The 141376-nt window shown below is 41.7% G+C and overlaps 14 protein-coding genes and 1 long non-coding RNA gene across 21 annotated transcripts in view; 8 read left to right on the forward strand and 7 right to left on the reverse strand.

Annotated features, from left to right (window-relative positions):
• Positions 1-671, forward strand: part of tnfaip8l2a (tumor necrosis factor, alpha-induced protein 8-like 2a) — a 9813-nt gene extending 9142 nt beyond the window's left edge. Inside the window, exon 3 of the mRNA XM_027030169.3 lies at positions 1-671. This exon is cut by the window's left edge and continues 306 nt beyond it. The gene's annotated coding sequence lies outside the window, so the exon portion shown is untranslated.
• Positions 672-9695: 9024 nt separating this feature from the next.
• Positions 9696-10974, reverse strand: LOC145657370 (uncharacterized). The gene is made up of 3 exons (XR_014122992.1): positions 10861-10974; positions 10011-10106; positions 9696-9846 (listed from the first exon to the last, which is right to left on the reverse strand). It is a non-coding gene; the product is annotated as an uncharacterized LOC145657370 (long non-coding RNA).
• Positions 10975-17380: 6406 nt separating this feature from the next.
• On the reverse strand, positions 17381-20906 carry vps72a (vacuolar protein sorting 72 homolog a). Its single transcript, XM_027030182.3, has 6 exons — positions 20396-20906; positions 19781-19933; positions 19589-19703; positions 19123-19299; positions 18763-18907; positions 17381-18079 (listed from the first exon to the last, which is right to left on the reverse strand). The coding sequence occupies exons 1-6, from the start codon at positions 20510-20512 to the stop codon at positions 17665-17667; spliced, it is 1122 nt and encodes a 373-aa protein (XP_026885983.1). The 5' UTR covers positions 20513-20906; the 3' UTR covers positions 17381-17664.
• An 18131-nt stretch (positions 20907-39037) lies between these two features.
• mcl1a (MCL1 apoptosis regulator, BCL2 family member a) lies at positions 39038-42249 on the reverse strand. The gene is made up of 3 exons (XM_027030183.3): positions 41703-42249; positions 40076-40326; positions 39038-39620 (listed from the first exon to the last, which is right to left on the reverse strand). The coding sequence occupies exons 1-3, from the start codon at positions 42127-42129 to the stop codon at positions 39504-39506; spliced, it is 795 nt and encodes a 264-aa protein (XP_026885984.1). The 5' UTR covers positions 42130-42249; the 3' UTR covers positions 39038-39503.
• Positions 42250-44757: 2508 nt separating this feature from the next.
• ensaa (endosulfine alpha a) lies at positions 44758-50436 on the reverse strand. The gene is made up of 3 exons (XM_027030176.3): positions 50261-50436; positions 48530-48652; positions 44758-47336 (listed from the first exon to the last, which is right to left on the reverse strand). Exons 1-3 carry the CDS (start codon positions 50315-50317, stop codon positions 47160-47162), a joined length of 357 nt encoding a protein of 118 aa, XP_026885977.1. The 5' UTR covers positions 50318-50436; the 3' UTR covers positions 44758-47159.
• A 630-nt stretch (positions 50437-51066) lies between these two features.
• golph3l (golgi phosphoprotein 3-like) lies at positions 51067-65786 on the forward strand. 3 transcript variants are annotated; one of them, XM_081711721.1, is made up of 5 exons: positions 51067-51618; positions 54818-54995; positions 59115-59246; positions 62824-62938; positions 63066-65786. In XM_081711721.1, the coding sequence occupies exons 2-5, from the start codon at positions 54822-54824 to the stop codon at positions 63497-63499; spliced, it is 855 nt and encodes a 284-aa protein (XP_081567847.1). In that variant the 5' UTR covers positions 51067-51618; positions 54818-54821; the 3' UTR covers positions 63500-65786. The 3 variants fall into 3 exon arrangements, with proteins under 3 accessions (XP_081567847.1, XP_026885985.1, XP_081567848.1); XM_027030184.2 differs by having other exon boundaries at positions 54821-54995; XM_081711722.1 differs by lacking the exon at positions 59115-59246.
• A 7459-nt stretch (positions 65787-73245) lies between these two features.
• Positions 73246-77426, forward strand: gpd1c (glycerol-3-phosphate dehydrogenase 1c). Of its 2 annotated transcripts, none has more exons than XM_027030171.3 (8): positions 73246-73377; positions 73692-73869; positions 74300-74440; positions 74777-74915; positions 75127-75239; positions 75341-75574; positions 76428-76534; positions 76662-77426. In XM_027030171.3, the coding sequence occupies exons 1-8, from the start codon at positions 73337-73339 to the stop codon at positions 76756-76758; spliced, it is 1050 nt and encodes a 349-aa protein (XP_026885972.1). In that variant the 5' UTR covers positions 73246-73336; the 3' UTR covers positions 76759-77426. The 2 variants fall into 2 exon arrangements, with proteins under 2 accessions (XP_026885972.1, XP_026885973.1); XM_027030172.2 differs by having other exon boundaries at positions 77289-77426.
• On the reverse strand, positions 77346-82292 carry ctss1 (cathepsin S, ortholog 1). Of its 3 annotated transcripts, none has more exons than XM_027030174.2 (8): positions 82184-82292; positions 81249-81367; positions 80962-81084; positions 80631-80789; positions 80254-80478; positions 78092-78257; positions 77812-77917; positions 77346-77671 (listed from the first exon to the last, which is right to left on the reverse strand). In XM_027030174.2, the coding sequence occupies exons 2-8, from the start codon at positions 81363-81365 to the stop codon at positions 77575-77577; spliced, it is 993 nt and encodes a 330-aa protein (XP_026885975.1). In that variant the 5' UTR covers positions 81366-81367; positions 82184-82292; the 3' UTR covers positions 77346-77574. The 3 variants fall into 3 exon arrangements, with proteins under 3 accessions (XP_026885975.1, XP_081567849.1, XP_081567850.1); XM_081711723.1 differs by having other exon boundaries at positions 81249-81433; positions 82184-82283; XM_081711724.1 differs by lacking the exon at positions 80254-80478 and having other exon boundaries at positions 81249-81433; positions 82184-82283.
• A 3234-nt stretch (positions 82293-85526) lies between these two features.
• On the forward strand, positions 85527-95677 carry slc9a1b (solute carrier family 9 member A1b). Of its 2 annotated transcripts, none has more exons than XM_027030179.3 (12): positions 85527-86019; positions 87537-87997; positions 88417-88667; positions 89331-89548; positions 89792-89994; positions 90543-90632; positions 90778-90848; positions 90942-91115; positions 92480-92588; positions 92864-92959; positions 94371-94443; positions 94634-95677. In XM_027030179.3, exons 1-12 carry the CDS (start codon positions 85728-85730, stop codon positions 94930-94932), a joined length of 2337 nt encoding a protein of 778 aa, XP_026885980.2. In that variant the 5' UTR covers positions 85527-85727; the 3' UTR covers positions 94933-95677. The 2 variants fall into 2 exon arrangements, with proteins under 2 accessions (XP_026885980.2, XP_026885981.2); XM_027030180.3 differs by having other exon boundaries at positions 94638-94835.
• A 912-nt stretch (positions 95678-96589) lies between these two features.
• On the forward strand, positions 96590-100855 carry fabp10b (fatty acid binding protein 10b, liver basic). The gene is made up of 4 exons (XM_027030181.3): positions 96590-96839; positions 97277-97449; positions 100167-100256; positions 100387-100855. Exons 1-4 carry the CDS (start codon positions 96767-96769, stop codon positions 100435-100437), a joined length of 387 nt encoding a protein of 128 aa, XP_026885982.1. The 5' UTR covers positions 96590-96766; the 3' UTR covers positions 100438-100855.
• A 123-nt stretch (positions 100856-100978) lies between these two features.
• Positions 100979-106056, forward strand: srsf10b (serine and arginine rich splicing factor 10b). The gene is made up of 6 exons (XM_027030178.3): positions 100979-101161; positions 102189-102293; positions 103174-103277; positions 103363-103531; positions 103730-103780; positions 105128-106056. The coding sequence occupies exons 1-6, from the start codon at positions 101097-101099 to the stop codon at positions 105435-105437; spliced, it is 804 nt and encodes a 267-aa protein (XP_026885979.1). The 5' UTR covers positions 100979-101096; the 3' UTR covers positions 105438-106056.
• Positions 106057-106425: 369 nt separating this feature from the next.
• On the forward strand, positions 106426-110762 carry LOC113590157 (akirin-1B-like). Its single transcript, XM_027030177.3, has 5 exons — positions 106426-106828; positions 107991-108122; positions 108266-108397; positions 108871-108942; positions 109319-110762. The coding sequence occupies exons 1-5, from the start codon at positions 106648-106650 to the stop codon at positions 109327-109329; spliced, it is 528 nt and encodes a 175-aa protein (XP_026885978.1). The 5' UTR covers positions 106426-106647; the 3' UTR covers positions 109330-110762.
• A 1715-nt stretch (positions 110763-112477) lies between these two features.
• LOC113590150 (gap junction alpha-9 protein-like) lies at positions 112478-114376 on the forward strand. Its single transcript, XM_081713828.1, is given in 3 exon segments — positions 112478-112594; positions 112855-113883; positions 113886-114376. Coding segments are annotated over 2 exon segments (1479 nt in total). The 5' UTR covers positions 112478-112594; positions 112855-112895.
• A 1039-nt stretch (positions 114377-115415) lies between these two features.
• On the reverse strand, positions 115416-119647 carry mycbp (MYC binding protein). Its single transcript, XM_035523587.2, has 5 exons — positions 119537-119647; positions 118108-118180; positions 117963-118011; positions 117656-117782; positions 115416-117206 (listed from the first exon to the last, which is right to left on the reverse strand). The coding sequence occupies exons 1-5, from the start codon at positions 119549-119551 to the stop codon at positions 117162-117164; spliced, it is 309 nt and encodes a 102-aa protein (XP_035379480.1). The 5' UTR covers positions 119552-119647; the 3' UTR covers positions 115416-117161.
• Positions 119648-122247: 2600 nt separating this feature from the next.
• On the reverse strand, positions 122248-138380 carry LOC145657609 (uncharacterized). Its single transcript, XM_081713829.1, has 8 exons — positions 138146-138380; positions 132617-132802; positions 131546-131731; positions 130448-130786; positions 128432-128770; positions 126416-126754; positions 124919-125086; positions 122248-122261 (listed from the first exon to the last, which is right to left on the reverse strand). Exons 1-8 carry the CDS (start codon positions 138378-138380, stop codon positions 122248-122250), a joined length of 1806 nt encoding a protein of 601 aa, XP_081569955.1.
• Between the last annotated feature and the right edge of the window lie 2996 nt (positions 138381-141376).

Below are 141376 nucleotides of genomic sequence, written 5' to 3' on the forward strand. Positions count from 1 at the left end.
GGTAGAGGGGAGTTTTCTGTCTGAGACTCATCTCCATGTTCACATGCTCACAATCACAATTTCTATTATAGCAAGAAAGGCCATTCACCATATGCATGCTCTCTCTCTCTCTCTCTCTCTCTCTCTCTCTCACACACACACACACACACACACACACACACAAAAGTCAGGGCCAGGTCTATTCATGGATTGAAGATTTTTTAGTATGGAAGTTGGTAATCTTTTACATATGCACGTGATTGTCCAACAATGTTGTATTTGTGTCTGAGATTCTGAGATGAAATGCATGAACGGCTGTGGTATCAATGCAGTTAAATGACCAACAATGTTTCTGGTACACTCAAGTGTCAGTTTGCTGTTCTCCAAGTGGAGTTCTGGAAAGTTGGTTCAGGTGTACTTGATAATTGGTAATGGTGGGTGTATGGAAGTGAGTGGAGCGGAGAGGAAAGTGGACTTGGGGCATAGCTGATGAACTGGGGAGTTGGAGTTGGAGAAAAGCCAGAGGACTGGTGTGTTAGGTTTGGGGAAATCTCTTCCTTTGGGCTTGCTCTCATTCTTTCGATCCATCTATTAGGTAACATCCTAATAACCAGGAAAACAACCAGGAGTATTTTGTATGCTCATTTTGTTATTTATAGCATGTATATGCCTCATTAAAATATTCTAACCAAGTTTAATGTGCAATTACTTGGCTTGTGTTGTGCTAATAAATTCTGTGTTACCTCGAACTCATGCCAGCTTTTTTAGATAGCATTATGCATCATCACTTTCTAAGCACCAGCTATACTTTAATACATTGCCAACACCAATTACATTATAAATGAGGCTACCCAAATGGTAAAACCATGTCAGATATCACTGTTTTAGCATTAAGGAAAACTAGAAAGTTGGTTATGCATAGGGTCATAACTTACATCTGGTGATGCAATAGGATGTTGTTCCTAAATCTTCCCAAGGTCAAGACTGTTTAAACAGAAATAAAGATGCAGACTCTGCAATTAATTGAAGAGAACAGCTTGTCCCATCTTTATTTTGAGCTCAGTGTTACAAACGAGGCATTGTCCGGAGAATGTCTAACAGTCTCAGGTGGCCTCTACAGTAACAAAATACAGTAACAAAACCCTCTACACTACTCTAGCCATAACCCTACTTTCATACTGCCTGACCCCTCATCACACTACACTACCCAGCAGACTGCTCGTCACCTGGCCAACAACTCTTCCAATCATGGACGTTCAATCAGATCATCATCACCAGAATATTGAATTCACCTGTGTGTTCATAGGATTGTGTATATAAGCCTGTCTCGACCTCCCATACATTGCAAAGTATTGCCTCTAGATTCTGCTGAGCATACCAAGCGTTATTTCCTTGATCATCTCCCTGTGTATCGTACCTTGATTTTGTATTTCTCATTGATGATTTTTGCCGGCCCTTTTCGGATTTTTCTGCCTGGTTTTAGATTGCTTTTCTGGTTTTGACATGGACTATTCTTTCTCCATGATTTGGATTTCCCCTTACTTTGACCGTTTGGTTTTGACCCTGGTTTATTCAGCTACCACTGAGTTGAACACTAATAAAGCGCCTGTTTTATATCCGTGAGCGTCTGATTCTGCCTGGTCCATCACAGCTACTGTACTAATATTTTGGGGCATACCTTGGTAGCCACACATATTCAACTACAGGTAGCATCTCCATATTCTGAATTCACATGCTTTCATATTTAGCTCCAATTTATTATCAAAAATTTGTAATGTCGTAAACCTAGTATTGTTTCAAAAACTTTAGAGATGTAAACCAGGAAGTAAGACTGCTGAGGTAGTGAGTAACTAAACTGAGGAATCATGACATCAGCAAATCAGTTCAATCATGAAAAAAATGTCAAAAAGTTCAAATAGAAAAGAATCAGTTTGTTTGATGTATGATATTTCAAATAGCTTTTTGCAAAAAGTTACATTTTTTAAAGTGTGCTTTGGTTTTTCTCTGTGATCATGCTCTGGTTGGTTAAGGAAGGCTCTGAGTTTACTAACTTTTTAGATTATGTTAAATTCAAGGCTTCTTGTCCAAACCTAGTTGTTTGCTGTTTGCTGTAAGATCAGTGTTATGCCCACTTCTCTTTGTATACTCACTCTCTTGGTGATGTAACATTTTCTCATGGCTTCTCCTACCACTGCTATACTTATGACACTCAATTATTTCTTTCCTACCCTCCAACACAGGTCTCCAGACGCATCTCAGCATGCTTAGCCGATATTGCTTATACCTTCAAATACGCTTTCCACTCTGACTCAGTCCAATACACACTACATTACCCACAAGCCCCTATTTCTGTACAGATTATTAGATTCACCTGTTACTAATTATCCCTCATACACTCACCTATATAGGCTCTGTTTTTTCCTGCCAGTGATTGTGAAGTCATGTCTGCCTGCCTTATGATTATGAGTATTAGTATTTGTCATCACTTTTATGGTTATTGATCTCTTTTTGTCTGTTACCTGGATTTACTCTATGACCTGTTCCCTATTGGATTTGTCTGCTATTCACCTGTGTGCTGGTCTCCTCTGCTTATTATCTGACTTACACCTTTGGATTGCCCCGCTACATCATTAAACCTTTACCGGCATTTGACTCCATCTCTGACAAACCGACAAACCGCAACTCACCACCCTGCCGGATAAATACAATGGTGATCCCGCAGGCTGTAAGGGATTCTGCTTCAATGTTCATTGTATTTTGCCCATCAGCCTCCATGTATTGTCAACTCCTTTTGTATCCCTCTTATAATCTCCCTTTTAAGTGGGAGAGCATTAGACTGGGCCAACATTGTATAGACTGAAGGTTGAGACATGACCAGAGATTATAATCTTTTTTGCAACTCGATTTAAAGTAGTTTTCGATCATCCATTACAGGGCAAAGCTAGTGGAGAGATTCTTTATGGTCTGAAATAGGGTTCTTGTTCTGCAGCCAATTGTGCTTTAGAATTCACCTAAGGAATGAGGTAGGAATGAGGAATAAGGAATTCCTAAGGAATGAGGTAGGACTAAATGCTGAACAACTCACAGAGTTAGCCTGAGTTAGCTTCCACATCAGTAGAAAGTCCTAAACTGGTTCAAACTTTTTCTGTGCCAGAGGAATGCAAGGACCTAGCCGAGGTATTCAATAAGGGCAAAGCAGCTAACCTACCACCACAAAGTCTTTATGACTGTGCTATTGATCTGATGGAAGGAGCTACCGCCTCGAGTTTGTCAATACCCCTTGTCCATAGCAGAGAATAAAGCCATGGAGGACTACATAGCAGAGGCATTGGCACAAGGACACATACGACTCCAGCCACAGCAGGATTTTTCTTCATTTAAAGAAGGATGATGGGCTATATACTTATATTGATTATAGAGGTCTCAATGTTTAAATAAAATAACTGTATCTGTTACCATTAGTACCTTCTGCCTTGGAACAGATGAGAGGGGCTTGTTTTGGTTTTTTTTTCACTAAGATGGATTTAAGGCATGCTTAGAACTTTGTATGAATAAAGGAAGGGGATGAGTGGAAGACGGCCTTCATTACTGCCTCATTACCGCCACACTGGGCACCGGGTTACGCCATACGGACTTCCTAATGCCCCTTCTGTGTTCCAGGCCTTTATCAACAAGGGAGGGAGGGAGATGATAGGAAGGTTTGTAGTAGCATACATCAGTGACATTTTTGTTTATCTCCCTTCACTCCAGAAGCAAGTTGTTCACTTAAGACAGGTCTTGCAGATTGCTAGAAAACCTAGACATCTCCAAAGTGCCCAAAAACCTCTCCAAATGCACAGTCATCAGTCACTATACATCGAGTGTGCAAGATTTTATTTTTTTTTTGCTAAAACATCACATCAATGTTCAGCAACTTTCTAAAAGAGAATATTAGCTTCATTATAGCTTCATTGTTAAAGGCTAGACAATGCCCAAAGGTATTGGCAATCAAATTATTCACTAAAATCAATATCTATGACTGCAACAGTTTTGGCAAACAGTGTCACACGCATACAGTACACTTTATCTGATTACAAAGCACAAGCAATGTTTTGCTGTGCACATGGCTCTAACTCACACAGTGGATGACCATATAAGGCAAGTGAGGTGTCTATGTTTTCATCTAAGCAGCCACTATTTGTACAAACATATGCCAATCACACTGATTGCACCTGAAAAACACTTGTAAAGTAGCATGTCTTGCTTCTTATGCCATATATTGCAGTACCTCTGTCAACTCCCAATAATGAAGATGCCACCTCGCCTTTGGATGTGGGGGGTTCTCCTGTGTATACCATGTGAGACTGGACTCCAGATGATGGGGCAACAAAACACAGTATCTCATTGACTGGGAGGGGTTTGGTCCAGAGGAGAGGTGTTGGGTGTTGTGGCAGGATGTGTTGCATACCTCCCTAATCCTAGACATGCACCGTTCACACCCTGACAGTCCTACTCCTGCTCTTGTAGACCCCCAAACAATGACACTTCTTTCTGTGAGAAATGAAAATCCAGCACTACTCTGGATTCAGGCTTAATATAATCTGCCTTTATTTCTGTCTCTCCTTCCACTGGGTTAGGGTTAGGTTAGGGTTAGGGTTAGTGCAACCCTAGGGTTAACCCTAACCCTAACACTGTAAAAAGACTATTCAGCACATTGTGGCAGAATGGATGTGAAGGTGTTGTTATGTCTGTCTGTGTGTCTGTCTTCCCTGTGTTCCAGGTTTTGCCTCTGCCTCTCTGATATGCCCAATACCGATCTACACCAGGTTTTCTGGTGAGCAGAGCACCATATTAAAGGAAGGTGATGAGACAAAGGGCTCGACTGAGGATTTGTTGGAGAAAAGATTGTTGTTGATAGTGTTGCTTCTTTTTGATCTTGTTTGTTTTTCTTCATGTGTATGACTTTGGATTCACCCCTTGATATATGGTTTGCTTGGTCCCTTTCAGTTTGATTGCTGGATAATATATGTTTCTTGTATCTTGTATATATTAGTTGTCCTCTATATGGTTACACATTGATGATAGGGAGTGGCTGCCATTTTGTTTGGGTGTGAGTTTATCTTTGTTTCTAACAGTGTAGTCAGTGTAGTCATTGTAAGTTTCTTTTTGTTAGCTTAGTCAGTCATCTTTTTGTTTCTAGTGTGGTTTGGTTTGTTGTGTTGGCCTTGGTCACTCCTGGCATGATTGCACCAGTTTTTTGTCTTTTAATCACCAAAACCTGTAAATACGCTAGATCTTTGCTGTCAACTTTGTCTGGTTATTCATTTACATTTCTACTGCTGTAACACGCAAACCCTTATATTATGGCCTCCCAGCCCAGACAGGGTCATAACAGTGTTAAGAATTCAGAACACCAAATTTGGATTTCTGAGATGTGGAGTAAGGTTATATGGTCTGATCACTGAATGTTTGAAGCATTACCTGATGAATGGTGAGAAACAGAAAATGCAACCAACCTCTGTGACTGAAGTTAGAATGTGTTTTTAAAAAGAATGGCAAAAAACTGAATGCAGAAACTAGAATTTGTACTAACTTTTCAGTTAAATATAAATTCTGAATTTTGTCTCATTTTGAAAGACGCATAGCTTGTACTTTCCATTTTGACCAGAAATTAAATAACTGGAAGGATGGTCTCTCAATTTTTTATGCCATATATCAACACTGGCATACATAAATACATTAGCTGGAGGTGTCCTGATTTTAGTATGTAACCATCAAGCTCACACCCCCACCACCATTATAAGGGTATAATATCTCAAAAGTAGAATTGTGTTAGAAATCCTATTTGTGCCATTATGTACTAATAATGTGTTAGCTACATAGCTATGGGGCAGTGGTAGCTCAGTAGTTAAGGTCCTTGATTTGTAATTGAAAAGTTGCCAGTTCAACCCCCACCACTGCCAAGTTGCCACTGTTGGGCCCCTGAGCAAGGCCCTTAACCCTTAGTTGGTCAACTTGTACTCAGTAATGGTTGCAAGTCACGTTGGATAAAAGTGTCAGCTAAATGTAATTAAAGATGTTAAATTGCAGACAAAAAAGGTCTGTCGAGGTAGATCCAATGTGTTGTCAATTTAAAACTTTAACCATGACAAAATATTAAGTTTTAAAAGGCCATTTAAATGGACAGGCATGATTGTTGTGGGAATTTACCAAAAAAACACAATGTATTCAGCATGGGATTTCTGAAGAACGGTTGCCTGTAGATGGCTGAAAATCAGTAAGCAGGTACTTATATTTGTCCTGAGAAAAATTAAAAGTTGATAGCATTGAATATTCTTAAAATACATTGTGTCTATCAAGTGGTTTATTTGAGTATGCCAGAGCAGGCATGCCCGCAGGCCAGCTAGAGGGCGCAGGTACAGTAACCAGTTACAATTACAACAAATAAATTAATACAATTACAGCAAATGAAAAGCTGACAAATGAGCTAATATAAGAGATAACATCAGAAATTTCAAAAACACTGGGGTCCAGTTATTTACAATCAACACACCACGTCCGCATGCAGTCTGGCAGCTGAAGATGACCAGGGTCTGGTGGGTAGGGATGTGGGTATGGTTCAGGGTCACTGGGTTGTTGGTCAATGATTAAAGCAGGGAGACCATTCTACTGTACCATGTTTTGTAACACAGCACATGCTCTCACACTCCAGCAGACCCTTTCTGGTCAGCTTAATGCAACAGAGCGTAGTGTCTCTCCTCTGCGACAGAGCGTGTGTCTTTGTAGTGTCATGGACATTTATTGAATGAACTTGCTTTTGATCGATGACAGCAGCCTCATTCTGGTTAGCTGTTCTTATATTAATACGAATACAGTCAATTGTGCTTTGCCTGTTTACTCACTGTATAAGTAAATCTGATATGCTGACATGCCAGTTTTATTATGACAACTAATACAGCTGCCATAATAATCTTACGTATGGCAGGGATATCCCCAGTATATCAGATCATTCCCTCTGAAAGCTACCAGCTGCAAGGAATCCAAAGGATGTTAACACCTGTAAGTGGACTTATTCAACCTAAATTTTGTAAGGTTGGTCTCTCCAAATCTGGGCCCAATTCTGCACACAGCTGCAAGAGATTGACGCTTAGGAACCTAAATTGGCTCATTAACCAGTCATCATTGGAAAGAAAATTTACATGATCTCTGAAAACGCGTTCTCACAATAACTGTCAATATATAAAAACAGGCTAATGAACTGGTATACCCAAATGAGTCAATAAACATATCAGACCAAAGAATGTTTAGGTATGAATGATTTTCTTGACTTAGTGGCCTATTTTGGAGTTTGGTATATTGGTATTAATATTAATTTTGGTAACCAATTCACGTGATGATGTTTTTGCGCATTTATCTGCAATTCTCCATTTTACCACTTGCTCCCAAATTATTATTATTATTTTTTTTATGGGTGTATGTGTAGACTAAAGCTTCCGTAAACGTACGCCTGTTTCCCAAGCAAGTATTTCTTGTACATTCCAGTTTTAAAGAATTGAAAGGGGAAAAAAAAACAAATCATTGCCTGGTGTCATGAATCTTGAGTTCCATCATTATATTAAAAACATCAACAATGTACCTCATTGTCCTGACCAGATTTGAATCCATACAGTATTGAAGGGGCCCATGATATTTTACCAAGGGTTCTGCAATTTAATTTTTTAACAATAAGGTGAAGTTATTCTAGCCAACACTGACAGTTTCCTGTCTCCTCTGATGACTATTCCCATATAATTCTGTACCACTGAATACGTCCATGTGCTTAAGAGGCCAAGTTAGTTTTGTTTTATGGGAAACAGAAACCTATCAGTTCTATGGTATAGGTGCAGATTCAGTGATTTTGGCCAAAGGACAGGAGTGAGCTGTCCCCCAGGGTTATCTACCAGTGATAAGGTGGTATGATGATTCATTTAAGTGGAAGGTTTTTTTGTTTTTGGTGGAATAGTTCAGTCCTGTAACTTCCTCACTTGAAGTGCAGCCAGGGTTTCATATACATATCTGACTTGAATCTAAATCTAAAGTCCTGCAGTTACCCTGAAATGTTTCTTTTATTCACATTTGAATGTACTGTAAATTAATATTTTGAAAGAAAAAAAAACACACATACATACACACACACACACACACACACACACACACACACACACACACACACGTACATGAAAAGCCATTCATAAGATGAACGAGCCAACTACTATTACCTGCTGGAATACCCATCGGTAATCTGTACGATTAGTGCTAGGGTTACCCTACACCTAACATTATGTACAGTTTGTGTTGTCTGGGTGGCAGCACACAGGCTCTCACTTTGTTTTTCTGCTGAACTCGGATCATTTTAAGTTTCTCTCTCTTACCCCTGAGATATTAACTTTGAAACAATGTCCACATTGTAGCTATTGTTTGCATGGTTGCACCAGTCTGTATTCACATAGTGGCGTCATTACATCAAAACATGGAACACACCATTAAAACTATGATCAGGGTCATGCTGCAATAAGATTAAGAAGCATATTTGCTACAGTAGCAGACTGTAAACTTAAGACACACACACACGAATAAGTTATGTAACCGCTCAGTTGTATTTGCCCATAGTCAGTCCTAGAAGTCTGAGGTCCCTAGATGACTGCTTACCTGTGCCTAGTGACGTCACCTGACTCTGAAACATCAGACTATAAAAGGATGATTCCCACAGCCGTACTTCCTTTAATTAAATGAATACTGAATTGTCTACAACTGTTAATTTTAAACTCAGTAAAGACAAAAACATTAAAAGACAGAAGGGAAGGGACACGGCTAAAGTCGGATACTGGATTGATACGGACAGTTGAAAAGGACAGTGCTATTGACCGGCATATAGAGCTGAACATCTGCAGGAACACCGGTGATCTGCTGTTGCCGTGTCCCTGCCCTCGGCTCTGAATTCCGTGCGACATGGTGAGTTTTGTTTGAGTGTGTGCCCTTTTTTTTGTGCTTGCTTTTGTTATTAAGTGTTGTACATCCGCGTGTGTATATAGGTGTTACAGGTCTAGGCTCGAGGGGTGTTTAGACCTGAACAGAAAACATTAATTTAATGAAGAGGAAAGGGGGCTTGGTTAATTTGAGGAAGACATACCAAGGACGAATAAGCCACTCATACACACAGATGTACAGGTTCAACAACCATTTCACTGCGAGTTATACTGTGTATGACTATGTATGTGACAAAAACCAAACTTGAAACTATTTTATTTAAGCCCCTGGACAGGTGTATATAGTTTTGGTGGTGGTGTGAAGCCATTTCAATGATGGAAATGAAAAGCCATCAGTTCCACAGAAAAGGGCAGGGGATTAAAACAAAACAAGAAACGAAACCAACTATAGAACTTGTTAGGGATGAGTTAATGACAAAAGGTTAAAAGAATCCAAACTACTCTCTCTAACAAAAGGTTGATGTGACGTATGGGTACACCCGTCTTACCTGCAGTGCATGTGTCAGTACAATATTTAAGATGTTTCACATATCTTAAGATGGGAAAAATTGCAATAGTTGAAACATTTCACACATATGTGGGTGGTTGCTATGCACCAACTGCACAGTCATAACTTTGTCCACCAAGCTCCCCTCAAATTCAGGGACGTGTGACCAAATCTTTTCCACCTTCATATGAAAAATCCTTTTTACATGGTGTTAATTATATGTCTTTAAACTGATCTGCAAGCTAAAGATAATTATGAAAGTGCCAATTATAAGCAATATATGAAGTGATGTTTAAAGAGTAAATAAAATCACTGGCACTGTAGTCATTGTCCCTCTGTTTCTGTCACAGGCTTCCATGAAGTGTTGTTCCTCTCCTACACCACCAGGAGACACAATACAGCAAAAGTCACTGTAAGTGAAACACCTTTAGCAGGTGTAATGTGTCTATACCAGCTTGTGAAGTTTTGGGGAGTGGGACAGGTTTTGCCTTGTTATGATCTAGGTGAGGTGGTGTACAGTAGGCATGGTGAAGTCCTACCAGCCAGGTGTATGCGTAACTTCTACACCGCCCATAGAGAAGGTCTTTGAGACTGGCCTCTGGAGTAGCAATGGTCACCCCAGTGCCTATAAGAGACTGAGTGTTGCAGAGGATGAGCAAAAGCTACCCCTCCACCACCTCAGCCCATTTGTACCACCAGCAACAGATTCAAAGCTGTGGATTCTCTCTCCCCTCCATCAATGGAAAATTTTATACAGTCATAGCCAAAAGTTCTAAGACTGACACAAATTTTGGTTTTTACAAAGTTTACTGCCTCAGATTTGTTTTACATCCTTTTGTCAGATGTTTATATGATATAGTGAAGTACAATTATAAGCATTTCCTAAGGTGTTTTTTTTTTTTTTTTTTAAATACATTTTGACAAATACATCCAGTTTTTAAAAAAGACTTAATGTTTACAAAGATGACCCTTGTTTTTTAAGACTTCTGCAATTTGCTTTGGCATGCTGGATATCAGCTTCTGGGCAAAATCTTGACTGATCAGTGCAACCCATTCTTGCCTAATCAGTGCTGATCACAGTTTTTGTTTGTCCACCCTCTTTTTGAGGATAGACCACAGGTTCTCAATATGATTGAGATCTGGGAAGATTCCTGACCATGGACACAAAATTTCAATGTTTTGTTCACCAAGCCACTTGGTTATCACTTTTGCCTTGAGACATGGTGGAAAAAGAAGTTACTCTTGGAGGATGTTTTGATAGCATTCCTTATTTATGGCAGTGCAAAATTTTGACCAAATCCACTCCCTTGGCTGAGAAACAATCCCACACATAAATGGTCTCAGGATGCCTCACTGTTGTCATGACACATGACTCATGGTAGTGCTCACCTTTTCTTTTCTGGACAATCATTTGTCCAGATGTCCCAAACAGACTGAAGGGGGCTTCATCAGAGAAAATAACTTTACCCCAGTCCTCTGCAGTCAACCAACCTAAGACATGAGCAATAGAACACATGACCAACAGAACAAATTACCAACAGAAAACATTACCAATAGAACACATGACAACTCATCCCTGCATGATTCAACTAACCTGTTTATCAATAAAGATGGGCAAACGCTACAGAATTAAAATGTACATTGGATTCTCAAAACCTTATGTCCCCTCAGGTTCTCTCACCAACCTTTTATCAGATTATTGGCATAGTAGCAGTAGCTCTGTTGAACATATTGATTTAGTAACTTGGAAGCACTCAGGGACAAATATTTCACAGATTATTCTAACTTTCCATTTCCTATTTAAAAAAACATCTAAACTCAGTTTAGGTAAATCATTGGCCATTTTTCCAGAATAAGTAGCGACAATGACCAAAAGGGAGCATACACTGGCAGGGGTTTAAATAGACAAACAAACATATAACATTAAACTCTGTGCAGGTGTGTGCTATCCAAGAGGGGGAGGGGTTGCTACAAACTATACAAATGTGAATCCCCCTGCACGCTGCAGGCCATATCACGTGACTCGTTGGGGAAGGAGCGTTCCGTGACCGATAGACATGACTGAAAAAACTAAGACCTCCCTGGAATTTTTATTTCATCCAAATAATCAAAGTCTATCTACATACATTATTGATGCAGTTAAGTCCAAAATTCTAGATTGGTGGTATGAAAATATAGAGCAATCTTATACAGGTTTTTTAATTGAACAACAAAACACATTTCCAACAGAAAACATTATCAATAGAACACATGATCAACATAACACATGATCAAGAGAACACGTTTCCATTACAAGACATGACCAATAGAACACATGACCAACAGAACACATAACCACAAGACATTATCAACAGAACACATAACCACAAGACATTATCAACAGAACATATAACCAACATAACACATGACCACATAACACATTAATCAATAGAACACATCAATAGAACACATGACCAATAGAACACATTGCCAAAAGACATTCATGGGGCTACCTCCATCAGTGTTTAAAAAACAAATAAAAATATATTTGATTTAGCAATTAATTAACTTTTACTATTAGCTTTTTGCTGCCTTTTTATTTCTTTTAATTTTTCATTTACTCTGTATTATATTAATTTTACTAATCATTCTTTTTAACTGGGTTATATACTTAAATTGTTCTATTAATTTTATGAAGGTTTTCAATCAGTTTTGTTGTTGTGTATGTACAGCACTTTGAGCTGCATTTTAATGTATGGCAGGTGCTATATAAATAAAGTTTATTATTATTATTATTATTATTATTATTATTATTATTAAATACTTCCTTCAGGGTTAGTGTGCAATTATTGCATGAATGATGTCAAGTAATAAACAGCTGTGTGTAGATATTGTAAATTGACTAAGAAAGCATGCTAATATATTAAATACATTTAGAATGTGTCTTAAATACATTTAGAGTGTGTCTCCAAACTTTAAATTTTTTTCACATTTACTTTAATAACTGCTTAGTGACACATCTGGGTGTGTTACATTTAATTCACATCCTTATTGTGCTTGTACTTTTATCTGCAGGAAAAGGCATCAACAGAGTGAGAGTTTTGATTATGCCATTTCTGCTAATGGATCAGACAACTTCACTCAGACCCAACACCACCACTCAACTACTGTGGAAGCCACAGAGTGAGTAGATTCAACACCACATCCATGGCTTTCACAGGTTTTCACACACAACGTAAGAGATGAGATTAAAACAAACTGCAAAAAATTGATTATGTAACGCCAGTGGATTATGGCAAAAACAAACTTTGGAATAAACTAAACTTCATGTATACTGGACTAAGTTCACATTTACAGTGCAATACATACAGTTCTGATTCCAAAATAATTATTTTATCCTTATACCATAAACATCTCATATGTTCCTGCTGTTAGCTTTTATTGCTTACTATTAGTTGGTCTGTAACAGTATTAGTTATTATTATTCATGGTCTGTAACATTATTATTAGTTATTATTATTATTCATGGTCTGTAACATTATTAACATTTTGCAGGAGAATGGCACTTGGTGTTCTACATGTCCACAGGATGTCTGCTGATGAGTTTCAATGTATTCAGTTCATTAGGTATTGCAATAAATTCAATATCTTAGACTACTTAGATCTGGCTAATAGAAAAGAGTCTGTCCACATACTTCTTAGCTTAAACATCTTAAACATTAAGGGTAATTTATCTTTCAATCCAGATATTGCTAAAATATTTTTAGACCTTTTAATTTCTCCTAATATAGATAAATGTAAGTCAGGTAAACAATATGCTTCTGCATGTTTTAGAAAGAAAGATGGAACATTTGATTCACAAATTGGCCCATTTTACCCAAACAATAATGAGAAAATGCATAGCGAGGACTTCATTATTAAAGAAATAGAAAAAAGTAAAAATCTTATAAATTATGATCAACTATTTATTTACACAACAAATAGTCCTTGTATGGGAAGAAAAGTCAATCAACCCTGCATGATTCAACTAACCTGTTTATCAATACATTTGAGCAAACACTACGGAATTCAAACGTACATTTGCTTCTCAAAACCTTATGGCATCTCAGGTTCTCTTACCAACCTTTTATCAAATAATTGGCCCAGTAGCTTTGTTGAAAAATAATAATTATGGAATTAAAAGTAAATTGGACGCATACAGGGAAAAATATTGCACAAATTATTCTAACCTTCCATTTCCTTTCAAACAAACTATAAAACTCCGTTTAGGTCAATCATTGACCATTTTTCCAGAAAAGCAACGTGAAAAAGTTAATAAAACAATACATTCAATAATATGTGACATATATGATCTCAAGGATAGCCAGAAAACTTTGGATGAGTGGAAACAGCTTGAAATAGATATGCTTGAAAAAATTAAGACCTCCCTGGAAGAACAATCTATATCTATATATAATTTTGAGGCAGTTAAGTCCAAAATTCTAGATTGGTGGTCTGAAAACATAAAGCAATCTTATACAGATTTTTCAAATGAACAACTTAGTAACGACATGAACAAAAGTACAGTCCTTCGCTTTATTGATGAGCTCAATCAATTGGATTATCCTCCACTGATTGGCTGTATTGATCTTTCTGAACACATCACAAATTGACATTCAACAATGACTTTATTACCCAATATCTACATGTATTCTGTTTGATTTTGGTGACAACAATAAATCAATTAAAATATAAATTGTCATTTTTTATTGTTTCTGTCTTCTACATGGTGCACTAGTAGTTGTGCTAGTTCTGGTGTTTTATTTCTGCTGTCTTCTACATGGTGCACTAGTAGTTGTGTTAGTTCTGGTGTTTTTGTAAGGCAGGCTTGAAACCAGGTCAGCTAGGTGATGACACCAACAGCCTACTGGGTGAGCAACCACACTCTAATGATGGCAGGCCCGTGTGCAGAACAGTTAGATTTTGGAACAGGTAAAACAAGAGAAGTAAAAATACCAGCAACAGGGAACCGAACCCCGACCGCCATGTTGTGAGGCGAACGAGCTCCCGCTAGTGATAGTTCTGGTTTATGCTGTAGAGGTTGAAGCAGATTTGAGTTCAGGAATTGTTTCATTTGCTCTTTAATTAAATCAATTTACATGTACTTACTCTGACAACCACACTATTCACACAAATCACGTTCACTTTTATACTAATTATTGTCTTCTTTATTTTACTATAAAATCTTTTAAACATTTGAGATAGCATCATATTAAATAAAATGTAAAAAGGTATTATTAATGTCTGAGTTTGCTAGTTTAGCTTTGCTCAGTTACTTAAAAGAGGCTTTCAGACACATTCTCAAACTACCATATCTAGCCCTAATCCATATCTTAGTCCCAACTGCAAATGCAGATTTAATAGCAGGTTTGTGTACAGCACTTTATATATATAATTATACACACTAAGATGTTTCTTACATGTGCCAAGACATTAGGGATTACATAACGGTTCAGATAGCCTTCCCCCTCCTCATAACTGTACTCACCTTAGCTATAGATTTAAACCATCATGGAGGTCGTGACATTGCAGGCTGTTCTTCGGGGATGTCTAGTATGCACCCTCCTTCTCTGGTGTTTCATTGAAGATTATGACACCTCCAGAAGGCTCAACAGTGAGATTATGACCCCTCCAGAAATCTGAATAGTGAGATTATGAGCCCTCCAGAAAGATCTACAGTGAGATTATGACCCTCCAGAAGGCACAACAGTGAGATTATGACCCCCCAGAAGGCTCACCAGTGAGATCTGATGCCCCTGACCCACCTTGTCTAGTGAATTCTAGTGATTAGCGCACACACAGCCTGGTGAAACAATTGATTACCATGACTTCATGAGGCACCACCCTTACGTGAATAAGGTAAAAACATAACTCATAGGCCACCCCATTATCCTTTATCATGACTTTGACATCATTAAGGTAAACATTTTACCTCCTAGGTGACCTGTTCTTTCTCAGGGGGTCCTTCAAGGTTCTATCCTTGGACCTGTTATATGTTACACATCATTCATCTTGGTTACATCATACAGATTTTCATTAATATATGAATGACACTCAGATTTACTAAAAGACAAAATCCATTAATTCATCTATCACAACTGGAATCCTGTCTATCAGAATTCAAATGCTGGATGAAAATTCTCATGTTAAACAGTGGTAAGACTGAATTTATACTCATATACTAAATCAACTCTTAGATTAACTAGTTCAATAACTCTTTCTACTTAAATGTCACTGAGTGTCTTATTCATGCCGTTGTTCCTAGTCGCCTTGATGTTTGCAACTGTTCTAAATGGTATTAACTCCTGCTTACTTTAGAAACTCCAAAAGATTCAGAATTCTGCTGTATCTCTTTTAACCCATTCATCTCAGAATATCACACCCATTTTATATAGTCTCCATTGGCTTCCATTTAAATATGAAATTCAGTTAAAAAATTTCTCCTCACATTCAAGGCTCCTTCCTGTTCTTTTTCTCCCCTTTACATTTAAGCCAAAACTTAAACCACATCTTTTTTTCCCCCCGCATACAACCTGCCCCACTACTACTCTTTATGTCTCCTCAGTTCTTCTACTCCGTCATCCCATCCCTCTTCCTGCCCTGTACCCGTGGTTTCTATCTTGTGTTTTTACTGGTTGTTTATTTCATGATTCTCTGTCATATTTTGTCTTTGTCTTATATAAAAGTTATACAAGTTTAGTGTATTACTATTATTCAGGATAATTTATAATAAATGTTTTTTTTCCTAGTTATGGTGTACAGATAATACCGACATTGCTTGGTGTTGGCAAACTCTATAAGGAAATGATGAACTAAACATTTATATTTTGATCAGGGAATATCTGTGTGTGATGAACTGTTTCTGGTTCTAGATGATTTGATGAATACCAAACCAAGAAATAGGAAAATTTCCTTAGGCATATTGCATTTTCCTTCAAGATCAATAAAGTCTTATCTTAAATCTTGTACAAAATGCATTCATCACAGGTACCTGCATGAAAATGTCTGCTTGACTCAAGACAAACCTAGCACTGTTCAAAAACTTATACAGGTTCCACACAATCCTAGAATTGTTGAATACATTTACATTATTTTATACAAGCCCCCTTTGTCAGAGATGAACGTGTCTTCTAGTGGCAAACTGATGTTCAAGTAATCTTGTTGATGATTTTCTCCGTTTGACTCATGCAGTTTGTGTCACAGTTGTTACATTAGATTTCGCAGATAACATTATTTCTTCCCTCTTTTTTTAAGCTGTTTTGACAGTATAATTCTTATGGTTTTTGTTGGTTTGTGTGCAACCATGATTCCATGTTGGCATAATAACCACGCTGCCATCTCTTAAATGTTTTATATGTATGGTAGGGTTATCCTTTTGCTGGTTGTTCTTTCGGATTGTATGTTGGAGGTTTTGCTTTGCAAGGATCTCGAAGCTCCATGGGTATTTCACTGCGAGTTATACTGTGTATGACTATGTATGTGACAAATAAACCAAACTTGAACTTGGTGTCCGTTTTTTAGAAAGGTATGATACAGGTGTTTCTCCTCTTGCAGTTTTGCTTTTTTCACTGCTACACTGAGTATTCTTTTGAATAGTGTTTTGATACAGCTTTGTTTGTGGCATCTTGGATGGTTGCTGTTGTATTGCAGTTTTGAAATACACCAATTCAGTGAATGGACCAGTGGTTATCCAAATAACCAGTTCAAACACCAATATAAACAGAAGAAACTAAAATAATTAAAACATTATTTTTCTGTCTTCTGTCCACATTAGCACGGGCCTTAGTCTAACGGTACTCATAACGCTGACCTGTCTATTGTCAACAGAGCATGTGTACTTGCGCTTCTGTAAGTACCTGTAAATAACCCCTTTCTCCTCACTCAGACCAAACACATAAAGAAAGTGTTTATTGCCAAACGGGCAGTTTAGCTGAAGCACCAACTACTGAGAGTGTGACACACAGTATAAGAAAAGATACAAAACAAAACTAAACCATGAGCAGTATGAAACATTCCAAAGGCAGATGCTAAATACAGCACAGCCTTCAGCCTGGTTCTCATCAGGAACATTTGTGGAAAAGTAACATGTTTAACGATTCTCATGCATTCATTTCAAGAAGCACATATTGAGCAAACTCTCACACATACTTAAAATACGCATGTGTGCGCATGTACCTACATGGCCACCAGACCCTGTCTGAGGAGTCCCTTTGGTCGGAGGCTCTTTGCAGCCGCTGTGCTGCCCCCTGCTGGCCCAGCAGGGTCACTGACCCCGCTGACGCTGCCCGTGGAGTTGGGAAAGCCATGAGCTGCTACATATTTGCGGTAGGCCTCACGGATGATGCGGAAGGCACGTGCATCAGCATACGGGATGTCCGTTACGGGGTCTCGGTACAGGGCGGGCTTATGGGTTACAGGACACACTTCCTGAACAGGAAGGCTATGACCAGTGCTGGCCAATCGGGGGAAAGCAGATTCAAATGCATCATCGTCGCTGAAAGTAATGAAGGTGCGAGAGCACAGAGACCCTACCCCCAGTGTCACCCCCACACAGGATGAGGACGCTGTCTGGGGCGTGTCCTGATCCAGCCTATAGGAGAGCAATGACATCACAATTGGGATTTGTTAGGGTTAGGTCAGAGACAGAAAGGAAATAATTCATGAAATGTTTCATCTCCGCATTTGTTTCAAATCTATTTGTAATACAACTGTTTTGTTTTTTTTAATCAGAAAATAATTAGTTTCACAAAATGTTAGTTGTGGTGCGTTTAGTATCTTGGCATCGTGTGACAAAATAGCAGATCTTTTGTCCCCAGAACCACCAGGCTCTTTAACTCTTACCGGCGGGGGCGTATGGGAGTGGAGGATGACAGTCAAACACACATTCATAAACACAAATACACAAACACATAGGAGACATCTGCTCTCTAGCATTAGGCTCCTCCCTCAAACATGTCAGGATTCCCTGACTGGGCAGCAATCATGACTCCCTCACACTGACTATGGCCATCAACCCCATAGTCCAGCTTATCTGTGATACTGTATACAGGGGAGGACACTACACATACTGTATTGTAGATAGATGGGCACGTTCAGACACAGGCATATATACATACCATTGTATATGTATATGCCTGCTGTTTTGTGTGTGTGTGTGTATGTATATCATTTTTTATGGATGCTACTCTCTAAATATCTGTACATATTGGAAATATGTGCACGACAGAGATGGCACACGTGCGTGTGTGCATGTGAGAGACGGCGTCTGTGTACCCCTCTACATCCACGTTCTCCTCTTTGAGCAGGGGCTCGGAGATCAGCGGTGTGAGGACGGACTGGTAGCGGATCGTGGGCCCTTCAAACCTCCTCTTCTTCTGCACGTGCTTCTTCTTATCAGCCTCAAGACGCTCGTAATTCTCTACAACACACACACACACAGCCACAGTCACACACAGTGTATAGAAGCTGTAATCAAGAACCAAGTCACTTACTTTTAGTCCTTTTGCAAGTTGCTCTGGGCCATGTGCGTGCCTGTGTGTCCAGTGAGTTCAGGTTGCTCCGGGCCATGTGTGTTTAGCGTGTGTGAGTGAGTGTACCCTGTGAGTTGCTCCAGGCTGTGTGTGGTGTTTGTACCCAGTGACTGCAGGTTGCTCTGGGCTGTGAGCCGCGCCTCAGTTAGCAGCTCTTCCTGAGAGAGGGGTCGATCGTTGTGTGCTCTCCTCCGGCGTGGCGCCTCCTGCTGCCGCTCCTGCAAACGCTCGTATGTCTTCCTCGTATGTTCACTGGTGGACTTCCGCACAGACTTACGAACTGGGGAGAAAGAGATTTTGCTTACGCTTTCAAGTACTGTCTCCATGTATGGCACAGCTAAACTGTGTGTGTGTGTGCGTGTGTGTGTGTGTTTATTAACTGTATGTTTACTGTATAACAATGTTAGATAATAATGTACTATATATATAATGTTAGAATTTGGTGTTCATAAACATGCTTGACAAATACATCAACCTGAACTCTGTCTTTAGGAAGTGGAAGCAGAAGTCAAATACAAGCTGAAATGTCTGGTTTTAAACAACAGTGTGTGTATGTTTAAAGTACACACCTTCTGCAGTGTCCTGCAGGTCTTGGTGGTTGCGTTTCTCTGCTCTGGGTCTCTCCATTCTCTTGGGCTCTTCAGAGGGACGCTTTGCTTTGGGCTTTACTGCCTTTACAGGCTCCTACACACATATGCAAACAGTTTAGCGATAACAATGTGTAGTGTTAAACCTGTTCATCAACGTTTCCACTTTCTCACCTTGTACGCTTTGGTCACTACACGACTCTTCCGACGTGGTATGTCCTCCTCCTGGTCGCTGTCTGGCTCATCACCCTCATCAATGTCAAAATCGCTGTCCACCTCATCTTCAGTGTCTGAGTGATCACCACGGTACTCATCATCCCCCGATTCCTATAAGAAACGACATCACTTCATGCCATAGAAAGTTGGACTAGACATTAATATATTATTATTTCATTTTTTATTTATTTTCTCTTTTAAAATTGTTGTTATTGTGATGGCCGTTGTCAGCCAGAGGAGGATGGAACGTCCTTTGAGTCTTGCTTTCTCTCAAGGTTTCTTCCTCATGTTCTAGGGAGTTTTTCCTTGCCACCGTCACCCTTGCCTTGCTCACTGGGGACTTGGACACGTTATCATTAGTTGTCTAACTTCAGAGTCCATAAAACTCAGTGGAAAGGTGCTGGTAACGTTTAAACACCACTACATCTTGAGTATGTGATAACTGCTCGCCTGGCTAGATTACGAGCTAGCTAATGAACGCGGAACTCTAATTCAGCGTTCACGATCCTGAACACACTTGATTATTTCTCTCTCTACATGTCTGCTTCGTCTGAACGAGTGTGACATACTCACGTCGTTGAAGCCTCCGTAAGTGGTTTTATAGAAGTCGTCCTCTTCCTCCGCATCTAAGAGTTTGGACATGCGGTTCCCCGCAGTCTTCCGTTGCTCTCTGTAACGGGCTAAACTCATCTTCAGTCCCAACCAAGGTGGGATAAGTAATATCACAAAAATATGTATTATCACAAAAACTACACACCCGCAACTAAACCCAACCACCGGGCTGAGCGAAGCGCTAACCCCAACACTAACCCTAACGCTAACTCTAACCTGAGGTAACTGACTAGCAGCTAGCAGGGCTAACTGGCTAACAAAGATCCCACCAACATTACTTAGCTAACGGTACCTATCTTATGGTTGCAAATCAGGTTAACTTTTGTCAGAGGACTTAAAATGCCTCCCACCCTAAGAGGTTATTTGTCACAAACTATCACAAAAATATCACGCTCTTACTCCGTTTATGTTAGCGTGAGAACACCATCGTTTCAGCCGTGGATGAAATTGTATTTCCGGCACAGAACGGCGCATTTCTATCCGGTGCATTACTGCCTCCAACTGGACTGGACTACATTTCTTGATTCGCTCAAAAATAAACGAAGAAAAATTAAATAAAAGAGAGAAATAATACATAACGAAACAAAAAACGGGTTGAGGATAAAACCTTTTAAAAGGATAAGGACTAGTTAAAAAATAATGCAATTTAAATGATTTAAAAAGTTGGCATGTTTATTAGGTTAGGTTAGGGTTATGGTTAGTTTAGTTTACATTTACATTTTACATTTGCATTTCTGGCATTTATTTGAGGTTAGATTAGGTTAGGGTTAGGTTAGATTAGATTAGATTCAGGTTAGATTAGGTTAGGGTTAGTTTAGTTTACATTTACATTTATGGCATTTAGCTAAGGTTAGATTAGATTAGGGTAGGGTTAGGTTAGGTTAGGGTTAGAGTTATGGTTAGTTTAGTTTATATTTACATTTACATTTATGGCATTTAGCTGAGGTTAGATTAGATTACAGTAAGGTTAGGTTAGGGTTAGTTTGGTTTACATTTACATTTATGACATTTATCTGAGGTTAGGTTAGGGTTAGGTTAGGTTAGGTTAGGGTTATATTAGGTTAGGTTAGGTTAGATTAAGTTAGGTTAGGGTTAGATTAGGTTAGGGTTAGGGTTCTACTCTATTATTATTATGTTCTTATGTGAAATGATGAGAATGAGATGAGGATGATTACATTTATATAAATGTAAAATAATTAGTGTACATCATTGATGAAAGGCCCTACATTTATTCATTACAGCAGAAATGCAATTCCATACATCAATATCAGTAGCATTAGGGTATTATTTGTTATTACACTTATTGTTATTTGATATAGAGCTTATATGTATTTTGCACTTCTTTCAACAGTATTCTAGTTCATTGGTATATTGGACTCTAACCTGCTGTACTGGTTAGGATGTATTCCATGAGTAAATGACAAAGAACTTTTGTAAGTCACTCTGGAGTGTTTGCCAAATGCTGTAAATGTATCGCACACGGAGAATGTACAACGCACGTTTATCACATGTGGAGAGGGTACAGTACACATTTATCACATTTGGAGAGTGTACAGTGCATGTTTTTCACAATTGGAGTGTACAGTGCACATTTTCATAAGCGGAGTGTGTACAGTACAAGTGTTTCACAAGTAGAGAGGGTACAGTGCACATTTATCACACGTGGAGAGTGTACAGTGTATGTTTTTCACAAATACAGAGTGTACAGCACACATCACACGTGGAGAGTGTACAGTAAATGTTTTTCACAAGTGGAGAGGGAACAGTGCACATTTATCACACATGGAAACCTATTTCGATTATTTATAAGGTTAAGATATTTAAATAACACACACATACACAAATTAATATGAACTAAAATTCCAAATCCCCATACACAGAGACATAATGGTTAGAGAAAAGGTTCTGTAAGGGAAAGTGCTTGTGTGTGTGTGTGTGAGGGGGGTGTTCCTCCTTCCACCACTAGAGGTGAGAATTGCCAGTTTATGTGTCTAGGCTGGTGGAGTAAGCCAGTATTGCCTATTTCATACCTGTTGTGGTGTTTGGGGTCAGTCAGAGGAGGATGGGCCCCCCTTTCAGTCTTGGTTACTCTCAAGGTTTCTACCTCATGATCTAGGGAGTTTTTCCTTGCCACTGTCACCCTTGGGTTGCTCACTGGTGGCTTGGACTTGAACATTAGTAAAGCTGCTTTGTGACAACAGCTGTAAAAATTGCTATATGGATAAATTTGGCTTTGATTAAAGAGGCATTTCTCACCCGTGGGATTTTCAAAATGTGAGCAATTAGTCAGTCTGAGTGAGAGAGAGAGAGAGAGAGAGAGAGAGAGAGAGAGAGAGAGAGAGAGAGAGAGAGAGAGGAAACCCATTGAGGAAAAGCCCAAGAACATTGTGTTGTCCCTACTGAGTAGTGACATCATGGCACAGGAATTACCGGACCAGCAAGATTACAGAAAGAGTGAGAGAGAGCGAGAGAGAGAGAGAGAGAGAGAGAGAGACACACACACACACACACACACACACACACACACACACACACACACACACACACACCACTGAAAATACAGTGTAATGTAAGAATAGCAAGGCACATTTAAGTGGATTCAAATGCTTGATATATTTTTGTTTTCTTTATTGTGGCATTTTAATTTTGTGCTTTAAATAAAATTATATGTTACAAACAAGAGAAGAGAAAAATGAAGTTCTAGATAACACCAGGAATGTCCCCACAGAGAAGGAGAGTTAACTGATTTACTTCTCTACAGAATCAAATGTTTCAGATTTTTTGAACCAGACACCATAACATAAGCCCATGTGACCTATCCTCTCTTACCATAACTTAACCCAGTGTGACCTGTTCTCCCTTACCATGACCTAACCCTATGTAACCTGTCTCCTTTTACCATAACCTAACCCTGACCCCAATCCTAATCCTGAGCCATGACTGATATGGAGAACATGCAGAGTGTAGGGACATTTTCCTTTGCACACACACCCAAATGCAAACCCCCTATACATGGAAATGTTTTCCTATGCACACACACTCATAGACAGACACCCTATACATGGATACACAATGCCCTTGCATACACACTCATAGGCAGACACCCTATACATGCACATGCGCACTCATTCACTTGGTAACAGGCCCAATCTATATTGACAGGCAAGCTTATTACTCACTTTGTTGGAAATCCAATTAAAAATTGTTTTGCTGTTACTATGTTCTGTGTTTGTCCTGAAGGCTAGTCAAGGATGCTGGGCGGGTGATTTTTATAGAGCAGCTTTTAGCCTGTTCACAATAAGATAATGAGGAGGGTAACAATGTTTTCTTTTTTATATTATATTATATTATTTTAAAATGGCTTTGAAAGCCCCAGTGTCTGGATCCAAGTTAGCATAAGAAGATCCAGCCAAAACCGTGGAGAAAACAAGAGCAGGACTTTTACCCCAACAGGAGACACCAGACGGTCCAATGGCAAAACCATCTGTAATCAATTCAAAAATAAAATACACACACCGAAGGGTTAGGTATGAAGGTTTGATGTTATAAAGTGTTAGTGTGAAGTTTTTATGGTAGTTTGGTAGAGTTTGATGTGTTTGGTACATGTTTGGTATGAAGGTTTGAATATCAGGTGAGTTTTATGGTGCAAGAATTTCATGTGTGGGGGTTGGAGTGAATTTGATAGTGTATGGTTTGGTTTGAAGGTTTGATGGTGTCATATCATGATATACGAGTTTGTTAATATAAGGGTTTAATGTCATTTTTTGGTGTAAAGGTTCAATGTATAAGGGATTAATGTTGTTTTGGTTTGATGGTGTGATGGGTTAATGTTGTAATGGTTTGATGGTGTGATGGGTTAATGTTGTACTGGTTTGATGGTGTGATGGGTTAATGTTGTATTGGTTTGATGTTGTGATGGACTAATGTTGTAATGGTTTGATGCTGCTAACCCTAACTCTAGTGTGTCCTCCACACCACATGTTCGGTACTTTCCTTGCCATGGTTTAGTTGGCACACTGGGGGATTACCACACACACACACACACACACACACACACACACATGCACAGAGTGAGATAGACACACACAGGGGACCTCAGTGTCTCCTGGGGATCTACAATTCCAAAATGAACCTGAACAGAAACAAATTACTTCCTGAACAGAAACTAATCTAACAGGTCTGCAATGTTGAACAGGTCTGTAATGTAATCTAACAGATCTAAACCATGACAGATTACACTAGGCAGACACTGATGAACCGTAGCCTACACTGGGCAGAGACTAGTGAACCACAGCCTTCAATGGGCAGACAATGATGTATTGCAGCCTACCCTGGGAAGACACTGGTGAACAATGGCCTACACTGGTGAACAATGGCCCACACTGGGCAGACACTGGTGAACAATGGCCTAGCCTGGGAAGACTCTGGTGAACAATGGCCTACACTGGGCAGACACTGGTGAACAATGGCCTACCCCGGGCAGACACTGGTGAACAATGGCCTACCCTGGGAAGACACTGGTGGACTGCTGTAGGAGCAGCACTGAGGTGGGATGGGAAATGGGCAGGGATCAGAAGGACAGTGATTCAGAACCTCCTTGTCATGGAGCTGACGAGAGGAGCCTCATTGTCATGGAGTTGACGGGAGAAGCCTTGCTGTCATGGAGCTGAGGTTTGGAATTGACCGAGATCATGGAGCTGAAGGGTAGAACTGATCAAGATCTGGTCTGCAATATGTATCCCCACAAAAGCGGCCAAGTTGGGCTGAATACAGGTAAACCCTAAGTGAGTAACTCTTCCCAGGAGCTGATCTATCCTGTCCACAAACCGATGGGCTACCTGTCATTTTTGTAGGAACTCCTCTGTGTTAGCAGACATAGCAGGCTAAGTGCAAACATCCTCGAGTAGCCAGCTCATTTCAACTCACTGCATCCTTTTTGATGCATGGTTCTTCATCACTCAAACAAACAGAATCACATAGTGCAGCTGTCACACTAACTAATGTGTAATCTAACTAATCTGATCTAACTAATAAGGTCTAATTAATGAGGTCTAATTAATGTGATCTAACTACTGAGATCTAAAGATGTCTAATGAGGTCTAACGAACACTTATGCATGATCATGTGTTGTGATGGTTAAATGTCCATCCTGATCTGTGAGGTATATGCCAGTGTCTGATTACAGGGACTGTTTTTCTTTTTTAGTGTGTTCAGATAATGTATATTAATGGCTTTAATTAGAAATTTAATAAATGGAATATTTATGGTAGTGACAGCTTTTGGACTGGAGTTGGAATCTGATTCCTGTGGGAACTTAGAAAAGAACAAAGGGTCATCTCTCTCTCTCTCTCTCTCTCTCTCTCTCTCTCTCTCTCTCTCTCTCTCTCTCTCTCTCTCTCTCTCTCTCTCTCTCTCTCTCTCTCTCTCTCTCTCTCTCTCTCTCTCTCTCTCTCTCTCTCTCTCTCTCTCACACACACACACACACACACACCCACACACACACACACACACACACACACACCCACACACACACACACACCCACACCCTAATGTATGCCCAAATACAAACATGTACACACACATGCACAGAAGTACACAGAAATGCAGAGAAAACTACATAGAATCTCTACATTTTTCCATTTCCAAATCAAGTTTCCCATTTCATTATATCATGCTTACATTGTGAAGATTTGTGTAGGGATGTTTTATGATGAAGAGTTGGATTTATTGTTTGGTGTGGTGTTCCATATTTGAATAATTTTGTTTTATTCAAATGTAATTATATTCATGCAGTGCATTTATTCATAGAAATAATACAGTATAACATTACTAATAATACTTTATAAAAATAATAAATTGAAAAAAGAGAAAGAATACTAAATCTTAAGTGTACTCAAATATAGTACATATATAGTGTGCATGTGGGTGTGTGTGTGTGTGTGCGTGCGTGCATGCCTGTGTGTGTGTGTGTTTAAACTGAATGTATAAGCATGACCTCCAACAGAACATGTAGAGAGCACATGTAGCACATGTGGAGAGGGCTGAGAACTGTTTGTCTGGGCCTGGTGAGAACAAACTAGGCAGATTGGAATGTTCCAGCCAAACCCAAAGGAGTCATGTTCTTTGTGTTAGATACGAGTCTGGGTGTACACGTTCATGTTTTTTTTTGTGTGTGTGTGTGTGTGTGTGTGTGTGTGTGTGTGTGTGTGTGTGTGTGCAGACTTGCACCGTAATGGTCTCTGTGGAACTGACTGAACTGTGGAAAATCACTTTTCTTACTCAAACCTTTTAACCTTCTTCCAAACAGTCTCTCCAGTAACAATTAAGTAACACATATACATTCACAAGCAATCAAGCATCAACACACACATACACATACACACGCAAGGAGTTCTTTAATCTTACATTGTGGCATATACGCACTTTTCTACATCATCATGCACCTACCCTTTATGAAAACTTCATGAACCCATTTTTTATGACTATTTTATGAGTATCTATTTTAGGTTTGCAAATGCAGGTTAGCAGGTCATGCATTTCTTGTGTCTGTAACCATGGAGATTGTCACCAGGGTCACATACTGTGCAACTGCCAAGGCTTTTCAGTCCCACACACTCTTTTATAAACACACCCATTCATTCTCTCTCTCTCTCTCTCTCTCTCTCTCTCTCTCTCTCTCTCTCTCTCTCTCTCTCTCTCTCTCTCTCTCTCTCTCTCTCTCTCTCTCTCTCTCTCTCTCACACACACACACACACACACACACACACACACACACACACACACACACACAAACATGAAAATTATTAGAAAAAACCTCATGGGAATGTTTCAGTTTCTGTTCTTGTAGATTTAGGTATTTATAAATCTGTTTCATGTCCTCACTTCACCTTTTAACTTTCATTTGCTTTATGCTGATCTTCATTTTGTCATGTGTCTTTCCTATTATGCTTAGCTCAGTGGTTAAGGTACTTGACTTCTAATAGGAAGGTTGCTGGTTCAAGCCCCACCACTGCCAAAGTGCCACTTTTGGGCCCCTGAGCAAGACCCTTAACCCTCAATTGTACTCAGCCATAATTATAAAAGTTGCTTTGGATAAAAGTGTCAGATAAATGTTAATATCATAATTGTTCTACATATTTGTTTATTTATGGGTGCTGGAATTAATTACAAAAGTATAAAGCTGAGAAAATTTATCTCGTGCTCTTATTCACACACATGAGCTTTCATGTTTCAAGTTTTCACTGATTGCTAAGTAATCCTACCAGGGAAATTAATTTTTAGCCCAGCTAAAGGAAGGGTTAGGGTGAGGGTTAGGCCCTAAGTGTGTTAGGTTTAGGGTTACAGTTATGGTTAGGCCCTGCATGTCTTAAGATTAGGGTTAGGCCCCGAGGGTGTTAGGGTTAGGCTTAGGCCCTGAGTATGTTCCCATCCCACTGTGATATTATAGTACAATATTATAGTCAAACTACATAGTATTATAGTGATCTTATAGTACAATATTATAGTGATACTACACAGTATTATAGTGATGTTATAGTGCAATATTATAGTCATACTACACAGTATTATAGTGATGTTATAGTGCATTATTATAGTAATACTATACAGTATTATAGTGATGTTATAGTGCAAAATATAGTGCGGTATCTGTGGGAGGGTCCTCAAAGCCTGTGCAGATCAGCTAGCCCCGGTATTCACCGACATCTTCAATCTCTCCCTGACGCTCGGTATCGTCCCGTCCAGCTTCAAGCGATCCACCATCGTCCCCGTCCCGAAGAAACCTCGACCCTCCGACCTCAATGACTACCGCCCTGTTGCCCTCACATCAGTCGTGATGAAGTGCTTTGAAAAGCTAGTCAGAGACTTCATCACATCTTCACTGCCAGCCTCCATGGACCCATTGCAGTTTGCAATACTGCCACAACTGCTCCACTGATGATGCAATTGCACATCTGCTCCACACCACACTGACCCACCTGGACAAAGGGAGGGGTAATTATGTTAAAATGCTGTTTGTCGACTACAGTTCAGCATTTAACACCATCATCCCCTCCCTACTCACTACTAAGTTGGAGGATCTAGGACCGCATACATCCCTGTGCGACTGGATCTCCAACTTCCTAACGAACAGACTACAATCAGTACGGGTGGGCAACTGTGCCTCATCCACCCTCACCCTCAGCACTGGAGCTCCTCAGGGTTGTGTCCTAAGCCCTCTGCTCTACTCACTGTACACCTACGACTGCACAGCCACTTCCAGCTCCACCATCATTGTCAAGTTTGCTGACGACACCGTTGTCATGGGCCTGATCTCAAACAATGATGAGAGGGCCTACCTGGAGGAGATTAAGCACCTGGAAAACTGGTGGCAGGAAAACAATCTCCTCCTAAACGTCAGTAAGACAAAGGAGCTGATCGTGGATTGCAGCAAGAAGCAGGAGCAGCACTACCGACCTGTGAGGATCAGTGGAACCACAGTGGAGAGAGTAGATAGTTTCAGGTACCTTGGTGTTCACATCTCACAGGACCTGTCCTGGTCCCGCCATACCAACTCCCTGGCAAAGAAGGCTTGTCAGTGTCTTTACCATCTCAGAGGCCTAAGAGACTTCAGACTGCACTCCAAGGTACTGTGGAACTTCTACACTTGCACTATCGAGAGCATCCTCACGAGGAACATCACAGTCTGGTTTGGGAATAGCACCAAGCAGGACAGACAAGCACTCCAAAGCGTAGTGCGTTCAGCAGAGCGCATCACTCACACGGAACTTCCTGACCTGCAGACCATCTACTACAAGCGGTGCCAGACCAAGGCCAGGAGGATTGTGAAGGACCCCACCCATCCCAACAATAGGCTCTTCTCTCTGTTGAGGTCAGGGAAGCGCTTTCGCTCCCTGAAGACCAATACAGAGAGACTGAAGAGGAGCTTCTTCCCACAGGCCATTCGGGCCCTGAATCAGGGAAACTGATAAACTGTGGGGACCACCACCACCATGTAACATCACTGTATATATATTCAATAACTGTATATATATTCAATTACCACCATGTAACATAAAAACTGTAAAAATGTCTTTTTACAAAATGGATCTGTACATTGTGTACATGCATACACAACCATATACATTGTACATTGTGTATATAAACATAATATACATATATTGTACATACATTGTAAATATATTTTTGTACATATATAGAATATATATTCCTCTATGCACCCCTGTTTTTTTTTTCCTCAGTTTGGACAGAGCACTCTCAACCATTTCACTACAAGTTATACTGTGTATGACTATGTATGTGACAAATAAACCAAACTTGAACTTGAACTTGAATATTATAGTCATACTACAAAGTATTATAGTGATGTTATAGTGCAATATTGTAGTCATACTACACAGTATTATAGTGATGTTATAGTACAATATTATAGTGATACTACACAGTATTATAGTGATGTTATAGTGCAATATTGTAGTCATACTACACAGTATTATAGTGATGTTATAGTACAATATTATAGTGATACTACACAGTATTATAGTGATGTTATAGTGCAATATTATAATCATACTACACAGTATTATAGTGATGTTATAGTATAATGTTATAGTGGAACTACACAGTATTATAGTGATGTTATAGTACAATATTATAGTGATACCACACAGTATTATAGTGATGTTATAGTACATGATTATAGTGATATTTTGCAATATAATAGTGATGTTATAGTAAAATATATTATGCAGTACAATATTTATTTAGCGCAGTATTAGAGTGGTATAGTGTAGTATTGGAGTATAGGGTAGTAGTGATTCAGTGAATTCAGTGAACTAAAACTTTCTTATTTATTTAAACACTTCTTAAATGTTCTTAAATGTTACTTTTTTTTTACTAATGTATATTGCTGGATTATTAAATGTACACAAGCTGTCAAATACACACCAACACACATGTACACACACAAGCTTTAGCCAATATGTGTGACACACACACCCTCTATTTGTACATCAGCTGACTTCTGGGAAAACTTTGTTTTTGTTGCTTTTTAAAGCTACTGGGGCGGGTTGTTGCTAAGGGCAGGCAGAAAACTATAGCCAATCACAAGCAATGAGGAAGTAAATGTTACATAACTACAGAGAAGTGGAGCGCACAGTATTTAACCTGGAAGAAGAGAAAGGTGTAGCAGTTTAGAAGAGTCACATTTTCATATTGTTTGTTCTTGCCTTTCCTGTGAGAGATCAGGGTGCACCTCACCAGATGATTTCTCCTACAGCTAAATAATAATAATATGTTTTAAATTCTTTCTAACCAAATCAAAATTTACAGATTATTACATTACATAAATTATCAAAAATTGTTCTTTTTTTTTTCTCTGGGTTATCTGTCTCTCTCTATGGGTCTCTATGGGTGTGTGTGTCTCTGTCTCTGTGAAATTGCTGCAGAGGTAATCCGTTTATCTGCTGCTACTCCCGGGCACCCTACAGGGCGCCCTACTGACCTTCACCTGTCTACTCATATATACAGATTAAAGCATGCTATATTCTTCACCTGCCCATATGTGTAATTATGCCTCTAGTTTCAGTACATCCAAGAAACAAAATATCTTCTTGTTGTGTGTTGGGTTTTCAGAAAGTCTGTATTAGGGTTATGGTTAGTCATTGTCTGTGCTGTTAGTGTTAGTGTTAAGGTACAGGGTGTATGAGTTAGTGTTAAAGTACAGGGTGCATGGGTTAGTGTTAGGATACAGGGTTTAAGTGTTAGTGTTAAGGTACAGGGTGTATGGGATAGTGTTAGGTGTTAGTAGTAGGGTATACAATGTACATGTTTGTGTTAGGGTACAGGGTGTAAGTGTTAGTGTTTCTATTAAAGTGAGTGTTGGAATCTGAGCATGAAGTCATACAGTCACACACTCGTGACAGTGATCTCCTGACTGTTAGCTTGATAGGGTTAATTTAGAATCATATACACACACACAAACAGAGGTTGTCAAGTTGTTTTCTAACCAGGAATGTTGGAAGAGGTTTGTGTAAGCAGCAAGAACCATGCGCTCAACAGAAAAAAAAGTATTAAAAATATATTTAAAAAATATATTCAAACGTACAGTCTGTTCTTTCTAATTATATCGCTTGTCTTCGATACACATGATATCAGTAATAAACCCTGCCAAAAAATTGTGGTCTGTCTCTCTTAAACACACACACGTACACACACGCAAACACACTACACAAACACGCACAGCATTAGAGCTGCCTGATCTTCATGTGTTTCACATATGACAAGAGAGCAGGATGTGAATCAGCTCACATTGCATTTACACAAAATGAGAATGAAAAGAGTGCATCTCAAAAACAAAAGAATTTCCAGTATTATAAACAGAATCACTGAAGCAACATCACAGAGAGAGAGAGAGCGAGAGAGAGAGAGGGATACTCCAAGTGTGAACAGTTTTCCTATATGTCAGTGGGAACTGTGTTCCTATATGGCTGCTGTTATTCCTGTTATTTCCATCCTAATCCATCACTGATATAGGAAAAACTCTCTTTACTTCCTTCTGCCGAGGCTTCAGGTTTCATGCTGTATAAGTCTGATTTGGAGTCAGTTGCATCCACCAAAGCCTCAGATTCACAGATGCATTCAAAGCAAACTCTGATCTGGAGTCAGGTAGGAGGAACAGGATCTAATCTACCAGGAAGTTCTTACAGGGAAAACAGGGATCCTGCATAACACATTCCTAAGCCCAGGCAAATCAGCCACTCCATGGAGAGAGAGAGAGAGAGAGAGAGAGAGAGAAATGGAGAGACAAAGCAACATTTTTATCTACCAGATGTCGACTTTGACACTGGGAAAAAACACTAAGCAAAGCCTACAAAATCCATGATACAGGATTTGTTAAAGTGATGATGACCATAAAGGATATTGTGGTTGTATGTGGACAGAATTGTTATAAATGCCACTGCCACTCAGTAACATTATATATTTGTGCAGGTAAAACAGCCTGTCCTGTGGTGTCACCATTAAATCTAACATAAAATATCAATTCTAGTGGTCTTCATGACCTTTAATGTTTCTCAGTTACAAGTATAATTTCTAAATCAGAAAGTGATTTCTGGCTTCCTGTCTAAACAGGGTTTGTCTTGCTAGTGTTTTCTTTTCTTTGGCTGTCGGAGGTCTTGCCAATCTATTTGTACAGTAAATTGCACAACAGCTTTCATATTTAAGAGGTTTTTATGCTGTGCTGCCACTCAATGGGCATAACCGCAGTGAAGCTCATAAACTGTGATGCCACATGCACACCCTCTATATTAGTGGTATTCAAATCTGGACCTTGCATCCAAATTCAGTCCTGGGACCTTTTCCTCCCTGACCACTAGCTGGATCACTTCACCCTTTGGGTTCCATTACCTCATCTTTTACAAATTAAGCACTACCTAAGACTAAGACTATCTTGAAAATACCTGCCAAAATTAACAATCATATAATGTATTAGTAGGGTTACTTTAGTCAAATTATTGTATTTTCTTACTGCAGTATATATACATCTGAATCATGTTCTTCTGGTGTTTAGATTCAACGTAGTCTGTAGTATTCCTGCAGACAGGCTGGAAAACAGGGAAGGAATTTGTGGCACAGTCCTAAATTGATTGTAAACATATATTTTGTAGCACTTGGCAGCTCTAAATCAGAGCAAATCCCCCCCCCCCCCCAACATGCAGACCCCCACAAGGATTGAGTCTTGGACTTACAGCATTTAGCTGATGCTTTTATCCAAAGCGACTTACAATTATGACAGAGTACAACTTGAGCAATCAAGGGTTAAGTATCTTGCTCAGGGGCCCAACAGTGGCAATTTGGCAATGGTGGGACTTGCACCAGCAACATTCTGATTACAAGTCAAGTAACCTTAACCACTGACCCACTGGATTACTTCTCTTTAACACTTACATGCTCCATGTATACAAATCACTAAACGGGCTAGCTCTTACATCACCAAGAAAATTTCAAGCCTAGTAGACATCTCAGATCAGTGGAGTCTGACATTTTAACCGTCCTTAGAACAAGAACTAAACATGGTGAGTCAACCCTCAGTCACTAAATGCAGCCATTTGAAGTAAACCTCCTGAAGCTGTGAGATGTCCACAGACCGTAACCAGACTGTAATCAGATGGTAATCAGAGAGTAACCATTGTGAGATGTCCGCAGAGTGTAAACAGACTGTAATCAGACAGTAACTAAAAACAGATCTGTTCTCCTTTGCCATTTGGATCAATTAGGATACTGCACAGCTTTTCTACAGTATTGATTTTATGCACTTTATATCTATGAATTTAAATTTTATTCAACTTCTATTTATTAATAAAAGTAGATTTTTACTCACTATTTTAGTTAACTTTATTTCTATTTTAATAATTTATTCTCTTCTCATTCTTATATTTCTGTATGTAATTGTTTTTTTTATTATTTAAAAGAATTTTTCTGTAACCTTATTTTAACAAAAATTTCAAAGTGATAGATCTCAGGATGTAATAAGATTTATTATTTAAACTTTTTTAATGTTTGTGTAAAAAATTTGAAAAGTGCTTTACAGATCAACCTGCCTTTCCTTGCCCTAATTCACCCAACTCAATTTAGCAGCTCGTTACCAAGGAATTTATGTGCAGGACAAACACCAGGACGGAGTTAGATCTCCTGTCTCGGTGTGGTGGAGGGGTAGGATTAGGGTTAGAGCAAAATTGAGCAAAAGAAAAGAAAAGAAAAATAGTGTTATATAACAGTTCGTGGTTTATCTGCACGTCTGCAATGTGTACAAGTTCCTGCTTCTGAGTTTCATGGAAGTACCTCTCTGATTCAGAGAGTGAGTGACAAAGTGAGAGAGCGAGAGAGAGTGAAAGAGAGAGGCGGATGCTGTGGTTGACATATAGGTGAGCTATTCATGAGATATAAGCTATGATCACATTATATGCCTTAATGCTCAGTTCAGGGTTGTTGTCATTATCTTGCACAGGTTTTTGCTATTATTGTTAACACTAAGTGACATATAACTGGGTTTGGACTAAGTGATATATATATATATATATATATGTTTGTGTGTGTGTGTGTGTGAGACATCAGTATAAACAGACCAGTGCACTGAAATGACCCACATACACATATTTAGCCACAAAAACAGCAATGTCATGCATGACCTCAATATGCATTATGCAGCTACAAAAACAGGTCTGTGACTGCATCAGTGAAACAGCACAACAACGGGGTCGTTATGCCAGTCTTCACTGGGTTAGGGTTAGCTGTGGAGGTTGGCTAGGTTCATCAGCTGTTGAGGATCCAGGTGAGAAAGTGAAAGGTCAAAGGGCAGAGGTGATGGTTTAGCAGGTTGAGGAATGTGGGGAGGCTTGTGGGTGCAGCAAAAGAGGCTGCAGTAGAACAACTGGGTCATCACACGGTCACAGAGTTTTGGATTTACCATGGTTTATAACAATCAGACCCATGAGCAAATATGGCAAAAAAACGAAGTCACCAATAGAATTTTAAAATATTTTATGTAAATCCTGTTATTACCAAATGTGTGTTTGCTTTGTCTTGTGCTGACCTTGAAGATCTGAAGCTAGATGTGCCCACACTCAACACAAAGGCCGCCTCCTCCAGCTTCCCGGCTTGGTTGTAGAGAGATGTGAAACATCGCACTGCTGCTACACTTTAGCATGTGGTTTCATTGCACTGTAAGCAAATGCAACATCAGCATTCTGCTGTAACTTTCACAAGATGGCAGCCTGTATCCCAGTGACAGAACTGATACTCTACAACCTGTATCCCAGCAACAGCACTGACACTACAGCCTGAATCCCAGCAATAGCATACATTGCATGTACAGGATGTAGGGTGCAACCTAGTTTAATACAAATGCGTGGTAATTTTGCCTTTGTGTGTTTGTGGTTGTGCCCACTACACTGATCTGTAGTTTAAAGGTTAAGAAAAAGAAAATGAAAGAATGTGGTGGAATTCCCTCAGAGAAACACTTTCCCTGATTCATTCTCCAATGAGGAATTACCCCAACATCTCTCCATGCAGCCAACAGATGTAGAGACTCTTCAGACATGGTTGATCATCAGAGGTTCTTCAGACATGATTGATCATCAGAGGGTCATCAGATATCGCTGATCATCAGATAGTAATCAAGATCAAATGAAAATCTATTTATATAAACGCTTTTTATAACAGATGTCACAAAGCAGCTTTACAAATGTCCAAGTCCAAGCCCCCAACAAGCAAGCCGAGGGCAATATTGGCTAGGAAAAACAGAGCATGCAGAAGAAACCTTGAGAGGAACCAAGACTCAAAGGGGGGTGGGGGGCATCCTTCTCTGGCCAACAATGGTCACCACCATAATTTTAAGAGAAAAAAAATGTTTCAAAAAGAAGCAATTAATGTCTAGTCCAACTTTCTAGTGGTCCTAGTTTTGTACCGATGGTGTGCACGTGTCCGAGACCCATCCTGCAAGAGAACATCCATTAAGGGCAATGGAGAAGTAGTCGGCTGGGTAGAGGTTTGGTAGGCTACAGCAGGGGACATCAGGACGTGTCAACAAACTTGAGTGACAAAAGAGAGGTGAAGTGACAGCATCATAACATCCCAGTTTACCATAACTCTCAATACCCATGGACCCCCAGATCTACACCTTTACCCAAGATGGGAAGTAGTTAATAAAATGCCTGACTGCACAGATAGGTCTTCAGTCTAGCCTTAAATATTTGGACTGTGTCAATCTCGAACATTTACAGGAAGGTTATTCCATAGAGTGGGAGCTTGATAGGAAAAGGCTCTGCCACCTGCAGTAGATTTTCTTATTATTGGCACCAGTAAAGAGCCTGCACCTTTTGACCTAAGCAAATGTGGTGCGTCATAATGCACTAAGAGTTCTAAGTGTGTAAACGTATTCTGAGTGTGTAAATGTATTCTTAATGTGCAACACATTCTGAGTTCCCACAAACAAAGCTCAGACCACACAGCTCCTCTCATTGCTCACGAGCATGAAGTTTGGACTCAGTCCATCTCTGTGCGTTTTGTAGCCAAAGGACTGGGGTTAGCCGTACATTTGTTAAGCATTCACTCTGGTGTAAATAACTCACTGCATGTCTCACTAACAATCTAGGGTGGCAGAATTCACAGCATTCCAAGCATTATTTTTGATTCAGTCTTATACTCCTACATTTCCTATTCTCTCTGCCTCACACACATGCACACCCAAACTCACACCTCAGTTAAGACAAAGGGTTGTGATGTGGTTGCTATGAGACAGGACCTGATAAATTCAGTCCATACCAGTGAGTTACTCAAAACAAAATCCCAACTGCACCCAACAGCAAAGTCACACTTCCTTCTTGTTCAGTTTCAGCACTTGCATCACAGTAGACAGGAATGTAACTGCAGTCACAACCCTAACCACTAATCCCAACCTCTAACCCCTAACAACTAAAAATTACTTTATTACTAAAACAATTATGTTACTAAAAATCTAAAATGTATCATCCACCAAACAAATTAAAGCGCCTTGCTTGTAATCTAATCTAACAGCATAAACATTGGAATCTTCTCATATTGTACTATGCATTTATGTCCACTGAACACACCCACCCGTGTCCATTTACAGTCTGAAACATGTACATACACACCCCTGATCTTTGGACACACCAAGACAGGGCATTTAACATAGCCAATAATAGAGCATAATCTGTTTAAACTCAGCACTATAGTCTGTTACACAACTACCCCGTGGTACAGCATTCATTCAAACACACCGAGAACTGCAAGATCACAAACACCTCACTAGGGCACTGACTGAAATTTGACAGTTCTGACAACTGATCTTTTCCGAGAAAAGTATTGTCTGCAGAAAAAAGGTTCAGGTCTAGGGTTAAGGTTAGATCAGCAAAATCTAACAAAATCAAGCTTGAAGTTCATTTATTCCTGGCTGCCTTTGTAAAGAATGTCTGCCTCTCTCTGTAACAAACACAAAGTTAACTAGCCCCAACCCTAACCCACCCTGTGGCCTAACCTGGGACTCAGTATGCTTGCAGTCCAACTAATCAAATGATGCTAATAAAGCTCCTGCAGGTCACCTGATAGAGCAGGTAGAACAAGGTGCATGTAACACCATGGGTTCTATTTTCAGGGAGCATACATGCCATCATACTGATAAATATATCTAAGTTCTTCTGGATATGAGTGCCTGCTAAATGCTGTAAATGTTTATTAAAGCTCAAGAAAGCACAGCTAACAGTTTTGCTAAACTAACATTAATGGGCTGATGTCAATACTGCTGATCCTGGGTAGTGCTGTCACTACTGCTGCAGTGAGCAACAGCACTTCCCTCCTCCCCATCAGCCCAGACTAAAGGATTAAGGTTAACCCTAGACAAGAGTCTGCAGTGCAGTTTTAGGGTTTAGTGTTGGTGTTTAGTGCTAACAGTCCAGTGTTATGGTGCAGTATTAGGGCTCAGTGTTAAGGTCTAATGTTAGGGTTAACAGTGCAGTGTGCCACACATGCTGTTAGTGGAATGTTCCTGACCAGCCACGTCAGTCAGCTGACCTGAATCTGCTTAGCTCATTTCATCCAGCTGTATAACAGGAAGCAAGAGAGACCTAGAAATTGCTGCATCAGCCTGGACAAACAGCACCAGACGATATCCAGAATCAGATGATCTCAATGACTCAGTCACAGAGGATCTGCAATCAAGTCTCAACACCAAAAACCCCTCTCTTCTGAGGACTGTTAGGACTTACTAAATAGGATTCATGAAGGACACAAACATGAAAAAAGGAGAGTAGAAGAGATAAAGGGAATAAACAATTCATTAATAAAAGAAGAAAACACCAAAAGCCTAAATAACACTAATATAATCAAGACATTTCCTAGTAGTGAACCTTTAAACTTTGTGGCAGTAAACATGTGTTAGGGTTCAGGAGGGAGGCAGGAGGCAACATGCTGAGCTTCTCTCCGTCAGGTTAGAGGAACTCCCACAGGAGGACTGGGGTGATGCACACTGGGTTAGATGAGTGTGCTCACCTGCACCTTCAACAGTATTTGATGTAGGCAAACTGCACATAGAATGTAAAGTAATATTCAGTATTTGTATGGAGGTCTAATTTTATTTTAAGCATTACACAATATAGCATTATACTACCACAAGTTTGCCAATATAGGGTCATCTCAATATAGCACCACCATATTTCTTTCATCTTTTAATACAAGCTTCCTTTACTGTCAACATGCCATGCGTTGTAGGCATTGGTTCATGTGGATCATTGAGTTGTGTAGGAAGTTTGCTATAGAAAACCTTTGGTACAGCCCAAACAGAAGTAACTAAATTGTTAAACTTCAGTACATTAAGAAAGCCTCAGGTGCTGGAATTATTTGTATATTAATATAAAATTAAGTAGCAGTGTTCAGCTCTGCATTTAACCACACCTCTGCCCTTCATGCATTTAGCTCCATTTTGGCTTCTCAAACTAAGCCAGTTTTTCCACCTCAATATGCAGAGTCCAGATATGTTAAATTTAGCCAGATAAAGAACACACAAAATGAACTCGTACATCACTCCCAACATTCGGTGAAGAAAGATTTATTTAAAAAAATATAACTTTTAAAACTGGAGACTGTAGAGATTCAGTGGAGCACAGCATGTGGCTTTGCTGCTGAACAACTCTGTAGATGGATGGACATCTGTCTCAAACACCAGTCATCAATTACCCAACGAGCTACATCAGTGGCATCCTCATGACACTCACTGAAGACCATGTTCTGGTCCTACATGCATATAGCCACATGAGCATCATGACAGTGATGCTGTTTAAAAAAAAGAAAAAAAAAAAGAGGCCAAAACAAGACCAAGTGTCTCCTGGGATTGGGACAAACTCTGTCCAGTCAACTGTGCTACAGGCCTATCACTGTACACAGAGCTTCACAATAAGCCCAGTGTGGTTAGGGTGCATAGGCGTGTGATGGTAGCCATGTTGAGTCATCAGGTACAGCACCCCATCTTCATATCAGGAGAGCTAGCCCCACCCCATCTTCACCTCATCAGGAGAGCTAGCCCTGCCCCAAGACCAGCAAATCCTGCCACTGCCATCAAAGCATTCCGAACCACAGACTCTGGATCCTCCACTTGGAAAAATTCTTTAAAGCCATCCTGCAACACACAACAGAACACACATTACACTACTGACACCTCCCACTACTACAAGTCACACAAGCAGTGTTGACCACCTAAAGCTAATGAAAGCTGCATGCTTGAGACTGAATGTGCACACAAGAAAGAAAGTGAGGGTAATGAAGCAAAAGAGGGAGAGTGAATGACAGACCTGAGATCTGTCTCAAATCACATACATGTGCTCCTCACACTAATCCACTACATCCAGTCTAAGGACATGGGTTAGGGTGTGACTTCTCAGCACTGAGTGGATACACCAGAGGAGTCCAAGTAACCCCTAGAACCTGCAGCAGGGCTCCTGGCTTGTTCCAGTTTAGCATAGTGTGGAGCTCAAAAATAAACAAAACCAAACCCACCCCGAACCATGTCCAATAAGTCCGTGTCCCACATGAATACCAGGTGAGATGGTGTCCATCTGGGGCTGCTGCACTCACCCAGGACTTGTTGTTGAGGAGCCATTCATGCTGGTAGGTGGTGAGGTAGGATGAGATGCGATGGGCTACGGTGTCGACACAGTGATCTCTCCCACTCTCCTTCAGGCTCTCACACAGCACCGCACCAAATGCCACCAGGCTGGCCACACGGCCCCAGTTAGTCATGCCGTCACTGAACATGCTCTTGGCCACAGTGCTCACAACCTCCAGGTCGTCACTCTGCTCCTCCATCTGCAGCTTCTGTACCATACCTAACAGACCATCACCAATCAATACAGCACAATCAATAAAACAGAAGCAATCATTCCTATACACCAATACCTTCAAAATAAGCCACCATAACCCTTCATAAATATTTCATACATCAGTAACTGTCAGTACATGTTCCCTTGTCAATTTTAATCAAACGGTATATTTCAAAAGATACTGATCTATTTTGAGGTTACTACTTTATTGATGGGATTAAGTTCTGACAACACAGAAGAGGCCTTGTTTCAGCCACTGCTGTTTTTATTCAATTCATGCAAGAGCTGCATTTTAATTCACCTCAGACGCAATGCACACAATCATATCGCTACTCAGCCAGCAACAAACTGACTACCACCTTTGATAAGATAAGCACATTAACAGAACGATGAGATTAGTGAAGAGCATGCAGCCTTTGCCTAGAGGGCATCTAAACCTGCACAGGTAGACTAGCCTCCTGAGATGAGAATCTTGCTGATTAAACATCCCTTACTCAAGCTCAAACAAATGACCTGGTAAATAGGTCAACTACCTTAAAACAGGAAAACAAGTCAGTCAATCTTGGTAGGAGTGCTTGAGGTGGAATACCTTCCACAAGAGGAAAACTAAACAATGTCGCGTTTTAGTGGAGAACGTAGTAGCTTTACATCGTGTCTTTGGCAAAGGACCGAAGCACGGAGGTGGAGCCGATACCGGATAAACTGGTCAGCTCAGCTTTAAGAATTCTAACCTGGAAATACCTACCGAAGTTCACACGTTTCTCTGGAAGGGTGGAACGAGACGAACTCGACAGAGAGGCGGAACCAGGCTACGGTAAACCAATTCAGTACAGCCACCCGGTACGAGTTAGTTGGGCAGCTAAAGGACTATAGGCATTGTGGGTATAACCCTGTAAAGCTAAGGCGGAACAGTTCCGGTGAATTTCAGTGCATTTTCCGCTAATGCGACACATGCTTGGTTTGTCGCTGATAAGCGTGTGGTGGCGCCTCTTCCAGGAATCGCCTTAAAAAGACGAAGCTGCGGTTCTAGTAAAACCGTGACGCACATTTACTGCAGCGGGCCGCTATAGAAAGAGCCGACGGATGAAGCGACTCAGGACTGTCGAGCTAACCTAGCTCAGCTATGGGCGGAAGTCAAACCAAACTCCCTGTAACATTAGTCAACCAACCATGGTGACCAAGTAGATATCGACCTAGTAACTGCAATGCTACAAGTCACTTAACTACACACACGATGACGGTAATAAAACAAAAGTTCAACCAATGAAGGTTAAAGCCCACCATGTTTAAAGCTCATTACGTGGAGCTCCTCTGTTCCTCTGGGATATTTAGCGAGGGTTAGATAGCTAGCCAGAAAAATGAAGTTTATTGAAATACTTTACCATTATATGCAATCCGGTGCTTACAGATCACATCGCCCACGACCCTCGTAAGCGTGGGCAGAGCGCTGAGTTTAGTCCTCCTGTGCGGAAGTCCTGTGTAAGTCCGATAAAAGTATCCGAGAAGCTCCCGAGTCTCCGCGTCCAGATCAGACCTGAAGTCCGGGAGAGTCTCCTGGGAGTCGGGGGAAGTGGGCAGAGAGCCGTCTGCGTTTGAAGACTGAGGGAACCGGGTGTCGAGTGTCAAGCCTCTACCGTGCCTGGCGGGTTTGAGGGGCCACCCATCCGTGTCCTCCGCGCATCCGTCCAGCTCGTCCTCCGCCGCCATTGTGGGACGCACCCCGAGGACGAAGCTGTCCTTCACTCCGTGTTGAGCCCCGTTACACAGCAGCCCTATCGCTGTCGTGCGCTTCATCGTCGTCATACTCATGTTGGTAGCCGACTAGTTAGCTGATATTGTTGTGTGAAGAGAGATTAAAGGCAGGTCTTAGAGACCCAGACTAACAGACACCTAACCAACCCCGACGACACTCCTACCGAGTGAAGCGGAAGAGCTGCCTAGTGCGTCACTTATAAATCATTCAGCGTGATGACGTAAGGACGACCGGAAAACCAAACTGTTCTTTCCACACTATACTGACATGTATCGGTTCTGGTGTAGCAGTGCATCTTTACGGAGCGTCTCTACTTCTCTAGTGCTGTGGAGAGGTTTAGACACCCAGACACAATGGCACAACGAAATGTTCATCGAATTCTTGTTTGTTTTCTTGTGTATAAAAGAAAAAGAAAATAGTATTTTAATGTTTCCTTAATTTCCGATTCAGTGCATGAATCAAAGATAAGGGGTTGTTTTTTCGTTTTTCTATTTGAGGATTAGAAACGAAAAACCAATTAACAAAAGGTACACGGACCAAAGAGCAAGCATCATTTGTTATTTCCATTTGCTAATTCTCATTTTTCATTTTCCGTTTACACACCTGACTCAGTCACATACCTGGTTCAATCACACGACTGATTTAGTCACACACCTCTACCACTCATCCAGTGTTTCACCTAACCACATCATTCAAGGGACACACAAAAATTATATTTATTAGCTGACTATGATCAGAACCAGAGCCAGAAACCAGAACCAGAATAGGCAGATGGTCAAAATCATTCGACTGAGACCTGTAGTCCTGATCTTTATCTACTTCCACTCATGCAGTCCACACACACACGATCCCACTCACATGCAGTGCTCCACTCCTGGACACACCTACCACTCGTATGACTGGAGTCACCTGTATACTGAATCCATAAGACGTGGACTTTGACTACGACCGTTGGACCAAACGCTCTGCCAACAGGCTTCAGAAATGTTTCTTCTGCATTAAAGTTACTCAGATTATCTATAGCCTTCTGTGATTCAAGATTCTTCAATTTCCTTATTCCTGGAAATTATTTACATATTTCCTCCCTCAATAACCTAACCATCTTAGAGGACGTTGGACTTGACTTGGATATGAGAGAGGTTGATTTAGACTCAAATTCTCTTAGTACGTCACTACCCTAGAGTTAACCCTAGTACGTCAACACTGCTGGTTCTATACAGGCTGGAAATACACATATATCTTGACACACCATAATTTTACTATTTTAGTGATACAGTTTACGTAATTTTCTGTGTTTAGAGAAAAAGCCCTGCTACTGTAGTTAGTTCTTTATCTTGAGTCTACCTTCTACCTATTAACATTCAGTTCATAGCATTATGTGTTTAGAATTTGGCCTTGAGTTTACAACGTTCTGTGTTTAGGGGAAGTGTAAGATGAAATGCTATAACTCCAGTTTGTTGCATACTTCCTGAAGGTTATTGTTTGCAGTGGTTTTATAATGAGTACAATACTCCCCTCTAGTGGTCTGATAAATAAGTTGCATGTGAGTACATTTTATACTACTACTACTAACGATAGTAAATATATCATATAAGGCCTAGGACAAAGGACCTTGCAATATATAAAGTTGTTTTGATACCTTTACTCAAAGACCTGGGAACATAGCTCAGAATTATTGATATGCTGGGACTACAGACTCTGTCCGATGCTTTAAACAAACTCTTTAGCTCAGTCAAAATGATGGCGACTGCTTATCTATGGTCTTCTGTCTGGAACACACAACCCAATTTAGTGAATTACACTCTTCATCTTTTGTAAGATTTCTGCTATGCCTTTGGTGACATTCCCTCAAAACTGCAAGTGTTTTAAGGGCACATTCTATCAAGTGTTACTTGCAATTGTATTATGGGGGAATGTTTTCATCACATAGCCATTTAGCAGTGATGGTAGCCAAAATCTGTTTACTATGCAAGATAAGACTGAAGGAGTTCTGATTCTGGCATAAAGATCCAAAGACTCCCAGGTGGAGTTCTGAATAGTCTGTGCCTCTAGTATTCTTTCTAGACTAGATCAAATAACTAATATCAACTAACCCTAACCGAATCCCAAACCCTAACCCAGACTCAACTAACCCTAATCCAACTAACCATAATGCAAACGCAACTAACCCTAACCCAATCCCAAACCCTAACCCAACTAACCCTAACTCAAACCCAATCCCTAACCCAACTAACCCCAACCTTAACCTAATAAATATTGCCTTTTGTTTTGATCTAACTGTTTGACATTCTGTTGTTTCACTAAATTCAATGGGCCTTGTATGGTCTTGTCAGTTTTCTTTATTATAACATGGAACCAAGTTAATTTGTGTGCTGCTAATAAACCCAACTGTGTAAAACAGTTTAGATTTTTGTCTTTAAACTTCAGAAGAAATGGATTTGTCTCATTGTTTCAGGTTTTATGAGAAATTCTCTGTCTCTAAATATTACAGTCCTTAATACACAGGGTAGGCCTTCAGACACAGGATAGAATAGTACTGTAACTTCAGAGTCTGCTTTATGGAGGTTCTCTCTGGTGTGGAAAGTGTCAGGCAGTCCTGCTTCACACACAATAGACCTTTAACTTATAACAGTTCCACTGTGCAGCTGAGAAACAACACACACAGGCACACACAGACACACACCTTAAAGTCATGTAAAACGTTTATTTCAAATACTGACAAAAAAAAAAAATCTCTCTCCACATCGCTTCACAAATGAGCCCACATCCTCTGTACATTTAATCATTACATTATCTGTCACCAGCCATTTCCTGTCCCCCAGTCATATGACACCCCATTCCCATGCACTGGTAGCCTCAGACAGGAAGTCCACACTTATATGCCTGGTTTGGGTTGTTATGGTACCAGCAGCAGTCCAAGTCCAGAGAGTGGAGAGTATCAGTGCGGGTAGAGTGAGAGAGTGTGTGTGTGTGTGTGTGTGTGTGTGTGTACCTAGCGCACAGGTCTTGCATGTGTGTAACTCAGCACACTATTTTGCAGACTCTAGAGCTTCTCCAATACAGGTTCCTAGGAAAGCCTGGGGTACAGTCTGTAAACTCTGATTACTGTGGTCATAGGGAAGCAGTGGACCTGACAGACATGACAAGTGAGAGGCAGCATAAGAAAGTGTTTGGCAGAGTGTGTGAAGGATGTGTCTCAATAAGCCTTCAGTTCTGTCAGTCTGTCAGTAGGCCAGAGGTCATCAGTTTACTGCACTCTTCAAACATTTCTGTTACTGAATCTCTAATGTTATTTTTACACTTGTAGTGAAGTACCCTTCTACAAGCCTGCAAGGCCCAGTTGTACAGGCCCATGGTACACATGGTTGTGGGTAGGACCATGACAGCAGCAACAGTTTGGCCACAGGAGCTGAACTACTTGCTTACATCCACAAAAACAAACAAAAGACCAAACTGAATCCAAACCACAAGCTAAACTGAAGCTAAATACAAGGAAATCAAAAACATCCCAATAAAAATAATCAAATTGACACTAGTGCCTTTTAAGCACCAGACACTTAAAAATAGTAAAGAAAATAGAGTGGTATGTTATTCATAGCACAAGCTAAATGTGAGTCAACACAGGTCGCCCAGCTCCACCCATATCCCTTTACTGCTTTTCTCTTTAAGGGGCTGGTTATGCCCACACCACCTGGATGCAGACGGAGGCTCAAATGTACATCTCATCTGCATGAAATAGCCCCATGGTTCCTCTAAATAACAAGTTACTCTGACATATAGGCCAACAGCGCCAATGCTAGACTCAGTCAGTGGTTCTGGGGCTGACTAGGTGGGTTCAAGGGCTTTTAGGGTGCAGAGAGTTACTGTCAGAGTTTAAGGGTCAAGAAGCCGGAGGAAGATAGTTCAACATCTGAGAGACAGGGAGAGTGTGAGAGAGTGTGAGAGAGTGTGTGTGAGTGAGAGAGAGAGAGAGAGAGAGAGAGAGAGAGAGAGAGAGAGAAGAATGTAAGAGGGAATAAAAGAAAAAACCCAAGGCTAAGAAAGAAAGCACCTTACATGCCCTTATTCAGAATATACCTTCTCCATACACACATGATGCAAACATGTGAGCACACACACTGCATGGAGTTTATACTTATGAGGAGAGAACACAGGAGCACAGAGCCTGCATTCCTTGCAGGCCATCACACAGTTAGTGATGTGTGTGTGTTAATGTTTGTTAATGTGTGTTGTCAGAGACAGAGAGCGACAGAGACGAGAGTGTGTTAAAGGGTTTGTTGCCACCCTACAGTGTATGCCATACAGGTCCACCCGTCATGACCACTGCTTTTAAGATCCTCAAAACTGCTGCATTTTTGACACTCTGTTTGAATCACAAGAAAAGACCTTCACCCTCTACTGAGTGACTAGGGTTAGGAGTCCCAGCTGGGTCCGTGCTGTCAACACAACTCTGTAAACAAGCCGTGAATATGATGCACCAAAAGGTCACATGATCCTAACCAACCAACAGGAGTGAAGGTATTCAAGATCAAGGTGATGGACTGTATTTTCCTTCTCTAATCCAGTGGCCTACTTCCTGTCTGTCTGACCTCTCATAGAGCCCCACCCACATTCCCTGCAAGTCCTCATGTCCCACCCCCTTTCTTTGATCACACCCCACAGAGTGCTGAAACTAAGGGATACTGCGAAGTTCACCAGAATGGCAGGCAGGAGGAACAGCAGAACACACACTAGAGGGGCTGAGTGAGACGAGGGCTATGGGGTGTATAGAGTAGAAGGCCCACAGTGGCCCCTGGTGGTGGGCTCCTGGACTCCTGCTCAACACAGAGCGCTTTGTGCTCGATGTGTGAATGTCCATGAGCAGCCTAGCAAGGTGCGTTTTTGTGTATGTGTCTCTGTAAAAGAGAGCGAAAGTGTGCATGTGTGTACGGGTGTGTGTGTCTCTGTTAAAGAGAGAGTGAAAGAGCGTGTGTGTTTGTGTGGGTGTGAGTGTCTGTTAAAGTGAAGGCCTGCAGCAAAGGGTGATTCAGAGTAAATGTAGAATATAGTAATTTTTGTTGCATGTAGTGTGTCGGGGTGTGTGGGTTTATCCTGCCAGTTTGCTGGTGACGAGAGAGGACTTCCTCTGGGGCAAGTCCTGAGGGGTGGGGATGTGGTCTCCTGTCACCAGGTTCTTGTCCGCCCCGCCCCCTGGGACCGGGAGCTGCTTATTCTTTATCTTCGCCTTGGCCATGTTATAGTCACCAGAGTCAAAGTACTTTTGCTAGGAGGGGTATAGAGAGAAGAGACATTAATTTAAATAACAGCTTTTTGTGTGTGTCTGTAGACCCTGAACAATTACACGTCTCTGGTGGCCTGGACAGCCCAGAAATCCTGTAATCCAAAGTGAAGCTTTAACTAGTGGTGGATGAATCAGGCTTTGGAGCTGTGACAGTAACAGTATTAAAGTCAGTCTGGACTTGGGAAAGCTGAAATTATGAACGAGTACAACTTGAGCAATTGAGGGTTAAGGGCTTTGCTCAGGGGCCCAAAAGTGGCAACTTGGCAGTGGTGGGGTTTGAACCAGCAACCTACAAGTCAAGTACCTTAACCACTGAGCTACCACTGCCAGAATACATAAACACATAATCTCAAGAGGCCCCTCTGATAAACACTATAATCAAACACTATAATCTACTTTCAAATCTTTGACCCTTTTCCCTGCACGTAGGTTTAGTAAGACAGGCAGTAGAACACACAAAGTGGCAATTAACCCTGTCTACAGGAATGCTCCGCCACCGCTAACTATAGTGAACAGCATCAGGAAATGGCCATGTGCCATTCGCAATTCTCAAAGTTAATTACAGTTTAGCAGGCTACAATTGAAATGCTTTGATCTAACTTTAATTTTAGGCCAAATGTGCAATAACTGAGGAGTTCAGTCAAGTACCCTACCTACCCCCAACCCTAATTAACCATAATCCTAGTTAACCCTAACCAACCCCAACCCTAGTTAACCCTAATCCTAGTTAATCCTCACTATCCCCAACCCTAGTTAACCCTAACTAACCCCGACCTTACTTAACCCTAATCCTAGTTAACCCTAATTAACCCCAACCCTAGTTAATCCTCACTATCCCCAAACCTAGTTAACCATAATCCTAGTTAACCCTAACTAACCCCAACCCTAGTTAACCCTAATTCTAGTTAACCCTAACCCCACCCTAATTAACCCTAATCTTAGTTAACCCTAACTAATCCCAACCTACTTAACCCTAATCCTAGTTAACCCTAACAAACCCCAACCCTAGTTAACCCCAGTCAACTGTAACCCCAACCCTAGTTAACACCAACCCGAACCCTCTTCTTGGTGTTGACTTACTATAATTTCATCTAGCCATGTTAACAGTGCCCTTAGCCTCTGCCCTTAGACTGAAAGAGAGAGAGGGAGAGAGAGAGATGTGGATCAGTCCATACTCCTTTCTGAAGTCTCTTCATGAGGAAGTCAGAGCCCCCAGGTTTCTGGCCCAGATTTGGGTATTTGGCCTTCAGTTTGGCCTCTTCTGCCTGCACGGGGTTACTCTCCTTCTCCTGGGAGTCCTGTAACACACAGGGCTCATGACGACATCACACAGGAACAATCCTACAAACAAATGAAAACATGTCCTGCCGCCCCCTTTCTTTGGTTACACCCCACAGAGTGCTGAAAGGGACACTACTAAGGTCACCAGAACAGCTAGTAGGAGGAACAGCAAAACACACTAGATAGGCTGAGTGAGAGGAGGGCTGTGGGGTGTATAGAGTAGAAGGCCCAGTGCCCCCTGGTGGTGGGCTCCTGTTCGACCACAAACAAAAGAAAACACCCCTGCTACCCCCCAATGCACCTGTGCCACCTGCTCTGTAAGTGTAATGAATCTTCAGAGTGTTAACCCACTGTTAACGCAGGGATCCCAGAGTGCCCTGCTAGGGTTAATCCTGCTGCTTTTCCTAGTGTTCAGAAACTATACACAACAAGAACACCAGTGTGCAAAAGGGTTAGGGGTCAGGGGTCAGGCTTGTAATAAATGTGTGGAACAAGAAAAAGGCTCAATATCAACAGCAGCTTTACTACAGCAACAGAAATGAAAAGAATGACAGCAGAAGGCTAGTCTGTACTTTTCTCAGATTTAAAATGCCTAATACCCATTTGGACTGGATATAAGTATCTCCAAAAACAACTCATAATAATTGCGAATAAGATCGATATAATGGGACCAGCCAGTCTGGAGTGTAGATCACAGATCTCTAAATAATCCCTGTGAAAAACACGCAGCAAAACTGAGCAGCCTTCAGTTCAGTACATCAGCTCAAGAGGCAGGTAGGATTTTCCTGAGCTCCCTTGTCCACGTCAAGGAAATGACATAAGGGAAAAAATTAAAGTAAGAAAATCAATGCCACATATTCTCCGAGTTAATGTGTGGGCTGGCAGTTCTTCTCACACACGCATGTTACGATTCCTATCAGACCACACTAGCCTCCATAACCCATGCCTCACACAGACCCAGTTTCAACTCAGTTTCAAAGGACGCCTATTGACCTGATCCCAGACAGCCTGGCCCATCACAGCGCGCCATCTCAGTCTCTCAATGTGCTTATTTAATAGCGCGTCGAACTACTCAGGGTAATATTATTTACTAAATATTATATTATTAATTATTCACTAAATATTTCGTTAGAACAACCGGAAGACATTTCTACACCATGACAACTATGGATGCCAATGAGGTTGCAACAAGCTGTGAGTGACAGTGTCCTAGGTCAATAAGAGCGAAGACTAGCTTCTATGCGGGGAGGGACTTCCACGCCTAACCCGAACCAGCCAAATATATTACAATAACTACCAAGTCACGATGTGGGCTTAGATTTTACTGTTACTTTACTGTTATTACGAGTACAATAACACGAGTGGGCCTGGCTGTTATTACAGAAAATAGCACGAGTGGGTCTGTCTGTAATTACAGTAAAATAACACGAGTGGGTCTGTGTTATAGTAAAATAACAGGAGTGGGACGTTGTTGTGCTGTCATTACAGTAAAATAACTCGTACGGGACGTTTTTGTGCTGTTATTACGGTAAAATAACTCGTTTTTGTGCTGTTATATGGTCACATTAGCGCAGAGCGTGCACACCCACACAGATGCGTGGAAAAGCCTAACCTGTCTACCCTACCTGTTTCTCTTCTCCGGACTCAAATTGAGTATCCGACTCCTGGTTTTCTGACGACATGTTTCTGAAAGCAGAAACGCTGAAGCGCCTTTTCGTCGTCTGAAAAGGGCAGCTTTACGCAGCCGGTGCTCTCTCTCCAACCAGCTACCCTGTCTTCTCAGCCAGTGCAAAATGGCGAGTCACAACGTCAGCCCAGTAGGCTGGACAAGAATGATGGACAAAACAGAAACCAATGCTAAAGCAGTACAGGTAATAAGCGTTGGACAGTGACCCAATAGCGCACTGCTTTACGTGCTGGGCGGGCTATATCCACTTTGGCGCAGACTCTTTTGAGTGACGGTGTCATCGCTGGTCCTAAACAAACCGTCTGTAAAAGAACCCTGGTACCAGGGCTACCAGGATTTATTTCTGATTTAATTACGTGAATAAATGTCGTCCGGCTATGATGCAAAGTGTGATCACGGTAAATAGATGCGTAAGACTGATAAATGGGCTATGTTAGTTCAAGATATCGACGTGCACCCCAAACACTATTACACAGATGACCCGAGCAGGTGTGTCTGTGACAGGAGCGTGCGATGATCAGTAGAGAAACAGCATTTACATGTATTTACAGTGAGAATCCGACCGTACTTCAGTAACACTAACATTCAAATGCCATATTATTCGCAAAAAACAAACAAACACTGGCAATGTTACATACAGAAAATGAAATTCGAAAGAAATATGCATCTAACATTGCCAATTTATCTATCTAGCTAATAAATGATAATAGTGTGTGTTTAAATAGGCGAATTCACTTGGCGTGCTCACATTTACAGTGGCACGCGGTAGGATTTACTTTGGCATGTGGTGTGGTGGCATGCATGCACAACTCTTTCATAACACAGTAACTGCGTTTCCTGCTTCACACGCTCACATTTGGTGGTTCTTTTATTTCATTTTCTTTTATTCACTTTCTAGTTTAAAGGAAATACAACTGCTCTCATCTGGACAGCTGTATTGAGTAATGTACTATTATGTATATCAGTAAAGGCCTTCTTGTCCTAAAATGCTAGGTATTCCATGTCACCGTAGCAGGTTACGGAGCCACTCCGCCCACGCCGGTAAAGGAACTTTGACGAGTAGGGCGTGTATTGCCGGCAAAGAAACAGGTTTTCTAACTTTAGTCGCTTTAGATCCGCGCCGTTCACAAAAGAGCAGGATTCCACACCACTGGTCGCAGAAACACTAAATTATTTATTATTCGTGTAGTGTCAGCAAAGTATAGGTAGGCTATTTAAGTTTTAAATATATATTTTTGTGTGTGAGGACCGCTCTTAAGTACTGCAGGACAGCTGTCTTTGTTCGCGATAAACGAGGTAAGTGTTATGTGTAAGAACACATCAGTCAGGAGGTTAATAACCTACTGACTAGTAAGAACATTAATTATGATGTTTAATGACAACAACAACGTACAATCAAACCGTTTTCCCCCATAATTTTCTGAAGTGGTACTTATTTGCTACACAGAGAATTATGTGAATTGATTATGGGGTACTCCTTTGCAATGGGAAGCTTACCAGTTCAAGTCGCCACTATTGGGTCCCTGAGCAAGACCCTTAACCCTCAATTACTCAAGTTGTATTCAGTCATAACTGTAAGTCGCTTTGGATAAACAAGTCAGATAAATGCTGTAAATGTAAATATGAAGGACTGAGTAAAGCACTTCTCTTATTTATTGTGACCAAAGCATATGGAGGCAGAAAGCATTCATACTCTCACTGCAGACCTTTTTAGTTCAGACACAAACATTCATCACCACAGAGTCTAGTTCTCCCGCAGACAAAGAGTGAGTTTATCTCCTCAGGCAAATTCAAATTATGTATTTGAATGTGAAGAGTCCACACTTCCACCTTAAAACTCAACAGGCCCTTTCACCAGGACTTCAACATCTTGGGAAACACACTCTTTTATCTAGTGTTTACCAAACATTTCTTTATTCAGTCATAATGCTGTATTCTGTGAAACAATGTTTCTATATAAGTGCAATATCCTATGTTATACCATAGTATGTCATAGCCACTGTATTCCATATTAAGGTGATGTATTCTCTGCCAGGGAACTGCTTTTATGTCATAGTGCTCTGATCTTTGTCACAGTGCTGTGTTCTATGTCATAGTGTCTGATCTATGTCAAAGTGTTGTGTTGTAGTGCTGTGATCTGTGTCATAGTGTTCTATGTCATAGTGCTGTGATCTATGTCATGGTGTTATATTCTGTCATAGTGCTATGATGTATAAAATAGTGTTATGTTCTGTGTCATATTGCTGTGATGTATGACATAGTGTTGTATTTTATGTCATAGTGCTGTGAGGTATGACAGTATTATATGCTATATCATAGTGCTATTATGTTCTGTCATAGTGCTGTGCTGTTTGACAGTGTCGTGTTCTGTCATAGTTCTGTGATGTATGACATAGTGTTATGTTCTGCAATAGTGCTGCAATCTATATCACAGTCATATGTTCCATGTCATAGTGCTATGATCTGTCATAGTGCTATGTGCTATTGTAATCAGAAGTTCTATCATTTTGTGACTTCATTCAGTGTTTGAAGTCACAGTGCTCTTTTCAGGGGGTTTTCAGATTCTGTTCTGGGGCCCCACTGGCCTGCATTTTAACACTCTGCACCAACACCCTCCATCCAACCTCTGAGCCAGATAGAGTTGATGAGCTGGTTCAGGTCTTCTAGAGCAGTGACATTTTTAAAATGTACAGAGCCAAAGTGTGTAAGGACTAGAGTTTTAAAAATCCAGAATACCACACTATGACAGTGAATATTGCATGATACACAAAATAACAGAATGCCAATTATTTTATGTCTTCCTGCTGCATTTTAAGTAATTTTGCTATGTTCTGTGCCATAGCACTGTGCTGTTAGTCGTAGTACTGTGTTCTGTCATACAGCTATGTTCTGTGTCACAGAGCTGTGTTCTGTTTCGTAAAGCTGTGTTCTACCCAGCTACCCAGGTGCTTGTGCAGTCTCTTTTGATCTCAAAGCTAGACTACTGCAAATCGCTACTTGCTGGTCTTCCTCTAAGTGCCATCAACCTCTACAACTTGTCCAGAATGCATCAGCATGACTGATCTTCAATCTTCCGAAGTTCACACATTACTCCACTGCTGCGCTCCCTTCATTGGCTCTCTGTAGCTGCACGCATCAGATTTAAAATCTTGATGCTTGCCTACAAAGCTAAAAATGGACCAGCCACTTCATACATGAGGTCAATGGTCAAAGCCCGATCCGTACCTCGAGTACTTCGAACCTCAAGTACGGCTTGGCTTGAAATACCTTGCTTCAGGTCTCATGGATGACAGGCATCGAGACTATTTTCTTTCCTGACTCCAAGATGGTGGAATGAACTCCCACTTGCTGTTCAGACAGCAGAGTCCCTTGCAGTCTTCAAACGCAGACTGAAGATCCATCTATTTGCAGAATATTTAAAGGACAACTGACACTGCTCACATATTGACTGACTAAATTAATACTTACTGTAGGGTATTGTTTATGTTGTTTAACAAACTCTAGCACTTATTGTTTATAGCACTTATCATTGTTTAAGATAGACCTGTATTTTGTACTTCTAGGTATGAGCATTCATCCCTATATTCTACAGTATTCTAGTTCATTGGTATGTCTGATTCTAACCTACTGTACTAGAATATATTCTATGAGTAAATGACAGCACTTTTGTAAGTTGCTCTGGATAAGAGTGTCTGCTAAATGCTGTAAATGTAAATATAAATGTTCTGTGTCATAGAGCTGTTTTCTGTCTTAGAGCTTTGTTCTGCCTCATACAGCTGTGTTCTGTGTCAAACAGCTGTTCTGTCATAGAGCTGTGTTCTGCCTCATACAGCTGTGTTCTGTGTTGTAGAGCTGTATTCTGTCATAGAGCTGTGTTCTACCTCATACAGCTTTATTCTGTGTCAAACAGCTGTGTTCTGCCTCATAGAGCTGTGTTTTGTCATACAGCTGTATTTTGTTTCACAGTGTTCTATGGCTGCATATCTGCTCTTGGTGTGACTCTGGTGTTGCTGTATTCTATGACATATGTTTGCAGCAGTCTCTGGGCCAAAAGGAGCATTTCTGTCTGAAAAACGTCTCATGGTCCTATGTTTGTCAGGTGCAGCAAGTGCTCCTAAGATTAGCTTTAGGGTCAAGGTCAGGGTGAGGAACGCATTGATAGATGAGTAGATTTTTCATCTGTGATCTTATTTCTACCAGCCATGTAATCCAGTGTCTGTCTTTGTTGTTTTCTTCCACATGCTCTACACAGTTTATCTGGACATATCAAGTACATGTGGTACCAACATGTAGTCTCCAGTATCCAATTAGCATATTCCAGCAGATCATAAAGTGACAGGGCAGGACTAATCAAGCACACATAAATATTTACACAACACAGTAAACATCATCTAGTCATACCCAGCTGTGGTAAGACAACAGGGTTCAAAATTTTTTAAAAATAAGATAAGGTTTCACTAACACTATCAAACCTTTCATTTGGTTCGGTGGGTAGCAGAATGACAACTCTGACTAAGAGGAATCGGCGTTCTGACACGCCTCTGGAGAGGCGGAGTTCAAACGAAGAGGAGGGACAGAGGGGCGGGGCCACAGATGATGATGTAGATGACTCTAAAGGACTACGATTCACTCTGATGGAGGAGGTGCTTCTGCTCGGGCTAAAAGATAAAGCGGTACACAAACACACACCCACACCCACGTACACACACACACTCACACACATGAACTCATGTGCACACACACACACACAGACACACACACACACTTGAACATATACACACATTAACACACACACACATGAACATACACACACGAACAGATACACACATTAACACATACACACACACGAACCCACACACACATATGAACATATACACACATTAACACATACATACACCATGAACACAAACACACATTAACACAAACACGAACACATATATACACACACACACAAGAACACATGGACACATATATACACACACACACAAACATATACACACACATTAACAAATACACACATACACAAACACACACCATGAACAACCATGAACACATACAAACACACACACACATACACACAAGCATATACACACACGAACACACACACACACACACACACACACACATTAACATATACTCACACACACAAATTAACACATGTACACACACACATACACATGAACACATATGAACGCACACATAAATGAACACATACACACACACGCGGAGAAAGATGTACACTCACATACGTCTACATACATGCATAGGTATGTACACACACACACAAATACTTGCACACATACCTGCACATACAAACTCACACACACACATTCATTCATCTGCACATAGGTGCACACACTCACTCACCTAGACACAGGTGTACACAAACGGACGCATGCATGCACACACATAATCAACATACATGCTCTCACACACACAGCCACACACAGTATACTGTCTGTAGTGCACACTGTTTGAAGTATATACTGTCTGTAGTTCATGCACTTTTCTCTGCTGTAAATATACGTTCTGCTGTATGTACATACTGTCTGCAGTAAACAGTCCTCAGTACATACTGTTTGCAGTTCATATAGTCTAAACTATATCCTGTACTGCACTACACACTCTGCAGTATTTAGTTTTCAGTACATACACACAAAATATTCACACACACTAACACTGCATGTGCAAACACACACACAATCAATAACACACACGTGTCCACACAACACAACACCAGCTCACATGCACACAGTTCACCCTCTCGGCAGTACATAATATCTACAGTACATATACAATACATATGCATACAGTCTACAGTACACACTATCTGCTGTACATACTCTTTGCTGTACTCTTATTACTCAGCTCCAATAAGTCATGTTGAGGTTCAGACAGCTCTAATATCACCATTACTGCTGTTGTGTGAGACTTCAGGCTGCACAGCTGAACAGGTTTCTGTTCTGTTTCTGCTATTTGTGTTTAAACAATCTGAGCAAACATCCTGGGTACTATTTGATTACTGCTGTACATTCTAAACTCTGTGTGTGTGTGTGTGTGTGTGTGTGTGTGTGTGTGTGTGTGTGTGTGTGTGTGTGAGAGAGAGAGAGAGAGAGAGAGAGAGAGAGAGAGAGAGAGAGAGAGAGAGAGAGAGCGAGCGAGAGAGCAACAGACAGACATGTCTGGGTGGGAACTCCAATTCTGGGACAGTTTCTGTAGTGGTGTAGTGACTCTTGATTTGACACATCTCATCAAATCTCCATACTTATTCACTTATTAAATCTCCATACTTATTCACTTATTCATAAAAAATTACTTGAATCTGAAGCAGTAACCCAAAATAAACGCATATTACTATGACTTTGTGGTTGCCAAGTGTCCAGCTTCAGATTGAAAAGTCCAGTTTTCAGATTCGTTGTCCTGGCTTTATTTGTGCGGATTAGCTGTGCAATGCCACAAAGAGCAAAAAAGCAAGGCTACACTGTTAAGTCAGATTCATTCATCTCACATTTTATAGCACACATTGTCACAGAGCAGTTTGACAAATGTTTGGGTCCAGAGTTCAAGCAGTAATGACCGTGGTAGGACCAACAGGAAAGCCATTGTCCTGAGTTATACCTACTCCTAACACCTAACCCTAATCCTAATCCTAACACCTAACCCTAACCCTAACCTAACAGGGAAACCATCGTCCTGAGTTAACCATAACCCTAACCCTATCCCTCATGGGTTTACCCTAACCCTAACCCATCCTCCTGGGTTAACCCTAATTCTAACACCTAACCCTAACCCTAATCCTAACACCTAACCCTAACTCTCATGGGTTTACCATAACCTTAACCCATCCTCAAAACAGAGGTAAACTTTTTTTTTCGTTCTTGAGGTAGGATAATAAAATCTTTAAATTTGATACTGACAAAATACATAATTTTAAAATACAAAAGCTGCATTACTAGATTTGACAACTTTATGCAACTAGAGGGAGTGCAACTAACCTTTTGCCATTTAGACTTAATTGGCAAAAACATGTTTTTGTATACTGCAGCAGCTATGTGGAACAAACTTCTGGTTTTTCTTAAACAATTACAAGTTCAGAGTAGTTTTAAACATGCATTGGCTAAATGGCTGTTTATTTACCATTAAGTTGTAATATTTTAATGGAATTTCCAGTTGCTGTTTCTTGCCTGACTGACTTGCCTGACTGACTGTTTATGATATATCAACTTTATTTTTCTTTTACAGTGTAAATATGCCAGCATCTTCAGTGTTTTTCCTCAGCATTTTTTGTTTAACATTTCTGTATGTATGCAGTTTTATGTTTATTCATTATTATTGTTAAATCTATCCATTTGTTTACCTGGTGTAGGGTGTTGTGCAACCAGTTTCTCCCACCTCAGCCAACAATCAATATCACTACATTTTCCAGAATCCTGTTCATAACAAGGAGCAACATTCCACCAATCACAGATCACTTACTCGGTCATCCTCACCTGACTATTGAATTCACCTGTTCCTTATTAACCGTGCTTATTTAAGACCATCTGTTTCTTAGGAACCCCTGTTGGGTGTCTGGCCTTTTCCCTCTATTCTCTCCATTTGGTTGTATTTCATTCTCTGGATATTGGATTTTTGGACTGGCTCTCTCACTAGTGTTTTGGATTCTCCCTCTAACTATATTCTCTGCATAAATAAACTTCTTCCATTCATCTGTGAGTGTCTTTCCTGTTCTGAACATTGCATAGGGATTAGATTTATTTATTTATTGTTATTGTTTATTTTAGTTAGATTCCTAGGTTAAATACCCTACTTCATTTATGTGATCCCCTCTGTCCCCAGGGAGAGAACAACCATGTGTTAACATCCCAAAGATATGAGTCTCTTCAACTGAAAGATAACAGAGTTGCAGAAGAAGCATGATGGGTTCTGTGAAAGTTCTTTCACTTCACATCCACACTGCCCACATTTGCTGCCCGCCCCCTTACACCACACTGACCTCTGACCAGCCTTAACACAGGTTTACTTACACCACAATGACCCCTGACCAGCCTTAACAAAGGTTTATTTATACTGTACTGACCCCTGACCAGCCTTAACACAGGTTTATTTACACCACAATGACCACTGACCAGCCTTAACATGGGTTTATTTACACCACACTGACCACTGAGCAGCCTTAATACAGGTTTATTTACACTACACTGACCACTGACCAGCCTAAACACAGGTTAATTTAAACCACACTGACCAGCCTCAACACAGGTTTATTTACACCACACTGACCACTGTTTGTTAAAAGGTTAGGGTTAGGGCTTAGGGTCTTTGTGAAGCTCAGATATGTCTATGGGAAGGTTAGGGTTAGGTGTTAGGGTCTTTGTGAAGCTCTGATATATCTATGGGTTAGGGTTAGGGGTTAGGGTCTTTGCGGAACAAGACATATCCATGGGATTACAAGGAATAATTGGTTTCCTTAAGCCTCTAAGTGTCTAGATGGAGTTCTTTTGACCTGTAGAACGAGCAAGGGTGTATGTGTGTGTTCTGATAACATACTGTGATGGTGTGCTTTCTGATGACATGTGTGTCTGTGTATGTATGTGCTCTGATAGCTCTGATTGTGTGAGTGTTCTAATGGACTATGCGTGTGTGTGTGTGTGTGTGTGTGTGTGTGTGTGTGTGTGTGCATTCTATTGTAATATATGTGTGTGTGTGTGTGTGTGTGTGTGTGTGTGTGTGTGTGTGTGTGTGTGTATTCCAATGTAATATGTGTGTGTGTGTGTTCTGATGCTGGGCGTCAGGGTTATACTTCATTCTGGAATGACTGCATCTCGTCTGGCCTGAGGGGGGCCATGTTGGTGGAGCTGGCACTGAGGGGGAGAATTCACCTCGAACCCCAGACCACTAGAAAGAGGAAACTACTGGACCGCAGGGTATTCTCTCTCACACATACACACACACACACACACACACACAATCCACCTTGAACGCCAGACCATGAGAAAGAGGAAACTACTGGACCGCAAGGTATTCTCTCTCTCTTTCTCTCTCTCTCTCTTTCTCTCTCTCTCGCTCTCTCACACACACATGCACACACACGCACACACACAGGGTTAGGGTTAGGGGTTAGGGTTATTTCAGCACTCCTTACACATGTGTATACCCTGCACTAGGGTTAGGGTTAGGGGTTAGGGTTAGGGTTAGTGTTGGTGTTAGTGTTAGCATTAGGGTTAGGGGTTAGGGTTAGGGTTATTTCAGCACTCGGGTTAGGGTTAGAGTTATTTCAGCACTCCTTAGATATGTGTATACCCTGCACTATAGCTCTTTTCAAAGTGTGTAAACAAATATCACAAGTTGCAGGCAGGGTAAGCAGGGATAGTGTTCCAGTTTAGGTCCCGCTACACTAAATACTAGAGTAAGGGACAGAGAATGAATGTAAAGTTACGTCTTGTAGGTGGAGAATAAAATATCCAGGCCGGCATTGTGAGGTCTGTCAACACACTGGGCCCCAGTTTATATGTTGGGCTCTAGTGTGTGTAAGAGTGTGTATCGTAGTATAGTAGTTTGTATAATAATGTTTGTAGTGGTTTAGTAGTGTGAGTAGTGTGTGTCATAGTATGTGTCGTATTCTAGTAATGTTAATGTGTGTAATAGTGTGCATGATAGTGTTTGTAGAAGTTTATTAGTGTGTGTACTGTTGTGTGTAGTAGGCTGTGTAGTAGTGTGTGTAGTAGTCTGAGTAATAGTAGTGTGTGTAGTAGTCTGAATAATAGAAATGTGTGTAGTAGTGTGTAGTAGTCTGAGTAATAGTAGTGTGTGTAATAGTGTGTGTAGTAGTCTGAGTAATAGTAATGTGTGTAGTAGTTTGAGTAATTGTGCAGTAGTGTGTGTAGTAGCATATGTAGTAGTCTGAGTAATTGTGCAGTAGTGCGTGTAGTAGTGTATAAAGTGCTGTGCCTGTGTCACAAGAAAGAGTGTGTGTTTTACCCTGTTCTCATACCTCTTCAGTAATGTGACCTGTTTTGCTAGTAGGGCTTGTCTCCTTCTCAACCAGTGATCATGAATCATCAAAATCACTCAGTCTCCAGTAAACACACACACATCATCACAAATACTACAAAGACACACACACACACACACACACACACACACACACACACACACACACACACACACACACACACACACACACACACACAACGTACACACTACAGGCATGTACCATCACACACCACACACATGCCATCATACACACTACACACACACACACACCATAATACACACTACACACACATACACCATGAAACACACCATACACACTACACACACGCCATCATACACACTACACACACATGCCATCATACACACGACACACTACACACACACACACACACCATGAAACACACCATACACACTACACACACATACCATCATACACACTACACACACACACACACACACACACCATGAAACACACCATACACACTACACACATACCATCATACACACAGCACACACACCATAATACACACTACACACACATACCATCATACAAACCACACACACATACATTACACCCCATACCATCATACACACCATAATACACACCATAGACACTACACACACATACCATCATACACACTACACACACACACCATAATACACACTACACACACACATACCACACATACACACAAGACACACACATACCATGAAACACACCATACACACTACACACACATACCATCATACACACTACAAACACATACCATCATACACACAAGACACACACATACCATGAAACACACCATACACACTACACACACATACCATCATACACACTACATACACATACCATCATACACACTACACACACACACACCATAATACACACTACACACACACACACACACCATGAAACACACCATACACACTACACACGCAATCATACACACTACACACACGCCATCATACACACTACATACACACACACACACACACACCATGAAACACACCATACACACTACACACACATACCATCATACACACTACACAAACACACACACACACACCATGAAACACACCATACACACTACACACACATACCATCATACACACAGCAAACACACCATAATACACACTACACACACATACCATCATACAAACCACACACACATACATTACACCCCATACCATCATACACACCATAATACACACCATAGACACTACACACACATACCATCATACACACTACACACACACACACACACACCATAATACACACTACACACACATACCACACATATCATCATACACACTACACACTACACACACATACCACACATATCATCATACACACTACACACTACACACACATACCACACATATCATCATACACACTACACACTACACACACATACCATCATACACACCACACACACACACACACACACCATGAAACACACCATCATACACACTACACACACATATCATCATACACACTACACACACACACCATAAAACACACTACATATACACACACAAACACCATTAAACACACCATACACACTACACACACATACCATCATACACACTACACACACATACCATCATACACACAAGACACACACATACCATGAAACACACCATACACACTACACACATACCATCATACACACTACATACACATACCATCATACACACTACACACACACACACACCATAATACACACTACACACACACACACACACACACCATGAAACACACTACACACACATACCATCATACACACTACACACACACACACACCATCGTACACACTACACACACACACACCATCGTACACACTACACACACAGCATCATACACACAAGACACACACACACCAGGAAACACACCATACACACTACACACACATACCATCATATACACTACACACACACACCATCATACACACTACACACACATACCATCATACACACTGCACAGACACACACCATGAAACACACCATACACACTAAACACATACCATCCTACACACGTACCATCATACACACTGCACACACACCATCATACACACTACACACACATACCGTCATACACACTACACACAGACACCATCATACACACTACACACACATACCATCATACACACTGCACAGACACACACCATGAAACACACCATACACACTAAACACATACCATCCTACACACATACCATCATACACACTGCACACACACCATCATACACACTACACACACATACCGTCATACACACTACACACAGACACCATCATACACACTACACACACATACCATCATACACACTACATACTACACACACACCGTCATAAACACTACACACATACCATCATACCATCATATACACTACAAACACACACCATCATACACACTACACACATACTATTATACACATTACACACACTCATCTTTCCTCTGTCCACTCCTCTCCTCCCTCTCTTTCCTGTCCTCTCCTGTCCTGTCTCCAGGTATTGTTTATATCAGCTGCCCCAACAGGAGATGTATTGCTGGATGAGGCACTGAAGCACATCAAGAACACACAGCCTCCAGAGACCGTGACCAGCTGGATTGATCTACTCACAGGTGACAATAACTTGTGTGTGTGTGTGTGTGTGTGTGTGTGTGTGTGTGTGAGTGTGAGAGAGAGAGAGATTGTGTGTGTGGTGTGTGTATGTGTTTGTGTGTGTTCTAATGTCTATTTTTCATGCAGGGGAATCCTGGAACCCTCTGAAGATGCACTTCCAGATACAACAGGTGCGTGAACGTTTGGCCAAGAGCCTGGTAGAGAAGGGTGTCCTAACGACGGAGAAGCAGAACTTCGTGCTGTTTGACGTGACGACGCACCCCCTGGTGGACAGTGGGGAGAAGGAGCGTCTTCTGCAGCGCCTGCAGGCCTCACTGCTGGACCGCTGGACTAGTGACCTGCAACACGTACCCCCACGCAGCCTCGCCCTGCTGCTGCTGGCCCAAGCCTCCAACGTGCTTGACGACGCCCTCACATCACTTCCCGATGACAACTATGAAACCGCCACTCAGCGAACCCAGCGCCTACTGGATGCCAACCCTGACCTGCAGAGTGCAAAGGTCACAACCCCTGGTGAGGAGATGATCTGGGCAGTGATGGCTGCCTTTAACAGACGCTGAAAAAATCCCACAGCACCCCCTACTGACTCACCAGCAAGAAAACTAATGATTGGCTGTGTGGGGCTCTTAAGTAGATGATGTAATGCCCACATGAGGTGTCAAAGTTTTGCATTTGTACCATTTTTAAATCTGCGAGACAGGAGCTGAGAAGTTGAACTGTGAAAGGTGAAGGTAAAACTCACCTTGAGCTGCTGCTGTGTACGCGCTGATATGAGGAGGTGGAGGCTGGACACTCTTGTCTGGTTTTGTTTTTTATACATTTAACTTTGTTGCTATGACATTTATATTTACTGAAAGTTTCTGGTGTGTAACAGGTCTGAGTGCAGTTACTGTCCAGTATATCTGTAAGAATCATACATGATCATGGCATTAGTGTTAGTTATAAAACTATATCCATATTTTATATAATTATGGGCTCATTAACATACAATAACACACACGCATGTGTGTTAGGGTTCCCAATCCCCTAATGGGTGGGTTTAGGGTTTAGGGGTTTGGGTTCCCAATCTTCTACTGGCTGGGTTTAGGGATTAGGGGTTAGGGTTCCCAATCTGTACATTTATTTTCCCAGACTGCTCCAGTAGCTAAAAAATAAAAACACTTCCATACACTTATGAATGTCACAGACTTCTACATGCACCAGTGTCTATTGAACACTGCAGTCAAAGTCCATTTAGATGAGATATTTATGTTTACATTTACAGCATTTAGCAGACGCTCTTGTCCAGAGCGACTTACAAAAGTGTTTTGTCATTTACTCATTATGCCTAGAAGGAATTACAGAATGAGCACAGAATGAGTGCAACACCAGCAATCTGTGCTCAAAGCATTCAGTTAATCAATAGTAGTATTAATATTAATATTAATATTAATATTAATAAGTGTAGGATTAGTGTTCATTTAAATGCTCCACAAATAGATAAGTCTTCAGTCTGAATTTGAAGGTGTCAGGGGACTCTGCTGTTCAGACAACCAGCAGAAGTTTGGTCTTGTGGATGTTTGTTCTTTAAAAGTGAAAATATATTTTCATCTTTTTTTAGTGGTAACTTTAAAGGAACAATAAGTTCTTTTTACCACCAAAAAGTAGCAAGCAATATTTATGAAATGTATTATTTTATTATTGTTATATTTTTTTCTATAAACTACAGCTCACATAAGAATCAAGTTTCTTTGTAGTCCTCAAATGAACCAGTTTATGATCCATATAGCAGGTCCCCGACATGGCAGCCATGATTAAAATAGATTTTGGACAGAAAATCTGAAACATCCACACCACTAGGTGTCAGTATAATGGCTGCTTCATAATGTAAGGAAGAATGATTGGAATGATGATTGGAACAATTTACTCCTGTAAATTGGTTGCAATGCTCTTATTTTTGTGTCATAGCTTGCTGATCCGTTTTATTGACACTAGGTGGCTACTGTGAATAGCCTTTGATTATGGTTTGGGGGGAAAAGCATGTTTACAAGGCTTCTCTGTGCTAATGTGCAGTTTTCCATGACAGTAGATGGATTCAATTCAGTAACAATAATTTCTTTAAAGCATAACAGCATTTAGATAATGATTCAGAAGGGTTTAATAGTAATGATTCAGAAGGGTTTCCATCATCTGTGCACACAATGTAACACACACCAGAGGGTAATCTCACACCAGAGGATAAACTCACACCAGAGGGTAATCTCACACCAGAGGGTAAACTCACATCAGAGGGTAATCTCACATCAGAGACTAATCTCTTTTAGAATTTATAATCCACAGACTGGGCAGTTCTTCATTTTGTTCCCTTAACTTCTTTCTTATGTATTATGCTTTATGTCTTATGTCATCTGTCTTATGCTTTATGTTCTGTACCTGATGTTTTATGTGATTTGTCTTAGGTATTATCATTTACACTTTAGGTCTTATTATTGAAGTTATTGCTACTTGTATTAGTGTTTTAAAGAGTTTTTATTTGTATCTTTACCTTTCTTCCTTTATTTGTTATCTAGTTGGTTTTAGATGTTGCTGTATTTAAATTATAAAGTCCCACCTGGATTTCTTTTGCATATTTGTGGGTAAAGTATCACAGTTCCAGCTACAAGCACAGATCGATTACATGTTCTGTTATCCTTGCTGTTGCCATGGAAACCAGTGCAGAAAGGGTTCAAGTTCGGTTTATTCGTCACATACATAGTCATACACTATGGTGAATGCATAGTGGTGGGGGTGATGTTGGGGGTGGAGCATAAGTTCCCCTCGTCCACGTGTGTGAGTGTATGTGATTAAATGGATGTGTTACTGAGTGTTTTAAGCTGTTTTAGTACCACTGTCTCTTCCTGACCACCTGACCTTTAGGGCAGTTACACTGGTTTGGTTACACTGATTTGGTGTGGCATGGCAGAGGTCACAGCCCAAGGGTCACCAGCACACTCTCTTTCAGTCTGCTAGAAATAAACAAATACAAACCAGCAATAACACTGACCTCAGATCAGCTTATACAGTGTAGCACTGACCTCAGATCAGCTGTTACAGTGGAGCACTGACTGCAGATCTGCATTTACAGTGGAGCACTGACCTCAGATCAGCTCTTACGGTGGAGCACTGACCTCACATCAGCTCATACAGTGTAGCACTGACAGTCAAAACTCCAAATGGAAAGATGCTATACTGCACTATGGAGACTGAGGAGCACAGAGCCATTCCTAGGCAACCATGTGAGCTCAGGGTTGAATGTTGAGGTGAATGGATACCCACAACAGGGCAAAGGTCAAATCAAGAGTGAGCAAAGGACTGTGGTAGAGAGAAAGAGGAAGGGTGAGAGAGGGAGAGAAGGAAAGAGAATATTCCTCATTTTGATTCTAGACTCCTCACATAGTTTCTTTCTCTGCGCTACTGCTCATCAGGGTTCTAGACCCAGATTTCATTAAAGCTTTAAACTTTAAACGTTTCTTTAAAGGTGAATAAATTGAAGTTAGCTGAGTTGAATCAGTAGGCACTGCGGAATAATAAGTAAGTGCGGTTAAATATACACACACACACAAACACTTTTATTTTCACAAAGAATAGTTTAATGCTATAAAAAACGACCTAGATATGAGAGAATTACACTGAAAATAAATATCATTTTATATAATACAATGTCCTATTAAGATTTGCATTAAAACTTAAATGTTACAGAACTCGGGAACATATTCACCGAATCGATTGGATCGTATTAAACAGAAAGGGGGGTTCTTTAGTAAAATATACTCATGAATGGGGGACTTGGACATGCGCATCACACGCGGCTTTGGTGAAAGCCTATATGACTAATCACAGTTTTAATTGTATATATTTGTATAATTAATTTACATTTTTTGAGATTTTTCATCATATTCTATTCAAATATGCAGCTTAATTTTTGACAGTGTACAACTCTGAAGAAAGAAAATGGTGTAAAGTATTTAGACACACTATGTTACATTTTAATTCCAGAACACAGTGAAATAGGAATTTAACTAGTGACATGACAGAAAAGGTTATGAACAATGTTGAGAGAAGAGGTGTGTTTTACTGGGCAGTGGTAGCTTGGTGGTTAAGGTACCAGACTTGTAATCGGAAAGTTGCTGGTTCAAGCAGTGCCAAGTTGCTGCTGTTGGGCCCCTGAGCAAGGCCTTTAACCCTCAATTGCTGAAGTTGTACTCAGTCATAATTGTAAGTCGCTTTGGATAAAAGTGTCAGCTAAATGTAAGTTGTCTTAACATTTGCATTTAGCAGATGCTCTTATCCAGAGTGACTTACAAAAGTGCTTTGTCATTTACTCATAGAATATATCCTAGTACAGTACAGTAGGTTGGAGTCCAACATACCAATGAACTAGAATACTGTAGAAATACAGGGATCAATGCTGATACCTAGAAGTACAAAATACATAAGGTCTATCTTAAACAATAATAAGTGCAATAAACAATAAGTGCTAGAGTTTGATAAACAACATAATAAACAATACCCTACAATAAGTATTAATCAATCAGTTAGTCAATATGGGAGCAGGGTCAGTGGTCCTTTAAATATTTCACAAATAGATGGGTCTTCAGTCTGAAGACGGCAAGAGACTTTGCTGTCTGGACAGCAAGTGGGAGTTCATTCCACCATCTTGGAGCCAAACCATTGTCTTGTCTTGATGCTTGTCATCCATGAGACTTAAAACAATGTATTTCAAGCCGAGCCATACTTGAGGTTCAAGATGCGGATCAGGCTTTGACTATTGACCTCATGTATGAAGGGGCTGTTCCATTTTTTACTTTGTAGGCAAGCATCAAGGTTTTAAATCTGATGCATGCAGCTACTGGAAGTCAATGAAGGGAGCGCAGCAGTGGAGTAACACGTGTGAACTTCAGAAGATTGAAGACCAGTCGTGGTGCTGCATTCTGGACAAGTCGTAGAGGTTTGATGGCTCTTAGAGGAAGACCAGCAAGTAGCGAGTTGCAGTAGTTTAGTTTTGAGATCACAAGAGACTGTACAAGCACCTGGGTAGCTTCCTGCGAGAGAAAGGACCAAATCCTTTGTATGTTACAAAGGAGAAATCTGCAAGAATAGGTCAAATTTAAACATGAGTTGAGAATGACAACTGGTTATCCAAATTTATGCCCAGGCTATGGGCAGCTTCAGATTGTGATACCAGGGAGTTCTTGAAGGAAACTGTGAGGTCATGGTAAAGGTTGGGAGTACCTGGGATGAACAGAAGCTCGGTTTTACTGGGCTTGAGCTTCAATTGGTGGACTGTCATTCATGACGCAATGTCATTCAAGCATGCTGAGATACAGTGCATCCAGAAAGTATTCACAGCGCTTCACTTTTTCCACATTTTGTTATGTTACAGCCTTATTCCAAAATGGATTAAATTCATTTTCCCCCTCAAATTTCTACACACAATACCCCATCATGACAAAGTCAAAAAAGTTTGGAATTCCTGCAGATTTATTAAAAATAAATACCCAAACAATCACATGTACATAAGTATTGACAGCCTTTGCTCAATACTTTGTTGAAGCACCTTTGGCAGAAATTACAGTCTCAAGACGTTTTGAGTATGATGCTACTAGCTTGGCACAACTTTTTTTGGGCAGTTTCTCCCATTCTTCTTTGCAGAACCTCTCAAGCTCCATTAGGTTGGATGGGGAGTGTCAGGGCACAGCCATATTCAGATCTGTCCAGAGATGTTCAATCAGGTTCAAGTCTGGGTTCTGGCTGGGTCACTCAAGAACATTCACAGAGTTGTCCCGAAGCCACTCCTTTGTTATCTTAGCTGTGTGCTTAGGGTCGTTGTCCTGTTGGAAGATGAACCTTCACCCCGGTCTGAGGTCCAGAGCGCTCTGGAGCAGGTTTTCTTTAAGGATGTCTCTGTACTTTGCTGCATTCATCTTTCCCTTGACCCTAGTCTCCCAGTTCCTGCTGCTGAAAAACAACCCCACAGCATGATTCTGCCACCACCATGCTTCACTGTAGGGATGGTATTGGCCAGGTGATTAGTGGTGCCTGGTTTCCTCCAGACATGATGCTTGGCATTCAGGCCAAAGAATTCAATCTTTGTTTCATCAGACCAGAGAATTTTGGTTCTCATGGTCTGAGAGTCCTTCAGGTGCCGTTTGGCAAACTCCAAGTGGGCTGTCTTGTGCCTTTTACTGAGGCGTGGCTTCCGTCTGGCCACTCTACCATACAGGCATGATTGGTGGAGTGCTGCAGAAATGGTTGTCCTTCTGGAAGGTTCTGTCCACGGAGCAACGCTCTGTCAGAGTGAACCATGGGTTTTTGGTCACCTCCCTGACTAAGGTCCTTCTACCACGATCACTCACACTGCCCGAGCGGCCAGCTCTAGGAAGAGTCCTGGTGGTTCCAAACTTCTTTCATTTATGGTTGATGGAGGCCACTGTGCTCATTGGGACCTTCAATGCTACAGACATTTTTCTGTACCCTTCCCCCAATCTGTGCCTCAATACAATCCTGTCTTGGAGGTCTACAGACAATTCCTTAGACTTCATGGCTTGGTTTGTGCTCTAACATGTACTGTCAGCTATGGGACCTTATATAGACAAGTGTGTGCCTTTCCAAATCATGTCCAGTCAACTGGATTTACCACAGGTGGACTCCAATCAAGTTGTTGAAACAACTGAAGGATGATCAGTGGAAACAGGATGCACATGAACTCAATTTTGAGTGTCATGGCAAATGCTGTGAATACTTATGTACATGTGATTTTTAATTTTTTTTATTTTTAATACATTTGAAAAAATTCCAAACAAACTTTTTTCACTTTGTCATTATGGGGAATCTTGAGGGAAACATGAATTTAATCAATTTTGGAATAAGGCTGTAACATAACAAAATGTGGAAAAAGTGAATACCGTGAATACTGTGCTGTGAATACTTTCCAGATGCACTGTATGTCTCAAGACCTGCGTGTCAGAGGGTGGAAAAGCAAGAAATAATTGAGTCATCAGCATAGCAGTGGTAGGAGAAACCATGAGAAGATATTACATCACCAAGAGAACGAGTATACAAAGAGAAGAAAAGGGGGCCTAATACTGAGCCTTGTGGAACTCCAGTGGATAGTGTACATGGTTTGGATGTGGATCCTCTCCCTGTCACCTGATAAGACCGTCCCTCTAGATAGGACTGAAACCATCTCCAGGCAGAGCCAGTCACACCAAGCCCGGAGAGAACAGAGAGAAGAATATTGTGGTTTACTGTGTCAAAGGCTGCCAAAAGGGCCAGAAGAATCAAAACAGATGACAGTTTGCCAGCTTTAGTAGCATGAATTTTCTCTGTTACTGCTATGAGGGCTGTTTCTGTGGAATGTGTTGGTTTGTAGCCAGACTGATCGGAATCATGCAGCTGGTTCTGGGTGAGGAAAAGTGACAATTGATTATAAACTGTCGTTCAAGGGCTTTTGAGAGGAAAGAGAGAAGTGATACTGATCTGTAGTTGGTAACGTCGGAGCCGTTGAGTGTGGCCTTCTTGAGGATTGGTACCACTCTGGCAGTTTTGAATGCATTCGGCACGTATCCTGAATATAAGGAGTTGTTGATGATGACAGAGATGAAAGGAAGCAGATCTCTTGCAAAAGTCTGGAACAGAGCGGAAGGAATTGCATCCAGCGGACATGTAGTCGGATTGCTGGAAATCAGGAGTTGAAGAATTTCATCTGAGGAGTCAGATGAACGTGCAGAAGACAGAGAGTTGGATGTTGGGGAATGCACATTGGTTGGAGGAGTGGGAACAGAGGAAAAGGACTGGCAGATTGCTGCAACCTTCTCCTCAAAGAAGGTGATAAAATCCTATGGAGTAAGAGATGAAGAAGGAGGGGGAGGCAGTGATGTGTTTCTGTTAGCCAGAGGGCAGGTGGGGAGGACTTAGCAGGTCTAGAGGAGAGAGGGCACAGAACATTCATTGATGATGAGAGTGTAGAAATGAAAGAATTAGTAACTGTATCCAAAGAGAGAGAGGATAGAGAGTCAGGGTGAGGAAGAGTGGACAAAATAGTAGAAGTAAGGGAAGAGGTATTTATGGAGTGCAGATTGCGATGGAAGGAGGAGCAACACGTTGGGAAGGACTGGATGGAAAGAGAAGGAAGGGAGAGAGAGAAGGATAGAAAGTGATGGCCCGAGAGGTGGAGGGGTGTGACTGCGATGTCCAATGTTGTGGTGGTACGGGTGAAGATCAGGTCTAGTTTTAAGTTGGGATTTGAAAGAGGAAAGTGAAGATCAGAGATGGAGAGATTGAGGTAAAGTGTTCCAGAGATTTGGAGCCATGACACTAAAAGATAAAACATCTGCCTCAGAGACCAACCTGAACCTGGGGGTGGAGAGGAAACCCACATGAGAGGACCGAAGTGTATGGGTGGAGAAGTATGGGTGTAGGAGTTCAACATCAGAAGACTGAAGTGTACAGGTGGAGCAGTATGAATGTATGCATTAAGTATCAGAAGACTGAAGTGTACAGATGGAGCAGTACAGGTGTAGGAGTTCAGCATCAGAAGACTGAAGTGTACGGGTGGAGCAGTATGAGTGTAGGAGTTAGACATCAGAAGACTGAAGTGTATGGGTGGAGCAGTACAGGTGTAGGAGTTCAGCATCAGAAGACTGAAGTGTACGGGTGGAGCAGTATGAGTGTAGGAGTTAGGCATCAGAAGACTGAAGTGTATGGGTGGAGCAGTACAGGTGTAGGAGTTCAGCATCAGAAGACTGAAGTGTAGAGGTGGAGCAGTATGGATGTAGGAGTTCAGAATCAGAAGACTGAAGTGTACGGATGGAGCAGTATGAGTGTAGGAGTTAAGCATCAGAAGACTGAAGTGTACAGGTGGAGCAGCATGGATGTAGGAGTTTGGCATCAGAAGACTGATGTGTATGGTTAGATCAGTATGGGTGTAGGAGTTAGGCATCAAAAGGAGTTAGGAGTTCAGCTAGGAAAGGAGATGTATTTTTTGCTGAATTATCCCTATAAGTAGCACCAAAATCTGCACTGAGATTCATTCCAGTAGATTGTGATCATATAGGAACCAGATTTCAACACCCAACCTTAATCCTGAATGCAGTCTGTATTAGGTTCACATTTTTAAACCTGTGAGGGGAAGATGTTATTTATACAAGTTATTTTTGTTAAGTGTAGCCGCATTTTTCAATTTCTAAAATTGAAGGGAATGTCGAGCACATTCAGAATCAAAAATCAAAATGTATTTATACAGCACTTTTTATAACAGATGTTGTCACAAAGCAGTTTTACAAATGTCCAAGTCCAAGCCCCCAGTGAGCAAACCACAGATGACAGTGATGAGGAAAAATTCCCTAGAGCGTGAAGAAGAAACCTTGAGAGGAAACAAGACAAGGGGGGGGGGGGGGCATCCTCCTCTGGCTGACAACGGCCACCAAAATAACAATTTTAAGAGAAAAATGAATTTAAAACTGAAAAAATAAGCAATTAATGTCTAATCCAACTTTCTAGAGGTCCTAGTCTTGTCCCGATGGTGTGCACATGTCCGAGACCCATCCCGCAAGAGAACACGTGCAGGTGTTAATCAAAATGTTGTACCAAATGATGATTAACTGAAAAATGTGTGCAAGTTTGTTTCCCAGCAAGATGCTTAATCATAAAGGCATACATATTAAAATCATAATCATTTACTCTGATCAGCTCAGAGTAAAGCTAGGGTTAAGGTTAGAGTTAGGGTAAGGGGTTAGGGTTAGAGTTAGAGCATCTGTTAAATTCCATAAATGTTTGTAATGCAACCCTCCACGAGATGGTATGAGCAGGAAAGCACGAGAGTGACCTCCTAATCTGGGTGGAATACAGTGGAGTTCAGTTCAATTAAAACCAACTTTGCACATACAGCTGCACTATTACAGTCAATCACTGAGTTCTGTTCCACATGATCATCTTGCTTGTATAAACCCTGGAGAGAAGAACAAACACACATCTGTTATCAGAGAACAGGGTTAGGGTTAGGTTAGGTTAGGGTTAGGTTAAGGTTAGAGTGTTCAGGTTAGGGTTAGAGTGTCTGTTAAATACCATAAATGTTTGTAAGAATACAAACCCTGGTGTGAAGTGAGGAACAAACACATGCCTGTTCTCAGATAACTCAGTCTGGGAGCGCATTTGCGCTTCTTTAATGATTATTACTTTTAAAAAGTAATCTTCCATAATATCTTACCGAGCGCCGTGTATTAGATTTATTTCGGTTTTAGTTTCTTGTAGGCCGACAATGCGCTCGAAACTGCGCGAGCACGCGCGCGCACCCACCAAGGGGCGTGCCAGGAAGTCAAAACAAACTTCACCAGGAACAGAAACACAAACTTAGATCAAACTCAGCGGAGCAAAACAGCATGCCTGCGAAGAAAGTGTGTGTCGTGGGTTCTGGAAACTGGTACGCGAATATAGCATGAATTATTGTGTTTTTATGCTATGCCCTAGTAAAAAGGCAGGAAAGTGAATACGAGTCTCCGAGTTTTGTAATGGCACAGTTAAGCTATTTTAATGAAAGGTGCTGGGGTGAGAGAGCAAACGTGACTGACAGAAATGTACAGAGACCAACCTGAGAAATGTGTGTATGAGAAAGTGTGTAAGAGACAGGGAGAAACAAGCAACCAGCTCAAGGAAAATAGTTTAAAATAGGTTTTAGGAATGTGGTTTGTGTTAGAGTGTTGAATGGGTAAGACACAGCTCTCTCTGTTTCTGTAGGGGATCTGCAATTGCCAAAATCATTGGAGAGAATGTGAAAGCATCCAATCGCTTCCAGCCTCTGGTGAACATGTGGGTGTATGAGGAGAACATCAGTGGGAGGAAACTGACCGAAATCATCAACACAGAGCACGAGAATGTAAAATATTTACCAGGCCACAAACTTCCTAAAAATGTGGTAGGAGTCCTTACATTTGTTACTTAGACTGCATGAATTATAGAACCAAAGGCAGCATTTCTATTGCAAGTCTATCTTTGCAGTGGGTCAGAAAGATAAGGAAACACAGATGAACTGGTGAACTTTGTCCAATTAATGACACGTAAGAACAGGTTTCACCTTTTGTTCTCACTCTGTCAGAGTGAAATAAGGATCTTTAGTGTGAATGTCCTCACAGGTGACATTGGAGTGAGCAAGACTGAGAACACAACCTGTCTGCACACAGAGTTAGGGTTATAAATACACACACAACCTGTCTGAACACAGAGTTAGGGTTATAAATACACACACAACCTGTCTGAACACAGAGTTAGGGTTATAAATACATATATACACACACATAAACTGTCTTCCAGACTGGTGCATATGTAGACCACTCTAACTCTTTCAGATTGCTGTGGCAGATGTAACAGAGGCTGTAACTGGAGCAGATTTCCTCGTCTTTGTCATCCCTCACCAATTCATTAGGAAACTCTGTGACCAGATGAAGCCGCACATTAAACCAGGAGCCATCGGAATCTCACTCATTAAGGTCAGAGCCAATCAGAGCCATCATAATCTCACTCAGTAAGGTAAGGGCCAATCAGAGCCATCGGAATCTCCCTCATTAAGGTCAGAGCTATCGGAATCAAATTTATTAAGGTCAGAGATTATTAGGCCACAGTCAGTCAAAATGATCAAAATCTTATTTTTAAGATCAAAGCTGCTTAAACTAGTGAGTTCTTTGTGATGTTTTGTTGGTGAGTGCATTAAACACAAATAAAATCTAATAAAATAAATAAATAGCACACAAAACTGATCATTTTAAATTAGTTGTCTTCTCTCCCTGCCCCCCCATCTCCCTTCTGCTCTGTCCCCCCCCCCACAGGGTATAGATGAGAGCCCTACAGGCTTGACTCTGATATCTGACATCATTAGGGAGAAGCTGGATATTGATATCAGTGTTCTGATGGGAGCCAACATCGCCAGTGAGGTGGCTGACAACAACTTCTGTGAAACCACCATTGGTGTGTCACCAAACACACCTCTTCTCTTACTGCACATGCACACACCACTTAAAACACATTTGCTTGTGTACACCCCCTCCCCCAAACATTCACATCCTCTCCCAAGTATAGATACATACATCCACCTCTTCAAAACCCATTGCACACACCACTCATACAGATAACATAAACACCATTCTGATCCGGTGTGATGTGTGTGTTTGGTATGCAGGTGCCTGTAATGAGCGTAACGGTCTGTTATTTAAAGAGCTGATGCAGACTCCAAACTTCCGCATCACTGTGGTGTCAGACAGTAACACTGTAGAGCTTTGTGGAGCACTGAAGGTACCTCACACACACACACACACAAACACACACACACACACACTTTGTATGTCTGTATATAACGTAGTGTGTGTGTACGTGTGGTGTGTATGGTGTGTTAGAATATCGTGGCCATAGGAGCAGGCTTCTGTGATGGCCTGGGTTTTGGTGATAACACCAAGGCAGCTGTGATCCGTCTGGGCCTGATGGAGATGGTGGCCTTTGCCAAGATGTTCTGCCAGACCCCTGTCAGCTCTGCCACCTTCCTGGAGAGCTGCGGCATTGCTGACCTCATCACCACCTGCTACGGAGGACGCAACCGCCGCATCGCGGAGGCCTTCGTCACCTCCAACAAGGTCAGACTCAACTATCCCCCAACCCTCTCTGGTAGCATTCAGGTAACAGGAACAGCAGAGACAGATGAGTGTAGAGAACTGAGGTCTGTAGGAGCGATGAATACATCACGGACACCGAGCGACATCAAGAGACTGACAGAGCAGGTAGGTGGAAGGCCAGATGATAACAGGAACAGAGCAGGTAGGTGGAAGGCCAGATGATAACGGGAACAGAGGCTGCAGAGTTGAGATGGTGTGTACCAGAACACCAAAGTTCAGTAGTGACAGGCAGGTAGGCCAGCCACAGATACTCCAAACAAAAAGGGGAAAAAAGAGGCAGAACACAAGCAGAAAACATCATGGCAGATCTTTGAGAGGGATTGAGAGGGAACCAGTCCGCATCGGTCGAAAAAGCCGTGGCTGGTGTGACTCGGACCTGTTTACCATGCTACGTTAGCCATATCGCTGTACCAATCAACAGCCAGCCTATGAACAGCAAGGATACACATAGCAACCAAATATAAAGTGCTGACAGCCAACAACTTTAAAGAGTGATTAAAAACTCACCCAATAACACACACACACACAGAACAGGCAACGAAGACACTTGTGAGGAGAGTCGTAGTGTAGAGTGAAGAACAGGAGACCAAAAAAAAGATTTATGATGCAGGAAAGAAAACAGGGCAAAAAATAGTATAATCACGCCAAACGTGCTCTCAACCAGAAATGATCCGATCAGTTTTCACATGGAGATTGCATGTGAGTGTTATGAATAGTAACGTGTTTTGTATAGAGTACAACACAGGTATAGTAATATGAGCTGGCTGGTGTGTGTTGTAGTGACGTGAGCCGGCTGGTGTGTGTTGTGTCCTAGTCAATAGCTGAGCTGGAGGCTGAGATGCTGAATGGTCAGAAACTTCAGGGGCCTCAAACATCGGCTGAAGTTTACAAGATCCTCGAGAAGAAGAGCATGGTGAACAAGTACGTCATCATCTTCCCATCATCTTCCTCAACCATCAGCATAGCAGATGTGTTTATGTGTGTGTGTGTGTGTGTGTGTGTGTGTGTGTGTGTGTGTGTGTGTGTGTGTGTGTGTGTGTGTGTGTAGATTCCCCCTGTTTGTGTCTGTGTATCAGGTCTGTTTTGAGGGGAAGGATGTGAAATGCTTCATCAGCTGCCTCCAGAACCATCCACAGCACATGTGATCCTAACATACACCGTCCTCCAGAAACTCCTTACACACTTTACACTAGAGAATCACACGTGACGTTCCTGAATCACACGTGACATCCTTGAATCACATGTGAAATTCCAGAATCATACATGCCATTCTAGAATCCTTTACATGTGACTTCTCAGCCTCATGACGTTTGATAATTTAGAACATGTCACTATAAAACACTGTCCTTTATTTATGCTGTAGATCCGCTACAGGTGCAAACACTTCCTGTTTCGTGATAAGAGCTTTTCTCAACACTGGGTCATGTCAGTATATCTACACTTTCACAAGCGTGTCATAGTAAAAGTGAACCAAGACCTTGTGTGCTGCACTGCAGTGCCGACGTTTACTCTGTAGTGCCGACATTCCCTACTGCAGTGCTGATGTTCCCACTGCAGTTCAGACATTTCCCACTGCAGTGCTATAGACACTAACATCCTGTCCCTGTTAGTTTGTTTTATGAATAATGTTTATTTTGATCTACATACTATATGCCATCTTTGTACTTCCATTAAGGTCGTACTACGCCAGATGTGGAACAGAACCTGAGGATTCACACCTTAGATGCACAAATGGGGTTTAACCATTTTATTAAATTGTTTTAGAATCTAGTAACACTTTTCCTAAATGTGAAATAAAAGTGCCATCAATTTGTTTCATTGATCTTGAGTTTGTATTATAAACAAAAAAAAACTTCATCAAAAAATCATCAAAGCTAAAGTACAATTACGCACAGAGATTTTCTTCATACAAGAGAGAGAAAAGAGGGGAAAGAAAGATGGAGAGTAAAGGGAGGAGGGGTTCAGAGTGTCGGGTAAATGGCAAATGTGGCAACCCCACACTGGTTTTTGTTGCGGGGTAATCGAAAAAATCCCTTCTCTCCCCATGCGGTACCCCAGCTGAGTGACAGAGAGAACGGTTCATTATACATCTGTTATATCGAGACGCTTGTAAAACTGGCCACAAGATGGCACCAGAGTATTGAAAGGAGACACTCGGGACTTTATCTTAGGGAGATTAGAAAAGTGCGTGCGTGTACCTGTTTTTGATAAGCCAATAGTCTTGTCCTTTCTCTGTTCCATAGCCCACCACCAAAACAGCATGGTTAACGAGGCGAGAGTTACATAATGGATCATTGTAAATGCCTGAAAAACAGTTATTAAAGATGTGTAGTGTGTATGGGTAGTGTTTGAGACCACTGCTCTCCATACAGTGCAGTGTTGACTTTAGGTAGGCTAGTAGTAATGAGTGCAAGTGTGTGTGTGTGTGTGTGTGAGAGAGAGAGAGAGACAGAGACAGACAGAGACAGACAGACTCACCACTTCTGTATCTGTGGAATGAAGGCAGGTTGGCGTTGATGCCCACAGACACGGGCCCCACCATGGCCACCGCGTGCATCAGTGCTAACTCATTATTCCGTGGAAGAATTTGGAAACCCGAACAGTAAGCAGCTCTTCCCCGCACAGTATAACGACATCTCCCCTCCTGCATACACATCAAAAGCAAGGTTCACACAGCTGTGTGTGTGTGTGTGTGTTTGTGCATATATATACATATTCAAAGCCTGTACGTGTATGTACAGATGCATCTCAATAAATTAGAATATCATCAAAAAGTTCATTTATGTCAGTAATTCAATTCAAAAAGTGAAACTCATAGATTAATTACACACAGTGATCTATTTCAAATGTTTATTTCTTTTAATGTTGATGATTATGCCCTACAGCCAATGAAAACCCAAATGTCAGTGTATCAGAAAATTTGAATGTTGTGAAAAAGTTCAATATTGTAGACTGATGGTGTCACACTCTAATCAGCTAATCAACACAAAACATCTGAAAAGGTTTCCTAAGCAGTTAAATGGTCCCTCTGTCTGGTTCAGTAGGCTACACAATCATGGGGAAGACTGCTGACTTGACAGTTGTCCAGAAGGCAATCATTGAAACCCTCCACATGGAGGGTAAGCCACAAAAGGTCATTGCTAAAGAAACTGGCTGTTCAGAGTGCTGTAATCCAAGCATATAAATGGAAAGTTGAGTGGAAGGCAAAAGTGTGATAGAAAAAAGTGCACAAGCAACAGTGAAAATTACAGCCTTGAAATGATTATCAAGAAAAGGTGATTCAAGAATTTGGGGGAGATTCACAAGGAGTGGACTGCTGCTGGAGCCACCACACACAGACATATCCAGGACGTGGCCTACAACTGTCGCATTCCTTGTGTCAAGTCACTCATAACCCAGAGACAACGTCAGAAGTGTCTTACCTGGGCCAAGGAGACAAAGGACTGGACTGTAGCTCAGTGGTCCAAAGTCCTGTTTTCAGATTAAAGTAAATTTTGCATTTAATTTGGAAATCAAGGTCCCAGAGTCTGGAGGAAGAGTAGAGAGGCACACAATCCAAGCTGCTTGAGGTCTAGTGTGAAGTTTCCACAATCAGTGATGGTTTGGGGAGCCATGTCATCTGCTAGTGTTGGTCCACTGTGTTATATCAAGTCCAAAGTCAGCACAGCTGTCTACCAGGACATTTTAGAGCACTCCCTCTGCTGACAAGCTTTATGGAGATGCAGATTTCATTTTTCAGCAGGACTTAGCACCTGCCCACACTGCCAAAAGTTCCAATACCGGGTTTAATAACCACAGTATCACTGTGTTTGATTGGCCAGTAAACTCACATGACCTAAACCCCAAAGCAACCTGGGCTTCCATAACACCTCAACAGTGCCACAGGCTGATCGCCTCCATGCCACAATGCATTGATGCAGTAATTCATGCAAAAGGAGCCCTGAACAAGTATTGAGTGCATATACTGTACATACTTTTCAGTAGGCCAACATTTATGTATTAAAAATAATTTTTTTAAATTAGTCTTATAGAATATTCTACTTTTCTGAGATACTGACTTTTGGGTTTTCATTGGCTGTAGGCCATAATCATCAACATTATTCATTCAGCTGACACTTTTATGCAAAGCAACTTACAATTATGACAACGTGAGCAATTGAGGATTAAGGGCCTTGCCCTGGGGCCTAACAGCAGCAACTTGGCAGTGGTGGGGCTTGAACAAGCAACCTTCTGATTACAAGTCAAGTACTTTAACCACTGAGCTACCACTGCCCTATTTGTAAAGGGCTGATGAACTTGAGGCTGTAAGTTGGGGAAAGGGGAAAGCAACCTTCCGATTACAAGTCCAGTACCTTAACCACTGAGCTACTACAGCCCATTAAAAGAAATAAACGCTTGAAATAGATCACTCTGTGTGTAATGAATCTATATAATATACGAGTTTCACTTTTTGAATTGAATTACTGACATAAATTAACCTTTCGATGATATTCTAATTTATTGAGATGGACCTGTACATATCCATATATACATATTTAAAAACTGTGTGTGTGTGTGTATGCACCCTGTGTTTGTAGGGATAGATGCTGTTTGAGTAGATGTATGTGTGTGTGTCTGTGTGTGTCTGTCTGTGTATACACCCTGTGTTCGTAGGGATAGACACAGTCTGAGTCGATTCCTTGGTTTTGAATGATGTAAGTAAAGGCCTTGCTGAGATATCCCCCTTTGCAGCCGTGATTGCCGATGGCAACGCTGCAATCCACCAGATTTTGTGGGCTGAGAGGAACCAGAAGGCCTGTATGCTTTTTCATCTGTCCCTCCAGCGCTCCCACTGCACTGAAGGCCCAGCAAGACCCGCATGGACCCTGCACACACACACACACACACGTGCGCGCGCACACACACACACACACACACACACATGCACACACACCTGGTTGTCCACAGGGCTGACCAACACACACACCTGGTTCTCTACAGGGCTGACCAACACACACACACACTTACACACACACACCTGGTTCTCCACAGGGCTGACCAGACCCTTCTCAGTCCAGTCCACTGTCAGGGGAATCAGGTGCATTTCACTCAGGAAAGTGAAACTGACGTTTGTGCCACCAGGAGGAAGATGTTCCGGCCGCAGACCGTTCAGCTGTACATTCACTTCATCTGCTGTCTACACACACATGCGCGCGTGCACACACACACACACACATACATATCAATATGTCCTTGGTAATAAAAAGCTGTTCTTGTTCAGATGGACAGAGATACAGCTTTCACACTGTATGAACACAGGGATCATTCCATATCATCTGGGTGTGGGGAGGAACGGTGGTGGATCGTACCATGTCTGAGAGGTGATTCGTTCCCAGGGTGTAGGTGTGCTGTCCTTCTGATGCTGCAACATTGTGTTTGATCATTTCTACAACATTCTGCTGCCAAACTGCTCTCCTCCATGTTTCCTCCCACTGACGGACACACACATGGCACATGGACATTTTCAACAAAACTGTAACATGTCCTAATGCTTTATTGGCCTCCATTGAAAAATACCTAGTTTACCTTGACAAACGTATGTGTGTGTGTGTGTGTGTGTGTGTGTGTGTGTATGTATATATATGGGGGCTCTTACCACTGTGCTGTATGTTTTATTGTATTCAGTTTTCCAAGACAGCCAATAGCGGTTGAGATTCATTCCATAGCTCACCTGACCAAGCATCAGAGTCAGACACAGCTGACCCACAGACATTTCTGTACGTACAAACGCACACACATGCATGCACACACATGCACATGACAGCACAAGTTCAATACAGTCTTACACACACACAACAGCACACACACACACACACACACACACACACACACACACACGTGTGCACAAGTTCAATACACAAATACACCCTCACACAACACAAATATAAATAGCACAAATGTGCACACAGATATGCAGAACCAGTTAACAGCAGCAGATGTGTTACCATTACAGCAGTTTGCCATTTCCTTTACTCAAGAAAAAACTGCTCACACATTATCACCCCAAGAGAAGGAGAATGAGAGAGAGAGAGAGACTGTTGAACTCATTTCAGCATGGCAGGGGTCAAAACATGTTAGAGTTTAGGCAGAAGTGTGGTCAGACATCAGAGAGGAGTCCAACAGCTTCATCCATCAGACGACCACCATCTCACCTTTATACTTTAACACCAAGATGACAAAAACAGTTCTGGCTAGTGTGGACAAGATTACAGTTGTAACATGTACTTAGTTCTAATGTGTGTGACATGTATGAGCCCACATCCTTACAAGGTATATAATCTGTGTGTGTGTGTGTGTGTTTCCACATGCATTCTTGTGTTTGTATGTTTGTGTATGCATGTCGGTGTGTTTGTATGTTTGTGTACGTATGTTGGTGGTACCCCCAAGGCTGCTGTATACACCCCTAATCCTGCTGTATATACCCCTAACCCTACTGTATGTACCACTACCCCTGCTGTATGTACCCCTAACCCTGCTGTATGTACCCCTAACCCTGCTGTATGTGTGTATGATATTTTTGAAGAGTCTTACCTATTCAGGTTAAGAGGGACAGAAGCAGAGTGTTAGAAGGAGACGTAGAGAAAGGCTCTGGTCACCGTACACTTGTGTAAGCAGCCCTTAGTTGTGCACTAAAACAGGAAGGAGTATTTCCTTAAAATGCATGTCTGTCTGTCTCTCTCTGTCTCTCTCGCTCTCCCATGTAATGTAAATCAGTTACATCTGATTAGTAACTGAGGGAAGATTATTTCTAATACATCTGAAATTTAAGAGTTTTATGTCCTTTATAATTTATTACAAAAGTATAAAAATTGTAATTTGATTCTGAAGGTGTCAACATGACTAAAGTTACAACATGTCTATCAGATTGGGGTAGTTTGGCTAAAATACAGAATCTGGAGGTGGAATATCAGGTTGGATGTTTGGTGTAGGTTATGGGGTTGGAATAGTTTGGTGGGACTGTATGTTGGGAACAGATTGGTGTTTTTGGATGTTGAGTATTGATTAGTGTATTTGGGCAATAACCAAATATGGGATTCGATGTTAGTTTAGGATTGGTTTAATTAGACATCGGCTAGAGGTTGGTGCGACTAGACATTGGCCAGTGGTCTGTGGGATTAGAAATTGGGTTTATATTAGTGGGATTATGGAGTTGGATGCTGGGTGTGTGGTGAGGACATATAGACACACATTATTGTAAAAAATAGAAATAAAAACCTTGTTCCTTGTTGTATCCTTACACTTCTGGGTCTAACTTCACTTGAGACAATAAAGCATGTCTATAAGTTGCTAAATTCTGTAAACATAAATTTAAAGGTAAATGTATGACTGGAAAAAAAGTGGATATTCCTACTTATTAGTGAAGTGTTTTTCACAAATCAGCTCTAAGCTAGCTTTTATAATGAACCATGAGAGCCAAGCGCTATAGAATTGCCGGTTTTTAAAAATTAATTACTTTTTAAAGTAATTTAAAATGCCATTAATGAATTGATTCTTAGGGAAGTAGGTCCAGTAACTGAAGGTTAGGAATTCCCTCTATATGTGTAATGCGACTCCCTGGCAATGTCATTCCTCAGAGATCCATCAGAGAGTTGAAAGATGAGGAGATATTCTCCTCCACTCTCTGAGGACGGTAATGGGACATTTACATTTACGGCATTTAGCAGACACTCTTCTCCAGAGAGACTTACAAAAGTGCTTTATCATTTACTAATAGAATATCCTAGTACAGTACAGTAAGTTAGAGTCCAACATACCAATGAACTAGAATACTGTAGAAATACAGGGATCAATGCTGATACACAGAACTACAAAATACATAAGGTCCATCTTAAACAATGATAAGTGCAATAAACAATAAGTGCTAGAGTTTGTTAAACAACATAATAAACAATACCGTACAATAGGTACTATCATAATCAGGCACTATAGGAGCAGTGTCAGTTGTCCTTTAAATATTCTGCAAATAGATGGGTCTTGAGTCTGCGTTTGAAGACTGCAAGGGACTCTGCTGTCCAGACAGCAAGTGGGAGTTCATTCCACCATCTTGGAGCCAGGACAGAAAATAGTCTTGATGGTTGTCGTCCATGAGTCCCGAAGCAAGGTATTTCAAGCCGAGCTGTACTTGAGGTTCAAAGTACTCGAGGTACAGATCGGGCTTTGACCATTAACCTCATGTATGGTCCATTTTTGGCTTTGTAGGCAAGCATTAAGGTTTTAAATCTGATACGTGCAGCTACTGGGAGCCAATGAATGGAGCGCAGCAGTGGAGTAACATGTAAACTTAGAAAGATTGAAGACCAGTCGTGCTGCTGCATTCTGGTTGTAGAGGTTTGATGGCTCTTAGAGGAAGACCAGCAAGTAGTGAGTTGCAGTAGTCTAGCTTTGAGATCACAAGAGATTGCACAAGCACCTGGGTAGCTTCCTGTGAGAGAAAGGGTTAGATTAGACCGGGTTAGATTAGAAACATGAGTTGAGAATGACAACTGGTTGTCCAAAGTTATGCCCAGGCTACGGGCAGCTTCGGATGGTGATACCAGGGCGTTGCTGAGGGAAACTGTGAGGTCATGGTAAGGGTTGGGAGTACCTGGGATGAACAGAAGCTCTGTTTTACTGGGGTTGAGCTTCAAGTGGTGGGCTGTCATCCATGACACGATGTCAGTCAAGCATTCTGAGATACGTCTGGAGACCTGTGTGTCAGAGGGTGGAAAAGAAAGAAATAATTGAGTGTCATTGGCATAGCAGTGGTAGGAAAAACCATGAGAAGATATTACATCACCAAGAGAACGAGTATACAAAGAGAAGAGAAGGGGGCCTAATACTGAGCCTTGTGGAACTCCAGTGGATAGTGTACACGGTTTCCATTCCCAAGCAGAGCCAGTTCTGGAGAGAACAGAAAGAAGAATGTTGTGGTTCACTGTGTCAAAGGCTGCTGAAAGGTCTAGAAGAATCAAAACAGATGACTGTTTGGCAGCTTTAGCAGCATGAAGTTTTTTCTGTCACTGCTATGAGGGCTGTTTCTGTAGAATGTGCCGGTTTGTAGCCAGACTGATTGGGATCATGCAGCTGGTCCTGGGTGAGGAAAAGTGACAATTGATTACAAACTGTCGTTCAAGGACTTTTGAGAGGAAAGAGAGAAGTGATACCAGTCTTTAGTTGGTAACATTGGAGCCGTTGAGTGTGGCCTTCTTGAGGATTGGTACAACCCTAGCAGTTTTGAATGCAGTTGGTACGTATCCAGAAGATAAGGAGTTGTTGATGGTGACAGAGATGAAAGGAAGCAGATCTCTTGCAAAAGTCTGGAACAGAGCGGAAGGAATTGCATCCAACGGACATGTAGTCGGATTGCTGGAAGTCAGGAGATGAAGAATTTCATCTGAGGAGTCAGATGAACGTGCAGAAGACAGAGAGTTGGATGTTGGGGAATGCACATTGGTTGGAGGAGTGGGAAGAGGAAAAGGACTGGCAGATTGCTGCAACCTTCTCCTCAAAGAAGGTGATAAAATCCTCTGGAGTAAGAGATGAGGAAGGAGGGGGAGGGAGAGGATTCAGGAGAGAAGAAAAAACAGTGAAGAGCTTGCGTGGATCGGATGCTGATGATTCGAATTTTTCTCTGTAGTAGGATGCCTTTGCGAATGTTACTTCCAGGTAGAACTTGGAAAGGACGGACTGGTATAAGATGAGGTCATGAGGACATGACGATAACGTCAAAAACGGAATAGCTACAGACTGACAGGCTGCAGTGAAGTTGTTTATTTGTTGTTTTTATACATTATTTCTTTCTTTTCCATTTTCTTCAGGATTGCGCCACTCCCGGCCATGAGAGGGCCCTGTTGCGCGCGATCGGCTCTCCACGAGCTCGCGGTGGTCAGTCTGGTGATTTTAAGGATGTAAAACTATTAGATGTTAAAACGAAAGAAAAGAAAGAGTGAGCAGAACGTGCAGCATGTCACTGACTACAGCTCGTGGTGTCGATAACTGTGGACATTCGTGCGGATGATCAGTCGAGTGATGTGTCCGTGCACCGTTTCTGTTCTGCAGTGACGTCCACGTCCTCTAATCTTCAGTCACACGAGACATGACCGCGCGGACTCGCTTCTGCGGAGGGCTCCTCCGGATCAGCCGGGCGCTGCGAACTGTTGCGTTAAGTTTGGTAACGGGTTGTGTGTTCTCCGTCCATGCTTCCTTCGGTGCGGTGCACGGGGACAATGACACGAGCCACAGCTCGGGTCACGGCACGCATACGAAGACTCACAACACCACTTATCCCGCTACACGTGCGTTTCCCGTCCTCACTGTTAACTACGACCACGTACGGAAACCGTTCGAGATTTCATTATGGATTTTACTCGCTTCTTTGATGAAACTGGGTAAGTGCGCGTTTCAGGCCGGTTTAGGAGCATTGTAGGAATGCGAGCACGGGTGTTAACAGCTGCCCACACGCACAAACGTATCCGGCGGGATTTGCACAACATTGGAAGGAGACGCTGAGACTAAGAGATGGGCCAGTGTACCTCTGAACACGGAGTAAACGCACTGCAAGTAGAAATAGTGTCCGAGGTTAGATCACCAGCCGTTACGTAGAAGACTGTGCATGTTAAACACGTGGAAACTTTCCAACTAACGTCTGTGTTTGGGTCTTATAACTTTACTGGCCCGCGGTGTCTAAACGGTGTCTAGTATCATGTTTCCCGCAGCGCAGAAGATGCGGACACGTCTCTGTTGATTCAGAAACGGAGGTTCTGTAGGAGTGTGTGACTTCACGGCCTTGGGTCCTGACACGAATACGTTTATTGGCACCGTACGTCCACAACGAGCCTGTTCTCCTGCCTGTAACCATATCCATGACTGCAGTGCTGCTCAGGGCGATTAGCTTATCCCCGTGGTCAGTAGAGGAACACAGTGAACATCTGATCTAAGGGGCATTATCGGACTGTACAGCTGTGCAGAAGGGTGGCTGGGTAGGTGGGTGGGCGTTTCTCAGAACTACAGGAAAGGAGTACGGAGATTGGGCAGTAAGCATATGCAAAACACGCCCCCCCCCCCCCCCCCCCCCCCCGTGTGTTTGGTTTAACCACCCCAACCAGCTGGAAGAGTCTCAGACTCTTTGAGACAAGTAGAACCTGTTAAACTACTAAAGGTATGTAATGGTTTGTATCTGATCCTGCCCACTGTATGTAAATCCTGGACTCTTGTTATTTGCGTTTACCCCATGTGACAGACACTGTTATCTAGAGTGACAATTTTCAGTGTTGGAGAGGTAGGCAGGAGTACTGTTAGGACTCTTACCTAAGGACTCTTATTGGTGTAGCACATGGTCCTTACCTAAGGACTCTTATTGGTGTAGCACATGGTCCTTACCTAAGGACTCTTATTGGTGTAGCACATGGTCCTTACCTAAGGACTCTTATTGGTGTAGCACACTTGCCCAGGCAGGGATTGAATCCCAGTCCCCCACAGCACAGGTGTAGCGTTGTGTAACAACGCTAATGAGGAACACGTGCTCCAGCTCACACTCCTGTTATGTGTGTTATTATGTACACACTGTCTACAGTGAAGATACACCCGGAGTGATGTGTGTGTCAAAGGGAGACAGATTTGAGGTGAGGTCCCTCCATAATCTGCCCTCTCAAAGAGATTAAGGGGGGATCCTTAACATTAGCATTATTAAATACCTTGATACATTTTGAAATGACTCATCAACTACAATTGCATTAATAATCAATAAATAACAGGGGAAACTGATTTATGCTAAACAATACTGGATGTAGAATACAATCACTATGTATAGACCAAAATAAACATTAAACATGTCTGAGCTTTGTAAGACCAGTGCCAACAGCACTGCTTATGATGCAACACATCTCTCCCTCTCTCTCTCCCTCAGGTTTCCACTATATCCCACGGGTGTCCAGTGTGGTTCCCGAGAGCTGTGTCCTGATTGTGGTGGGCCTGCTCGTGGGTGGTCTGATCAGGCTGCTGGGAGAGACTCTCCCAGTCCTCGACACACAGCTCTTCTTCCTCTGCCTTTTGCCGCCCATCATCCTCGATGCCGGTTACTTCCTTCCCACGCGCCCCTTCACAGAGAACCTTGGCACCATCCTGGTATTCGCTGTGGTGGGCACCGTCTGGAACTCCTTCTTCATAGGCGTGGTGCTGTACGGGGTGTGTCAGATAGAGGGAGAACAGCTGGCAGCTGTAGACCTGTTGGCCTGTCTGCTCTTTGGCTCCATCGCCTCAGCCGTGGACCCAGTTGCCGTGCTCGCTGTGTTTGAGGAGATCCACATCAACGAACTCCTGCATATCCTGGTGTTTGGGGAGTCACTGCTCAATGATGCTGTCACAGTGGTGAGTCAAGTTAGGACAGAGTGAGCTAAAGGTCCAGCGAGTTCAATTAGGGTGGAGTGGGTTGAGTAGAGTAGATTTAGGGTGCACTAGGTTAAAAGTGCACAGAGTCAATTTAGAGTGGACTAGGTTAAAGGTAGAGTGATTGAAGCAACCTCTCTAGTGTGTGAGTCAGGGTTGAGTTTATTTCAAACTCTAGTGATAATGTTATATCAGTTATAATATTTCTAACTCTATATATAACGTTACGTTAATGTGTTGCAGTTGCACAGTGACTGCTTATAAGAAATAACTTCCTGTTACTACACATGGGGCACCTTAAATGTCTTCATTTATGTCTTCATTTATCATACCTGTTTGAAACTTGTACTGATGAATACTGGTTGTTGTGTGTATTGTTTTTATTTCCTCTTCCCTTCCAGGTCTTGTACCACCTTTTTGAGGAGTTTGCTAGCGAGGGGCAGGTGACTGTGGTTGATGCATGTCTGGGCATGGTGTGTTTCTTTGTGGTGGCGTTTGGGGGCATCCTGGTGGGCACAGTGTTTGGCCTGGTGGCAGCCGTCACCTCTCGCTTCACGGCTCACTCGCGGGTCATTGAACCGCTCTTCGTCTTCCTGTACAGCTACATGGCCTACCTATCAGCCGAGGTCTTTCACCTGTCTGGTATCATGGCGTGAGTACCTGCGGACACCACCATTCTGACCGCACCTTCCTCTCCATGAAAAACAAATTAGGGGTGTTTCTGCTGTCCATTTGGAAAAGTTAGTGCTGGTGCACAAGGTTAGGGTTAGTGCACAAGATTAGGGTTGGCGCACAAGGTTGTACAGGTTTGATTACCATAAGACTTGTTAGTGGGCTGTGGTAAGAAAATACCTGTAGCTAATGTCGCTAGCCCCAGCTAATGTCTAGAGTTGTGAAAGTTGGTTTGTGAGCATATTAGAAGCCAGAAGTCTGAAGCTTGTTCCTCCAGTTTGTCAAATCTCTAACCTCCTAAATCTGGTGTAAGAAGTTAAAAGTGTGATATTCAACCTGCTGTGTCTGACTCAAGATCAGACCTGGGCTCTGGGTCTGACTCCAGGTCATATTCATTCCAGACTAGGAACGACTAGGTTCATTCCAAAAAGGTCGTTCCAAAAGGTCTCTCCATGCAGAGACCTACCAACCCCAAGATTCAGAATTTCTTTATATAACTCAGGGCCTCTGCCTCAGTGCTATTCGTTGTCATTTGTCAAAATATCCATTACATTAAAATTTGAGAAGAAACATATCATGGTGGAGGTTGGCTTTATATAAAGGTGTCGGGTGTAGGTGAGCTGTGTCCAACATGTCTCTCCAGGCTGATTGCGTGTGGTGTGGTGATGAGACCCTATGTGGAGGCCAACATTTCCCATAAGTCCTACACCACTGTCAAGAACGTCCTGAAGATGTGGAGCAGTGTGAGTGAGACCCTCATCTTCATCTTTCTGGGCGTGTCCACCGTGGCCGGGCCACACTCCTGGAACTGGGCCTTTGTCATCATCACCATTTTCCTCTGCCTCATCTCCCGGGTGATGGGTGAGTTTAACATGAGCGCTAGGAGGTGGTGTTGATCCGTGATCAGTTTGCACTCAATGAGCAGGATGTTGTAGTTGAACACCGGAGTAATTCATCAAATTTTTATTCTCCTTCACTCATCGATCTTGGAAAAATTAGGTAATTAAATGAGAGAGAAGGAGGAGCCTTCTTGGCTCCACTAGAACTCAAGCTTGTGTGTGTGTGTGTGTGTGTATCTGTGTGTGTGTGCATGCACGCATTTAGGAGTGGTGGGTCTGACATTCATTATTAATAAATTTCGCATGGTGAAGTTGACGGGTAAAGACCAGTTCATTGTGGCTTATGGTGGCTTGCGAGGGGCAATCGCATTCTCTCTGGCCTTCCTGTTGCCCAGCGACCACTTCCCAATGAAGAACATGTTCCTCACAGCCATCATCACCCTCATCTTCTTCACTGTCTTTGTTCAGGTTGGTGTAATGGACACTGGTATCTTCAGATATTCCAGACACAATTAAATGATGTCATAGCTATGTTGAGAAAGGTGCAGTGATTCACTGTGGATGATTACCACCTGAATGTTTGATGTTAAATGGCACTCATTTACATTTATGACATTTAGCTGATGCTTTGGATAAAAGCAACTTACAATTATGACTGAGTACAACTTGAGCAATTGAGGGTAAAGGGTCTTGCTCAGGGGCCCAACAGTGGCAACTTGGCAGTTCCGATTACAAGTCAAGTACTTTAACCACTGAGTAGGGTTAGGGTTAGGGTTAGGTTAGGGTTAGCTACCACTGCCCTATTTTTAAAGAGGACTTCCCCAAACACCTCCTACAACATGTCCGTGGTTTCCTGGTCTTTAACCAGGGCTGATTAACTTGCGGCCGTGAGTTGGGGAAAGGGGAAAGCTCTTGGGATTTGCTAGGTACAAGGCTAATGTCACAGAACCCTGATATAAATATTTAGGGGATATACATATTTTGCTGAGAGTAAACACTGCTTTTCTGTCATTTAGGGTATGACCATCCGACCGCTGGTTGACCTCCTGGCTGTGAAGAAGAAAAAACAGACCAAGTTTACAATAAATGAAGAAATACATTCACAGGTTCTAGAGCTGCTACTGTCTCTCCCAGCTGCCAAAGCCAATCACAGATCATTGCTGACAATATATATCTTCATGTTTGTTTTATTTGGTTTAATTTTGTGGTGGTGGTGTTACTAACCAGTTTTCTGTGTTTGTTTTTCTGTAGTTCATTAACCATATGCTCTCGGGCATTGAGAACGTCTGTGGTCACTATGGACACCATCACTGGAGGGACAAGTTAGTAACACTGCAGCACACACTAACCAGTCTACTCCCTGTAGAGGTTAAGATCCTGATTTTAGTCTGTCTCTCTGCCTGTCTCCCTCTCAGGCTGAGTCGGTTTAATAAGTATTACGTGAAGAAGTGGCTGATAGCAGGAGAGAGATCTCAGGAACCACAGCTCATTTCGTTCTACAATAAGTTAGAGCTGAAGCAGGCGCTCCTAGTGGCTGAGAGTGGTAGTGCAGCCAACATTGGACCAGGCCTGTCCTCTGCTGCCTTGCTGTAAGTAGTGATTTCTCCCTCATACACACCCTAACCATCAGATTACACAGAGAAGCACGACTCTCCTGACCTACAGAGAAAGAGCCAAAGACTTGTGAAGGGAGACACAGAAGGAAGAATAGAGAGGGAGGAAGGAGATGTATGGAGACAGACACACACACACAGGCAAAGATAGGTGATGGGCAAATTGGTGGGGTCAGCCACAATGTAGTACCCCTTGGAGCAATCATTGTTTTCCAATAGTTGAGATCCAGAAATCCAGAAAAACAGAGCGAGGTGCAGGGAATAAACAGACGAGGGGAGAGATGGGGGGAGAGAGAGGGAAGGAGAGAACGTAGAGCACCATGTGCATGTCTGATTTATGTCATGCTGGTACACGCTGGTTGACCTGCTGTTCCTGTGTTCCCCTCTGTGACCCTGTGTGACTCTGTGTACACTCTTTACTGCACTGTACCGCCCTGTAGGCGACTGATGAGTTGATTGTCCCTATACAGTCTTGCGTTGCCACGATATACAGTGACATCAACTCCATTTATATTATGTTCTTAACTGGACTTGACATTTCACACTTTAATTCACTGTTTGTAAGTGGTAAATCCATGGAATTTAATCATTACTTCCTGTTAGATTAAGATTTCTGTAAGTATTATTATATTAGGTTGCTGGTTAAAATCAGCTACTTTTTCAAAAATATGTCACAGTCTCGTTAAGTTGCTTTGGAAAAGTTCAGAGGCACCATTGATATCTCTGACTGTCGAGAGAGCCTCACCTAACTCTTAAACACTTCAGGTGAGGTTTTCAAGATTTCAAGAATCCATCTCTGGTCCTTCTGAAATCAGGGGTCTGGAGTTCTCGTGTAGTCAACTGCCATGTAGAAGCTCTCTGCTCCTGGCCCTGTGTGTGGGGTTGTGATTGGTTCGTTTCAAGTGTCATGGTGCACAGTGAAATGCAGGGTATTGAGGAAGCACTGTTCTTCTGTTGGAGTGTATGGAAAATTAAAAAAGCAGCAAACTGATGAATGTAGTGGCCAACATTCTGTAAACCTGCACACGGAAAAGTCGACTTATGGAATGACACAGTTCTGATGGAATTTTTCTCTGTGACAAACCAACGATCTTATGTAGGTGCAGTATCCCTAAACCCTAATCCCTAACGCAAGTTCAGAAATGTGCTAACATGACGTTTTGTGTCCATCAGTTTCTCTTTTAATCTTTTTTAATTGTTAATCAGGATTTTTTAAAATGGCAAATCATGGAAAAATCTACATCGTATAAGCCTGACTAAGATGTCCCAGTGACTGTAGGCTGTGGTGTGTGTGTGTGTGTGTCAGCGCTCTGACTGTAGGCTTTGGTGTATTTGTTTAGGAGTGCCCAGTCCCAAAAGCAGAGGACGGTTATGAAGAATATCTCTAAGGAACGTGAGGAGGAAATCAGGAAGATTCTTCGTGCCAACCTGCAGAAAACACGCCAGAGGGTTAGAGAGGCCCTGGACCAACACTACACACACATCACTACATCATCTCCACACACACATACACACACATTCTCTGATACCTTAGGACCACCTGCTATAGAAACACGTTTGTGAGTTATGTTGAGTAGAAGGTGTCTGGAGCTATAAAGTCAGTTTTGCTGTTTGTTCTGAAATGGGTAAGGTGTGTGTGTGTGTGTATGTGTGTGTGTGTGTGTGTGAGAGAGAGAGAGCGAGAGAGAGAAAGAACTGCGTAATAACTCTGTGTGTGGACACAGCTTCACTCGTACAACAGGCATACACTGGTGTTGGAGGAGGAGGATGAGTGGAGTACAGTTCAGCTCCGGAGGCAGAGAGTGGAGTTGGAGAAGAGGGTGAGGCTAAAAAACAAAACACACTATACTACACTCACACTGTACTACACACACTTGTACCATACTCCCACACACTACACTTCGCGCACACACTATACTACACACACTATTATACTACACACACTATAGTACATGCACTCACTATACTCCTACGCGCACACACTATACTACACACACACACTCACTATACTATAATACACACACATTCAATATACTACACAAATACACTGTACTATACACACTCACACTATACTCCTACACACACTCACACTATACTACTCACTGTACTACACACTCGCACTGTACTACACACACTATACTATACTACATGCTCTATACTACACACGCTACACTATACTACACATATGCACACTATACCACACACACACACTACATGCACTATACTAAACTACTCACACTATACTACACACTCTCACACTATACTACTCACACACTATACTACATGCACTATACTATACAGCACACACCCTGAGCAAGGCCCTTAACCCTCAAATGCTCTAGTTGTACTCAGTCATAATTGTAAGTCTATGTATGTGAATGACTATGTATGTGACCAAACTTGAACTTGGTCACTTTGGTAAAAAAGCGTCAGCTAAATGCCATAAATGTAAATGTACTACACATACACTATACTCCTACACCCTATACTACACATACTATACACACACTATCCAAAGTGACTTACAATTATGACTGAGTACAGCTTGAGTAATTGAGGCTTAAGGGCCTTGCTCAGGGGCCCAACAGTGGCAACTTGGCAGTGGTGGAACTTGAACCAGCAACATTCTGATTACAAGTCAAGTACCTTAACCACTGAGCTACCACTGCCCATATACTACACTCATGCTACACTACATGCACTACACTATACTACACACACACTATACTACACACACTATTCTACATGCATTATACTATACACACACACAATACTCCTACACACACTATACTATACCTATTCACATAATACATTCCTCCTACATACACTATATACTATGCATACTCGCACTATATTTCAACACATACTATGCTACGTCTACTCACACTATACTCCACCTACGCACACTATACTATGCTCACATGCACTATACTCCATCCATACACACTGCACTCACATTGCCACACGTGCTATATGCTAACCACACTCACTATACTATGCCCTAATCACACTATACTTCATCTACACAATCTACACACACTATATTATGCCCACACACGATAATCCTCCCACACACACTATACTATGCCCACACACATACACAGCATTCCGCCCACACACACTATACCCACACTCACTATACTAAACCCCTTGTACCCTTTGCTGTGTCTGTGTGTGTGTGTGTGTGTGTGTGCGCGTGCATGCTGTGTGTGTGTGAGAGATATCTTGCAGATGACTCACTACTTGACTGTGTCTGCTAGTGGGTGGGACTCCCCTCCTGTGAGGAGAGCCAGGTTTCAGTCAGGTGAGGACAGTGGACATGAAGACACAGACTTTCTCATTACAGTTTACTGTACACTTATCCAAAGTAATGATCTGTTTGCAATGATTTGGAAACTGTGAATGAGTGATATGTATTTTGCTGAAGCTACAATATTTATTTCTCCTCTGGGTTTTGCAGCATCAGTGATGAAAGTATTTTTCCTCTGTATCAGACAGTCAAGAGTACATGGCCAAACCCAGTGCTCCAGTTAGCATTCCTGCCATCAACATGGAGCTAGTTTCAGCTCCGCCAGGCTCCCTGGCGCTCCTGGAGGAGGTAACTGACCAGGCACAACAGAGCCAAGATGAAGGCTGCGGGATGCATGCAAACTCCCATGAGGAGAAGAGCATGAAACCGAACGTGACCTTTGCTCTGGAACTGGAGAAGCAGAAGCTGTCTCGCTGTCTGAGTGACCCAGGACCCAACAAGATCGAGGTGGAGGCAGAGGAGAAAGAGCATTTTCTGTCCTGAGGAAAGTGGGGCAGATTGCCAGTGTCCTATAAGAGTCGTATAACGGTGTGGCTGACCAGACCGAGTCTGGGCATTTAAACGTGTTTATTTTCCCCCCCCCCGTCACCCAGTCCAGAAACTGAACTCTCATTCTCCTGTTTGTCATTTATTACCAACTCCATTTCCTCACTATTAAGTGAAGCATTTAATAAATGTGCTTGTCATGTCAGGTTAATTCCCTTGAAGTTGTTCACTTCACATGTGAAGTTGGTGTTCTGTTTCACTTGTTGGAAAGAATGTGATGGAGAGTTTCAGCCTGAACGTGCTGTTAACCATATTGTCTAGGTGCTCAGCCAACCCAGTGTCAGAATGGATGAATATAAATGTGTGGGTGTGGCTACATTTTAGGGGTGGGCTATGTAGTGTCAGTGGCTGTAGGATTTGTGACTGCAGTGCTGTTCAGGTTTAGGTTTTCCATCCCTGGCCAGGATCAGTAGGTGCCTTTTGCACTGTGGGTCGCACCGGTACACAGAGAACACGCCGTGGGTCGCACCGGTACACAGAGAACACGCCGTGGGTCGCACCGGTACACAGAGAACACGCCGTGGGCCGCACCCTGGAAAATATTAGGAAGCACACAAATCCTCAGCCTTAAATTAAGTCTGTGCTTAATTTGTGATATTAATGAAAAGTATTTTCATATTAAGCAAAGTTTGTAGGTTGATGAGTTAATAAATGTAATATATTTAATATAAATAAAGTAATATAAATAAAGCAAACCTTAAATCTCTGGGTCTTTAGTAAAGACTTTCTCTGATTGGTCTGACAGTGCTTGGTGTAATGGTATAGAGATGACAGAAGGGAATGGGGTTCAAACCCCTAACAGACAAGTGCATCTTGCATATATACATTTTTCTCTATGCACCCCTGTTTCCTTTCCTCAGTTTGGACAGAGCACTCTCCACCATTTCACTGCGAGTTATACTGTGTATGACTATGTATGTGACGAATAAACCGAACTTGAACTTGAACTGTGCTGTACCAGTAAGTGTTCAAAACCCTAACAGACAAGGGCTCTGTGCTGTACCAGTAAGTGTTCAAACCCCTAACAGACAAGTGCGCTGTGCTGTAGCAGTAAGAGTCCTAAAGCTACACTCACCTCTGTAATATGCTTGCAATGGTAAGTTGCTTTGGATAAGAGTGTCTGGCAAATGTGTAAAATGTATTAACGCCATCAACAGTGATTTCACTTGGAAACACATCTACAATTGAATCAGATACAGATACACACACACACACACACACCCCTACACTGATTCATTCACACCAGGACTCAAGGTAGCTTTAAAAGTGACTTGTTGGTGTTATCAGTAAGTGTTGGGGATCGGGGGATATCAACTGCCAATATTCATCTTGTAATTAGTTCATAAAATGTTTTTTTTCCACAATTAAAAATTTAAACTTTGTACTAAAATATAGAAAAAGGCCTTTTAGTTGTCCCTGTGGTAAATGGCGTTTAATCTGCAGTTGCCCACTGTGGGATATTTTCTAGCTGTGCATTTACCCAGGAGTCAGTATGGCATCTGCCTATAGATATCGTCATGGTTACAATGTTGAGGCTTAGTCACAAGCAACAGGTGACGCAGGAAGTGGCACCATCACCAGGGGACTCAACTAAGATACACATTAACCACCAGGGTAACAGCACTCAGTCCCATACCACTGTGTGCATGCATGTGCTGGGCAGGGGGTTGGTTAAATCAGCCTGCTTTGAGAAGCTAGTGTTCATTCTACATCACGGCAGACATCAGCATTGCAGACGCTGGTCTTGTTACTAGAGCCCTCTTGTGTAAGAATGGCTGTGGATTTCAGTGGACAGTGGGAGATGTTTGAACAGAGTGACCCGGAGGAGTTCCTCAGAGCTGTGTGTAAGTTCCTCTAATGCCTATACAGAGTCTACAGTGTTGGGGGGAGGATTATATAGGGTTAAGAGTCTTTATTCCAAACAGAAGGACTTGTTTTATTTTTTTCTCCACATAAAACAAACAATACTAGTAATTTTATTGGTATACCGTCTTTTATATGTGTAAAATTATTTCAAATATATTTGAAAAGCACCTCAATGTTTTCATGTACAGTGCATGACTAATGATTGAGTACAAATACACAGATACATGTATACACACCTCACACTAACACACAGGTACACAAATACACAGATACATGTGTACACACCGGTACACACCTCACACTAACTCGCATACCTGTGAACTAGAGTCAGCTCTGTACCTGCGAGTTAGTGTGAGTTGTGTACACATGTATCTGTGTACCTGTGTGTTAGTGTGATCTCATCTGTCCTTCTCAGCTGCCCCAGACATGATGGTGAAGATGATTAGAGAAGTGAAGCCCATGACGGCCATAACACAAAGTGGTGATAATTTCGTAATCTCGGTTAAAACTCCCCTCCGCACCAACACCAACTCCTTCACCGTTGGGATGGAGACGGAGTTCTGTGCCATGAATGGCACCAAGTGCAAGGCAAGTGGCACTGTGGTGTATTTATAGTGACCTATGTGAGGGCAAAAGCCATTAGATCTGAGAAGGGCACGAGACTGGAGATGAGGAGTCATTTTACACTGAGCCACAGAGCATCAAATAACCTGTAAAGATGAATTCAGTTAAGATGAGCTGTTATTCCATGTGAACTGAAAGAGAGGGAGCGGTGTAGCAGGGCCAGCTCTGGGAGACCTCTGGGACTGTGGTGGTGAATGCTGGGATGTGGGACCAGGACTGATGCAGCTCATAATTTTCCCAAAGGTCATCACCTTCCCAAAGGAAGTCCTTTGATCTTTATTGTGTTTCTGCACTGTTAAAGTTAATATAATTTAATATTTACTTGTATAGCACTTTTTACAACAGGTGTTGTCACAAAGGAGCTTTACAGAGAATTGGGGTCCAGACCCCTAATGAAGAAGCCAAAGAGAACAATGCAAAGGGAAACTCCCTAAGAGTTAGAGGAAGAAACCTTGAGAGGGGACACAACTCTGAAGTCATCTGTCCTCCTCTGGTCAACACTGGATGGCAAACTAACAATACAAAATGAATAGAGTTGCTTTTGTGCAATGACCTTTTAAGATGTTACTTAAGAAAGGACAGTCATCAGTTCAGCAGAAACATGACAGGTTTACTGCTCAGCATTTTTTATACAGAATGGCACTTCAAAGTGTTTTCAGCAGACAAGAATTTAATAACAGATTATTAAATGTCTCAGGAAGATTTTTGCTAAATAAAAGGAATAAAAGAAAGGTTACATAAAACAATTTAAATAGAACATATAAGAAAGTACAATAGATTGAATAATCAAATGAATTAAAATAGGGTAAATACATTAAAAACTAAAATACAATAACAGAATTCTGACAGCTATAGTGTTTGACTATATAGTGTTATGGAACTAGAGTATATAGCGCTATATAGTCTAATGTTATAGTGCTATATGGTGTAGTACTATAATGCTATATAGTTTAGTACTATAGGGCTATATAGTCAACTACTATAATGTTATACAGTCTAGAACCATAGCACTAGTTTAGTACTAGACCATACAACACTATAATATTAGACTAGATAACGCTATGGTACTACACTATATAGCACTCTAGTATTTGACTGTATAGTGTTATGGTACTAGACTGTACCGCACTATAGTACTAGACTATATAGCGCCATAGTACTAGACTGTGTAGCGCTGTAGTATTGTATTATATAGTGTTATAGTACTGGGCTATATAATGCTATATTATTAAACTATATAGCTCCATAGTACTAGACTGTATAGTGCTATAGTACTAGACTGTATAGTGTATAGTTCAGTAGGCTTCTTGAGCTAGGACTGGATTTTCTAAAATGGCACGGTTAAGAGTCCTAGACTTTTCCGTAGACCCTTCAGAAGTATGGGTTTTGGGTATCAGTGGTCATGTGTCCCATCCTTGCTTATGATGAAAACTCTGCAATGGTTTATCACTAGCCATACAATGAAACTTCAGTCACCATCAACACAGCAAGGCGAGTTTTCTTGATGTAAACTGTGATGAGTGAATTCCAACGAACATGAACTAAAATATAAGAAATTTAGCAGTACCAACAAAACACTTGGCGAGAGGTTATTGACTTAATTTGAAAAAGGTTTGAGTCTTAACTTCTCTTTGCTGTGTGTCCCTCCTCCTTCCCACTTCTCTCTACCCAGAGGGGTCATACCTTCACCGGGTACATGCTGGTGTGCCTTGGGTCGTGCATGTTCATAGTCTTTGTTTTCATGATTGGGAGGAAGAACTCCTGTAAGACATTCTAGTAGGTTCCTTACGATTCAATTAAACAAAAGAAAATAACCAGATTATATTACAATAGCCATACATTACTGTCTGGTTACCATTTGACATCATAGTAGGTTTGAATAGCCAGTTATTACTTTGTGAAGCTGGGGACCAGGAACGTCCATGTGTGAACACAAGAGATGTTGAGATGATGGGATGAGAGTTGTCCTGGTAAGGTTTTGAGTCTGATGAAACTTATGGTCAGAGTTTCTTGAAGTATAACCAGGCTGGTAAGAGGTTCTTGTATTCCAATTCAATGGGAAAATGATAAGTGCCTTTCTGTTTATACAATTGATGTGTAGCTCTGTGTTTGGAAGCCATAGAGATTGAGGGATTAAGGTTTGAGGGTGCAGGAGTCCTCCTCTCAGGGATATGCAGGGTCATGTGATGTTTTCCAAGCATGTTTCTCTATCTCTGCATTCAGGTGCATGACACTGCTGAGCGACGCAGGTCCCAGACTATGTGTGGTGGTATATGTTGAATTGGCAGAGCAGTGCTGTTGTGTAGTGTCCTTACTATACTGGGGTGTGGATGTGTCTAAAATAGGAGAAAATGGATCCAAACACTGATCCAAACGACCTTCTTCAACTTTCTTTTTCTCCTGGTTAGGGTTAGGATTAACCCTTCAAGTGTGTGTGCACATGGTTAGGATTAGGGTTAGGGTTGCTCAAGTGTGTGTACACATGGTTTCATTTTTTTTGCATGTGTGAGGGATGAGAGACTTTGAGACTAACAATGTTCACATCTCTATGATCTCTAACCATGTCACTTATAACAGTCTAACTTTATTACAAGGTCTAATTTATAACTCCGTCTACAATAATTTTTTGATAATCACTATTAACTGTTGTATTTTTCCTGGTGCCTCATGTTCCTGAGCAGGGCACTGCTCAGCTGCTGGATAGAAAGCTCATCATAGAGACAGAGAAGTTTACTCTCATTCGGGAGATGCAGGGTGAACACATGGTGGAGGTTCGTATCCTGAACCACAGTACTGCTTCCCCAACCATCTGTCTGCACGAGCTACTGGCTAACGGCCTTCCTCTTACTGTTCACCTTATTTCTCTCCCCCCCTCTCTCTCCTGACCTTTTGACCCTCCAGACACTTAAAGCTGGATCTGCGGTGCTTGTGAGGAGAAGCAGAAGGGTGTGATTTGAAATCCCTGCTTAAGGAGAAACACACAGTGCACTCTGTCTGCAACCTCCCCTGATTATACTTTATTCTGTTTTACTTTGTGTGATATGATTAGTAGATAAGTAGCAAATCTAAAATATTACAGGTAACTGTCCTAAAATCTCAAACATGGTGTTTAGGATTTAATTAACCTGTAATATTTTGCAGGTCTTTAAATGTACACATAAATTATTTAAATGAAACTAGATTAATTAAAGAACTGAATCACTTAAGGTATAGCAATGAAACACATACCAAATGTTTTTAGATATTTTGTTGCATTCACTTGAGAGATTAGCCATTTCAAATATGGCTCATTTACGTTATGGATTTACATTGTGCTACTTATTGAAAAATAAATATATGTGATGGTAAAGCAACTAAACAAAAGAATTCTAACTTATTACTCTTGCTGGATTACTGTCTCATATCAGAAATTGAAATCTCTCCTTCTCGCGGTGTCGTCTGCAATTCCCTGAGGCGACACGAGGTGGCGCTACAGCTGTCTTATCACGGAGGCGGGGCTCGTGCGCACACAGGCCACGTTGCCGCGCGAGCGAACTGGTTAGCCCCGGTAGTACGTTAGCGTCGCCGACAGAAGTAGCTGTTTAAGGGCCTTCACGGCTGTTTGGTTCATCATGGCACGGTACATGCGACCTCCCAACACGTCTCTGTTCGTCAGGAATATTTCAGACGAGTCCAGGTGAGCACACCGAGGCGGGTCCGCGGTCAGTCAGAGTTCGTTAGCTAGTACGCTAACTACCGTTAGCATTTTAGTGGAACCGGTTACTTCAGCATATTCTGTTACTGGTTGATAATTCTGAACATTAAGACAGTGTACTTGTGTCTAAGACGTGTGTATTTTAAAAGAAAACGGTAGATGATGCTAATTTGGCCCCCAATTAGTAGTGCTAGCTAGCTACTATGCTGGCTACCTGGAGGTGTGTAGTTAGCTAGGATAGCTAAGCTAACAGCTCGAGGCTCTTCTCCAGTTAGTGCTAGGTGTCTGCTGTTGTATTATTGATGGTACCTAACTAGTTACATAGCAGGATAGCTATCTTAGCTAGCTAGTCACTTAATGGATGGAGGCCTCTCAAATTATGTGTACCGTAGCAGCTTGCTAGATTATTAACCGTTTGAAAAGTATTTAGCAAACTATGCCTTTTAAAGTCAAACTTAATCCAGATAACGGAGACTTGCAGGTCCATACGGGCCTTTAAGCTCTCAGGGACCTGCTGTCTGTCTATCCATGTCTAATGCGTTCTAGTGCGAGGCGCCAAGACGGGCTGCGTCTGTTTTATTGAAGCTGCCACGTGCAATTGACCATCTTGCAATACGTCTGTTGGTAAAATGTCTGTTTCTAATTTGGTGCTCTCGGCGTCCCGTTGAGGACCCACTTGATTCTGTTAACAAAAGAGCTCTGTGAATCACAAATGCTTATGAATGCCGCACACGGAATGCAGCGCAGTCCGGTCCTGAGGATCAGATCCTAACGTGTTAAAATACAGCCGCATATGCAATCGGAGCATCACAGATTTGCCCCGTCCAACCAACAGTCGGTACGCAGACCTGTATTGCATCTAAACTTTGGGACTTCTAATAATACAAACACTGCACTTAATGTGAGAGTGGTTCCATACCTGTGTGAAATGAAGAACTAAGAACGCGGGGTGCGGCCATGACTCCTCTCTGCAAATGTGATCAAACTTGTGTCGTTTCACGGTGTGCAGACCAGAGGATCTGCGCCGTGAGTTTGGTCGCTATGGTCCCATTGCAGATGTCTACATCCCACTCGACTTCTATTCACGACGACCAAGAGGATTTGCATACGTTCAATATCCTTTTAAAATCGCTGTGCATCATGCATCTGTATGAGTATTGTGTGGAAGTGCTCTGCTGATTAGCCTCACTGCCTCCTTCTGCAGGGCTGAAGACTGTAGATCTTGTTAGCTGCTTACTTATGATTAGTTTTTTTTTTTTTCTTTTTCTAACTCGCATTTCTCTGTTGTTGCCCCAGACTGTGTAAAGGCATCCAGTTGTGGAGCCCGGCACTAAGAGAGGCAGAGTGTAACAGAAGCGAGTAGAGTAGGACTAAAGGCAAGACTGCGGCAGGAGAGAGGGAGTTAAAGAGGGAGGAGTTAAGCCCAGGTAAAGCTGGACGCGGGACCCACAGGGCTGTCCAGGCCTCACACGCCCATCACAGGGAGGAACAGGCAAGAGCTTTGGGGGCAAAGACAAGCAGGAAAAAACAAGTTCTTCTTGGAGCCATTTTACAGAATATAAAGATCAAGATCAAAGGTCAAAGCCAAGCGTGTTTGAGGTAACACATTTGTATCCTGCAACATCTGTTTGGTGGTTTAAATTTTGTTTCCTGCTTTCTCTACAAAGAATAACAGTTGACCTGTCAACCCTTAAAGCCTGTGCATCCAAAGCACCTTATGGAAACATAAATCACTGTAGTAACATTTTTGCAGCTTTGCACTTACCGCTTCTTCAGACTGCTTGTTCATGACCTCGAGTCTTGCCTTAGACACCCTGCCTGTTGCTGTTAACTGACATTGTGTTTTTACTAGAGGATTCGAGGAACTACGGGGTATTCTGTGGGCTGTGGGTAGTGTAGGTTTTTTTTCTTTTTCTTTTTTTTTGGTTGTTGTTGTTGTTGTTGTTGTTGTTGTTTTCTGTGTGGAGGGTCCAGATCCCTTAACAGCGCAGCATGTTTGAAGATGTCAGAGACGCTGAAGACGCCATGCACAACCTGGACAGGAAGTGGGTGTGCGGCCGGCAGATCGAGATCCAGTTTGCGCAAGGAGACCGAAAAAGTGAGTTAATCAAACTGGCCCAGCAGTGTTTGTGTGGAGTTTGACACAACACATTTCCTGCAGTGGTACTGAGTGTGTATTTCAGCTCCAGGTCAAATGAAGGCGAAAGAGCGCCGCTCTCCCCGCAGTTTCCGTTATGACGACTCTGACCGTGACGGCAGACGGAGACGCTCACGTAGCCGCAGCTATGACAGACGGAGATCCCACAGCCCATCTTATGGGAGGCGCTACAGGAGGTCTGAGAGCCCCCGAGAGTGAGTCATCTTCACATGCCCATGGACTACACACACTAGTAGTCTTACACAGTAGAGTGGGTTCACCCAGGGCCAGTAGAGGATGGATGGGATGAGACTCCTGAAGGGCTGCACTATGACGTGGTGGGAAATTGTGTGTGTGTGTGTGTGTGTGTGTGTGTGTGTGTGTGTGTGTGTGTGTGTGTGTGTGTTTTCCAGGTCCAGAGGAAGACCCTATGGTAGGCGGAGTAGGAGTAGAGAGTATGAAAGGTAGGAGAAATCTACCATAAAACAGCTTTAATACCACTGACACCGGTTTTAATATTCTGCCCTAAAAGACCTTTAATAACACTAAAATTGCTGTTATGTTTTAAAGAACAGAAGATGAACATCTAATATGTTCTCTTCTGTGAGACTGAAATTGGTTCCACTTTTGAATGTAAGTGGAAGAGGATGTTAGTAATAACAATAGAATTTTATTTATAAGTGGCTTTCAGGTTACCCAGGGACACTATATAAATACAGATACAACTAGTATCATATCTAAATGTAAGAAGTTCAAGTACTGAAATAATAATAATAATAATAATAATAATTTAAAAAAACAGGTCAACAGGGGGGGTCTGTCCGTGGGTGGGGTTTAGTGTGTGAAAGTCTGTTGGGGGTGGCGGGAGGGTTGGTGTGTATGCAAGTTTGAATGTCCAATAGGAACTGGAGGATTTGCTACCTAATGATATTACCAAGTGGTAGCATGTAGATAGTAAAAGTGGCCAGGCACTGATCCCTGAGGAACGCCATAGTGAGGAGAAGAATCAAACATAAACTGACCAAAAGAAACAAACTTCTCCCTGTCTGTAAGGTAAGACCTCAACTGTCAGAGGTACCGATCAAGTCTGCACAGCACAGTCTCATGGCACACTGTGTCAAGTCCAGGGGAACAAGTATGTTTAGTAACCCAAAGTCAGCGGAAGCTAGTTTATCATTAGTAACTAACCAGAGGAAATTCAGTGCTGGGTTAGCTGAGAACCTTGACTGAAGCTGCACAAACCGGTTACTGGAGGTTCTATTGTGCTTCACCGGGATGGCTAGCACATGCTCATGCAACCTGCAGTGGTGGTTTAAAATACAATGTATGGGGAGGATATGCAACCTCATGCCAGTTATCTACTTAAACATTCTAGTTGGTGCACTGAAGCCCCTACCCCGCAGATCAGAGGTAAACCAAGCAACAGGATTGCAAAATATCACTGTGCATTTTCTCAGTGGGACATCCCGCTTTAGAGTAGCTGAGAGAATGTGACCAGGGCCTTGGGAAATGACGTCATGAGTGACCAGGGCCTTGGGACACTCAATCAGAATTCCAGGCAGTGCTGCTTGGCAACTCTTGCAGTAAAGGTCTAGCACAATCTGAATCCTCATGTGATGACAGTCTGATGTTCTTTGACAGAACAGCCAAGTTCAGTTTGTGTAGTGAGGTGCCATGAACATGGTACAGCACACTTTTGTCTGGAGTGTCCATTTATATAAAGGAATGGGAATGACATGTCATGACATCACACGTATGCCTGAACATGCTTCTGCTTGATATAAATTTGTGAATGTGTGGTTTTTCTGTAGACACAGACCATCCCGTGATCACCATCGGTCCCACCCAGATGGCCATGCCCACAGCCGAAGTCGCTCCGCCTCCCCATCACAGCTCCACCCCAAGCCAGTGGGCCGCAGGGAGTCGGGTGGGGCACGGTCTCGCTCCCGCTCTGGCTCCAGGTCGCCGAGCCCAGTGGAGCGTGCGGCGTCCGAGCGTGCCGAGTCTAACAGCGCAGTGGCACCAGAGCCCAGATCTCGCTCAGCCTCCCGCTCGCCCTCCCGCTCGAGGTCACGCTCGAGGTCACGCTCCTGGGCTGGACGCCAGTCTTGGGGGCATTAAGACACCTGAGAACCAGAAGGTTGCAGGTGCATGAGGACGAAATGGAAAAATGTTTCAACTTTTCGTCGTAGATAGCTCACTGATGCCACACAAGGACTTAAACAGTAACAGTGCGTCTCATTTGGCTGAGTTTGGAATGGCATGAAGTCTTGAAGGAGAGCTGCTTCCATGTTTGATGTTTGTCTATCTTTGTTTATAGTTGCAGTTCAAAGGTGCATCAAAATGTTTAAAGTAAAACTTAGTTTAGGGAAAAGATCATAATTTGGTCATGAGTGTTATCTTCCTGAAACCAGTGAGTCTCACTATTGATGTCGAGAATGTTTGTGTCATTAAATTCACACATTGACTTGATGGGAGGAGATAACATGGCCATCTCAACCTACTGCACCTTTTAAAACATTTAGGAAGTTCAGAATGAGGCTTTGGGAAATTCCTTATTTTTGTATCTAACAATGTTTTGGTTTGTACTGAGATTTCACTTTCTTACTGTAACTTTCTAATTGTATTGTTTGTTCAAAGCCAGTGTACCATGTTTGCAGCTCGGATGTCTTTTATTGGTGAATAAGGGCTTTTTACATGCCGTTGAAATAAAAGGAAGCATTTTAAACTGAAGTAAAGTTACTGTCCGATTACGTACATGCCGCACTATGTCCCTGTCTTTGGGTACCATGAGTACTGACAGTTAATTTAAACGAGAACCCAAACATGCGGTCGGAGATGAATTAAAAAACAGGCGATTTCGGAAGCAGCACAAATAATCCATACCTTGCCCAGTTCTTCATATAGCTTTTACATGACGGACACTTCAACGTGCCAAGGTTTGTTTTCTTCGTCTTACTGCATAAGTGTCCGTGATAAACGGAGAAGTAAATTAGCTATAGTTGATGAAATATCACGTGTCGCTTGTATGTGCCAGATTAATATCCAGGTAAGGTTTTATTTCTGTTATTGGTCCCAGTCTTGTAATGTACGCAGGGGTGTTTACATTGGTGACGTAAAGGAATGCGCGCAGTGTCGCAGAAAAAACAGGCGAAACCTGGCAGAAAGGAGGAGAGCCTGGTGTTGGAGAGCCTGGCTGAAAGGGAGCCCAGAGGCTGGTGTTGGAGAGCCTCCCAGGTTGCGAAGGGGAGAAAGTGTTCCGTGTGGGTACTGTTTTAGCGGCTTGCTCAGGCCGCGGTTCAGATATATCTCGTCGCTGCGGACAGGCACGATGGCATGTGGAGCAACCCTGAAGCGCTCCATGGAGTTTGAGGCCCTGCATGGTCCTCAGTCTCCAAAACGACGGAGGTGCCACATGCTGCCCGGATCGTCGGGCGCTCCGGCACCGCAGCGCTGTCATCTCCGACCTACTGAGACCCAGCCGCCCGCGGGGGAGCACAGGCTCAGCCCAGGTACCAGACATGGCTAACCGCTTTAAAAAGAGTCAACACTGGGAGTGTTGGGTGGACTTCACTAGCATGTGCTAACGCTACCTAACCTGCATCGCTACTAACATCTAGCGACCCATCTTATGAATGTGTCATATTGGTTAGATTTGTAGACTCTAGGAGTTGTGTGGATGGACAAACCCCAAACATGGGTGTTTCGGGGGGGGAGCGAACCCCAACCTTAGACACCTCTGTCCAGGAAGTATCGCACTACGTCCTGTTCCAGAGCCACTTCGACGCTGCGCACTTCACAAGTAGTTAAAGAGAAGCTGGGGGTGTCTCCTCCAGCGTTTACAGCTTCACCCTGCAAATCCACTCTAATTCTGTCATCTATAAAGCAGTCACTTCGGTAATCTAACAGTTTCTGAAATAGCGTCAGTGGGGCGACGGGCTATCGGTTTACGGGGCGGAAATGCATCGATTGCACATCAGTAAATTGCAGTTTGAAACTTCGCGAAACAGGAACTTTGTGAAAGTGCAGGGCCAAGAAATCCATTGTTTCATATTTAACCCACCCAGTGCTGCCTGCTGGCATTTGTGGGCTGCACTGGGAGAGTGGAGAGTTTCACAGTGGGTATGAGCATGTTTGAAACGGGTCTTAGAGAGCCCGTAAGAACGCAAATACCATATATTTTATGTAATCAGATATGGCCTTAGAAAGCCCTCTTTGTGGTCCAAACAAAAAGTTTAAAAACGGTGTTGATTTGTATGTTCAGAGCAAACCAACCAGTCACTCGAGTTTGTTTATTTAAGGAGAGGACGGGGTTCCCTAAGCACTTCCTGTTCAAGGAGAGGACGGGGTTCTAGATGTCATCGGTAGGCTGTAGTGTCGGGTGAAGCCCAGCTCAGCTCAGCTCTAGATTTAAGGACACTGATTAATTTTTAATCAGTTTATTTAATCTTCCTCCTGCAGATCTTTGGTTCCACCTCCATGTGTGCTTTTGTTTGTGTTTTGTATCTGTTTCTTCTTTTCGTAGTGATTCACATCTTTGTGTGTGAGGTATTCATCATTAGTGCACACTCGTGTGCACCTGTGCATCCGTGTGATGGCAGTGGCACTGATTCAGACTGTTGTGGGTCAGTCTGAGTTTGTGGTCTGACTGCTGTGCTGTCTTCTCTCATTCAGAGCAGATCTTTCAGAACATACGGGAGGAATACAGCCGCTACCAGCGCCGTTGCCAGACGGAGGGGGGCGTGGCCCCAAGTGATGAGCGGAGCACCAGCCCTGCTCTTAGCTCCGCCCCCAGCTCACCAACAGGTGTGTCACCCCCAAGTTTAAATGTTCTCTGCCTTCTGGGGTGTATGTTCTACCATTACACTGCAGTTTCTTCATATTGGATGGTTGGGAGAGAGACTGGGCTGCACACAGGGTTATTAACTGTGGGCCTTGTTGCGCTGCAGGTGTGTGTGTGAAGAGAGACCAGCCGTCATTCACCATGCAGCAGGTGAGCTGCCTGTGTGAGCGTTTGCTGCGGGAGTTTGATGAGGCTCTGAGGGAGGAGTACGATCGTGTGCTCAACAGTAAACTGGCAGGTAGGGTGTGTGTGTGTGTGTGTGTGTGTGTGTGTGTCTCTCCTAGGTCTGTATTTCTTGCTTATGTTGTTGTTATGCTGTTGCTTTTTTTTAATAGCCAGTAAATGTCTGTGCACCCAACATTTCTCCTTGTTGTTATCTCTGCGTGTTTTATGAGCTCGGTAGAAACCACTGCAGTCACAATACCACTCAGTCACTAGGCCAGGCTCAGGTGAATTATGACTTACATTTACCTAATGCTTTTATCCAAATCAATTTACTTATGACTGAGTACAACTTGAGCAATTGAGGGTCAAGGGTTTTTCTCAAGGGCCCAACAGTGGCAACTTGCAGTGGTGGGACCTGAACCAGCAACCTTCCGATTACAAGTCAAGTACCTTCACCACTGAGCTACTGGCCAGCCTTGGGTCCATCACAAATCAGTAACTAGGCCAGGCTCAAGTGAATTATGATGTCATCATTGTGTGTTTCAGAGCAGTACGAGTCGTTTGTGAAGTTCACTCAGGATCAGATTGCGCGGAGATATGGAGCTCGGCCAGCCAGCTGTAAGATTCTACTCCCTCTGTCTCCCACATTTCCCAACTATTTCTCTACTGTTTCTCCACTTCATTTCTAATTCTTCTCTTTCCAGATACTTTTGAATGGGACCAGAGTGTTTTAACTAAAGAGTTTACCATTGAGCCCCACTGACATCTTAGTTTTTTAGGCCACAGTAAAATTTAATCTAATCTGAGAAACTAGACTGAGTTAGCATTAGGATTAGGTTTTTGATCATGGTATTAGGATTAGTATTAGTGGATCGAACCTATTTACAGATTCAAGTGGCATAAGTAAATAAATACTATACATTGTCATATTGTTTGTTAAACTACACTCTTGGTGTAAGTAACGTGTGATGTATTTCCCTCTGTTCTGTTTCAGATGTTTCGTGAAGCTTCAATCCAGATCTCTAAACTGTCGTGGCGTTGATGTGCCTACACCTGTTTCCCAGTTCACCGTGTGCCATGACAGTCCTACGTTCATACATCCTTATTCACATTTTATTTTTCTAGTTATCTCCGTTTGCTTTTATCTTTCCTCTGAAGTCTTGAGTGTGTGTGTGTATAGTGTTGTGTGAAACTGCTATTTTCAGAAAAACGGACTGGCTGGTAATTGTGGTAATCTGGATAACTTCCCCTCTGGATTACCACAGATATCTGATCTAGACTCACCTTCACTGCTGGGCTGCAGTTTCCTGGGATCTACAGGGCTCTGGTTGAGTTGCGTCTAGGGCACATCAGCTGTTGAGACCAGGCTCAACCATGCATACTTGAATTGTAGTTGTCTGTGCTGGGTCTCCCGCTCTTTACCCATAAATAAAAGTCTGTTTGAGTTGTTCCCATTTTAAGATAGTAATGAACTGATCATACTGTAGTTTGGGGTTATTACTCAACAGCAGCCTTATCTGAGGACTACTTCTCCAAAGTAGTCTGAGTGAGATTAGTTTGTTGTTAAAAACTTTGGGCTGCTTGCACTTTAATGATCAACCCCATTTCTTCAAGAACGAGTTTCTTTTTTCCTTCCTTTTCTGCTGACTGAGGGCTGCACACAGTAGCTACATGTTTAAACTCTGCACCAGCGTGTCAAACATGCTTTTCTTCCTTCTGATGATGGAACACTTGGAACATTTGGGATTTTCCAGAATTTGAACTCTTGATGTCAGCAGCTCCAGAGCAGGTCCTGTCCTGCTGTATGGCTAGTGAAATGGCACTTGGACAGATGGCCTGTTTGGATTGGCCAGTGTGGTTTAGCCCTTAGTTTGTCTAGGGAGCAAAGCTGAGTGGCTGCCTGTGAAAATCCTGTGATCTACACGTAATACGTGAAAAAGTGTTTCTGGGAAATGACCTGTGCATGGAACCTTGTATACTCTGACTGCAGTTGACGTTTACTAAACAAACATTGCATTGCATTGGTGGCAGGCATAGTGGATATTGCTTTGTGTGTGTGCGCGAGTTGCTCTGACATGCTAATGAACTGTTCAGTGCCTCAGGCAGGGATACCCACTGAGGGTCTGGAATTGACTCCACCTGGCCAAAGCTGCTCAAGTGTTCAGCTGGTAATGAAAGAAGGGGACATCTGATGGCGAGGTGTTGAAACACGTGTGTTTGGAGGTGGAGTGTGCATAAGCTGACTGATCGATGTGTCCACCTGCTTTATTAAGCACTGGGTGATGTGTTCATGTCTTGATGGTTCAGTGAGGATTGGAAAGGTATCCTAAGTACTACTGCAACCAGAATACCTTACTTTGTATTAAATATTGTCTCTTAATGTTTTTTAAAGTTCCTGAATGTTTAAGTTGAAAAGAAAAATAAAACTTCCCACCAGAGTGTTGCTTTTACAGTGTTTTTGAAATCTTGAAGATTAAGCCATATAGGATTGTGGTTTTATACTAATAGTCTAATATAAGCTGTCATAATGGAGCTGCCCTTTGCCTATTTGCTGATGAGAGCATATCCAATATGTCTCTTTCTCCTCATTATCATAACCTGTGTGTGTGTTTCACTGATCAGCTCTTGGATCATGCACTGCAGCCTTAGCAGTACAGCAGTGTTAGCCTGTTCTCCACACTGCAGAAATAAGGTCTAATCTGAATGGAACAGTCCTGGCTCTAATGTTTGTCTGTACACATGATTCTGCTTCTCAGATTTTCTACAAGCTACAGGCAATGTGAATAAGGCCACTAAGGGGCATAATACCATGGAGGATTTTTATTTTGCATGTCCAAGTAGAGGGTTTAGCTTTTCAAATTTCCCCCACTAAGTGTATGTTTTAAATATCTATTTAGGTGCAGTAGATCTAACCCTATTGTAGTAGATTTAAATGTATCCCAGTAGATTTAACCATATCTGAGTGGATATAACCCTATCACAGTAGATCAAACCTTATCCTAGTAGATCTAACTATATCCAAGTGGATCTAACCATATCCCAGTAGATTTCATCCTATCCCAGTGGATCTAACCATATACCAGTAGTTCCATTTTAAAAATATGCTAGTGGGCAAGTGCTTTGGGACATTTCCTTTGAAAGGGTTCGGGTTGTGGCTGAAATGGGCGATACAAATAAACTTGCCTTTCTTTTATCAAAGAGCTTTCAAGCACATTCGTTAGAGTAACCTCAAATTTATGACAGGGGGACAGTGTCCACCCAGACCCGATTCCCTACAACAGGGGGACAAAGAGTGTCCAACCAGACCTGATTCCCTACATCAGGAGGACAGAGTTTCCACCCAGACCTGATTTGATGGGTTTAAAAGCACAGGCTGCCATAGTGTCAATTCATGTATGAAATCGGACGTGACCGATTGATTTGAGTATTGATGAGTAAGTTTGAACAGATATAGCTGCTTTGGTAAAACATCCCACACGTAAGTTTTATGAATGAAGTGTGAAGACCATTCATTAAAAGGTACAAATGGAAATACACACACAAGATCCTGGTATATTTATTTCACACTGGTGAAATATGTGGGTATGCTGCATGAACTATGTGAAGTCTAATCATATAGCACTTTAAATTGTGGTTAAAATAAAGAAAACATCTGAACACACTTTACATGACTGTTTATTACACAATACACACATGTGTTGAGTTGACTAGTAAGAGCTCATTACACAGTACACACACACACACACGTTTAGTATTGAAGGGCTGGAATACCCCTGAGCTGCTGGTCTGGAGATACCTGACTAACTGACAGTGCTGTTCCATAACGTGTGTGTGTGTGAATGCACATCTGCATATGTGTTTTTAATTGTATGTGTGTTAGTGTGTGTGTTAATAAGTGTTTGTATCAGTTAGTGTAGGTGTGTATTATTAGCGATTTGCACACTTCAGTTATGTAATGAAAAGTCTCAGAGGGTCAGAGGAATTCTCTACAGCTAAAACAAGAAAGAGTTCCATTGGTTTGATGTTGGTTTAGAAGCCCTTGGGCTTGTCCTCTCTGCAATGAACAAAACAGTTCGATCCATTCCAACAGCATATAAAACAGGCCAAACTAAGCACAGTGTGTTTGAACATGTGGCTGGACAGCGTTCATGTGTGAAACCTGAAACGTTTCACACAGTTCACATTTTTGCCATTGCATTGATTTAAAAAGAAGCAATAATGTCTTCCTTTGATGCATCTTCTTACAAAGACTAATTTTCTCTAAAACAAGGTAAGTAATGCGCCCAGATAACATTTCAGAGTTTGAGCACTGGCTTTGCATACTGAATTGAATTTTTGACACCATCGTTATTGTCCTTTCTAGTATTGCAAAGTAAAATTACATGGATCTATTCACACTGTTTACTGTTTTTGTTCAGCTAACAGTTCTTTGATTATTTACTCTGTTAACAAATTGAAAACTGCAAAACTATCCTTCAAATTTGTACTGAAGTACAAATTAGCCTGAAAACACAATCATTTCCCACCCAGTCCCTGAAGAGAACATCCCCCCCTGCAGTATTCCAGTGTAGATGGGGGACTGGAACTTTCTGGGTGGGATACTGGAGGAGATGCACGTCCACTCTACCATGGTGGGCAAGACGTGGCTCACCATCCTCTTCATCTTCCGCATGTTGGTTCTGGGCGTTGCGGCCGAGGACGTGTGGAGTGACGAGCAGCAGGAATTCATCTGCAACACGGAACAGCCGGGCTGTCGCAACGTCTGCTACGACCGCGCCTTCCCCATCTCGCTCATCCGCTACTGGATGCTGCAGGTCATCTTTGTGTCCTCGCCCTCACTCATCTATATGGGCCATGCCATTTACCGCCTGCGCGCGCTGGAGAAGCAGCGCTACTGCAGGAAGGAGGTGCTACGGCAGGATCTGGAGGTGCTGGACAAGGAGCAGGTGGAGCTGCGCAGGCGGGTTGAGAGGGAGCTGAAGCAGCTGGACCAGGCCAAGCTGAACAAGGCTCCGCTGCGTGGGTCACTGCTCCACACCTACGTGGCCCACGTCGTGGCCCGCGCACTTCTGGAGGTGGGCTTCATGCTGGGCCAGCACCTGCTGTACGGCCCCCAGCAGGAGGCGCGATACAGGTGCAGGCGAGAACCCTGCCCCAACGTGGTGGACTGCTTCATCTCGCGACCCACGGAGAAGAGTGTGTTCATGGTGTTCATGCAGGCGATTGCAGCCGTGTCGCTTGTCCTCAGCCTGATGGAGATCATGCACCTGGGCTACAAGAAGCTGAAGAGGGGACTTCTGGACCAACACCCACACCTGAAGGAGAACCTGGTTGATTATGACGGTAGCAAGTCCAAGAAGAGCTCAGTAGTACAGCAGGTGTGCACAAGCCAGGGTGGCATGGCCACCCCACCCACAACCCTGAGTGGCTACACACTGCTCACAGAGAAGCAGGCCAATGGCCCTGCCTACGCAGCCCTCATCAGCACCTCTTCCACCTTCCTCCACCCTGTAGGTGGGTGCAGTGCAGATGTGCAGAGGGAAGGAGACAACAACACACCAGTCCCACTGAGCACAACAGCAACTCCAACAACACAGGCAGCGACACACACTCTCCTCTTGGCCTCAAGGCTGAGCTGTCAGACCACATGCCTACACACTCAGAGGAGCTTGCTAGTGAAAGCCCCAGCAAGCCTCATCTCCCTGGAGAGCTCTCGACATCCTGCTCTGCTGTCTGCCCCTGCCGTGGTGTGCAGAGAACACGGAGGGTCCGCGGACCGTGGAACTGCAGCACAGTGAAGGAGGATAGCACCTCCTTCAGCAGCGCAGTTTGCACTGCTGCAGCCGTACCACCACAGTGCCTCCGTCTGGCTGGATGCACCAAGTCCTTCCCCAAACCTGAATTGAGGAGGTGCAGTCGAACACACACATCAGATTCTGCAAGTGACGGGAGCTCAAATTCACAGCACAGCCCCACCCTCTTACCAAACCACCCATCCTCATTGACTGGAAGCTCAAGCAACAGGCGTGCAGCAACCAACCTACAGATCTAAATTTAATTTTAGATCTTTAGGTGTTTGGTCTCTGCCAAGCTGCCATTGTTGGGCTCCTGAGCAAAGCCCTTAACCCTCAATTGCTCAAGTTGTACTCATTCATAATTGTAAGTTGCTTTGGATAAATGCAGCAGCTAAATCCCATAAATGTTAACGGTCTTTGATTTCAGATCTCGATGCAATTGGTCTTTAATTTCAGATCTTGATGTGTTTGGTCTTAAATTTCAGATCTATATGTGTTTGGTCTTTAAGTTCACATCTACAGGTGTTTGGTCTTTAATTATAGACTACTGTATATTCTAGATGAGGAGATTTTTAGTGTCATCTCACCCTGAGTTCTCTTCTATTTCTGTATCTTTAAAGTCTGCATAACATAAGCAAAACAACTTTCTAACTAGCAAATTTTAGGTAACAAATTTATTGAAGCATCCTTTAGTCTTCAAAATGGAGGCTTCAAGAACACCATTCATTTCAGTTCTGTTAGATGTCTGATTCACAAAACTGAAACCAATCCAGATGTATAATTCTGGTTCCGAGAGCTGAATAAGAATTTATGGGTGTAGCACCAGGTAGCCTTATGTTCCTTCACTGCTGTAAGGTCTGTTGGATATCAGCCTTGGTTCACACTCTGAACTGTGGTAGTCTGTATGTGCAGTTGTTCTATCTTTGACAAACATTTTATTACTCTCATCTTCACACACTGTTTTAGATGCTCTTGAGAGTGTGAGGGTATTGTTCCCTTCCCTGAAACCCAAAATGGGTTTTAGCCATCTGTTGGAGACCTGCTTTGCATTAGAAATTAGGGTTAGTTTTGCCTTTATTGTACTGAATATGCTTGTGATTAAAATTACTTTTAAAGAAAGAAACAATATCGTTTTTTATTGTAATGAAATTGTGCAATTTCATTTGCCATTTGTATCTTGTGATGCCGCTGTAGCTTTACTAAAGAGGGTCCCGTTTAGGTGTATGTATGAGGTTGTGGATATAGTCCTGCTTTTTAAAAGTAGTTTATAATGCATTTTAACTATTACTACTAATATTAACAGTATCAACAATGTATTTATTTAATTTACACAGAACCCCACAGACATTACTGAAAATAGCACATCATTGGCTAGAAGTGTCGGCAAAAACTGTTCAGTCACTCAAACCATCTTAGCTTGAAATGGGATTAAAAGTACCTGAGACTATTATGTAGTAGCCTTCTCTGGTATTTTCATCTGTCATATCCGTATGTTAAATATTGTAGTTCATGTCTTAATACATGCAGACTTAGTCTTGACCCTGACAGTACATTAAAATTGAACGTGGCCCTTGTAACTGATGACAGATGTGCTCCATTTAAATACTGTTTAAATCTTAAAATTGAGTTTTATCTTTGGACTATGATATTTCAAGTTCATTAACATTACTGCATCAATGTGACACATGGAACTGACAACATATTTGCAGATTGGTTTGTTAAGGAATAATCAAACAAACATGCTTGCTGGTTTTAGTTTGTTTTTTTTTTGCTGGTTCCAGTATCAGCCACTTTGTAGTAATACATTTCTCTTTCAGTTCAGCTCCATCATTCTTAGCACACAAACATCAGCCCCTGATGGGGAATCAACAATCCATGTGACCTTCTTTCACAAACAAGACAGTATATCACATCTCCCAGTGCTGCTGTACCACACCAAACACAACAGAAAAGTATTAATTCATACAAAGAAAAATGTCATAGTGTTCAAGGTATTGACTTATCCCTCACAATTCTCAAACCAATTGAGCATCTGGGGGGATGTGCTGGGAAAAAAAAGTAGCCTTTGAGACTCCACTTCACAGCCTACAGGACTACAGGACTATAGGACAACGGGCCCCACCTCACAGCCTACAGAACGACAGGCTCCACCTCACAGCCTACAGGACGATGGGCCAACAGGACGACAGGCTCCACCTCACAGCCTACAGGACTATAGGACAACAGGCTCCAACTCACAGCCTACAGGACAACAGGCCGACAGGACTACAGGACAACATGACCACAGGACGACAGGCTCCACCTCATAGCCTACAGGACAACGGGCCCCAACTCACAGCCTACAGGACTACAGGGTTATAGGACAACAGGCCCCACCTCACAGCCTACAGGACGACAGGCTCCACCTCACAGCCTACAGGACGACAGGCTCCACCTCACAGCCTACAGGACGACAGGCTCCACCTCACAGACTACAGGACTACAGAAAGACAAGCTCCACCTCACAGCCTACAGGACTACAGAAAGACAAGCTCCACCTCACAGCCTACAGGACAACTGGCTCCACCTTGTGTCCACACCACCACAGCAGTTTGGTACACTATATATTCGGCAGGTTGTGTTACAGCAGATTGCTGTAGGTCACGATGGATTCTGGAACTGGCATCTTATTTTAACAGAAGAACATTTATTTACGTTTTAAAGCAAAATTATCCTCTCACATGAAGTAATGCAGAAAATATTTAGTTTAGGCACATTTTAACAAAGCAAATTCAATACTTGATATATATATATATATATATATATATATATATATATATATATATATATATATATATATATATATATATATATATATAGAGCATATCTCTGACAAGATTTTCTAGTGTATTACAAAAGGTGATAACTTTTACTAATGAAATATATTCAAATCTAGATGTAACATCCCTCAAAAAGATTTACCTCAAACAACAAAAATTAACAATAGAAAAAAAAGGATAAATAGAATAAGTCAGTATTTTTTTTCCATAATAGGATAGTTCTTCATTCCGCTCCTCTGTGTTCAGTGGCTGGTTCATACTGCAGCAACTAGAGCGAGAGAGAGAGAGAGAGAAGGCCTACATCAGCAAACAGCTTCCCTGAGGTGGTCCAGACTTCTGGACTCCAGGACCCAGAAACTGCACCGCCACAGATTGATAGAACCTGACAAACATGTAGCTAACATTCAGGCCCTTCGTGTGCTGAATTTGTTGTCTTCCGCGAGCGCACAACATTTAATAGGTACACTGATGTGTCGTGGGTACTCTACTGGGGTTATGGGATTAGGGTTGCTGTAAACCTGTTCATCTTTTTTCTTCTTTAGGGTTATAGAACAATTATTAAGGTAGGTAAAAACTGGCATTACAGGTTAGGATTTAGGATCAGTGTGAAGAGTTTGGGTTGCTCTCTGAGATTAGGGATTAGGGATAATGAATATTCTTACACTGTTCTTCAGTTCCCTGTTCTTCTCTGGGATTAGGGATAATGAATATTCTTACCTTGTTCTTCAGTTCCCTGTTCTCCTCCAGAAGTTGGTCGTATTTGTGTTGCAGTTTCGACAGCTCCACCCGCAGGCTCTCAATGTCAGTGGAGTCGTCCCCGGATCCAAGGTGCTGCTTTATAAAACTGAGGGTCTTTAAGGCTCACGACACCATCATCAGGAACAGCACACAAGGGCACAGAACACAAGAATCTCCCACTACACAAGCCTTGAACTGGATTTATTAAAAATTGTGCTTAATACCTGCAACCTCACAAGGATTTATGTATCCATTTGTATCTAACTGAATAGAGCATAAAGGATACTCCATGGCATTGTTAGGTTTCTCTGTCTCTTCATATAATGCCACCAACACTATGATTTAAGCAGAGAAATGGTTGGTGAAAGAGAGACTCACAAATACTGAGTTTAAGCTCTACTGCTCTCGGGGCTGTTGAAAGCACCACACACCATTAGTCAGACTGTCCAGAACGCCGGCTTTCTCAAGGTACCTCCTGAACTGCTCCCGCTTTGACTCTGATGCCTGAAAACAGACAACATGGCAGCAAAAAACAACTTCGTGTACAATCTATAAAACATTTGTGATATAGACATAAGAGATGATTGCAGATGAGGGACTGCAGTGAAGTACACAAGGTTTCCAGGGAAAGTGCTGTATAATTATAAATATATATATTATATATACGCACACACATACATACACACACATTATATATATATATATATATATATATATATATATATATATATATATATATTATATATACATACATACACACACACACACACACACACACACACACACACACACACACACACACTCATCCACCCTAACCCTAACACACATTATATATAGGATAGATAGATAGATAGATAGATAGATAGATAGATAGATAGATAGATAGATAGATATGGTATCTGGTATAACCTACTGTACTGACTATGATGTATTCTATGAGTAAATGACAAAGCAATTTTGTAAGTCGCTCGGGATAAGAGTGCCTGCCAAATGCTGGAAACAAAAATATTCAAAATTGTAGTACACAGAGAAACAAGAAGAGAAGAAAGAGAAAAACTTTGCTTGCACACCTGATGAAGGACCTCTGTCTAAAACAGACTTTTTCTCTTTAATACAATCTTGAATATTTCTTAATCTTTTACTACAGTACACTGCAGTTACTCACCTGGACAGACGTACAAAGTCAGACACACAAAATTACAGTGAAATACAAAAGGTTTCACACAAGGTAAACAAGAGAAACAGGACACTGTAAAAGGACACCAGTAAGCTGTAAAATTGGCGACTACTTGTTACTTTTCCTGTTCTAACACACCCAGTTTAAAATAGTTAAATTAAGATAAAATAGTTCAGATAATTTATTGATTTATTGACGACCCAACAAGCTGGCATTAGCGATCTGAGTCAGGTGGATGGAAACAGAGAAGACAGAGCTGAGAGCTAGGTTAGGAACGCTGAGGTCAATGGAAACGCTGGGCACGCAACGTAGTTCACGGGCAGACTGAGCTAAGATACACAATGGAAACAAGCCGGACCTCGTGCTTACACTTCTACTTTAAATACAAGGAATTGGAAAATGGCTGAATGAATGTCTTACACTTTTTCGGCAAAAAGAGAACAATATGATTTTTCTCTGATGCTCGTACTTAAATACTATTAAACCATAAGCTACGTGTATGACCAGGAAACAATAACGCTAGCAGCTGAAGCTAGTTTAGTCAGCTAGGTTAGCTAATCATGCTAGCTAACTGAAGCTACTGTTTGACATTATCCCGGAAACAAAACCATGTTTCTAAAACTTGACAGCACAAGAATCAACGTCCCAATACAGTATCACATTCAAAAACTACAGCTACTTACTCTGTAATGTGCCATTTCACGTTTACCTCGCTAGCTTATCTAACTACTGCCAAACTTTCTCCCAGGCATGCGCACTACGCAGTCCTGGAGGGTGCTCTCGGAAGACAACAAACTGTTGCCCTTGGCAACACTACGACCACAGGAAAAAGGTAGACATAATATATACAATGTATAATATAGACATAATATATACAATGTATAATATAGGCATAATATATACATTATATAATATAGACATAATACATACAATGTATAATATAGGCATAATATATACAATATATAATATAGACATAATATATACAATGTGTAATATAGGCATAATATATACAATGTGTAATATAGGCATAATATATACAATATCTAATATAGACATAATATATACAATGGCTGGCAAATGTAAAAGTTCATTTGACATTTAATTTAATTGTCTTAAGGGTATGACTCATCACATTTCCCTGTTCACAACTGCATTTCCACTCAGACTGCTGTCAGTCCGGCGATGTTGGCCATGGGGATAGATGCTCTGATTTTTCACCAAGCCTATTGCTAGTGCTGTATTTAGAGCATAATTCTCAGTGGACAAGTCAGATTCTCCCGTAGTGTACTGTAGGACAACTGATGTGCTGTTTATAATCGATAATCTGGGAGCTATTCTAATTCTAAATATCCTGTATTTAATACAAAAACAGAATAACTCCCTGTACTCTTCAAGACAAGGCTGGGTATGTTTAGTGTTAAAATGTTTACAATTAATTTTGTGTGTGTGTGTGTCTCTGTGTGTGTGTGTGTGTGTGTGTGTGTGTGTGTGTGTGTGAAGCAAACCTCACTAGTGGTATACATAGACTGTATATATAAATGTATATACAGTCTGTGTGCCTAGGGCTCTCCACAGACCTGCACCTGCTATTCAATGTACTTAGTGCCTCATGGTTTAGGTGTGTAGTGTTCACATACAGAAATAAAAACTGTAGACAATCAAAAAAACTAGCTATAGTAAAACAGAACAATGTAAGTATCTGGAACTGGCAAAATACATGACAAGAAGTGTATTTGTCATGAAAGCAGTTGTTTACATTCTGAAGGCGCAAAGTTGGCCGCAGGATCCTGGTTCCTGCCACGTTTCCATCTCAGCGGCTACAATCTCCAACACCAGTAGGATAGTGAATACAGCAGCTACTTGGACAGCTTTGGCAACGATGTTTCTGTTATGCCCAAAAGTTACAGTGAACCAGAATAAACAAAGCTCATGTTCATGAAATAAGAATATTTCACTGAATAGTTCTAATTGATAAATGTGAATGTAGATGTAGCTATATGTCCAGAAATGATAAAAACCACAAAATTATGCAGTTGAAACTATAAAACCTCACAAAACCGACTTCATTGTGTTGTGATTGTACTGCTGTCTATTTACTGATGTAAACCCTGAAGTTCAAATGTCTGGAATATCATGTCCATCTGTAGTGATATTTAACTAAATAAATAAAACAAACTAACTAAATAAAATAGATAAATGATATGTATAATAATTTATACTCATTGTATTTTTAAGTTTTTGCCACATTACACAATTTTAAAATTAATTTATTAAATTTGAGCAAAAAAAATAATAAATCACCATGATTTTGGCTGTCGTACTCAGTGGAGACTCATCACCGAAGCAAACGGAAAATATTTTGATTTCAGAACGTTAGGCTGCAGAATAGGCTGCAGTAGCTAATACTTCTTTATTCTATGTGTAATCTTTTTGTACTGGATGTTAACCCTTTATTCTATGTGTAAGACTTTTATAGATGTAGACTCTTTCTGGATGATGTCACAAGCTGGGATAACAGGTTCATGCAAGCACCACATTTATTAGCCGACATTGCCAAAAAGGTCTTTAGCGCATCCATCAATAAACCAAACAGTTCAGCAAAGAAATCCAGCACAAATGCAAAGTTTGCAGGCAAACGTCTATCTACTCTTCATGTTTGCAGGCTGACGTGTGTTGCCTTGCAAATCAAGTGTTTCTCCATGTTGCAGTTTTAGAGATCTTGTTTTGTCCAAACCCTGTTGAAGCTTTAATTCATGAGTCATTGTGTTAGTATGCAGACAGTGTGATATAAAGTTCAGAGCACAAGCTTCCTGTTCTAATATGACGCTGAAGAATATCTCGTCCCTGCTCCTGTCAAGGATGTCTTATCATCTTTACATCTTATCATCAATCCTACTCACAAACTCCACGGTAACTAGTTTGCTCTCATTTACAATGACACCATGAACTCTGGTGTTCTGTTATGTCAGCAACAGAACTCCCACTTTCCTCAGAGAACACTTAACAAAGAGATGTACAAAGACAAAATTCTAAGAAACAAAATCTTAATAAATTATAGGAACAAAAACTGCCCAGTTACTTTTGAATGCATGATGTCTTCAGTTCTGAGACTGTTAAACATGAAAGGAGTTAGGAATGTATAGGAAGTGGTTAAGGAAGGGTGGTGACGTGATTCTTTTCACAGCCGGATTTTGTGGCATGGTGCTGTATTTTACACTCAAAAGGAGTTTCAGCAAGGTTTGAACAACTGGAACATTAAACTGGAATTCTGACTTGAAACAGTAACGTGGTACATACCAATTTAGTCTCCAAAGCAGTACCATCTCTAGACAACAGGTGCTTTCAAAATTCTCACTGGAGGATTTTGCACTTTCTCTATGCTAAAGATGGTGTTCTAGAGACGGTGTTCTAGGGGTGGAGTTCTAGAGATTGAGTTCTAGAGATGAAATTCTACATATGTGTTCTAGAGGTGGAGTTCTTTGGTAGGACAGAAAGAGTTTGTCACTGCTACCTGTTAGGAGAAGGCCTCAGACCTTGGGGTCTCAGGTGACTGAATGCAGTTTTGCAAATGTTTGTATGCTTCTAAAACTAATGTTACTGTCAAAATTAAAACCCAGGTTTTTTTTTTACACATATTTTTTTTAGCTTTCACTAATAGGGACTATAAGGGTCAGAGAATTACTCTCTTTCACATGCCAGAAAGTGAGATTATAAAGTCCTACTCACCGACTCAGTCACTCCACTATTTGGTTTACTATTCAACTAACTTCAATGTCATTGTCCAAGTAAAGAGAGGTTTTTCCTGGAGCATTGTGTTTTATCAAATACTTGTCCTCTAGTACAGCCGTTTATCACCTAACATATTTGTTTCACAAATATGTTGCTCAGGAGAAACAGTTCTACTCCCAAATTAAGTTATTTGGCTGAACCTCTTCACTGGGCTTTGGTTTTTCTTGCTGGATATAATTTCCTTAACAGTAAAGAACTTTTACCAGTGTTGTTTGCTTTGTGCCTGATTTTGAATCTTGTAGCAGATGATACAGTTTTGCACACACACAAGAGGGGTCAAGGAGGGCGCCATGACAATGATGCAGTGTGGGCAAGTGTTTTTCCATAATGCAGTTTTAATCAGATGGCTTGTTTTTGTTTACTGCATTTTACAAAGCACCGGGGGTGAATAACTTACACATTAAATAAAATCTACAATGACAGCAAACCTTTGAGAAAAAAATCAGTTTGGAGTATAACTGTGGTTATGAATTGATTCAGAAACATACTCAATAAAAAATGAGTAAAAAATTAGCCTGACCTCTATAGCTGTACTGTTAGAGCAGGTGTGTGCATAAAAATGTATAAAACTTATCGATTGTTAAATATGTCACAGTAATTCAGAAAAGGAAGATGAGAATGTAGCATTTGCTTTAGAGTTGGATTATTAGTAGTAGAGGTTCAGTGTTGTTAATGATGTCCAACTTATCAAAACTAAGGTTTTTATTAATAAATTAATGTTTTGGTTTTTTTTTTTTAATAAATTGAACTGCTTAACTAGTGGTAGCTCAGTGGTTAAGGTACTTAACTTGTAATCAGAAAGTTGCTGTTCAAGCCCCACCACTGTCAAGCTGCAACTGTTGGGCCCCTGAGCAAGACCTTTAACCCTCAATTACTCAAGTTGGACTCTGTCATAACTGTAAGCTGCTTTGGATAAAAACATCAGCTAAATGTCATAAATGTAAATGAATTGTCAGCAACAACAAAACAATATTTATCATACCTAAGACGCTGTTGCTTACATGTTCTTATTCATTGGTTGAGTTGTTGTAGAGGATGATTCAGATGTGTTTACTGACTGGTTGTTGGATGAATAGTAGAAGCAGGTGGAGTTGGAGCTTATTGTCATGTTGTCATGTTTGCAGTGGATCCAAGGGCAGTTGTTTCTTTTGTTCTAGTAGTTGCAGCCATTGTAACAGTTGTAGTTTCATTGCTTATCAACAACACTGGGGTGAATTCTGCTGGACTGGGTAATGTAACAGATGTTGACCTCTCATATCTGGTTGTTGGACCTACAGTAAAAGTAGAAGCAGAAATATTTTGAGCTGAGATTTTGATCTTTGCAGGAGACACAACGGTAATTTTTCCTTTTGTTGTGGAAGTTGTTTCAAGTGTGCTTGTGGAAATTGCTGCAGATGGCATTGATGTTGATATGGTGGTAGTTGCAGTAGGTGTAGTTTCAGGTAGAGATGGCATGGACGTATTGACAGCTGTTACTTGGCTTGACAATGGCATAGTTGTGATTTGTGCTGGAGTGGGTGTTTTAAGAGATACTGTACTCTCCTCTCTGATAGTTGAATGTTTAGTAGAGGTAAAAGCAGAGGTTGCTACTTGTAACGGGTTTCCATCCCATGTTGTTGTTACATCTTCTGTCAAAGAACTTGGACTTATTATTTTTTCTGCAGTTATTGGAGCATTATCTGAGATTGGCATCTTTTTTGTAGCTGAACCAAGTGCAGATGTTGTTTCAAATATGCTTCTTGAAACTGATGTAGAGGGCGCTAATGTTGATGTAGTTGTTGCAGAAATGCTAGCAGATGTAGTCTCAGGAAGTGAGGGCATCTTTGTACGTATAGTTACTTGTCGGCTCGTGACTGGTACGTTGGTGATTTGTGACGCGCAGGGTCCGTTAACAAATGTTGAGCTCTAATGTCTGGTTGTTGAATGTATAGTAGAAGTAGGAGCAGGAGGAGTTGGAGCTGAGATTGTCAAATTTGTAGTGGAAGCAAGGGCAGTTGTGTCTATTGATGTGGAAGATCTTTCAATTGTGCTTGTTGAAATTGCTGTAGATGCTATTGATGTTGTAGTAGTTGTAGCTATTGTAGTAGTTGTAGTTACAGGTAGAGATGGCATGGATGAATTGATATTTGCTTTGTTGTTTGTCAACAGCACTGGGGTGATTTGTGCTGGACTGGGTAATTTAATAATTCTTGAGCTCTCCTGACTGGTTGTTGGACCTATAATAGAAGCAGAAGCAGAAATATTTGAAGCTGAGATTGATCTCTTTGTGGTGGAACCAAGGGTAGTTATTTTTTTTGTTGTGGGAGTTGTTTCAAGTGTGCTTGTTGAAATTGCAGGAGATGGCACTGATGTTGATGTAGTAGTTGTAGACATTGAAGTAGTTGTAGTTTTAGGAGGAGATCGCATGGTTGTAGCAAAAGGTGCCTCATTGCTTGTTAACAGCACTGGGGTGATTTGTGCTGAACTGCGTAATTTAACAATTGTTGAGCTCTTATGTCTATTTGTTGGATGTACAGTAGAAGTTGGAGCAGGAGTAGTTGGAGCTGACATTGTCAAGTTTGTTGTGGAACCAAGGGCAGTTGTTTCTTTTGTTGTGGAAGATGTTTCACGTTTGCTTGTTGATATTGCTGGCGATGGCATTGATGTTGATGTCGTATTAGGTGCTTCTTTGCTTGTCCACAGCACTGGGGTGATTTCTGCTGGACTTGGTAATTTAACAATTGTTGAGCTCTCATGTCTGTTTGTTGGACCTTTACTAGAAGCATAAGCAGAAATATTTTGAGCTGAGATTGTTATCTTTGTAGGGGAAGCAAGGGCAGTTGTGTCTATTGATGTGGAAGATCTTTCAATTGTGCTTGTTGAAATTGCTGTAGATGCTATTGATGTTGTAGTAGTTGTAGCTATTGTAGTAGTTGTAGTTACAGGTAGAGATGGCATGGATGAATTGATATTTGCTTTGTTGTTTGTCAACAGCACTGGGGTGATTTGTGCTGGACTGGGTAATTTAATAATTCTTGAGCTCTCCTGACTGGTTGTTGGACCTATAATAGAAGCAGAAGCAGAAATATTTGAAGCTGAGATTGATCTCTTTGTGGTGGAACCAAGGGTAGTTATTTTTTTTGTTGTGGGAGTTGTTTCAAGTGTGCTTGTTGAAATTGCAGGAGATGGCACTGATGTTGATGTAGTAGTTGTAGACATTGAAGTAGTTGTAGTTTTAGGAGGAGATCGCATGGTTGTAGCAAAAGGTGCCTCATTGCTTGTTAACAGCACTGGGGTGATTTGTGCTGAACTGCGTAATTTAACAATTGTTGAGCTCTTATGTCTATTTGTTGGATGTACAGTAGAAGTTGGAGCAGGAGTAGTTGGAGCTGACATTGTCAAGTTTGTTGTGGAACCAAGGGCAGTTGTTTCTTTTGTTGTGGAAGATGTTTCACGTTTGCTTGTTGATATTGCTGGCGATGGCATTGATGTTGATGTCGTATTAGGTGCTTCTTTGCTTGTCCACAGCACTGGGGTGATTTCTGCTGGACTTGGTAATTTAACAATTGTTGAGCTCTCATGTCTGTTTGTTGGACCTTTACTAGAAGCATAAGCAGAAATATTTTGAGCTGAGATTGTTATCTTTGTAGGGGACACAATCTCAATTATTTCTTGAGGTTTGGATGAGGTTTCAAGTGTGCTTTTTGAAACTGCTGTAGATGGCGTTGGTAATCTTGACGTAATTGTAGGAATGCTAGTAGCGGTAGAATAAGTGGCTGTCTGCTTCAATTTACTGCTAAATTCTGTTTGGTTCATTGGTTCTGTGCTGGTTTGAGCTTGTGCTTGTGGATTTACAGCAGCTTCTGAATTGGGAGTGGAAATTGTCTCTTTTGCATTGGAAACAGCTGCAGCTGCTTCTTTGGTTGTGGAAGTTGTTTCAAGTGTGCTTGATGATATTGCTGTAGATGGCATTGATGTTGCAATATTTGTAGCCATTGCAGTAGGTGCAGTTTCAGGGAGAGATGGCATGGTTGTATTGATAGTTGCTTCATTGCTTGTCAACAACACTGAGGTGATTTCTGCTGGACTGGGTAATGTAACAGATGTTGACCTCTCATATCTGGTTGTTGGACCTACAGTAAAAGTAGAAGCAGAAATATTTTGAGCTGAGATTTTGATCTTTGCAGGGGACACAATGGTAATTTTTCCTTTTGTTGTGGAAGTTGTTTCAAGTGTGCTTGTGGAAATTGCTGGAGATGGCATTGATGTTGATATTGTGGTAGTTGCGGTAGGTGTAGTTTCAGGTAGAGATGGCATGGACGTATTGACAGCTGTTACTTGGCTTGACAATGGCATGGTTGTGATTTGTGCTGGAGTGGGTGTTGTAAGAGATACTGTACTCTCCTCTCTGGTAGTTGAATGTTTAGTAGAGGTAAAAGCAGAGGTTGCTACTTGTAACGTGTTTCCATCCCATGCTGTTGTTACATCTTCTGCCAAAGAACTTGGACTTATTATTTTTTCTGCAGTTATTGGAGCATTATCTGAGATTGGCGTCTTTTTTGTAGCTGAATCAAGTGCAGATGTTGTTTCAAATATGCTTCTTGAAACTGATGTAGAGGGCGCTAATGTTGATGTAGTTGTTGCAGAAATGCTAGCAGATGTAGTCTCAGGAAGTGAGGGCGTCTTTGTACGTATAGTTACTTGTCGGCTCGTGACTGGTACGTTGGTGATTTGTGACGCGCAGGGTCCGTTAACAAATGTTGAGCTCTTATGTCTGGTTGTTGAATGTATAGTAGAAGTAGGAGCAGGAGGAGTTGGAGCTGAGATTGTCAAATTTGTAGTGGAAGCAAGGGCAGTTGTTTCTTTTGATGTGGAAGATCTTTCAATTGTGCTTGTTGAAATTGCTGTAGATGCTATTGATGTTGTAGTAGTTGTAGCTATTGTAGTAGTTGTAGTTACAGGTAGAGATGGCATGGATGAATTGATATTTGCTTTGTTGTTTGTCAACAGCACTGGGGTGATTTGTGCTGGACTGGGTAATTTAATAATTCTTGAGCTCTCCTGACTGGTTGTTGGACCTATAATAGAAGCAGAAGCAGAAATATTTGAAGCTGAGATTGATCTCTTTGTGGTGGAACCAAGGGTAGTTATTTTTTTTGTTGTGGGAGTTGTTTCGAGTGTGCTTGTTGAAATTGCAGGAGATGGCACTGATGTTGATGTAGTAGTTGTAGACATTGAAGTAGTTGTAGTTTTAGGAGGAGATCGCATGGTTGTAGCAAAAGGTGCCTCATTGCTTGTTAACAGCACTGGGGTGATTTGTGCTGAACTGCGTAATTTAACAATTGTTGAGCTCTTATGTCTATTTGTTGGATGTACAGTAGAAGTTGGAGCAGGAGTAGTTGGAGCTGACATTGTCAAGTTTGTTGTGGAACCAAGGGCAGTTGTTTCTTTTGTTGTGGAAGATGTTTCACGTTTGCTTGTTGATATTGCTGGCGATGGCATTGATGTTGATGTCGTATTAGGTGCTTCTTTGCTTGTCCACAGCACTGGGGTGATTTCTGCTGGACTTGGTAATTTAACAATTGTTGAGCTCTCATGTCTGTTTGTTGGACCTTTACTAGAAGCATAAGCAGAAATATTTTGAGCTGAGATTGTTATCTTTGTAGGGGACACAATGTCAATTATTTCTTGAGGTTTGGATGAGGTTTCAAGTGTGCTTTTTGAAACTGCTGTAGATGGCGTTGGTAATCTTGACGTAATTGTAGGAATGCTAGTAGCGGTAGAATAAGTGGCTGTCTGCTTCAATTTACTGCTAAATTCTGTTTGGTTCATTGGTTCTGTGCTGGTTTGAGCTTGTGCTTGTGGATTTACAGCAGCTTCTGAATTGGGAGTGGAAATTGTCTCTTTTGCATTGGAAACAGCTGCAGCTGCTTCTTTGGTTGTGGAAGTTGTTTCAAGTGTGCTTGATGATATTGCTGTAGATGGCATTGATGTTGCAATATTTGTAGCCATTGCAGTAGGTGCAGTTTCAGGGAGAGATGGCATGGTTGTATTGATAGTTGCTTCATTGCTTGTCAACAACACTGAGGTGATTTCTGCTGGACTGGGTAATGTAACAGATGTTGACCTCTCATATCTGGTTGTTGGACCTACAGTAAAAGTAGAAGTAGAAATATTTTGAGCTGAGATTTTGATCTTTGCAGGGGACACAATGGTAATTTTTCCTTTTGTTGTGGAAGTTGTTTCAAGTGTGCTTGTGGAAATTGCTGGAGATGGCATTGATGTTGATATTGTGGTAGTTGCGGTAGGTGTAGTTTCAGGTAGAGATGGCATGGACGTATTGACAGCTGTTACTTGGCTTGACAATGGCATGGTTGTGATTTGTGCTGGAGTGGGTGTTGTAAGAGATACTGTACTCTCCTCTCTGGTAGTTGAATGTTTAGTAGAGGTAAAAGCAGAGGTTGCTACTTGTAACGTGTTTCCATCCCATGCTGTTGTTACATCTTCTGCCAAAGAACTTGGACTTATTATTTTTTCTGCAGTTATTGGAGCATTATCTGAGATTGGCGTCTTTTTTGTAGCTGAATCAAGTGCAGATGTTGTTTCAAATATGCTTCTTGAAACTGATGTAGAGGGCGCTAATGTTGATGTAGTTGTTGCAGAAATGCTAGCAGATGTAGTCTCAGGAAGTGAGGGCGTCTTTGTACGTATAGTTACTTGTCGGCTCGTGACTGGTACGTTGGTGATTTGTGATGCGCAGGGTCCGTTAACAAATGTTGAGCTCTTATGTCTGGTTGTTGAATGTATAGTAGAAGTAGGAGCAGGAGGAGTTGGAGCTGAGATTGTCAAATTTGTAGTGGAAGCAAGGGCAGTTGTTTCTTTTGATGTGGAAGATCTTTCAATTGTGCTTGTTGAAATTGCTGTAGATGCTATTGATGTTGTAGTAGTTGTAGCTATTGTAGTAGTTGTAGTTACAGGTAGAGATGGCATGGATGAATTGATATTTGCTTTGTTGTTTGTCAACAGCACTGGGGTGATTTGTGCTGGACTGGGTAATTTAATAATTCTTGAGCTCTCCTGACTGGTTGTTGGACCTATAATAGAAGCAGAAGCAGAAATATTTGAAGCTGAGATTGATCTCTTTGTGGTGGAACCAAGGGTAGTTATTTTTTTTGTTGTGGGAGTTGTTTCGAGTGTGCTTGTTGAAATTGCAGGAGATGGCACTGATGTTGATGTAGTAGTTGTAGACATTGAAGTAGTTGTAGTTTTAGGAGGAGATCGCATGGTTGTAGCAAAAGGTGCCTCATTGCTTGTTAACAGCACTGGGGTGATTTGTGCTGAACTGCGTAATTTAACAATTGTTGAGCTCTTATGTCTATTTGTTGGATGTACAGTAGAAGTTGGAGCAGGAGTAGTTGGAGCTGACATTGTCAAGTTTGTTGTGGAACCAAGGGCAGTTGTTTCTTTTGTTGTGGAAGATGTTTCACGTTTGCTTGTTGATATTGCTGGCGATGGCATTGATGTTGATGTCGTATTAGGTGCTTCTTTGCTTGTCCACAGCACTGGGGTGATTTCTGCTGGACTTGGTAATTTAACAATTGTTGAGCTCTCATGTCTGTTTGTTGGACCTTTACTAGAAGCATAAGCAGAAATATTTTGAGCTGAGATTGTTATCTTTGTAGGGGACACAATGTCAATTATTTCTTGAGGTTTGGATGAGGTTTCAAGTGTGCTTTTTGAAACTGCTGTAGATGGCGTTGGTAATCTTGACGTAATTGTAGGAATGCTAGTAGCGGTAGAATAAGTGGCTGTCTGCTTCAATTTACTGCTAAATTCTGTTTGGTTCATTGGTTCTGTGCTGGTTTGAGCTTGTGCTTGTGGATTTACAGCAGCTTCTGAATTGGGAGTGGAAATTGTCTCTTTTGCATTGGAAACAGCTGCAGCTGCTTCTTTGGTTGTGGAAGTTGTTTCAAGTGTGCTTGATGATATTGCTGTAGATGGCATTGATGTTGCAATATTTGTAGCCATTGCAGTAGGTGCAGTTTCAGGGAGAGATGGCATGGTTGTATTGATAGTTGCTTCATTGCTTGTCAACAACACTGAGGTGATTTCTGCTGGACTGGGTAATGTAACAGATGTTGACCTCTCATATCTGGTTGTTGGACCTACAGTAAAAGTAGAAGTAGAAATATTTTGAGCTGAGATTTTGATCTTTGCAGGGGACACAATGGTAATTTTTCCTTTTGTTGTGGAAGTTGTTTCAAGTGTGCTTGTGGAAATTGCTGGAGATGGCATTGATGTTGATATTGTGGTAGTTGCGGTAGGTGTAGTTTCAGGTAGAGATGGCATGGACGTATTGACAGCTGTTACTTGGCTTGACAATGGCATGGTTGTGATTTGTGCTGGAGTGGGTGTTGTAAGAGATACTGTACTCTCCTCTCTGGTAGTTGAATGTTTAGTAGAGGTAAAAGCAGAGGTTGCTACTTGTAACGTGTTTCCATCCCATGCTGTTGTTACATCTTCTGCCAAAGAACTTGGACTTATTATTTTTTCTGCAGTTATTGGAGCATTATCTGAGATTGGCGTCTTTTTTGTAGCTGAATCAAGTGCAGATGTTGTTTCAAATATGCTTCTTGAAACTGATGTAGAGGGCGCTAATGTTGATGTAGTTGTTGCAGAAATGCTAGCAGATGTAGTCTCAGGAAGTGAGGGCGTCTTTGTACGTATAGTTACTTGTCGGCTCGTGACTGGTACGTTGGTGATTTGTGACGCGCAGGGTCCGTTAACAAATGTTGAGCTCTTATGTCTGGTTGTTGAATGTATAGTAGAAGTAGGAGCAGGAGGAGTTGGAGCTGAGATTGTCAAATTTGTAGTGGAAGCAAGGGCAGTTGTTTCTTTTGATGTGGAAGATCTTTCAATTGTGCTTGTTGAAATTGCTGTAGATGCTATTGATGTTGTAGTAGTTGTAGCTATTGTAGTAGTTGTAGTTACAGGTAGAGATGGCATGGATGAATTGATATTTGCTTTGTTGTTTGTCAACAGCACTGGGGTGATTTGTGCTGGACTGGGTAATTTAATAATTCTTGAGCTCTCCTGACTGGTTGTTGGACCTATAATAGAAGCAGAAGCAGAAATATTTGAAGCTGAGATTGATCTCTTTGTGGTGGAACCAAGGGTAGTTATTTTTTTTGTTGTGGGAGTTGTTTCAAGTGTGCTTGTTGAAATTGCAGGAGATGGCACTGATGTTGATGTAGTAGTTGTAGACATTGAAGTAGTTGTAGTTTTAGGAGGAGATCGCATGGTTGTAGCAAAAGGTGCCTCATTGCTTGTTAACAGCACTGGGGTGATTTGTGCTGAACTGCGTAATTTAACAATTGTTGAGCTCTTATGTCTATTTGTTGGATGTACAGTAGAAGTTGGAGCAGGAGTAGTTGGAGCTGACATTGTCAAGTTTGTTGTGGAACCAAGGGCAGTTGTTTCTTTTGTTGTGGAAGATGTTTCACGTTTGCTTGTTGATATTGCTGGCGATGGCATTGATGTTGATGTCGTATTAGGTGCTTCTTTGCTTGTCCACAGCACTGGGGTGATTTCTGCTGGACTTGGTAATTTAACAATTGTTGAGCTCTCATGTCTGTTTGTTGGACCTTTACTAGAAGCATAAGCAGAAATATTTTGAGCTGAGATTGTTATCTTTGTAGGGGAAACAATGTCAATTATTTCTTGAGGTTTGGATGAGGTTTCAAGTGTGCTTTTTGAAACTGCTGTAGATGGCATTGGTAATCTTGACGTAATTGTAGGAATGCTAGTAGCGGTAGAATAAGTGGCTGTCTGCTTCAATTTACTGCTAAATTCTGTTTGGTTCATTGGTTCTGTGCTGGTTTGAGCTTGTGCTTGTGGATTTACAGCAGCTTCTGAATTGGGAGTGGAAATTGTCTCTTTTGCATTGGAAACAGCTGCAGCTGGTTCTTTGGTTGTGGAAGTTGTTTCAAGTGTGCTTGATGATATTGCTGTAGATGGCATTGATGTTGCAATATTTGTAGCCATTGCAGTAGGTGCAGTTTCAGGGAGAGATGGCATGGTTGTATTGATAGTTGCTTCATTGCTTGTCAACAACACTGAGGTGATTTCTGCTGGACTGGGTAATGTAACAGATGTTGACCTCTCATATCTGGTTGTTGGACCTACAGTAAAAGTAAAAGCAGAAATATTTTGAGCTGAGATTTTGATCTTTGCAGGGAACACAATGGTAATTTTTCCTTTTGTTGTGGAAGTTGTTTCAAGTGTGCTTGTGGAAATTGCTGGAGATGGCATTGATGTTGATATTGTGGTAGTTGCGGTAGGTGTAGTTTCAGGTAGAGATGGCATGGACGTATTGACAGCTGTTACTTGGCTTGACAATGGCATGGTTGTGATTTGTGCTGGAGTGGGTGTTTTAAGAGATACTGTACTCTCCTCTCTGGTAGTTGAATGTTTAGTAGAGGTAAAAGCAGAGGTTGCTACTTGTAACGTGTTTCCATCCCATGCTGTTGTTACATCTTCTGTCAAAGAACTTGGACTTATTATTTTTTCTGCAGTTATTGGAGCATTATCTGAGATTGGCGTCTTTTTTGTAGCTGAATCAAGTGCAGATGTTGTTTCAAATATGCTTCTTGAAACTGATGTAGAGGGCGCTAATGTTGATGTAGTTGTTGCAGAAATGCTAGCAGATGTAGTCTCAGGAAGTGAGGGCATCTTTGTACGTATAGTTACTTGTCGGCTCGTGACTGGTACGTTGGTGATTTGTGACGCGCAGGGTCCGTTAACAAATGTTGAGCTCTTATGTCTGGTTGTTGAATGTATAGTAGAAGTAGGAGCAGGAGGAGTTGGAGCTGAGATTGTCAAATTTGTAGTGGAAGCAAGGGCAGTTGTTTCTTTTGATGTGGAAGATCTTTCAATTGTGCTTGTTGAAATTGCTGTAGATGCTATTGATGTTGTAGTAGTTGTAGCTATTGTAGTAGTTGTAGTTACAGGTAGAGATGGCATGGATGAATTGATATTTGCTTTGTTGTTTGTCAACAGCACTGGGGTGATTTGTGCTGGACTGGGTAATTTAATAATTCTTGAGCTCTCCTGACTGGTTGTTGGACCTATAATAGAAGCAGAAGCAGAAATATTTGAAGCTGAGATTGATCTCTTTGTGGTGGAACCAAGGGTAGTTATTTTTTTTGTTGTGGGAGTTGTTTCGAGTGTGCTTGTTGAAATTGCAGGAGATGGCACTGATGTTGATGTAGTAGTTGTAGACATTGAAGTAGTTGTAGTTTTAGGAGGAGATCGCATGGTTGTAGCAAAAGGTGCCTCATTGCTTGTTAACAGCACTGGGGTGATTTGTGCTGAACTGCGTAATTTAACAATTGTTGAGCTCTTATGTCTATTTGTTGGATGTACAGTAGAAGTTGGAGCAGGAGTAGTTGGAGCTGACATTGTCAAGTTTGTTGTGGAACCAAGGGCAGTTGTTTCTTTTGTTGTGGAAGATGTTTCACGTTTGCTTGTTGATATTGCTGGCGATGGCATTGATGTTGATGTCGTATTAGGTGCTTCTTTGCTTGTCCACAGCACTGGGGTGATTTCTGCTGGACTTGGTAATTTAACAATTGTTGAGCTCTCATGTCTGTTTGTTGGACCTTTACTAGAAGCATAAGCAGAAATATTTTGAGCTGAGATTGTTATCTTTGTAGGGGAAGCAAGGGCAGTTGTTTCTTTTGATGTGGAAGATCTTTCAATTGTGCTTGTTGAAATTGCTGTAGATGCTATTGATGTTGTAGTAGTTGTAGCTATTGTAGTAGTTGTAGTTACAGGTAGAGATGGCATGGATGAATTGATATTTGCTTTGTTGTTTGTCAACAGCACTGGGGTGATTTGTGCTGGACTGGGTAATTTAATAATTCTTGAGCTCTCCTGACTGGTTGTTGGACCTATAATAGAAGCAGAAGCAGAAATATTTGAAGCTGAGATTGATCTCTTTGTGGTGGAACCAAGGGCAGTTATTTTTTTTGTTGTGGGAGTTGTTTCAAGTGTGCTTGTTGAAATTGCTGGAGATGGCACTGATGTTGATGTAGTAGTTGTAGACATTGAAGTAGTTGTAGTTTTAGGAGGAGATCGCATGGTTGTAGCAAAAGGTGCCTCATTGCTTGTTAACAGCACTGGGGTGATTTGTGCTGAACTGCGTAATTTAACAATTGTTGAGCTCTTATGTCTATTTGTTGGATGTACAGTAGAAGTTGGAGCAGGAGTAGTTGGAGCTGACATTGTCAAGTTTGTTGTGGAACCAAGGGCAGTTGTTTCTTTTGTTGTGGAAGATGTTTCACGTTTGCTTGTTGATATTGCTGGCGATGGCATTGATGTTGATGTCGTATTAGGTGCTTCTTTGCTTGTCCACAGCACTGGGGTGATTTCTGCTGGACTTGGTAATTTAACAATTGTTGAGCTCTCATGTCTGTTTGTTGGACCTTTACTAGAAGCATAAGCAGAAATATTTTGAGCTGAGATTGTTATCTTTGTAGGGGACACAATCTCAATTATTTCTTGAGGTTTGGATGAGGTTTCAAGTGTGCTTTTTGAAACTGCTGTAGATGGCGTTGGTAATCTTGACGTAATTGTAGGAATGCTAGTAGCGGTAGAATAAGTGGCTGTCTGCTTCAATTTACTGCTAAATTCTGTTTGGTTCATTGGTTCTGTGCTGGTTTGAGCTTGTGCTTGTGGATTTACAGCAGCTTCTGAATTGGGAGTGGAAATTGTCTCTTTTGCATTGGAAACAGCTGCAGCTGCTTCTTTGGTTGTGGAAGTTGTTTCAAGTGTGCTTGATGATATTGCTGTAGATGGCATTGATGTTGCAATATTTGTAGCCATTGCAGTAGGTGCAGTTTCAGGGAGAGATGGCATGGTTGTATTGATAGTTGCTTCATTGCTTGTCAACAACACTGAGGTGATTTCTGCTGGACTGGGTAATGTAACAGATGTTGACCTCTCATATCTGGTTGTTGGACCTACAGTAAAAGTAGAAGCAGAAATATTTTGAGCTGAGATTTTGATCTTTGCAGGGGACACAATGGTAATTTTTCCTTTTGTTGTGGAAGTTGTTTCAAGTGTGCTTGTGGAAATTGCTGGAGATGGCATTGATGTTGATATTGTGGTAGTTGCGGTAGGTGTAGTTTCAGGTAGAGATGGCATGGACGTATTGACAGCTGTTACTTGGCTTGACAATGGCATGGTTGTGATTTGTGCTGGAGTGGGTGTTTTAAGAGATACTGTACTCTCCTCTCTGGTAGTTGAATGTTTAGTAGAGGTAAAAGCAGAGGTTGCTACTTGTAACGTGTTTCCATCCCATGCTGTTGTTACATCTTCTGTCAAAGAACTTGGACTTATTATTTTTTCTGCAGTTATTGGAGCATTATCTGAGATTGGCGTCTTTTTTGTAGCTGAATCAAGTGCAGATGTTGTTTCAAATATGCTTCTTGAAACTGATGTAGAGGGCGCTAATGTTGATGTAGTTGTTGCAGAAATGCTAGCAGATGTAGTCTCAGGAAGTGAGGGCGTCTTTGTACGTATAGTTACTTGTCGGCTCGTGACTGGTACGTTGGTGATTTGTGACGCGCAGGGTCCGTTAACAAATGTTGAGCTCTTATGTCTGGTTGTTGAATGTATAGTAGAAGTAGGAGCAGGAGGAGTTGGAGCTGAGATTGTCAAATTTGTAGTGGAAGCAAGGGCAGTTGTTTCTTTTGATGTGGAAGATCTTTCAATTGTGCTTGTTGAAATTGCTGTAGATGCTATTGATGTTGTAGTAGTTGTAGCTATTGTAGTAGTTGTAGTTACAGGTAGAGATGGCATGGATGAATTGATATTTGCTTTGTTGTTTGTCAACAGCACTGGGGTGATTTGTGCTGGACTGGGTAATTTAATAATTCTTGAGCTCTCCTGACTGGTTGTTGGACCTATAATAGAAGCAGAAGCAGAAATATTTGAAGCTGAGATTGATCTCTTTGTGGTGGAACCAAGGGTAGTTATTTTTTTTGTTGTGGGAGTTGTTTCGAGTGTGCTTGTTGAAATTGCAGGAGATGGCACTGATGTTGATGTAGTAGTTGTAGACATTGAAGTAGTTGTAGTTTTAGGAGGAGATCGCATGGTTGTAGCAAAAGGTGCCTCATTGCTTGTTAACAGCACTGGGGTGATTTGTGCTGAACTGCGTAATTTAACAATTGTTGAGCTCTTATGTCTATTTGTTGGATGTACAGTAGAAGTTGGAGCAGGAGTAGTTGGAGCTGACATTGTCAAGTTTGTTGTGGAACCAAGGGCAGTTGTTTCTTTTGTTGTGGAAGATGTTTCACGTTTGCTTGTTGATATTGCTGGCGATGGCATTGATGTTGATGTCGTATTAGGTGCTTCTTTGCTTGTCCACAGCACTGGGGTGATTTCTGCTGGACTTGGTAATTTAACAATTGTTGAGCTCTCATGTCTGTTTGTTGGACCTTTACTAGAAGCATAAGCAGAAATATTTTGAGCTGAGATTGTTATCTTTGTAGGGGAAGCAAGGGCAGTTGTTTCTTTTGATGTGGAAGATCTTTCAATTGTGCTTGTTGAAATTGCTGTAGATGCTATTGATGTTGTAGTAGTTGTAGCTATTGTAGTAGTTGTAGTTACAGGTAGAGATGGCATGGATGAATTGATATTTGCTTTGTTGTTTGTCAACAGCACTGGGGTGATTTGTGCTGGACTGGGTAATTTAATAATTCTTGAGCTCTCCTGACTGGTTGTTGGACCTATAATAGAAGCAGAAGCAGAAATATTTGAAGCTGAGATTGATCTCTTTGTGGTGGAACCAAGGGCAGTTATTTTTTTTGTTGTGGGAGTTGTTTCAAGTGTGCTTGTTGAAATTGCAGGAGATGGCACTGATGTTGATGTAGTAGTTGTAGACATTGAAGTAGTTGTAGTTTTAGGAGGAGATCGCATGGTTGTAGCAAAAGGTGCCTCATTGCTTGTTAACAGCACTGGGGTGATTTGTGCTGAACTGCGTAATTTAACAATTGTTGAGCTCTTATGTCTATTTGTTGGATGTACAGTAGAAGTTGGAGCAGGAGTAGTTGGAGCTGACATTGTCAAGTTTGTTGTGGAACCAAGGGCAGTTGTTTCTTTTGTTGTGGAAGATGTTTCACGTTTGCTTGTTGATATTGCTGGCGATGGCATTGATGTTGATGTCGTATTAGGTGCTTCTTTGCTTGTCCACAGCACTGGGGTGATTTCTGCTGGACTTGGTAATTTAACAATTGTTGAGCTCTCATGTCTGTTTGTTGGACCTTTACTAGAAGCATAAGCAGAAATATTTTGAGCTGAGATTGTTATCTTTGTAGGGGACACAATGTCAATTATTTCTTGAGGTTTGGATGAGGTTTCAAGTGTGCTTTTTGAAACTTCTGTAGATGGTGTTGGTAATCTTGACGTAATTGTAGGAATGCTAGTAGCGGTAGAATAAGTGGCTGTCTGCTTCAATTTACTGCTAAATTCTGTTTGGTTCATTGGTTCTGTGCTGGTTTGAGCTTGTGCTTGTGGATTTACAGCAGCTTCTGAATTGGGAGTGGAAATTGTCTCTTTTGCATTGGAAACAGCTGCAGCTGCTTCTTTGGTTGTGGAAGTTGTTTCAAGTGTGCTTGATGATATTGCTGTAGATGGCATTGATGTTGCAATATTTGTAGCCATTGCAGTAGGTGCAGTTTCAGGGAGAGATGGCATGGTTGTATTGATAGTTGCTTCATTGCTTGTCAACAACACTGAGGTGATTTCTGCTGGACTGGGTAATGTAACAGATGTTGACCTCTCATATCTGGTTGTTGGACCTACAGTAAAAGTAGAAGCAGAAATATTTTGAGCTGAGATTTTGATCTTTGCAGGGGACACAATGGTAATTTTTCCTTTTGTTGTGGAAGTTGTTTCAAGTGTGCTTGTGGAAATTGCTGGAGATGGCATTGATGTTGATATTGTGGTAGTTGCGGTAGGTGTAGTTTCAGGTAGAGATGGCATGGACGTATTGACAGCTGTTACTTGGCTTGACAATGGCATGGTTGTGATTTGTGCTGGAGTGGGTGTTGTAAGAGATACTGTACTCTCCTCTCTGGTAGTTGAATGTTTAGTAGAGGTAAAAGCAGAGGTTGCTACTTGTAACGTGTTTCCATCCCATGCTGTTGTTACATCTTCTGCCAAAGAACTTGGACTTATTATTTTTTCTGCAGTTATTGGAGCATTATCTGAGATTGGCGTCTTTTTTGTAGCTGAATCAAGTGCAGATGTTGTTTCAAATATGCTTCTTGAAACTGATGTAGAGGGCGCTAATGTTGATGTAGTTGTTGCAGAAATGCTAGCAGATGTAGTCTCAGGAAGTGAGGGCGTCTTTGTACGTATAGTTACTTGTCGGCTCGTGACTGGTACGTTGGTGATTTGTGACGCGCAGGGTCCGTTAACAAATGTTGAGCTCTTATGTCTGGTTGTTGAATGTATAGTAGAAGTAGGAGCAGGAGGAGTTGGAGCTGAGATTGTCAAATTTGTAGTGGAAGCAAGGGCAGTTGTTTCTTTTGATGTGGAAGATCTTTCAATTGTGCTTGTTGAAATTGCTGTAGATGCTATTGATGTTGTAGTAGTTGTAGCTATTGTAGTAGTTGTAGTTACAGGTAGAGATGGCATGGATGAATTGATATTTGCTTTGTTGTTTGTCAACAGCACTGGGGTGATTTGTGCTGGACTGGGTAATTTAATAATTCTTGAGCTCTCCTGACTGGTTGTTGGACCTATAATAGAAGCAGAAGCAGAAATATTTGAAGCTGAGATTGATCTCTTTGTGGTGGAACCAAGGGCAGTTATTTTTTTTGTTGTGGGAGTTGTTTCAAGTGTGCTTGTTGAAATTGCAGGAGATGGCACTGATGTTGATGTAGTAGTTGTAGACATTGAAGTAGTTGTAGTTTTAGGAGGAGATCGCATGGTTGTAGCAAAAGGTGCCTCATTGCTTGTTAACAGCACTGGGGTGATTTGTGCTGAACTGCGTAATTTAACAATTGTTGAGCTCTTATGTCTATTTGTTGGATGTACAGTAGAAGTTGGAGCAGGAGTAGTTGGAGCTGACATTGTCAAGTTTGTTGTGGAACCAAGGGCAGTTGTTTCTTTTGTTGTGGAAGATGTTTCACGTTTGCTTGTTGATATTGCTGGCGATGGCATTGATGTTGATGTCGTATTAGGTGCTTCTTTGCTTGTCCACAGCACTGGGGTGATTTCTGCTGGACTTGGTAATTTAACAATTGTTGAGCTCTCATGTCTGTTTGTTGGACCTTTACTAGAAGCATAAGCAGAAATATTTTGAGCTGAGATTGTTATCTTTGTAGGGGACACAATCTCAATTATTTCTTGAGGTTTGGATGAGGTTTCAAGTGTGCTTTTTGAAACTGCTGTAGATGGTGTTGGTAATCTTGACGTAATTGTAGGAATGCTAGTAGCGGTAGAATATGTGGCTGTCTGCTTCAATTTACTGCTAAATTCTGTTTGGTTCATTGGTTCTGTGCTGGTTTGAGCTTGTGCTTGTGGATTTACAGCAGCTTCTGAATTGGGAGTGGAAATTGTCTCTTTTGCATTGGAAACAGCTGCAGCTGCTTCTTTGGTTGTGGAAGTTGTTTCAAGTGTGCTTGATGATATTGCTGTAGATGGCATTGATGTTGCAATATTTGTAGCCATTGCAGTAGGTGCAGTTTCAGGGAGAGATGGCATGGTTGTATTGATAGTTGCTTCATTGCTTGTCAACAACACTGACGTGATTTCTGCTGGACTGGGTAATGTAACAGATGTTGACCTCTCATATCTGGTTGTTGGACCTACAGTAAAAGTAGAAGCAGAAATATTTTGAGCTGAGATTTTGATCTTTGCAGGGGACACAATGGTAATTTTTCCTTTTGTTGTGGAAGTTGTTTCAAGTGTGCTTGTGGAAATTGCTGGAGATGGCATTGATGTTGATATTGTGGTAGTTGCGGTAGGTGTAGTTTCAGGTAGAGATGGCATGGACGTATTGACAGCTGTTACTTGGCTTGACAATGGCATGGTTGTGATTTGTGCTGGAGTGGGTGTTTTAAGAGATACTGTACTCTCCTCTCTGGTAGTTGAATGTTTAGTAGAGGTAAAAGCAGAGGTTGCTACTTGTAACGTGTTTCCATCCCATGCTGTTGTTACATCTTCTGCCAAAGAACTTGGACTTATTATTTTTTCTGCAGTTATTGGAGCATTATCTGAGATTGGCGTCTTTTTTGTAGCTGAATCAAGTGCAGATGTTGTTTCAAATATGCTTCTTGAAACTGATGTAGAGGGCGCTAATGTTGATGTAGTTGTTGCAGAAATGCTAGCAGATGTAGTCTCAGGAAGTGAGGGCGTCTTTGTACGTATAGTTACTTGTCGGCTCGTGACTGGTACGTTGGTGATTTGTGACGCGCAGGGTCCGTTAACAAATGTTGAGCTCATGTCTGGTTGTTGAATGTATAGTAGAAGTAGGAGCAGGAGGAGTTGGAGCTGAGATTGTCAAATTTGTAGTGGAAGCAAGGGCAGTTGTTTCTTTTGATGTGGAAGATCTTTCAATTGTGCTTGTTGAAATTGCTGTAGATGCTATTGATGTTGTAGTAGTTGTAGCTATTGTAGTAGTTGTAGTTACAGGTAGAGATGGCATGGATGAATTGATATTTGCTTTGTTGTTTGTCAACAGC

The sequence above is a fragment of the Electrophorus electricus genome, chromosome 4, assembly GCF_041902795.1.
Source record: "Electrophorus electricus isolate QZ-2024a chromosome 4, ASM4190279v1, whole genome shotgun sequence".
Lineage (NCBI taxonomy): Eukaryota > Metazoa > Chordata > Actinopteri > Gymnotiformes > Gymnotidae > Electrophorus > Electrophorus electricus.

Bases quoted from the DNA above. Each gene is read 5' to 3' on its own strand.
- vps72a (XM_027030182.3), bottom strand. From the start codon at position 20,512: ATGAGTTTAGCCCGTTACAGAGAGCAACGGAAGACTGCGGGGAACCGC. The intron at 19,300-19,588 runs GTGTGTACTTTA...CTTTCTCCCCAG, and splicing joins CCTGCAGGACACTGCAGAAG to TTCGTAAGTCTGTGCGGAAG. The intron at 18,080-18,762 runs GTACACAGACGC...GCTCTCCTATAG, and splicing joins GAGAACGTGGATGTAGAGGG to GCTGGATCAGGACACGCCCC.
- mcl1a (XM_027030183.3), bottom strand. From the start codon at position 42,129: ATGAGTATGACGACGATGAAGCGCACGACAGCGATAGGGCTGCTGTGT. The intron at 40,327-41,702 runs GTAAAGTATTTC...ATGGTCTGTTAG, and splicing joins GCACCGGATTGCATATAATG to GTATGGTACAGAAGCTGCAG. The intron at 39,621-40,075 runs GTGAGTGCAGCA...TGTGTGTTGCAG, and splicing joins TCCTCAACAACAAGTCCTGG to GATGGCTTTAAAGAATTTTT.
- ensaa (XM_027030176.3), bottom strand. From the start codon at position 50,317: ATGTCGTCAGAAAACCAGGAGTCGGATACTCAATTTGAGTCCGGAGAA. The intron at 48,653-50,260 runs GTAGGGTAGACA...TGTGTGTTACAG, and splicing joins AGTCCGGAGAAGAGAAACAG to GACTCCCAGGAGAAGGAGAG. The intron at 47,337-48,529 runs GTATGGACTGAT...TACCCCTCCTAG, and splicing joins TGAAGAGACTTCAGAAAGGA to CAAAAGTACTTTGACTCTGG.
- golph3l (XM_081711721.1), top strand. From the start codon at position 54,822: ATGACAACTCTGACTAAGAGGAATCGGCGTTCTGACACGCCTCTGGAG. The intron at 59,247-62,823 runs GTATTCTCTCTC...TCCTGTCTCCAG, and splicing joins GGAAACTACTGGACCGCAGG to GTATTGTTTATATCAGCTGC. The intron at 62,939-63,065 runs GTGACAATAACT...TTTTTCATGCAG, and splicing joins CTGGATTGATCTACTCACAG to GGGAATCCTGGAACCCTCTG.
- gpd1c (XM_027030171.3), top strand. From the start codon at position 73,337: ATGCCTGCGAAGAAAGTGTGTGTCGTGGGTTCTGGAAACTG. The intron at 74,916-75,126 runs GTGTGTCACCAA...TTTGGTATGCAG, and splicing joins CTTCTGTGAAACCACCATTG to GTGCCTGTAATGAGCGTAAC. The intron at 76,535-76,661 runs GTACGTCATCAT...GTGTGTGTGTAG, and splicing joins AAGAAGAGCATGGTGAACAA to ATTCCCCCTGTTTGTGTCTG.
- ctss1 (XM_081711723.1), bottom strand. From the start codon at position 81,395: ATGCATGTGTGTGCGTTTGTACGTACAGAAATGTCTGTGGGTCAGCTG. The intron at 77,918-78,091 runs GTGAGTCTGTCT...ACTGTTTTTCAG, and splicing joins ATTCCACAGATACAGAAGTG to GCATTTACAATGATCCATTA. The intron at 77,672-77,811 runs GTACACGCACGC...TCTGTCACTCAG, and splicing joins TATTGGCTTATCAAAAACAG to CTGGGGTACCGCATGGGGAG.
- slc9a1b (XM_027030179.3), top strand. From the start codon at position 85,728: ATGACCGCGCGGACTCGCTTCTGCGGAGGGCTCCTCCGGATCAGCCGG. The intron at 86,020-87,536 runs GTAAGTGCGCGT...TCTCTCCCTCAG, and splicing joins CGCTTCTTTGATGAAACTGG to GTTTCCACTATATCCCACGG. The intron at 88,668-89,330 runs GTGAGTACCTGC...ATGTCTCTCCAG, and splicing joins CACCTGTCTGGTATCATGGC to GCTGATTGCGTGTGGTGTGG.
- fabp10b (XM_027030181.3), top strand. From the start codon at position 96,767: ATGGCTGTGGATTTCAGTGGACAGTGGGAGATGTTTGAACAGAGTGAC. The intron at 97,450-100,166 runs GCAAGTGGCACT...GTTCCTGAGCAG, and splicing joins TGAATGGCACCAAGTGCAAG to GGCACTGCTCAGCTGCTGGA. The intron at 100,257-100,386 runs GTTCGTATCCTG...TTGACCCTCCAG, and splicing joins AGGGTGAACACATGGTGGAG to ACACTTAAAGCTGGATCTGC.
- srsf10b (XM_027030178.3), top strand. From the start codon at position 101,097: ATGGCACGGTACATGCGACCTCCCAACACGTCTCTGTTCGTCAGGAAT. The intron at 102,294-103,173 runs ATATCCTTTTAA...ACAGCGCAGCAT, and splicing joins AGAGGATTTGCATACGTTCA to GTTTGAAGATGTCAGAGACG. The intron at 103,781-105,127 runs GTAGGAGAAATC...GTTTTTCTGTAG, and splicing joins AGGAGTAGAGAGTATGAAAG to ACACAGACCATCCCGTGATC.
- LOC113590157 (XM_027030177.3), top strand. From the start codon at position 106,648: ATGGCATGTGGAGCAACCCTGAAGCGCTCCATGGAGTTTGAGGCCCTG. The intron at 106,829-107,990 runs GTACCAGACATG...TCTCTCATTCAG, and splicing joins GGAGCACAGGCTCAGCCCAG to AGCAGATCTTTCAGAACATA. The intron at 108,123-108,265 runs GTGTGTCACCCC...GTTGCGCTGCAG, and splicing joins CGCCCCCAGCTCACCAACAG to GTGTGTGTGTGAAGAGAGAC.
- mycbp (XM_035523587.2), bottom strand. The intron at 118,012-118,107 runs GTGTGTGGTGCT...CTTAAATCATAG, and splicing joins TCTGGACAGTCTGACTAATG to TGTTGGTGGCATTATATGAA. The intron at 117,207-117,655 runs GTAAGAATATTC...CTCTCGCTCTAG, and splicing joins ACAGGGAACTGAAGAACAAG to TTGCTGCAGTATGAACCAGC.
- LOC145657609 (XM_081713829.1), bottom strand. From the start codon at position 138,380: ATGCCATCTCTCCCTGAAACTGCACCTACTGCAATGGCTACAAATATT. The intron at 132,803-138,145 runs GTAAATTGAAGC...CTTTTACTGTAG, and splicing joins GAACCAAACAGAATTTAGCA to GTCCAACAACCAGATATGAG. The intron at 131,732-132,616 runs GCACACTTGAAA...CTTCTATTATAG, and splicing joins ATCTACAGCAATATCATCAA to GTCCAACAACCAGTCAGGAG.